General features: G+C 52.3%; 3 protein-coding genes and 1 non-coding gene across 5 annotated transcripts; 2 read left to right on the forward strand and 2 right to left on the reverse strand.

Moving 5' to 3' along the window:
* Positions 1–2,905: 2,905 nt before the first annotated feature.
* On the forward strand, positions 2,906–10,704 carry sdhc (succinate dehydrogenase complex, subunit C, integral membrane protein). 2 transcript variants are annotated; one of them, XM_088917627.1, is made up of 6 exons: positions 2,906–3,020; positions 4,272–4,328; positions 7,160–7,261; positions 7,851–7,912; positions 8,506–8,669; positions 10,443–10,704. In XM_088917627.1, the coding sequence occupies exons 1-6, from the start codon at positions 3,004–3,006 to the stop codon at positions 10,545–10,547; spliced, it is 507 nt and encodes a 168-aa protein (XP_088773753.1). In that variant the 5' UTR covers positions 2,906–3,003; the 3' UTR covers positions 10,548–10,704. The 2 variants fall into 2 exon arrangements, with proteins under 2 accessions (XP_088773753.1, XP_088773754.1); XM_088917628.1 differs by lacking the exon at positions 2,906–3,020 and adding an exon at positions 3,876–4,065.
* Positions 10,705–16,534: 5,830 nt separating this feature from the next.
* On the forward strand, positions 16,535–16,608 carry trnar-ucu (transfer RNA arginine (anticodon UCU)). Its single transcript has one exon. It is a non-coding gene; the product is annotated as a tRNA-Arg (tRNA).
* Positions 16,609–22,329: 5,721 nt separating this feature from the next.
* On the reverse strand, positions 22,330–75,789 carry cadm3 (cell adhesion molecule 3). Its single transcript, XM_088915711.1, has 14 exons — positions 75,742–75,789; positions 75,608–75,655; positions 74,492–74,675; positions 73,750–74,112; positions 72,290–72,463; positions 41,746–41,895; positions 40,942–41,094; positions 38,583–38,720; positions 38,341–38,505; positions 37,759–37,849; positions 35,456–35,628; positions 32,432–32,455; positions 30,169–30,294; positions 22,330–27,947 (listed from the first exon to the last, which is right to left on the reverse strand). The coding sequence occupies exons 1-14, from the start codon at positions 75,787–75,789 to the stop codon at positions 27,829–27,831; spliced, it is 1,956 nt and encodes a 651-aa protein (XP_088771837.1). The 3' UTR covers positions 22,330–27,828.
* Positions 75,790–91,613: 15,824 nt separating this feature from the next.
* slc5a2 (solute carrier family 5 member 2) lies at positions 91,614–105,758 on the reverse strand. Its single transcript, XM_088917629.1, has 15 exons — positions 105,648–105,758; positions 104,672–104,743; positions 102,794–102,898; positions 102,139–102,198; positions 101,566–101,670; positions 101,235–101,340; positions 100,960–101,040; positions 100,053–100,282; positions 98,517–98,652; positions 97,719–97,826; positions 96,062–96,212; positions 94,352–94,520; positions 92,600–92,815; positions 92,060–92,195; positions 91,614–91,840 (listed from the first exon to the last, which is right to left on the reverse strand). Exons 1-15 carry the CDS (start codon positions 105,756–105,758, stop codon positions 91,614–91,616), a joined length of 2,013 nt encoding a protein of 670 aa, XP_088773755.1.
* Positions 105,759–125,397: the final 19,639 nt, after the last annotated feature.

A 125,397-nucleotide genomic window follows, 5' to 3' on the forward strand; every position in this document is an offset into this window, starting at 1 on the left:
GTATCAATATGTAGTATCTGTATATATACTGTACAGTATCTATTTACAGTATCTGTCTACAGTGTCTGTATATTTATCTACAGTATCTGTCTGTTTACAATAACTACAGTATCTGTATGTCTTTCTACAGTATTTATCAACAGTATCTGTTTATCTACAGCACAGTGTCTCTATATCTACAGTATCTATGTGCAGTAACTATCTACAGTGTCAATGTACTGTATCTATATGTAGTATCTGTATATAAATCTACAGTATCTATTTATAGTAACTACAGTGTCTGTATATCTATAGTTTCTGTATATCTACAGTATCTATCTACCTACAGTATCTCTATATCTACAGTATCTGTCTACAGTGTTGTATCTGTATATAAATCTACAGTATCTGTCTATTTACAGTAACTATCTACAGGGTCTGTATATCTATCTACAGTATTAACTACAGGATCTGCATATCTGTCTATGTCTATATATACAGTAAATACAGTATCAGTCTGTCTATCTACAGGATCTGTCTATATATCTGCCTATCTATATATCTACAGTATATCAATGTACTGTACAGTATCTATATGTATATCTACAGTAACTGTATAACTATCTATAGTATCTGTCTATATATCGAAGTATCTGTATATCTACAGTAACTGTATGATTATCTATAGTATCTGTCTATATATCTAGGTATCTGTATATCTACAGTAACTGTATAACTATCTATAGTATGTCTATATATCTAAGTATCTGTATATCTACAGTAACTGTATAACTATCCACAGTATCTGTCCTTATATCTACCTAAGTATCTGTATATCTACAGCAACTACAGTAACTGGATAACTATATACAGTGTCTCTATAGTAACTGTATAACTATTTACAGTGCCGGTCTATCTACAGTGTATATCTACAGTATCTGTACAGTATATCTACAGTATCTATCTGTCTTTACATTCAGAGCCAATGCCACGTGTTCAGGAGAATCTTTGGGATGTAAAGATGTATGAATATCAGACCTTTGGGTGGGACCACTAGTTTACACTGGTTTTTGGTCATCAAGTGTCACTAACAGGCAAAACTGCGGCATCGCAAATGTGCAAAAAAACCCCGAATTGAGCTCGAAAGGAAATTAAAAAGTTTGAAAGACCGTGTGCGTCCCACCCCAACAGTATCACAAATCACTTTTAAGTTTCCTCGATGGGTTTTAATTGACAGTGCTTGCTTGAAAAGCTATGGATTAAATTCCACAGCTACAATATGGAGATAGTGACCAACGGCGGTAGCGGTCTGAAAAGAGACCCGATTGTGCCCAGAGCGGTAAGGTGCTACATCGAGGAGAAAGACACGATCAGGTTATGCAGCAGAGCAGTGCCATGAAAACACGAGAAATGTCGACAAAGCCTGCAGGTCTGTAAGCGATGAAGACTGCGTACAACGGCCCCCTGTCCTGATGTTGGGGGCCCCTACCCACCCAACAGGAGCTCCTACTCGCATGCCTGAACCCTTAAATCAATCGAATAATTGGATTATTTCAAGACACAGCTGGATGAGAGCCCCCAGTCGGGACAGGCGTACATCTTTACACAGAGGGTGGTGGGAGTGTGAACAAGCTGCTGGTAGGTTTCCCAGAACTGGCTTCTGGGAAAATGGGCCCCGGTGTGTCTGCGTCCGACCCGTGATGGACTAGCGTCCCATCCAGGGTGTACCCCGCCTTGTGCTCGTTGCTTGCTGGGATAGGTTCCACCCTGACCCTGTACTGGATAATGCAGTCAGAAAATCGATGGATGGAATTTACTTAAGAACTAGGCGCACTGGTTGGACAGCACCCCCTTCATAAGAGGACAGTTACAGAGCCAAAAACAAAGAAAGAGTCCAAATTAAGTCTGAGTACCGGCTACAACCCATGACCAGGCTGCCTGTTCCATACCCCTGTTCTCCTGTTCTTGACGTTAAAACACATTTTTTATACTTTGCTTTATTATTATTATTATTAGGGATCAACCCAGGTGTACAGATCTTTACCCCTTATCGACCTTTTTTCCCAACAGGAATTGTTTTTAGCTTTTCAGCATGTCGGAGCCAAATGCCTCAGACAGAGCAGTGCGTTTCCAGATAGATTTAGAGAAAGTGCCTGCTGATCTGTGGTGGGTTACGAGTCCACTGCGCAGTCCGGTGATAACAGGCCAAAATGTAGGGTCTCTCAGTCACATCTTTCGGGGTAACCCCCTTCCCCGATACAAGACACTCAGTGCATTGGATGCGCTCAGCCCAACACAGGCGCCGTTTGTTCGTGCGCCGAATCTCTCCTCTGTCGGACCCCTCTCTCTCTCACACACACACACACATACACACACCGTGCCCTGGACTGGACCGTACTGTCCTGTCCGCCCCGGCGCGCTGGTAAATACGAGTGGCGAAATACCTCGGGGGGTGGGACACAGGCTGGGTCAGCTGGGCAGCTGGCCGTGTGGGTCGGCGGCGCTATGCGAGACACATGTGGAGCGCCATTGTTCGGCGGCGATCAGATAACACAGAGCCCCCGACACATTCCGCAAAACTGCGCGTTTCAGAGTGCGAGTGCCGCGCTCAATGGGGGATTGTCGTGAGAGCCCGGCCCCGCAGAGAACTAGTGCCTTTTGTTGCCTGGCAGAAACGGAGCGGCGAGATACGAAGTGCCGTGCCGTGCCGTGCCGTCCAGTCCAGTCCAGTCCAGTCCAGTACAGTACAGTACAGTACAGTACAGTACAGTACAGTACAGTACAGCGGAGGAGGGGAGAAAAACATCCCTGACAAAGATGGCGTCCGTTGCGCTACAGTAATATAAGGGAAAAAAATCATTCGTATTTTATTTTAAAATGTGCTTATATTTTATGAGAAACTCGCACATAAGGGTTACAAATCAATTTACATTTTTGAGAAATGTTCACGGCATTAGTTCGGGTTGACGGGACTTCAACAGGAAGAGAATGTGACGCAACGTCCTGTTTTCCAGACTCGCCAAGATGGCGCTGCTGTTAAGGTCAGTGGCATAACCCGGTTTGTTTCACAGCGGTTTTTAATCTGCGTGTGTGTGTGTTTGCTGGGCGAGCTGCGCAAAAGCCGACGAGCGTTTCGGCCTCCCTCTGCTCTGAAACCTCTCCCAGGCGCTTTGCTTTGCCGTCCGCAACACCGGTGATCGTGTCGCTTTTTAGTCAGTAAGCACAACTGTTTGATTTAGTCACTCATGAACCAGCATTCTTGTAGAAAGAATGAATGTGTTTACACTCTACGACCTTTTTTTTAAAATATATATTTTTGGTGAAGTTGTGAAACACAAAGAGCCGCTCTGATTGCTAGTTCCTTAGAAACGTGGCGAAAGCAGCCTAGATGAACAGCCCTTAGATGATGCACAGATGACAGGAGTCGTAGTGTAGCGATTACGGCCCTGGACCGGAGGGGCTCGGGTTCAAACCGCGGGCGAGACGCCCCTGATGTCCCCTTGAACTGAGGGACTTCACTCCGACTGGCCCAGTGGCTGGGCTCTCTCCTGGTCGTCAAGGCGCAAGGCGCAAAATGCAGTTCCCGGCAGAGCAATGAAAAAAACCCGCAGATCGGTTCCCTGCGCCTGTGTAAGATTCTCCTTATCCGCGGGGAACTCCGGTACCCCCAAAACTAGCGATTCCGGAGGCGTGTCCTGTTGAGGAGGGGATAGGGTGTCCTCTGCCGGTCCCAGTTAAACCCCTTCCCCATAGTTCTCCCGTGTGATCCCGACTCTGTTCCAGGAGTGCAAACAGTACAGGTTTATTCCGTGCTGAAAAGAAAAGAGACACGATGTTTCAGGTGCCTGATTTGCTTTTGTTTTCAGCGCGGAATAAACCTTCACTTGTTCCTTTGCAGCCTACGCATGCCGACGCAGCTACCTACTTGAAGGTCTCTCTCAAGGATTTAGTAGCTACATCTCCCTGCAGCTCAAACACTGGCAGCCCCACTGGAGCCCAGCAGTGTGAGCCTGGTCAGTACCTGGATGGTCCCACTAACACCTCTTCCAGCAGCAGCCTCAGCTTTCCCAGGAGTCTCCCCTCCAGGTACTGGCCAGGCTCACACTGCTGAGCTCCAGTGGGGCTGTCAGTGCTGAGCTGCAGGGGGATGTAGCTGCTGAATGCTGTTGCAGTAATTCAGTGTCCCAGTATCAGATCGTTACAGTAGGGGATGTTGAAAGGCTTCCTCTCGCTGTCCTCTTGGAGCCAAACTGCATCTCCGGCAAGTTTCTCATGTTTCCCTTCTCTTGCAGGTCGATGCTCCGTCCGGCAGTGCTCTCCAGGACACAGGCGTGTGTGGTGTACAGACAGTAAGCGCCCTGTCGATCTCCGGCACGCTCTCCAAGCGCCTGGCCACTGTCTGACCCAGGCCTGTCCGGTCCTGGTCCTGGAGGGGTCAGCGGGCGTCTGCTGGTTTCCACTCCAGCTCGGTTCTTAACAAGCTAAATCAGGACCAATTAAACAGCCAGTCCCAGCTGCTCCATCTCCTACTGCTTTAAAGATACCTTGACCTGCAGACATGCTGAACGCCCAGGACCAGGACTGGACAGCCCTGCTGCAGACAGGCTGACTGACCCCTCCAGGACCAGGACTGGACAGCCCTGCTGCAGACAGGCTGACTGACCCCTCCAGGACCAGGACTGGACAGCCCTGCTGCAGACACACTGACTGACCCCTCCAGGACCAGGACTGGACAGCCCTGCTGCAGACACACTGACCCCTCCAGGACCAGGACTGGACAGCCCTGCTGCAGACAGGCTGACTGACCCCTCCAGGACCAGGACTGGACAGCCCTGCTGCAGACACGCTGACTGACCCCTCCAGGACCAGGACTGGACAGCCCTGCTGCAGACACACTGACTGACCCCTCCAGGACCAGGACTGGACAGCCCTGCTGCAGACACACTGACCCCTCCAGGACCAGGACTGGACAGCCCTGCTGCAGACAGGCTGACCCCTCCAGGACCAGGACTGGACAGCCCTGCTGCAGACACGCTGACTGACCCCTCCAGGACCAGGACTGGACAGCCCTGCTGCAGACATACTGACCCCTCCAGGACCAGGACTGGACAGCCCTGCTGCAGACACGCTGACTGACCCCTCCAGGACCAGGACTGGACAGCCCTGCTGCAGACACGCTGACTGACCCCTCCAGGACCAGGACTGGACAGCCCTGCTGCAGACACACTGACTGACCCCTCCAGGACCAGGACTGGACAGCCCTGCTGCAGACACACTGACTGACCCCTCCAGGACCAGGACTGGACAGCCCTTGGTCTAACCGGATCAGATCAAGACTTTGAACCGTTCTGTTTACCTGTGGGTCCACTTGCTAAGTGGGTGTAAATGTCCGTTGCTAAACCAAGCCATTGGAAGGGTTTTTGCACATTGTTTTGGGGAGTGAGATCTTGGTGAAAGAAGGTGTCGAGAGCTGATGTACTCACAGTCGCACGCCCACCCGTGTTTTTACATGACACGATCTTCAAGTTCCAGCAGACGGTTCTGTCCCCAACCTGCTGGCGGGCCTCCGGGGTTCAGCTGGGGATGAGTTCATCCCCTCTCCCCAACTCCCCCCCCCCCAAACAGACGCCGGCCTGCCCATCACACAGCGGCGTTTGGCAAGTCCGGGAACCTCTATCGTAGGTTTGCAGATAGAGGCAAGGCAGCTGTCACCCCCTCCCCCCACCATCCCCGAGGCAGCCTGCTCACGAATCTGGGTCAGTCGGGCCATTTGCTCCGCAGAGTTGGCCCAGCTTCAGCGTGGCGGTCCCGCAGTCCCGTGAGGGGCACGCGTGTCGGCCCGCAGCGTGCGAGCGGCGCCAGTCTTGTCAGAGCAGAAGGTCTCGGCTCCCCTCCCGCAGGGAGACAGCAAGAGGCGAAGGGGACTGTCATCTACAGTCCTGCTTCCCTTCCCACAATCCCCGTGTGGGCTGTGCTGCACGCAGCTCTTTGACATTGTCCTGTGGCTCTCCTTGTATTAAAGAGGAACTGCAGTCCCAGCTTCTCAGACCGGTCATTAAATGTCCGTCATAAAATGAATTTATCCACGGTATGCAAAAATGTAAACAATTTGCGAATGAAGCACAAAATCGTGAACTTTGTGAAAGTACTGTGAGTCGCTATGTTGTTGTAGACCCCTGGTCTCACCACAGGCGAGAGCAAGAGTTCCCACAAATTGTGAGGTGAAGCAGCCCTTCCTGCTCACTAGTCACCATGATGACTATTGTAACGTGATGTATGAGCAAATAAGTCCAGGTTTGCAGAAGATATCACACCGCAGGAAGTTTCCAACATGGTCTGCAGGCTGAGTTAACAAGTAAGGTGTATTTGTCAGCAAAACCGCCTCGAAGTCGAGAGCGATATTTCTGTTGGATTAAAAGAGATGTGTTCACAAGCCCGTTTGATTACAGTGTCACAGGGCTACAACACGTCACCAAACTGTGACATGCAGCAGCCCTTCCTGCTCACTAGTCACCGCGATGCCTCATGTGGTGTGATGGACGAGCGATTCAGTGCTGCACAACCCGCAGGCGTTTCACTGCAGAGAGTTTCCAACGTGAGCTGCAGGCCGAGTTCACAAGTGAGCATTATCTCTCGGCAGAACCGTCTCGAAATCAGAGTAATATTTCTGCTGGATTTAAAGAGGTGTGTTCACAAGCCCGCTTGTTTACGGTGTAATAGGGCTGCTTCCCCTCACTGGAAGTTTGGTTGCCTCGTTCTGAATCCCAGAATACGGTGCTGCTCAGACCTGGGAATTTAGTCTGTTTTGTGCTGCAAAGGGGAGGTTTTACAAGTCACTGTGTACGTTTGACTTTCACTGTGGTTAGAATCAGTGCTGATTCTTCCTCACCCCGAAATATCAACACAGCACTGCGGTTCGCCTTTAATGACACGCAGACGACCGCTAGGAGAGTGCGTGTCTCAGATGCACGTGCCCCGTGGCTCCCGTGATGCAAACGACGAAAGACCCGCCCTGTTCCGAACCGGCAGTCGGAACGCCGGGCTGTGTTACACTGTCGGCAGGTGACGGGTGATGACGGGGGAGGGGGGGCAGCGAGGAGAAGATCGAATCTGTAGGAGCTGTCACAGTGGCTTAATCTGCACGTTGTTTCTTTTTCCGGCGTTTCTTCTGCCATCCCAGTGCCGTCCCCATGGGCACCAGCACCAAGGAGGACATGCGCAAGTTCTGGGACAAGAACGCCCGTCTGAACCGACCCCTGTCGCCTCACATCAGCATCTACAGGTAGGCCATCGCCACACCCACACCCCGCATCGATTCCTCGCACCCCAGGACTGGACAGCCCTGCTGCAGACACACCGACTGACCCCTCCAGGACCAGGACTGGACAGCCCTGCTGCAGACACACTGACTGACCCCTCCAGGACCAGGACTGGACAGCCCTGCTGCAGACACACCGACTGACCCCTCCAGGACCAGGACTGGACAGCCCTGCTGCAGACACACCGACTGACCCCTCCAGGACCAGGACTGGACAGCCCTGCTGCAGACACACTGACTGACCCCTCCAGGGTAGGCACGAAAGAGGCGTTAAAATCAGCATCAGCGAAGCAAAATCCCATCCTCCTCGCGCGGTATTAGCGTTCCTGCAAGCCGGCTGCTTCGTGACCAGAGATCACGTGCAGAAGAACCGCCGGCTAGACCGATACAGACGCGAGACGGTTCTTGCGGGTCAGTCCTGCGCGAGGGGCCGTGTGGCCGCAGGGATGCCTGGCCCAAATCCGTCGCTTCTCCCGTCGGGACAGGAGGAGGGGGTGGGCGGGAATGGTCGGATTGTTCTCACCAGTGGCCCTCTTTGTTCCACCCGTTGCAGCTGGTCCATTCCGATGATGATGTCGATCTCCCACCGAGGGACCGGGATTGCCCTGAGCTCAGGTACCGCCTGTCCGCTGGCTTCTCTCCATCTAACGTTGCAGCCTTGCAAAAGAAGTCTTAGTGTGATCCCGAAACCGTGGTGACGGGAGGCGCAGTGGTGAGCATTGCTGGGGCCCTGGGCTCGTTTCCTGCGATGCTGTCTGCAGTATGTTCTACCCATAGAACATAATGTGAGGAATTTTGTGAGCACAACCTGTGATCTTCTTTTGATTTCTCACGAGATGGACTTTGGATGCGGTGCGGCGACTCTGTGGCTCAGGATCTGTGCCTGTGGCTGGAAGGTTGCAGGTTCTTATCCTGCAGCCGGCAGAGGAATCCTACTCTGTTGGGCCCCTGAGCAAGGCCCTTAACCCCAACTGCTCCAGGGGCGCTGTACAATGGCTGACCCTGCGCTCTGACCTCCAGCTTCTCTCCTTGTCTGTGTGTCTCATGGAGATTAAGCTGGGGTATGCAAAAGGACAAATTCCTAATGCAAGAAAGTGTATAGGGCCAATAAAGTGATCTGATCTTATCTTGGATGGGGAACAGGGCAGGGATAAGGGAAAAGAGTAGAAAGATTGGTTCTCATCAAGAGCTTCCCCTTCCCTTCCCAGGCATCTCTCTGTTTGCCCTCTCCGCGCTGGTCTTGCCAGGAGACTTCGCCTCTAACCTGGAAGTGGTTCGCTCGCTGTCGTTGGGACCGGCGCTTATTTACTCCGCCAAGTTCACCCTGGCATTCCCTGTCGCCTATCACACGTTCAATGGCATCCGCCACCTGGTGAGTCTCCAAAGACCGGGACCTGATGCTTGACTGTGGTGGCGTCAGACGGTGTTGAGTCCCCGAGCGGGAGAGTCCGTGTGGGGGCAACAGAGACGTTATCGGCCGCAGGAGATCGGGAATGGGCTTCGACGTTGCACACAGCCATCCGTTTACAATGAGATTTCATTTGGCACTGTTCTGGTCATGTCTCGCATCGCAGTTCACTTTAATCGATTAATAATGCCTGCCCGGGAGTAAAAGTTGAAACCAGTGATGAGCAGAGCGAGACTGAGCAACTACCTCGGCCCTGATGACGAAAACTCGGCGGTGTGACAGGAGACAGGAAATAGCAGCCGAGAATCTTGGAATCTTATTCTTGATTCCGACGCCGGGCCACGTTGTAGTTCAGCAGTTTGGTCAAATTCTCACACAGATGAATAGAGCTGACGAATATAAAGTAGTAGCTCACTTCCTAGTTTGGCTTTAACTCCGATGGCTGAGGAAATGACAGTTCTGGTCGGAGATCACCGCTGTCATGATCATTTCACTCACGTGGAATGAGCGAGGGAGACAGCTGTGAGGGTGAAGTTGAGGTGGAGGGAGGGAAGCTAGAAAAAATCCTTGCAGAGTTCTGGGCTGCTGAGCAGTATTTATAAACAGGGGAGTAGAAGTTACAGTCAGCCTCCTCCCCAGCTTCTGGTTAATAACACCATTAAGGAATGCAAGTACGCTTTCGATATTGGCTCCGCAAAAGCCGAGGGTGAAGTAATGATTATTTGTTTGGCTACTTAAGTATCGATGAGAGCAAATGAAGAGTGTGTGCTCATTCCACACTACATGGGAGTGTTGAGAATGGTGCCACAAACACTGCAGGTTTAACTTCCTGCTGTTTGCACTGATGAGGTCTTAATAAGATTCATTAATGGCTTAATTGGTTTACATCAGGGGTGTCCAGCTCAGGTTCTGGAGAGCCAGTGCTGTTTTGTTTTGTTTTGTTTTTTCGTTCACAAGCACAACCAACTGGCTTAACTGGACCAGTTTAACAGCTGCTCCCCAGCTTGCTTTATAGACCTAGTTACCCTGCTGACACAGTGCCCCCTGCTGGACCGGGACTGCACAGCTCTGGTTTTAAGATTCTGAGCAGCTTCCGGCTGTGGGAGCTTTCGGGTTCAGACTTTTCCGGGTCAGTGCTGCTTGCTGGTGATTTATTCACGAATATGCAATATCCAGGGATTAAGCTGGAGCAGAGGTCTTCTCTCCCTGATATAGCTCCAGCATATATCCAGCTCCAGAACTCCAGCCCTTTAAATAACCAATCACCAATAATTCCATTTTGATCAGTTAGATGGGTGATTTGTTAAATAAAGTGATTCAGTGATCCCTTTCAGCCCTTGAGGTCCTCGGTTCTCTCCATTGAACAGATGTCTTGCTTGATTCATCAGTAGCCTACAGGTGTGGCCAGTCTCTAAAAACAAGTGACCTTTAAGGGCTGGGGCTGTGCGTTTAAAGGCAGCTGTGTGGTGAATAATGGGGATTACAGGTGTGTAATGGTTGAGGAATGAGGCTGATAAGTGAGCTGCTTTAAATCGGTGCCTTTACTTTTCTGATGGCTGTTTGTTATGTTTGGCTGGGAGGGGAGGGACTGCATGTTGAAAGGCGGGTGTGTGGTGGGTAATGAGAATAACAGGTGAGTAATGGGAATAATGAGTGAAATGGCTCCAGGGCTGGGGGATCTCCGAGTTAGAGCAGATTTCTTCAGTGTCTTCAAACCCCTTGGTCCGTTCTCTTCAGATGTGGGATATGGGAAAGGGCTTCCGGATCCCCGAAGTCTACCGTTCCGGCTACGCTGTGATCCTGCTGTCCCTCCTGTCCTCGTTCGCCCTCGCCGCCCTGTAGGTGGCGCCAGCGAGGCCGATTCGGGAACGGCGTCCATTCCCGGAAGACTCCCGCCTGGACTTCGTTTCGCTCGAGCCCGGAATCCAGTTTCGTTTCGCTTTCTTTGTAAAAGCACTTCCGCACTTCAAGTGTTAATAAATAAATATATATAAATACGGTGTGGTCCATATACACTGATCTGTATGGGGCTTTTTTAAAGTTGTTGTCTTCGTTCAGATGATCGATGAAGGTTTGATCTGTTTTAGATCAGTTCCTTCGCGTGTCTGATGGCTGTTTCTTTCGTTTGGCTGAGAGGAGAGGGGCTTAAAGGCAGGTGTGTGGTGAGTAATGGGAATAACGAGTGAGTCAGTAATGGGAATAAGGAGTGAGCAATGGGAATAAGGAGTGAGTAATGGGTATGCAATGGGAACAATAGGAATACATGTGCCAGGATCTTTCAGGACCAGACTTGTGTCAGATTTACAGATTTGATTGATTCAATGTCACAACACCACTACAAAATCGAGATCTAGACCAAGAATAATTGTGAACTTTCAGTAGATCATTGTTCCGTCCAGTTCAGTTCGTTTGTCATACACAGGGGTGCGATAACAAACTAATCTGCATGTATGATCCGATACAAAGACATTAAGGAAACGCCAAAACATAAACACAGAGCAGCAGCAGCACCAACAACAACAAAGTTAAATAACACAACTTAAATACAAGACAGCACAAGCAGTGTGCACCTAAAAATGTCAGTGAGTCAGTGCTGCAGGTAGACTTCACTAATCTGACATCTTGCAGGAAGAAATTGTCTCTGAATCTGGAAGTAGGTGCCTTTACGCTCTGAGCAAGAAACTCCTGCTCTGTTGTAGTGCAGGAGTTTCCAGTCCTGGCTTAGGGGGACCCATGTACACACCCGCTGGCCTGGGGCTCTACGGGACCTGGGCTGGAGACCCCCAGAGCGTAGGGGTGCAGAGTAAGGGGTTCCCCATACGCACTTGCTGGTTTTTCTTGTGGCTGAGATCTTGACTTAAACAAGGCCCTCGCTGAGCCACTGGGTCGCCTGAGCCAAAGTTTTGACTGGCTCTTCCAGTCATCCTGAATGACCAGGTTCGATTGCCATCTGTGTGGAGTTTGCATGTTCTCCTTGTGTCCGTGTGGGTTTCCACTGGGAGCTCTGGTTTTCTCCCACGGTCCAGAGACAGGCTGATCGGTTAATTGGCTTCTGGGAAAACTGGTGTGAGTGTGCCTGTCTTGCGAAGGTGACTGGTCCTGTCCAGGGCGGACCCTGCCCTGTCCCCGTTGTTTGCCAAGATAGCCCCCAACTCCCCCTGGATTCTGAATTGGAGGAGGCAGTTAGAAGATGGATGGATTGCCTCGTGTTCATTTGTGGAAATAGTCTGTCCTTGGACAAAACCGCAAGCACTGAAAACTGGCTTCATTAGTCTTTCAGACCTGAGGTTCCGCCACACGCCTGCTGGAGTCAGTGAGGCTGAACTCCAGACTTTAACAGATCCTTAATTAAGCCAACAAGTTAGATCAGACCTTTGGGGATATATGTATTTCTTACTTTTTTTACTCAAGATGCTGGAGATTTCAAGCTAACTGCAAAGCTATTTTTATATTTTGGGGTTAGAAAGAATCGGCATTGAAGAGCGCATTTCAAAGCACAGTGAAACTCAGACGTTCACAGTGACTTTTAAAACCTCCCACTTGCATCACAAAATAGAAGAAATTTCCAGACCTGAGTGGTGCCATGTGCTGCAATTCAGAACAGGGAAACAACAATTCAGGTAAGGTGAAGCAGCCCTGTGACTGCAAACAAGCAGGCTTGTGAAGAAGTCTCTTTTAACCCAATAGAAATAGTGCTCTTGACTTCAAGACAGCTTTACCGACAAATACTACTTGTGAACTCTGCCTGTACTTATCCACTCGTACATCACAGTACAGGGACTAGTGAGCAGGAAGGGCTGCTTCACATCACAATTCATGGAAACTCAAACGCAAGTTTGTGACAACGTGACGACTTACAGTGCTTTCACAAAGCCCACCATTTGTGCTTAATTCAAAATTTGTAAAATGTTTCTGCTGTCGCTGAATTTATTTTGTTACCGAGCTTTAGTAACCAGTCTGAGAAAAGATCAGGTAAGATCACTTTATTGACCACATACAATTCCTTGCATTAGGAATTTGTCTTTTCGCACACCCCAGCTTGGTCTCCATGAGACACACAGACAGGGAGAGAAGCTGGGGGTCAGAGCGCAGGGTCAGCCATTTATACAGCACCCCTGGAGCAGTTGGGGTGAAGGGCCTTGCTCAGGGGCCCAACAGAGTAGGATTCCTCTGCTGGCTGTGGGATACGAACCAGCAACCTCCCAGCCACAGGCATAGATCCTGAGAATACAGAGCCACCGTGCATTGGGTTCCCCTACAAGCACCTCCGGCATAAAATAGTTTCAAGTTCAGCCAGCTCTGCGGTGTATTATTACTGGGGGCTCAGATGGAATAGACCCCAGCAGGTGTGTGTCCCCAAGAGCAGAGCTGGGAACAGCTGGAGTGAAGAGCCTGTGAGTCTGGTCCGATGGAAAGTGAGAGGGATAACGATACGACTCCCAGGTGCAGCGCGATTGTGCTCCTGCCGCCGTGGGGAGCGCTGTCTGCGGATACACGTCCGTTGAGCTGCTGCTGCTGGTCATCGGTTCCCCCCCCCCCCACCCGCGGCCGGGTCGGAATTGGATCACTACTGGCGTGGGATCCTGCAGGCAGGTCCTGTCCGATCGCATCCTGGGCAGTGATCCGCAGGGTCGCACCTCCTGGAGAACCTGCTGGATCCTGTTCCCCAGAATGTGCAAAAGTATTAATATATACAATAATATTAATTATTATATTATTGTTTATGTATTGTGTTTATTATATTAGTATGTTAATATTAACAATAATATATTAATATTAATATATAGTGTATATGTATTAATATATCATAAATGTTACACAATAATCCTTCCTTTACACTTCTATAGCGCTCTTCTGGACTCTCCACTCAGAGCTCTTCACAGGTCATGGGGATCCCCTCCACCCCCACCAGTGTGTCCCCCCACCTGGATGAAGCTCCAGTCTGCTCACACACAGCAGCTCTCAGTGGGGAGGAGAGCAGAGTGATGAAGCCAGTTCAGAGAGGGGGGTTATTAGGAGGCCATGATGGGTAAAGACCAGGGGGAAATTTGGCCAGGACACCCCTACTCTTTTCGAGAGACGCCCTGGGATTTTTAATGACCACAGACAGTCAGAACCTCGGTTTTACATCTCATCCGAAGGACGGCGCCTTTTTTTTTTTACAGTTTAGGGTCCCCGTCACTATAGTGGGGCATTAGGACCCCCGACTGGGCCACAGTCTCGTTCGTTTTAAGTGCCGGCCGTGAAACGGTAAAACAACAGCCGCGAGATTAGCGTTCCAAATTGTGTGGCCCTTTCTCATTGTGCAGCAGCATGTCAAGAGGCAGTTGTTTTCTTCTCAAAAGGCTGTGTGGTGGCAGTGGAACTGGATTTCCCAACTGCGGTTACCTAAATTAAGAACGTTAATATTGTGATATAAAGTATATGTGATATATATATCAGAGACATATGATATATGATTGATATATGATATATGATATGTGATACCTATGGTATGACGGACATCAGCTGGTGTGTATGGTGGAGGGGGTTGTACAGGTCCAGGACTGGGGAACCCTTGAATTGAGATGAGCAAGGGGGATCTGATTGAGTTCTGGGAGGGTTTATAGGTCCAACCTGAGGAGTCCATTAAACAGGGAGCCTAATGGCTGGAGTTCGTGAATTAGACACCCACAGGATTTTTTCCACAAGACATTCATTCGCGTATTAAAAAAACCTTACAATCCAGCACCTAATGAAATTCTCAAATTAGACGTGAGAGCTCAGGAGGAACAGAAAATCGGAGCAGAGCTGGCCAGCTGGCCAGTGCCTTGAATCCTGCAGGCACAGCGCCCCCTCCTGGACCAGGCCTGCCACCTCAGCTGCAGCCCCACTGGGAGCAGAGTTTGACTCCCCCGGACAAAAAACGCGTCTACAGCTCCTACAAAGGCCCAATCTGGTCACCTGCATCCTCGCATTTGGGCACTCCAGCACATAACTGATCGGTACGGAAATGAATCTGCTTCCGTTGACGAAGCTCTCGTCCTTTATGGAGGAAAGGCGCTCTGAGTTTGGTACCTAATGATCTTTAAAGTTGCCTAATTTAACAAACCAGAGCCCCGCACTGTTCGGTCATAAATAGCTTGTGGGCGGCACCGCAGCACTGAGGTTAGCACTGGGAACCTGGAATCAATTCCCCAGGTGCTGTCTGTGTGGAGTTTGCATGTTCTCTCCGTGTTCTCGTGGGTTTCCTCCTGGTGCTCCGGTTTCTTCCCACAGTCCAGAGACACGCTGGCCGGTCAATTAGCTTCTGGGGAAAACAAAACTGACCCTGCTGTGAGTGTGTTTGTGTCTGTGTCTCTCTGCCTAGTGGTGGGCTGGCGTCCCATCCAGAGTGTACCCTGCCCCTTGCGCCCGTTGCTTGCCAGGATAGACTGGCCGCCCTGTGGCCCTGAATTGGATGAAGGGGCTAGAAAATGGAAGGATGGAGAAATTGCCCCAAATCTGAGGAACAGGGGTGTCCATTCCTGGTCCTGGGGGGGGGGGGTGGGGAGTGGTGGTCAGTCTTTCTCCGGGTTTTCCAGGTCTCTTCAAAGCACCAGCGCCCAAGCACCCGGGAACAGCAGTTAAATCGGTCCAATTAAAGCCACTAACGAGCTCGCCGAGGTCGCCAAGGGTGGAGGCCGGCGAGGGTTAAGAAACTGGAACAGCGAGCGACCTCTGGGGCACGCCGGAGTGCGGCTCCCCGGCTGTCCCAGTGGAAGGGTCTGCGTGCCGTGCCCGCTAGGAGGCGCTGCTGCGACACCCTGCAGCAGAATACTTCATTCAGGGTGGTTGCTGCGGCAACCGGCCCTGCTGTCCCAGTGAGCACCAGCGCGTCGTCACCACACGCGAAAACCCGGTTTAAGGACAAGTAGTTCAAGGAGATGTCTTTCAAACAAGGTGTCGAGAAAATTGCAAATTGAGCCACACAAAAAAGGAAATATGACGCAAAGGTGGAATATCTATGGTTATTATTATATATTTTCCTATTAAGGAAGCCACGAGTGTAAAACTTTGTTGTTCCTCGTCTGACCCTGTGTCTGACTAAAATTAGAAGTTTTACACGTAGTCCTTTCTACGTGTAAAGACTTTATAATACGTCTCAAAAAACATGTAAAAACACTCCTAGTTCACATTCGGCAGCGCGACGTTCGTGTTTAAATTCCTAAACGTGATTTCGTTCGTCCGCACTGAAAAACGAAAGTCCTTTGTTTTTACGGTCAAATCAATTCCTAAACAAACATAAACGGATACACAATATTTACACACCAATGCCTAAATTAGCCGGGTGCTGCCTCGGAAAACTCGGTTTATCTCTCTCTGGGGTGAGGAGACGGTACCGGTTCCGATGCTGAGACGCCGATAGGGCTCTGCTGTTGTCCGGGCAACCGCAGCTCTCGGCACGGCGGCTCTGACAACGGCGAACCGGACCGAGAAAAAAAACCTAAACCCCGACAGTCTGTACCTCTCAGAAAGCCGTCCTCACGGACTTCTCTACCATATCCGTCGTGTTTAACGTGCTCCGAACACGTCCCGGTAAATTATCGCCTTTGTCGCTGTCAGCAGTCCCCACCCCCATCTCAGCCTGCTCCACAGCGCTAGGGAACGGCGCATTCCATGTTGCAGTCGGGAAACTGCAGGCTGGCGGCCGCCATGTTGGCTCCAGGCCCTGCATAGTTCAGCCGCGCTTGGCGCTGTCACGCCTTGAGCCAAAATGGCGCCTGTTTCCCAGTAAAGTGGTCCTGATGCTGAAGGATGCTTTTACATCACAGTGTATCGAGGTGTTTCGCGGGGATCCAGTTGGCTCAGTCTCTGTGGCGCAATGGAATAGCGCGCTGGACTTCTAATCCAGAGGCTCCGGGTTCGAGTCCCGGCAGAGATGAGGAGGAAGCGCAAAGGATTGCCTTTTTTTAAAAAATACATATATATAAAATTTCCATTAATATAAATAGAAATATACTCCGGTCCAGCGCATTATTTCGAGACTGATATTATTTATTTTTCAGTGCTGTAATAACTTGCAGAACGACAGTCAGAAAAAAGATGAGATGCGAATTTTATAATTATAAAATTATAGTTGTTTATCAACATTATGTTTTTTTTAAAAAAAAAGCTCGAACAGACAGAATTCTGCCCTGTAGCACGTGCTTATGGACATCATGTTGTGTGTAAACTATTTAAATGGATGTGACTGTCAGTCTCTCTGTGGCAGAGATTAAATCGTTAAAAAACATCCACTTTATAACTGAAGCGTTAGGTTGTCTGCGGCTTCACGCTAGACAGCACGTAATCCACGCAGAACGAACAAAATCACCTTTCAGTAGCCACCTACACGGCGCCCGGACCCTGTAGAACATATGAAAAATAAAAACATTTGCTGAACACAAAAAAAATCAGAATTTTTAATTCGAATTAAGAATAGAATTATTCCCCTAATGTCCCCCGACACACATACGACACACCGCGCTGTCGTCGTGTAAGCGGGCAAAGGCCAGCAGGCAAACACAGAAACAAAAAAAAGAAATAGACATCTTAAATGCAAGTTGGGAATTTTATTTCAATAGAAAGACAGGGACCGAGACGCGCAAACTGTCCGCTGGCCCACGGGGTCACCGCGGGGTCAACCTCCCCTCGAGCCAGGAGGAGCCCATCGCGCACGCTCTCTGCCTCGCGCGTCGCCAGCCGCCTGGAACGCGACCCCCTGCCGCGCTCGGCACGTGAATGAACAATTACACACTTACACGCCCCCCCCAAGAAAAACACCAAATCGCGCAGACAGACGCCTCTCGTTCACACCAGATCCTTATTTAGAAAGCAGGCCGCTCACAGTGTTTTAATTAGACGGCTGCCTGGAGCAGAACGCCTGTCAGCTTCAATTAGGCCTTAGCAACCAGCCAAAGCCTACACACTTGCCCCCAGTAGGTTGCTGTTCTTCTAAAAATACTGTACACAAAAACGGCACATACACAAATGCTTATATATAGAAGCAAGCAAAATCCCATCAATATTGGAAGCAACGGTGCCTGTTTGAATTTTTAATGTGTCTCGTTTGCTGATTTGGATCTCTGAGGACAAGTTTGTCCAGTCCTGGTCCTGGAGGGGTCAGTCAGTGTGTCTGCAGCAGGGCTGTCCAGTCCTGGTCCTGGAGGGGTCAGTGTGTCTGCAGCAGGGCTGTCCAGTCCTGGTCCTGGAGGGGTCAGTCAGTGTGTCTGCAGCAGGGCTGTCCAGTCCTGATCCTGGAGGGGTCAGTGTCTCTGCAGCAGGGCTGTCCAGTCCTGGTCCTGGGGGGGTCAGTGTGTCTGCAGCAGGGCTGTCCAGTCCTGGTCCTGGAGGGGTCAGTCGGTGTGTCTGCAGCAGGACTGTCCAGTCCTGGTCCTGGAGGGGTCAGTGTGTGTGTCTGCAGCAGGGCTGTCCAGTCCTGGTCCTGGAGGGGTCAGTGTGTCTGCAGCAGGGCTGTCCAGTCCTGGTCCTGGAGGGGTCAGTCGGTGTGTCTGCAGCAGGGCTGTCCAGTCCTGGTCCTGGAGTGGTCAGTGTGTCTGCAGCAGGGCTGTCCAGTCCTGGTCCTGGAGGGGTCAGTCAGCATGTCTGCAGCAGTGCTGTCCAGTCCTGGTCCTGGAGGGGTCAGTGTGTCTGCAGGAGGGCTGTCCAGTCCTGGTCCTGGAGGGGTCAGTCAGTGTGTCTGCAGCAGGGCTGTCCAGTCCTGGTCCTGGAGGGGTCAGTGTGTCTGCAGCAGGGCTGTCCAGTCCTGGTCCTGGAGGGGTCAGTCAGTGTGTCTGCAGCAGGGCTGTCCAGTCCTGGTCCTGGAGGGGTCAGTCAGTGTGTCTGCAGCAGGGCTGTCCAGTCCTGGTCCTGGAGGGGTCAGTCGGCATGTCTGCAGCAGTGCTGTCCAGTCCTGGTCCTGGAAGGGTCAGTGTGTCTGCAGCAGGGCTGTCCAGTCCTGGTCCTGGAGGGGTCAGTGTGTCTGCAGCAGGGCTGTCCAGTCCTGGTCCTGAAGGGGTCAGTCAGTGTATGTAGCAGGGCTGTCCAGTCCTGGTCCTGGAGGGGTCAGTCAGTGTGTCTGCAGCAGGGCTGTCCAGTCCTGGTCCTGGAGGGGTCAGTCAGTGTGTGCAGCAGGGCTGTCCAGTCCTGGTCCTGGAGGGGTCAGTCAGTGTGTCTGCAGCAGGGCTGTCCATACTGACCCCTCCAGGAACAGGGCCGGAAACTCCTGTCAGATGCAATCAGGAGTGACGGTAAAGATGTTCTTTGATGTTTAGCAATTTGCTCAAAGCTTGTGTCAGTACAAGCTGGGTGAGAAGAGACCAGCCTTATCGCTGAGCATCATTAAGTCACATTGATCAGAGTCCTCAGACTCTTAAACTGCATCATCAAGAGACGGCACACAGTACGGGCAGCCAGTGGGCAGTGTTGCGGTAACTAATCCATCATAATTCCCAGTGAAATCCATTAGCACATAAATCTTTCACTCCTGCCAGCACATAAATACAGCTACTGGTTTTGTACTACACAAAATCTTTCAAGGTTAACCGTGAGCTTTCGGTAGAAGAGGACTGTAATAATATCCTTACACTGATATAGCGCTCTTCTGGACTCTCCACTCAGAGCTCTTCACAGGTCAGGGGGATCCCCTCCACCCCCACCAGTGTGTCCCCCCACCTGGATGAAGCTCCAGTCTGCTCACACACAGCAGCTCTCAGTGGGGAGGAGAGCAGAGTGATGGAGCCAGTTCAGAGAGGGGGGTTATTAGGAGGCCATGATGGGTAAAGACCAGGGGGAAATTTGGCCAGGACACCAGGGTGACATCCCTACTCTTTTCGAGAGACGCCCTGGGATTTTTAATGACCACAGAGAGTCAGGACCTCGGTTTTACGTCTGTTTACAGTCTAGTGTCCCCCATCACTATACTGGGGCATCAGGACCCCCACAGACCGCAGGGTGAGCGCCCCCTGCTGGCCCCACTAACACCTCTCCCAGCAGCAGCCTCAGCTTTCCCAGGAGTCTCCCCTCCAGGTACTGGCCAGGCTCACACTGCTGAGCTCCAGTGGGGCTGCCAGTGTTTGAGCTGCAGGGGGGTGTAATGGACATACCTGCTGTGTGCTACAGTATCACATATTCCCCCCTCCTGGAATGAAGTGGCCGACAAATCAAGGGCGGGACTTGAGCCGAGTCAGAGAAGGTGCAGATACCGCTGTCCACGGGGTGGCCTCTTCTCGCTTTAGAGGGTTTGACGCTTCCACGCTCGAAACGGCTTTCAACCCGCCGAACTGTTTGTGCAGCAATTCGGTGGCCGAGAGTTTTTAATTAGTCCACCAGGACGGGGGCACTGAGCCCTGTGTGCGCATCGCGGGCTGGAAGCACGATTCTCCTCCGAGTATCTAGGTCACACTGAGCTGGAAAAGGACTGCGGGGTGGGGGTGGGGGGGGCTGCAGCCCAGATCCCAGAGAGTCACACAGTCCAGCGTGCCGCAGGGATTTCTGGATATACAGTACCCTTGCAGAGATCGAGAGCCCTGCAGAGTGTTGACAGCTCCAGATTTTGCTACCGCCTGGTCCGATTAAGTCATTCGGGGCTCGGCCGGGAAAAAAAAAAAACAGAAGCGGAACTAGCGCCCTCCAGGTCCAGGACGGCCACGGGACCTGTACCTCCTTCGGCACCAGTCCAGTCCAGATCCTGGAGGTCTGGTGCTAGTGCACGTTTTCATTCCAGCTCAGGCCTCAATTGATTTTAATCAATCAGTTAGGTCCTGTCTTAATTGGACTTCGGGTCCTGCTGCTTTGAAGCGATCAAGTTGCATACGGTCATTTACAGGTACTGTAGATTCCACACCTTTGACGGTCTTTGGTAGACCTGATTTCTGAAACCCTTGGACACTTTTAGGTTTTGTAGACAGTCGAGGGAGCACAAACCAGGAGTCAAATGGAAACTGTGTGGACGCGCATTTAAGTCACGAACTTTACACAGAGACTTGTAGGGGTGTGGAGCACAGTGTTGAAGTCAGCCATTTCTTCACAGAAGCCAGGGTATGACATTTACGGCCTTTAACCTGGAATTCATTTATTAGAAAAACCAGCCAAGCAAAATGTAGCAAATGACCTCCTCTGGTCTGTAGCGTCTGTGTATGTTTAACCCTGGTCATTGGAGATTAGACTTCTGTTCTGAACGATTTATAACACCGTCAAATGAAAGAAATGGATGCTCAGTGGGTCGCAGTAAGGGCGGGGCAGTGAGGCTGCGTCAAAAAATATTGCTGCCTCGCAGAACCACCCCCCGAGTTCGATTCCCAGGCCCGTGGTTCTGTCTGTGTGGAGTTTGCGTGTTCTCCCTGGGTTCGTGTGGGTTTCCTCCTGGTGCTCCGGTTTCCTCCCACAGTCCAAACACATTTCTAATTGGCAGGTTGACTGGCTCCTGGAGAACCCGGCCCTGGTGTGAGTGTGTGAGCTGTGACAGACTGGCGTCCCCCCCCGCCTCGCGCCCGTTGCTTGCTGGGACAGACCCCGGCTCCCCTGTGAGCCGGCTGTGGAAGCAGTCAGGGAATGGATGGAACAGTGAAAGCGCTCCAAGCCTCTCAGGTATCCAATCCTGCTCCAGGAGGGGATGCTGTGTCTATAGTTGGGGGTTTTTTCTAGGTCTCATAAAAGCTCCCTCACCTGAAGAGCTGAGAGAAACTGTTTAGTTAATAATAATAATAATAATAATTGGTTACAGTTCTAGCTAGAGAGTCTTCTGGACTCTCCACTCAGAGCTCTTTACAGGTCATGGGGATCCCCTCCACCCCCACCAGTGTGTCCCCCCACCTGGATGAAGCTCCAGTCTGCTCACACACAGCAGCTCTCAGTGGGGAGGAGAGCAGAGTGATGAAGCCAGTTCAGAGAGGGGGGTTATTAGGAGGCCATGATGGGTAAAGACCAGGGGGAAATTTGGCCAGGACACCGGGGTGACACCCCGACTCTTTTCGAGAGACGCCCTGGGATTTTTAATTATCACAGAGAGTCAGGACTTCGGTTTTATGTCTCAACCAAAGTTACGGCGCCTTCTTTACAGTATAGTGTCCCCGTCACTATACTGGGGCATTAGGACCCAGGTGGATCACAGGGTGAGCACCCCCTGCTGGCCCCACTAACACCTCTTCCAGCTGCAACCTTAGTTTTTCCCAGGAGGTCTCTTTATCCAAGTACTGACCAGGCTCACACCTGCTGAGCTTCAGTGGGTTGCCTGTTGAGAGTTGCAGAGTGATATGGCTGCTGGCAGTTAAGTCCCATTAAGCCAATAAGGAGCTAATCTGGGTTGCCGCGTTGGGGGAAAAGCCTGGAGAGGCACACCACCGCCTCCAGGATCAGGATTGTCTACCCGTGCTCTAGATTTTCGGGCGACCCGTGGAGCCCGCTGTACTGGGACTCTGGTTGCTATGTGTATTAGAACGGTGTTGTTGCTAGGGTCAGCACTTACCCGTATTTCCGGCAGACGGCATCCTCTCCTTCTCCCCGGCACTTCGGACACGGACAATGGGACAACAACACTTTTGACTTTTTTTTTCTGTCGATTCTGTTTCGTTTTTTGTTCGTTTTGTTTGTTTGTTTTTTTTATTTTATTCGTAAGCAATATGGCTTTTGTTAACATCGGGTGTTTTATTTTCTTAGATACACAAAAAAAAACCCAACAACAAAAAATTGCAACAACTGTTAAAACAGCCCAAAACAATAATGAATCATCACCCCCCGTTGTTTCTGCACACATGAACCGATAAAAATAAAATCTAAAGAATTCTGAAAAAAAAATGCATGACCAGATATATTTTACAAAGAAAACAATATAGATATAAAACAGAACCACGTCGAAATGCTCACATACACGAAACCACAACCCCGTTTTAAACTCCTCTCTCGTTTTCCGAGGACGAGTCTAGTTTGGAGTCTAGTTTGATTCCGGCAGTAACAGCGGGAGTCCCTCTGTTTTTGCCGGCGGTTGACCTAAGTCGTCGCTTTCGAAGCCAGCGGGAGACTTGAATTATTCAACTTCAGCGAAAACCGCATTTTTCGTCTTTCATTGCCGGACGCCCTCGTCTGCAGTTACAGGGCCCGGGAGACGAGCTGTTGCCAGCTCGACCGCCGTCAACAGACAGCTACCGCTTGCGTTTCCTGATTCACGAAACAAAACAAAACAAAAAAGAGAAAGAAAACCGAAGCCTCTTCTCCCGAACGAATCCACACCCCAGCCCCGCACGCCTGACAACAGGACGCTACCGGTGGGGCGCCAATACTGGACACTCGCAAAAATAAAAATAAAAATAAACCGTTTATTCACATCGACACCCCCCGACTTCAAAAACACTATTGCAACCCGAATGGTAAGTAAACTATTCTACATTCCCAGCAAGTCATGTGTTATTTTGTTTTTTTAAACTGCGCCTGGTTTCGGGTGCAAATTGCTCAGCACCTCAACACCGCGCGGGTTCAGCCTCCTCTCTCATTCTCGGTGGATACCCCCAAGACTTGATACCCCAAGACTGAAGATGTCCACACCTGCTCTGCCCCCGTCTCGTTTCGCGTGACGGCAGGAAAACCCCACACTAGAACTTTTTTTTTGTTAACACATAAGGAAAATAAAAAAAAACACAAACACATACACACAACAGCAGATCAATCGATCAGTAGTCCTAGGAGCGGCGCCCCGCGCGATATGAAATGTCGGAGGAAGACGCGTCACTGAAAAAAAAAACTACTAGAGACGACGAGCAGGAATATCGTTTCTCCCCCCTTTCTCCGTGCTCCGTTTCCCTCCCCGTTTTTATTTTCAGCTTCTAAAAAAAGAAGAAAAGAAGAACAAGTCGCGGGTTTTTCAACTGACGGGCCCCGAAAACCAAAACACCCCACTGGGTTAGCCTCTCAGAGCCCCTCCAGACCTCAACAGCAGCTGGGGGTGGGGGTGGGGGGACATTAGAGGTGTTTGGGCTGTTAGTTCATCGGAAGGGTCGGTTCGGTCGAGCGGGAGACGACGGGAGCCGAACCGGATGTTAGAGTTGGGAGCCCTGCGGCCTGTCTGTCTCTCCTGCGAGACACTGCAGCTCCCGGGAGAGGTGTGTGTGTGTGTGTCAGAAGCCGTCCTGTCCTCCGGTGGGATGAGTGACTAAACACAACGTACAGGACACACACCCCACATTTGGGTTCCAGTTGAGCTCTTGCAAGCACTATAGCGCCACCTGGCGTCGTACCCGCGGTTCCTCGCTCCCTGACAGGTCGCTCCGTGAACTCGATCTCTCTCTCGTTTCACTTTCGCGTCTTTAAGTCGGGAAGTGTCCGTGGGGGGCGCCAGGTGTCGCGAACACGCGTTCTCCCGCCACCCCGGTTCCCAGAGAGAGCGCACGCAGACCCACAGACACACAGAAACACACTCCACAGAGAAAATGGGTTCGACGTCGTTATGAGCACCTCGTACAGACACACAGGTTACAGTGAAATTAAAAGAAAAAAAAAACAGATGTAAAAGAAGACGCAGCCCGCCCACTCCACTGGCCCCAACACAAATCTCTCATCCAGAGAGCAACAACAATAATAATAATATTAATTATAATTACAATCATAACACTGAGACAAAATGGATCAGAATACTGGCATGACATACAGAATTAAATAAGACCCCTAATCATAATAAAAATATTTGCATTTACATAGTTTTGACTTTTTTTTTGCCCCCAGACAGTGATATCTTAATTCAGCATTTCAGTGTACATAGTAATAAAAAAACAGGCAAGCATTTTTCATCGATACATACTGCGGTAAAGGATAGTGTGAAACACAGAGCGACAGTTAGAAGAGAGACAGAGAGAGAGAGCGACCGCTGGCGCGTCAAGACTGCAGAGCCTGATTTTTGTAGCGTGAGGTGTGTGTGTGTGTGTTTTTTTTGGGGGGGGGGGGGGGGGTGTCGTCAGGCACGAGCCCCTCGCAAGCTTTGCGTTCCGTAGGACCCGTGCGGGAAGAGTGACGTCACAGCGAGAGAGACGAAACCACCCAGCCCGGGCGACACGAGCGGTCCCCACCGCTTCCGGCGATTCGATAACACAAACAAAAAAATCGATATTTTACAGCAACAGTCCCTTTTCAACCCAGTTCTGTTCTGTACTTAGTTTCCGCTTTTGACCCAGATATGTTCGCTCGTGTTCTTAGTTTCCGTTTTTGACCCGGGTGTGTACTGTTGTGTTATTGTGTTCTTAGCTCCCCTAACTCACACGGCGGTTTGTTTCCGAAACAGAACTCGCTCGCCTTGCCGCTACCCCTCCTCTGGGAACTTCACTCCCTGTTCCGGCGTTTTAAAGGTTTTCCTCGCCGGAGGAGGCTGGAAATGATGTTTTCAGCTGGTTTCCATGACGCGGTGGCTTCGCGCCACAGGGAAGGTGCTTGGTCTGCGCTTCAAACACATCTCAAAATCATCCGCCTGTTCCTTGCCCTCCCCCCCCGTCTCCTTTCGGGCACTCCCGCGCCAGAGTTCGGCTCGCAATTATTCAAAGCCAATTAAGCAATTAAAGACCACCTGAGTTTTGAGACGCCCCCCCCCCAGTGGGTAAATCAGACACACCGCACTTCTGCAGATCCAGACACCTGAAGCCGGGCCTGGTTTTCATTGTGGCCGAGGCCTGAATGACTTCGTCAGAGCTCGTTAATGGGCCTTATCTCATCTCATTGACCTTTCCCTGCCGTCTGTCACACCTGCAGGTTGCAGACCTGCAAGATTGGAGACCCCTGATTTGTGGTGACCTGTAAGATGATCCAGACTGGGGCTCCCCGGGACCAGGTTTAAAGACTCTGTGATTTGGGGTGACCTGTGAGACTAACTGGACTGGGGACCCCAGGACCGGGGCTGGAGACCCTGTGAGGAAGGAAACGCTACAGGAGCTGGACGGAGATGTCTGGAAGCACGGCAGGTCCAGCTGCTTGACGACCCCGGAACGGGAGCCGCCAGAGGAAGGCCTGCAGTCGGGGAGCCGCTGGTTAGACGTCACGCGGTCGGTCGGGAGGAGATACAAGTGATCCTGCATCTCTGCAGATCAGAACGGCTGTTACGAAGGTCCCACCTGAGCCTTTAATTGCTTATTCAAATTCCTTAGTTGCCTGATTGGATTCATTGATGCTTAATTGACCTCCTTAATTGCTTAATTGGAGAAGGGAAAGCCTCTCCTTATTGTTCAGAAGCTGGAGAAGTAAAGAGCCCTGTACCACCTGCCAGACGGAGTAGTGCGCCCCCTTGTGGGGCCGTCAGGTAATGAGAGCAGCGCGGCCCGCTGGGCAGCAGATCGTGGACAGAGCGAGACGGAGAGACAGACAGAGAAAGAGAGAGAGAAAGGCTTATTTACAGCTGTTGACAACAACCAGACCTCAGCAGAATAAAGTCAGTGCAGACAGCGAAGCTGTGTTTGACCCCCCGCTACGCGATGCACGGTTTGGGCGTGTCACTGTTTAAATACATGTTCGTATAGGTCAAGGGAGGGGTGGGAAGACGGCACGATAACGGGAAACGGTAAAGCCACGAACGCAACCAGAGTGATGCGCTGGGGAGGGGGGAGGGCGTCCACGCCTGCTGTGACCCCGCGTCTCCACTCTCCTGCCGGTTCGGAGAAAACGGCAGAATTGAATCAATGGCCAATACCCAGCCCATCCTTTATCAGGAAACCTGCTACACCTGCAGCCTGGAGCCTCTCCTGGAAGCACAGGGCGCGAGTCAGTGCTACGTCCTGCAGGGGGCGCTAGTCCACGGGCCGGTCCGTTCGTTCGGTGCCTCTCCCTGTCCGTGAAAAGGAAGTCCGGCTGCGATTGGATACGTTCCCGGGCAGCGGTGTCGCCACGGCACGACACGGCCCAGGGACAGCCGCTCAGCAGATGGCATCTCGTCCGGAAATGGGAAGAGATGTGAGATGTCCCAGCCATTCCCTGCACGCATCCCTAACCATCTCAAAGCACTTTACGTTAACAGGCAGGGACCCACTGTCTGTACCACAGAAGTGCAGCCCCACAAGGGCAGCACAAAGTGGCTGTTCTGCATCAGTGGTCCCACCGGGGAGATGCACAGCATTCTGGGAGATGCACAATGCCCATTCAGCACCTGCAGCCCCACTGCACAGCAGATCAGGGGGAGGAGAAACTGTTGTACCAGGTGACTGAGGGGACTGTTAAGGACCAAGTAGCGGGGACCTCAGTTTGACGACACTGCGGTCTGCCACCAGTTACCACGCAGGGGGCACTGGTTCAGACATTCCTGCCTAGAGGGTGGAGCGCCCCCTACTGGTCCACCAGTCACTCTTACAGATTTCCACCCCAGTATAGCCCAGGCCCTGGCCCCAGCTCAGCCCCAGCTCAGCTTCTGAGATCCGATGTGATCGGGCTTCTGTGTTTTTCAGACAGGCAGGCTGATATTGAGAGGATCTACCCACCCAAGGGCGCCCCCCGGTGGTGAACCCTCAAGCACGAAGTGTTTGCGTCAGATCAGCACTGGGAAGCATTTTGTGGTCCCCGCTCTCCCCCCCCCCCTCGCCATGTACCCACACCCCCTCCCAGCCCCACCCCGACCGAACCTGCCCCGCCCACGTCGCTCCTTCCCATGCCTCCACTCCCTCTGCTCCGGCATGGGGCCGGTCGCCCCCCCCTCCCCAAGCAAGGAGGTCAGCAGAAGCGCACCAGAAGTGAACCATGCGCCCCCTGCAGGAGGTCAATGGAAGCGCTCTAGCAGTGGGCCATGCGCCCCCTGCAGGAGATAGACGGAAGTGCTCTGGCCTCGGCCCGATTGATTTTTCTCCATCTGCTGCGGTCAGTGTTACGCTGTGGAGCCGCCGCAAGCAAACATCAGTGGGCGACAGGCCACCCAGCGGTCAGCGGAGGTGGACAGATGGACCTCTTGCGGCGGTTTCAAGCCCTCGGAAAATTCCCACCCTACATTTCCACAGAATAAGACTGATGACAAACAAATGTCGAAAACAGTTTGGTTTTTCTTTACCAGATGGTGGGTCTTGCAGTTCCTTGTTTTGTTGTTGTTGTTGTTTTCGTCGTTAATTTTTAGGTTAAGAGTGGTTTAAAGTTCTGGATGAGCTCCTCCTCCTCCTGGTCAGCTCTCTCCCGTTCCCTAGATGAAATATTCCTTCTTGTCCTCGGCTCCAGACTGCCCTCCCTCGGCGTTGATGATGGCCGTGTCGGCGTCGGGGGCGTCGTCCGAGCCCTTGGCTTCGTGCGTCAGGTATGTGCCTGCCAGAGCCGATCGATCAATCAATCAATCAAGTGAGCAAGCAAGTCCCACAGTTCCATGTCCTGCCTCCCCTGTTAACTAGCCAATTAACCAACATACCATTCCGACAATCAATCAATCAACAAAGTCCCACAGCTCCATGTCCTCACGCCTGTCAGCTAGCCAGCTAATCAACATAGCATTCTGTCAATCAATTAATCAATCAATCAATCAAACAACAAAGTCCCACTGCTCCATGTCCTCTCCCCTGTCAACTAGCCAGGTAATCAATACAGCACTCTGACAATCAATCAATCAATCAATCAACAAAATCTCACTGCTCCATGTCCTCACACCTGTCAGCTAGCCAGTTATTCAATACAGCATTCTGACAATCAATAATTAATCAATCAATCAACAAAGTCCCACTGCTCAATGTCCTATCCCCTGTCAGCTAGCCAGTTAATCAAAACAGCACTCTGACAATCAATCAATCAATCAATCAATCAATCAATCAATCAATCTCACAGCTCCATGGCCTGTCTCCCTCCCATTAACTAGACAATTAATCAATGTGGCATGCTGACAGTGGAGGAAATAAATCTTATCAATCAGGTTTCACAGCTCTGTCAACGAGCCAGTTCATCACTCCTGTCAATCGAGGAAATGGATCAATCAGCCAACCAATCTACTGATCACTCAATCAATCAATGTAGCACTCCGACAATAGAGGACATCAAACAATCAACCAATAGGACAGCCAGCCAGTCGATCAATTAATAGTTTCATGCAGGTCTCAAACTCCATGGCCTGCCGTTCCCATCGATTAGCCAATTCGTGAACGTAGCACCCCGACAACCGAAGAAGGTTCTTGACCCAGAGGCCCACACACCTGCTGGCTTCATTGAAACCTTAATTGAGCTCTAATAAGTTGCTCGAGTCGAATATCTGCAAGTGTTTGTCTGCTCTGGGCCTTATGAAAGGCAACAGTGAAAAGCTGATCTCCACCATGTTTAAGAGCTGAAAATAGTCAAACAGTTCAAATGATTGCTGTGCTTAACCTATCAATCAAAGAGTCAATTGTGTTACTGAGAGATCAGCTGGAACAGAAACTAGCAGGTGCGTGGTAGACACAGCGCACCCCGCAGGAGGGGGACTGGAGACCCCTGCTGTAGACACAGCACCCCCCACAGGAGGGGGACTGGGGACCTCAGTAGGCCACAGCTCTGTGCAGAGGGACTGATCTCTCCCCCTGTGCAGAGGGGCTGATCTCTCTCCCTGTAGGGAGGGGCTGATCTTTCTCCCTGTGTGGAGGGACTGATCTTCCCCCTGTACACACGGGCTGATCTCTCTCTCTCTCTCTGTACGGATGGACTGATCTCTCCCCCTGTGCAGAGGGGCTGATCTCTCTCCCTGTAGGGAGGGGCTGATCTCTCCCCCTGTACACACGGGCTGATCTCTCTCTCTCTGTACGGATGGAATGATCTCTCCCCCTGTACACAGGGACTGATCCCTCTCTCTGTACACAGGGGCTGATCTCTCCCCCTGTGCGGAGGGGCTGATCTCTCTCCCTGTAGGGAAGGACTGATCTCTTCTCCTGTACACAGGGACTGATCCATCTCTCTGTACACAGGGGCTGATCTCTCCCCCTGTGCGGAGGGGCTGATCTCTCCCCCTGTGCAGAGGGGCTGATCTCTCTCACTGTAGGGAAGGGCTGATTTCTCCTCCTGTACACAGGGACTGAGGGACTGATCCCTCTCTCTGTACACAGGGACTGATCTCTCCCCCTGTGCGGAGGGGCTGATCTCTCCCCCTGTGTGGAGGGACTGATCTCTACTCCTGTAGGGAGGGGCTGATCTCTCCCCCTATACACAGGGACTGATCTCTCTCCCTGTGCGGAGGGGCTGATCTCTCCTCCTGTACACAGGGACTGATCTCTCCCCCTGTGCAGAGGGGCTGATCTCTCTCCCTGTAGGGAAGGGCTGATCTCTCCTCCTGTACACAGGGACTGATCTCTCCCCCTGTGCAGAGGGGTTGATCTCTCCTCCTGTACACAGGGACTGAGGGACTGATCCCTCTCTCTGTACACAGGGACTGATCTCTCCCCCTGTGCGGAGGGGCTGATCTCTCCCCCTGTGTGGAGGGACTGATCTCTCTCTCCCTGTGCGGAGGGGCTGATCTCTCCCTGTAGGGAGGGGCTGATCTCTCCCCCTGTATGCTGGGGTCCGGCGCCGCGCTCACCTTTGTGCCGAATGAGGTACCGGCCCAGCACGATCAGCAGGCACAGCAGGATGAAGACGATTACCGCCACCACCCCGCCGATCACCGCGTGGTCGATCCCCGAGGACGTGGACATGGCCGTGGGGTCTGACAGGAGGAGAGAAGGGCACGCCGCAGGTTAGTGGACCGGTACACAGCATGCGTGAGGAACACGTTCTGCGCCAACTCCTGCACAGCGGAGATCGATGGAGCACGCCGTTGGCTCGGGTGGACATCACGGCAGGCAAATAGCACATTCAGAACCAAGCACAGAGGGCACTACTGTACACAAAGGGTGGTGGGAGTGTGCAGCAAGCTGGCCAGTTACGAGGTTGAAGCCCTGGATGATATCCTCCAGTCTGGACAGAAGCACCTCTTTACACAGAGGCTGGTGGGAGTGTGGGACAGGCTGTCCAGCCATGTTGTTGAAGATATACGAGCGTCTTCTGAGAAACATCTGGACGAGATTCGCCGGTTAGGAAAGGAGTCTGTCTTTACACTAAGGGTGGTGGGAGTGTGAAACAAGCTACCTCGGCCACAATGTTGAAAATATACTAGCTTCTTCTGAGACACAGCTGGATGAGATCCTTCAGTCTGGACAGGAGGCGCTTCTTTACACACAAGGTGGTGGGAGTGTGAAACAAGCTGCCTCATCCCTCGTAGCTGAAGCCTACTCTCTGGGTGCTCTTAAGGCAGACAGCTGTAGGTCTTGGGGCAAACTGGCTACTGATTACCAAACGGCTGAACGGGCTCCTCTCGTTTGCTAGCGTTCTTAAGTTCTGCAGGCAGTGAACAAGCTAGTGATTATTAGCTGCCTGCTATGCGTTTTGTGCCCTTGATCATCGGAGTGGCCTCAACCACAGCTCTCCTTCGGCCGAGGGAACTTGGGCACTCAGGTGCACCACGAAAAACAGACCCAGGGCGGATCACTAGAGGTAGGTCTTTATACAAAGGGTGGTGGGGGTGGGGAACAGGCTGCCCGGCCCTGTTGTTGAAGCCAATACCCTGGCGTCTCTCAAGACACAGCTGGATGAGATGCTTCAATTTGGAAGGCCGGTGGGGGGGGGGGCACTTCTTTACACAGAGGGTGGTGGGAGTGTGGAACAAGCTGCCCAGCCCTGTTGTTGAAGCCGATACCCTGGCTTCTCTCAGGACAATCTGGGTGAGACACTCCAGTCAGCCCTGCTCGGGCCCGCGTGTGTGGGGGGACCCCCCCTCCTTTCGATTGTCAGGAGCGTGAGAAAGGGCTTCTCTCTCCCGTCCTGCGATTTAAACCCGGCGGCCAATTCAGACACCCCGTCCCTCCTTCCCCCCCAGCGAGCTGGAAGCTCACAGGACGGGCCGAGAGGAGGCCTGCCTGCCCGGTGGCGCGGTTTCCACCAGCTGGCTATCCCCCGCAGATCGGAAACCACTCCACATCCCCCGCCTCTCTCCTGCCGGGGGCGGAAGGGAGGAAAGGCGAGGCGCGCGGAGGTTGGCCGACGTCGCCTGGCCGGCCGTGGACAGGCAAAGCAGTGTGGGAATGGAGCGACTGTACTCCGGGGCGCAGTGCGGCTCGGGCAGGGGGCAGGGTGAACGAACCCGCACGTTTAAACAAAGCAGGAGTGTGTTTATGCCGAGGCCTGACAGTCATACACAGACACACATCGCAACGGATGGGAAATGACACAGAGTCAGGGGAGGGGGGGATTCTCGGCACCACGAGGGGCAGCAGGAGAGATAGACACACAGGGGCCACGCTTGGGCCGATGCAGCTTAAAGGGTTACAGGACATCCAGGGGGGAATCCAGCTGTATCAGTGAGCCCCAGCGCTGCTTAACCTGCCACAGACTGCACTGTCCCATCCAGGGTAAGCACTGGAAGAACTGGGCTGGAAATGAACACTGGGAACTAGAGGCAGGTCTTTACACAAAGGGTGGTGGGGGTGGGGAACAACGTGCTCAGGGTCTGGGTCGTACCCCAGGGGTACGGGCATGCCAGATGATCACAGCACCCGGGACTGCCCGGACCAGGGCAGCACGCACCCCTCTGTCCCAGCCACCAGGGGGAGCTCTCTCTCTCTCTCTCTCTCTCTCTCTCTCTCTCTCTCTCTCTCTCTCTCTCTCTCTCTCTCTCTCCTGGCACCCTCGGAGCGCGGGCACACACAACCAGGAGCTGGAGAGACGAGGCGCACAGACGGACAGACAGGGCTCGAACCCGCGAGGGAGGGCGACGGAGGGACAGGGCAGGCCGCCGGACGTGGTACCTGGCAGGTCTTCTGCGTCCGCGTCTTCCCGTGCAGGTGGGTGGAGAGCGGTGTGCGTGCAGGGTGACGGGGGGCCAGGAGGGCGTGAAATGGCGCCAGTGGGTGGGTGTGGGGATGGAGGTGGCGTGAAGAGATGGTAAAGAAAACACAGCGATAAAAAAGGCAACGCAACATCACGTACGATGAACCAACCCTCCCCCCCCCACACACACACACACACACACACACACACCCCATGAAAGCAGTGGCAACGTTTTGTTCTTTACACTAAGGGCGGTGGGAGTGTGGAACAAGGCGCCCAGCCATGTCATTGAGACCTGTACTCTGGCCTCAGGACAGGAATATGTTTTTACACTAAGGGCGGTGGGGGTGTGAAACACGCTTCCCAGCCATGTTATTGAAAATGCACTAGCTTTCTTCAGAGAAACAGTTGGATGAGATTCTTCAATCAGGACAGGAGGCTCTTCTTTACACAAAAGGCAGGGGGGGTGTGGAACAAGCTGCCCAGCTGTGTTGTTGAAGCCGAGACCCTGGTTTCTCTCAAGATACAGCTGGATGTCAAGACAGGAGGCACTAAGGGTGGTAGGAGTATGGAACAAGCTGCTCGGCCATGTCGTTAAAAATACACAAGCTTATTTGGAGAAACATCAAGCTGAGATTCTCCAGTCAGGACAGGAGTATGTCTTTACACTAAGGGTGGTGGGAGTGTGGAACAAACTCCCCCAGCCATGCCCAGCCAGGTGTTAAAAATACACAAGCTCATTCGGAGAAACAGCTGGATGAGATGCTCCAATCAGGACAGGAGTATGTCTTTACTTTACACTAAGGGTGGTGGGAGTGTGGAACAAGCGGCCCCAGCCATGTTGTGGAAGATGCTGCAGGAAAACATCCGGCTGTCCTCCTGGGATTAAGGAGCACCTTAGTAATCGGCCTGGTGAGCCGGAGGCTGATGGGAATGTGTTCAGGGTCATTCTGGCTCCTCTCTCCCCCCTGAGTTTCCCTCACACTCCACTCACACACTCCACACTCCTGCTCTTCCTCGGTGCTGCTCTCTAACAAGCACAGGAATTCCTGCAGCACACAGTCGCCTCGTTAAGGCCGTGCTCGTCTCCCCCTTTTAATTACAAAGTCTTTATTCTGTGCTTAACGAGGTGTCTGGGGGGTGGATCTCTTTTTAGCCTTTTGATTCAGTCTGATTAAAAATAAACCCTCACAACTGGACACTCTTCACACCTGTGTTTTCTAATGAACTTCATTCACAGGTGTCTTAGCCCAGCTGGGCTATTAGCCTGCAGCAGGTGCAAAAGAGAGTGCAAACTGCTAAGCTTTAAAAAAAAGTCACAGGTAGGTAGCAGGTTTGCATGAATAATGTTATGGAAACCCTTTTGGTGAAAAAGTGTTATTGTCTGGTTCCTGTATTGCCTCCACATCTGCACAATGGAGACTGGGGGGGCTCTGACCGAGCTTGCAGTTTGTCAGACATGTGATGGAGCTGTGCACTGGGAGTTTGAGCGAAAACACAGAAAAACCCGGAGCGGACTAGACCGCTGTGCAATGGGAGTTTGGTGGAACACAAAAAAAAAAGACCTGGAATGGATTTGAGTGCTGTGCAATGGGAGTTTTACTGAATACAAAGAAAGACCTGGGGTGGATTAGCCTGCTGTTAAGTGGGATCCTGTTTCCAGCACTGTTAAACCAGGAGTGAATCACGCAGTGGGGGTCCTGTTTCCAGCTTTGGTAAACCAGGAGTGGATCACCCTGCTGCGCAGTGGGGGTCCTGTTTCCAGCACTGATAAACCAGGAGTGGATCACCCTGCTGCGCAGTGGGAGTCCTGTTTCCAGCACTGATAAACCAGGAGTGGATCACCCTGCTGCGCAGTGGGAGTCCTGTTTCCAGCACTGATAAACCAGGAGTGGATCACCCTGCTGCGCAGTGGGAGTCCTGTTTCCAGCACTGATAAACCAGGAGTGGATCACCTTGCCTTGCCTGTCACTCAGGAGTAGGAGGCTGTTTCCTTTACCTGCGTCTCCCGGGGGGTGGCGCTGCCTGTCTGCCGGTGAGGTGGGCAGAGCTGGCGGGCGCGTGCCGCTGGCTGTGAAGGGGGAGAGCGTGGAGCGCGGGGCGGGCGGCGGGGGCTCTGAGGAGGAGGAGGAGGAGGGGCAGGGCGGACAGGGACGGGGGGGGGTCAGGGGGCGGCACAGCCAGGCACGGCCAACGCGCGGGCGAGTGGGGGGCAGGGGGTGCGTGGGTACAGTCGGCCGTGCGGGAAAGAGTGAAGGAGGGCAAAAAAAACAGAGGGCAAAAAACAGGAAGAGAAACAAACGGGAAGAAAGAAAAATTGACATCGGAAGCAAAGCCAGCGCAGAAGAGCGCGGGAACTGAAAAACACACAAAACCAGCGCGGAGAGGCGTGCGCCCGCGCCCCTTCCTCTCTCTCTCTCTCCACCCCCACGGGGGGCCAGCCTCCTCCCCCGTCCCCCCATGCATCTCGGCTCGCCCCGGACCGTGCCGGCGCATGGGGGACCCCAGCACTCGGAGCAGCCCTGCCTCAGCGGGAGCCCTTTGGAATGGTCCTGGATTTCCAGCTGCAAGCGCGGCCCTGCCCCGGTTGAGTCGTTCCGCGCGACTGTCAAGTGGACAAGGCCTGCCACGCGGACAGCCAGCGATCCCGCCTGCGGCTGCGTATGCACAAGCCGCCTATGCAGTCACCTGACGGAAATATATTGTCCCAGACGCCAGGCGGGCATGTACAGTACACACGAACACGCATGAACGTCTGTCACCCGGCATGGAAACAAAACAGTGAGACGTAGCAGTGGGCCGTAAATAATCAGCAGCCCTATGGAAACAAAAGGGAGCCTTTGGAGATGTGCGATACTTGACCCAAGCCCTCCCCCGATCGCGATCTCCTCTCTCCGTCGCCACAGAAGGGCCGCGTTCCCTCTTCCTGGCTGGTGGGAGGCGGGGACTGGGAGGAGCTCCTTGACTCCGGGAGGGAAGGGACCGGGATGCGGTGCGCTTACCCAGGACGGACAGCTGGTACTCGGCCTCCCCTTTGCCGATCCCGTTGTCGGCCTCACAGTGGTACAGGCCGTTGTCAGACTTGTTGAGCGACTCGAAGTACAGGTAGCTGCCATCTTGCTTGGAGAGGAAGGGCAGCTCCCCCTCCTTCCTCTCCCACTTGAACGCGCTCGGCCTGGGGGGGGAGAGGGAAGGAGGATGGGGGTGTGAGAGAGAAGTGAGTCCGGATCACATTCCCCAGAATGCTCTCAGGGACGAGCTGCTGCCCTCAGTCGCCTGACAGGCTGGTGCAAGAGAACGAGCTGCTGCCCTCAGTCACCTGACAGGCTGGTTTCAAGACAATGAGCTGCTGCCCTCAGTCACCTGACAGGCTGGTTTCAAGACAATGAGCCGCTGCCCTCAGTCACCTGACAGGCTGGTACAAGAGAACGAGCTGCTGCCCTCAGTCACCTGACAGGCTGGTTTCAAGACAATGAGCCGCTGCCCTCAGTCACCTGACAGGCTGGTTTCAAGACAATGAGCCGCTGCCCTCAGTCACCTGACAGGCTGGTGCAAGAGAATGAGCTGCTGCCCTCAGTCACCTGACAGGCTGGTTTCAAGACAATGAGCCGCTGCCCTCAGTCACCTGACAGGCTGGTTTCAAGACAATGAGCCGCTGCCCTCAGTCACCTGACAGGCTGGTGTAAGAGAACGAGCTGCTGCCCTCAGTCACCTGACAGGCTGGTACAAGAGAACGAGCTGCTGCCCTCAGTCACCTGACAGGCTGGTACAAGAGAACGAGCTGCTGCCCTCAGTCGCCTGACAGGCTGGTTTCAAGACAATGAGCCGCTGCCCTCAGTCGCCTGACAGGCTGGTACAAGAGAACGAGCTGCTGCCCTCAGTCACCTGGCAAGCTGGTGCAAGAGAACGAGCTGCTGCCCTCAGTCACCTGACAGGCTGGTGCAAGAGAACGAGCTGCTGCCCTCAGTCACCTGACAGGCTGGTTTCAAGACAATGAGCTGCTGCCCTCAGTCACCTGACAGGCTGGTTTCAAGACAATGAGCCGCTGCCCTCAGTCACCTGACAGGCTGGTACAAGAGAACGAGCTGCTGCCCTCAGTCACCTGACAGGCTGGTTTCAAGACAATGAGCCGCTGCCCTCAGTCACCTGACAGGCTGGTTTCAAGACAATGAGCCGCTGCCCTCAGTCACCTGACAGGCTGGTGCAAGAGAATGAGCTGCTGCCCTCAGTCACCTGACAGGCTGGTTTCAAGACAATGAGCCGCTGCCCTCAGTCACCTGACAGGCTGGTTTCAAGACAATGAGCCGCTGCCCTCAGTCACCTGACAGGCTGGTGTAAGAGAACGAGCTGCTGCCCTCAGTCACCTGACAGGCTGGTACAAGAGAACGAGCTGCTGCCCTCAGTCGCCTGACAGGCTGGTTTCAAGACAATGAGCCGCTGCCCTCAGTCGCCTGACAGGCTGGTACAAGAGAACGAGCTGCTGCCCTCAGTCACCTGGCAAGCTGGTGCAAGAGAACGAGCTGCTGCCCTCAGTCACCTGACAGGCTGGTGCAAGAGAACGAGCTGCTGCCCTCAGTCACCTGACAGGCTGGTGCAAGAGAACGAGCTGCTGCCCTCAGTCACCTGACAGGCTGGTACAAGAGAACGAGCTGCTGCCCTCAGTCACCTGACAGGCTGCTCAAGACAATGATCTGCTGCCTTCAATCACTGATTGATGCAAGACAGTTGGTTGGGTGACTGAGGCCAGCAGCTAATTCCCCACAGCATTCCGGAGAATGTGGTCTAGACATGCTGCTAAGTATTTTTAAACATAATGAATCAGGAATGATTCCTGTGAGTAACAGTAACATCTGTCTCCTCGAACCTGGACCCAGCATTCCTGCGTTCCTGTTGCACAGGTTTGTTAATTGTCACTGGGGGTCTTGCCCACAGAAGGGTTACAGGGTCTCACAAGACAGTGCATCACTCCATGCACCCCTGAGAAACACCCCTGCAGGAGCTCTGATGCAGAACATTAACAACAACAGTCATCTAACACAATCAAAGCTCAGAGTTCACCCCCCTCCCCCCGCTGGCACAAATTGAATTTATTGAATACGAAAAAGGACCTGGATTGGATTAACATGCTGTAGAGAGGGAGTTTAATCGAATTCAAAGAAACACGTGAAAGTGGATCACCCTGCCGTGCAGGGGAGTTCTGTTTCCAACACTGTAAAACCAGGAGTGGATCACCCTGCCGTGCAGGCGGGGTCCTGTTTCCAGCACTATTTCTATCACACAGCGGGGCGCAGCCGGGGTAACTTACTCGGGGTTCCCCAGGCCGACGCACTGCAGGAAGAACTTCTCCCCCTCCCTGGGCAGGTCGCTCTCCGGCTGGATCCGGACGGAGGGCTTGTCTGCGGGACGGAAGGAGGGAGAGCACGTCAGCCGGCTGCCCCCCGGAGCAGCAAGAAGAGTGGGGGAGGGAGGGCGCAAGCCACGGGCCAGGCTGAAGCCAGAGCCGGAATTCAGAACCGGCAAATCTGCGTTTCCCCGGTCGGACTCGGCCTCCATCCCGCGTCGCGCGCGGTGTTCCCCCCACGATCTCCCAGATGTTCCCCACGTCCGCTCTGGGGAGCCCTCCTACCCTTGGCCTCCAAACCCCCACCCGGGCATGGGGCCGAGAGACTCCAGAACGGCAGCGACAGGGGTCGACCCCAGGTGGGGCCAGTTTCTGGGGTCACCCTGTGGGTTTCTGGGAGGTGGGCAACCCAGGAGGAACATGCAGACTCCGTACGGAAGGGCTCCCATGCATGGAACTGAGCCCAGGGCCCCAGAACAGGGAGGTAGTGTCCCTAACAGTGCTATGGACACATGCAGCCTATATAGCGCCTTTGGAGGGGCTTACACAGCACTTGGATCCTCTGCTCCATGCTCTTGTCGCTGGTCTGCAGCGACTCGTGCCCCACGGAGCAGGAGATGACAGCGTCGTTGTCCTCGCGGCTCACGGTGTAGTTGATGCTGCTCATCACGGTGAAGGTCTTGCCCTCGGGGTCCACCACGTCCGGGCGACCTGGGGGGAGGCAGGGGGGTGAGCAGCGACTCGGGGATGGGGTCCCCTCGCCGGCGGATCGGCGCAGCTCCTCTCACCTGGGATCTGCTCGGCCCCCTTGAACCAGCGCAGGCGGGCGGGGGGCTTGCTGCCGGAGCTCTGGCAGGACAGCTCCACGGTCCCCCCTTCCACGACGGGCCCGCGGTACCCCGTGATGATGGGCCTCTGCGGCACGCCTGGCGACATGCACACAGACATCTTCATCATCGTCATGGACACAGTGATCATCCTCACACACACCAGTGTCAGTGTCATCATCCCACATAGACACCATCACATCGTCATCTTCATCACACACAGATACCATTATCATCATCATCGCACACAGACACAATCATCATCATCACACACAGACAATCATCATCATCATCGCACACAGACACAATCATCATTGTCATCATCTTCATCCCACACAGACACCATCACATCGTCATCTTCATCACACTCAGACACCATTATCATCATAACACACAGACACCCTCATCATCGTCATCTTCATCACACAGACACAATCATCATCTCCATCATCATCACCCAGACACCATCATCATCATCACTCACAGACACCATCATCTTCACACACGGACACCATCATCATCACACACAGACACCATCATCATCGTCATCTTCATCATCACTCACAGACACCATCATCATCTCCATCATCATCACACACAGACACCATCATCACACACAGACACCATCATCATCTCCATCATCATCACACACAGACACCATCATCATCATCACACACAGACACCATCATCACACACAGACACCATCATCATCTCCATCATCATCACACACAGACACCATCATCATCATCACTCACAGACACCATCATCTTCATCATCATCATCATCCAGACCGTCGCCACACACACTGACATCATCATTACACACAGACACCATCATCATCATCAGACACAAGACAGACACATCACACTCACAGATATAATATATTCACAGACACCATTATCATCATCACACACACAGATATAATATATTCACAAACACCATCATCATCAGACACAAGACAGACGCATCATCACACACACAGATATCATACATTCACAGACACCACGAGGGCTAGAGTCTGAAAATATTCACACAGTGAGAAACTGTCTGTGAAAACTAGATTCTGATTATCATAAACACCTCTGGCACAAATATACAAACAAACAGGGAAGAGTAGTTCAGGTGGGGAGCTGCGTCAGCATGCGGAGGCTGCAGAGGAACACTTAATAGGTTTATTCCTTGCTGAAAAGAGAAGAAAGAAAACAATGTTTCGGCCGTGAAGCCTTCTTCAGGTGTTCCTCACTTCTTCAGGTCTTCTTCACACCTGAAGAATGCTCCACTTCCGAAACGTTGTGTTTTCTTTCTTCTTTTTTCCAGCACGGAATAAACCTATCACTTGTTCCCAAATGGAGAAGAGTCTAAAAATAGTGACCAGCACCGACACACAGAGAAGACACCCAGCGCAGATCCATGAGATAATTATCACGCACACAGGGAGGACTAGTTAGATCATAATCATCACACACAGTGAGAAGCAGTTAGATGATAAAAATCACACACCCAGAGTGAGAACTAGTCTAATAATAGTCCCCATCTCTGTCACACACACACACGCAGTGCAGATCCCTGAGATTATAATCACACATTCAGTGAGGAAAGTCAAACAACAAAGTCAAACAGCAATAATAATAATACTATTAGCAGTCTTACAATGACAATCTGTCAGTCATGAACAGTGAAGACGTTCAGGAGTCCCAAATCGAGCAATTAAAATCCTTTAAGGCTTGAACAGAGTCAATCTAATGGACTTCTTCAGGCCCCACAGTTAAGGAACCAGAAACTACAGGGAAGGGCATTTTAAAACAGAACAAGGTGGCAGCTCTGTGCTCAAAGGGTGGCGGGGGTCTGGCACAGTCTACACCCGATTTGTTTTTTGCAAATATCGATTTCAATACAACTCTAAAACACTGCACATAGAAAGCAATCGTGACAGCTCTCATCTCTGGCCTCCTAAATCCTTCATCATTTACATTCACTATTTACGTAATGTTCAAATAATAGTAATACCATAGTATTAATTACTACTACATAATAGTATTCAAGCTAAACCACTTTGGACAGGTGGCACGTCTGTACACAAGGGGTGGTAGGGGTCTGGCACAAAGCTACGCCAGATACACCAAGCCGAAGCCGACACTACCGGCTTCTTCTAAGGAGACCCTAAAATCAGGACGGGAGGCACCCCTGTACACAAAGGGTGGCGGGGGTCTGGCACAAGCTGCGTTGCGGCTCTCAGTCGACACGCCTGGCCTAAGTGAACGTTGCAGCCCCGATCGAGCTGGGGGGGGTGGGACCGCGAACGGGCCGGCGCGGAGCTCACCCAGCACGGTGACGGTGGCCTTGGCGGTCCGCACTGGCATGGTGAAGATGGAGCAGGTGTACTCGCCCTCGTCCGACAGGTTGACATTGGCGATGCTGATGGACAGCTCGGTGGGCGTGGACTGCACCAGCTGGATGCGGTGATCCCGCAGGGCTGCGGAGAGAGACGAGTTGGCCCCTATTCTTTGTCTCAAGAAGCCCCAACCTCCAGGCAGGAACACAGCAGGAGGAGCTGAGACCTCCACCGGCGAAGAAGCACCCTCCAGCTGACCCCCACGGGGGGAACAGCCCCATAGAGGGAACAGCCCCAGAGAGAGACCAGCCCTGCAGGGGAGAACAGCCCCGCAGGAGGTACAACCCCGTAGAGGGAACAGCCCCAGAGAGGGACCAGCCCTGAAGGGGAGAACAGCCCCGCAGGGGGAACAACCCCGTAGAGGGAACAGCCCCAGCGAGGGACCGGCCCTGAAGGGGAGAACAGCCCCGCAGGGGGAACAACCCCGTAGAGGGAACAGCCCCAGCGAGGGACCAGCCCTGAAGGGGAGAACAGCCCCGCAGGGGGAACAACCCCGTAGAGGGAACAGCCCCAGCGAGGGACCGGCCCTGAAGGGGAGAACAGCCCCACAGGAGGAACAGCCCTGCAGGGGAGAAAAGCCCCACAGGGGGAACAGCCCCGCAGGGGAGAACAGCCCCACAGGAGGAACAGCCCCGCAGAGGAGAACAGCACAGCAGGGGGAATAGCCCCACAGGGGGAATAGCCCCACAAGAGGAACAGCCCATCAGGAGTAACAGCCCCGCCCACACTCACCTCGCTTCTCTCCGAAGTACAGGGTCTGTTGCGCGGTGTTGGACCACTGCAGGGAGGAGTTGTCATTGTCCTGCACCCTGCAGGTCAGCGTCACCGTGCCACCCACCGCCACCGTCTCGTCCGAGGTCACGGGCTGGAACTGGTCCTCCACTGCGAAACCAGAGCGGGGGAACTGAGCACTGAGCACAGAAGAGTACCCAGGACCTGATCCTACACACTGTATAGAAGCACATACGGCGAAAGGCACTGAATATAATTCAAGAAATCAAATAAAATTTCACGATGCACCAATATAGCCTTGTTTAGGTACAGTACACAAGTTAAATCTCATGTAGAATATTGTGGATAATTCGGTTAACCATCTTAAAGAAAAGATGTCGCTGCTCTGGAATCAGTTTATAGGAACTGAGTCTCTTTAGTCTGAAAGGAGTGTCCCACACTGACAGGCTGAAGGAACTGAGTCTCTTTAGTCTGAAGGGAGTGTCCCACACTGGCAGGCTGAAGGAACTGAGTCTCTTTAGTCTGAAGGGAGTGTCCCACACACACAGACTGAAGGAACTGAGTCTCTTTAGTCTGAAGGGAGTGTCCCACACTGACAGGCTGAAGGAACTGAGTCTCTTTAGTCTGAAGGGAGTGTCTCACACTGACAGGCTGGAGGAACTGAGGCTCTTTAGTCTGAAGGGAAAGTCCACTGATAAGCAGAAGAAACTGAGTCTCTCAATCTTTCAAAATCGCCAAAGACAACTACGCAGTCAAGTCAGCAATCTTCTTCAGAATGAAAAGTGAAACACGAACTGGAGCACGCCGATGGAAACCACAGCTGGCACTCCTTTACACGAAGGGGGGTGGGGGTGTGGAACAAGCTGCCCAGCCACGTGATTGAGGCCGACACCCTCAGGCTTCTCACAGCTGGATGAGCCCCTTGGATCGATTATCTGCTAGCACTAGATGGGCCTCCTCTCATTTGTGACCTGCCTTGTGTTCCCCGTGAAATAATTTCCCTCTGCGTGCTCCTCACAGCGGTGATTCATACTCAGATTGTTAGGGCTCTGTGCCACAATGAAGCCGTCTGCATTATCGCCGCGGATAAGAATCTCAATTTAAATGCAGAAAATAGCTGGGAACTAATAACTGCATCTATGAATAAATGAATATTTAAACACAAGTGATCTGCTCTCCGCCAACCAGGTTAATTCCTTACATGCAGACACAAATCCCAGGGAGGAGAAGTAACTTTTTTTCAGATTTAGAGGAATTCTGCAATTCAGAGTCGAATTTGAGCACAACATAACTTAATTTGAAACACCAATTCCTAAATGTAGCTGCCGCACACACTGGTACATCGGAAATGTCACTGCTCTTATTCTGAAAGCTGCATTTCCAATTATTTTAGTTATCTGAATTTTCCCCTAGTGTGTTTCTGCGCAAACGTGTGATTTGTTTTCTTAACGCAACAACGGAAATTTCGATCCTGGGCCGACACAGGGGGTTGGCCGTGGTACAAGTTAGCTTTTTGGGGGGGTCCTGAGCATCTTCTGTGTGGAGTCTGCATGTTCTCCCTCCCCATGGCCTTGTGGGATTTCTCTGGGCAAAGTGACGTCCTCCTAGCTCCCATAGAGACATGCACTGGCAAGGTTACCTAGCATCCTTTGTGTGTCCGATGGACTGTTGGAACACCCATGACCGGCTTTGGGCTTCTATAACCTTTCCCAGGAATAAACTACCTTATGATAAATCGTGACATCAGCCACTTGGATGATACAGATCCGACTTCATCCTCGACTTGAACCGCTCACAAAGTGTCTAAGTATACCACTGCGAATTTTATCAGACCGTGAGTATTGACTTCTCATTTTTATACAGCTTTCATTATTGTGCAGTACAGTTTTTTTTAAGGGCAGAAGGGATTCTAGTGAATATCTTATTCAGACGTCCATGCCCCACAAGCACTGGGGCGCTGGGTTCAATCCCAGACCAGGAGTGCTGTCTGTGTGGAATTTGCAGGTCCCCCCCCCCCCCAGTACACAAACTGGCTGGTGGGTTAATTGCCTTCTGGCCCTGGTGTGAGTGTGTGTCTAAATCTGTCCTGCCTTACACCCATTGCTTGCTGGGATAGACTTTGTCTCCCCCGCAACCCTGAATTGGAAGCAAATGATTGGATGAATGTTCCACTGACCCATTTTGTCCCGCCTCCCGACTCTGACCTCTTCAGAGCTCAGGGCTGGCTGCAGCGCCCATCATGCAGACTGCGTTCTCCCATCAGGAGGCAGTATTACCAGGGTAATGAAGCGACATTCCTCTCTCGGGAAGAAGCGGTTCCCTGTCTGCACAGCCCTTCAGCACACACACTTTACAGAGCGCAGAAGACCTGAGATCACGCTCAAGATAAAATCACTAAAGCGCGCCTCGAGACAAACTGTATTGTCCACCAGCTCGATGACTTTAGTGTCTCAAAGTGTGGTGCCATATCGTCTGCCTTCATTTTTTAAAAAAAGGTAATATCCCTGTCCGACATTATCTCAGAATCACCCCATCAGTGGGTCAGGGCCAACTCCAGCGGCTCTTCCAGCTGGCTACCATCTGTCTCTTTGGTTCAGAACCACTAATTTTTAGCCCTTCAAGTGGTCAGAACGGACACATGAGCCAGGTCTGCTGCTACTTTCAGCATCACAACCGAGCCTAGTGCGCCAACAGCCATGCCACCTTCTTTCAGCACAGCAGCCAGTGGGACAGGCCTGGTCTGCTACTGCTTTACAGCAGCACAAACTGTATGGAAGTGTATTTGACATTGGGCACAGGAGGCTTGTCTTTGCACGAAGGGTGGTAGGAGAAGGCCATTCGACCCATCTAGCCCTTTTAACAATTAGTAGTTAATTGATCCAAGGAGCTCATCCTGCTGTTTCTTCAGAGAAGCCAGCGTATCAGCATGACTGGGGAGGTTGTTCCACACCCTTACCACCCTCTGTGTAAAGAAGAGCCTCCTGCCCTCTCATCCAGCTGTGTCTCGAAAGAAACCAGGGTATCGGCTTCAACAACACGGCTGGGGCAGCTTGTTCCACACTCCCACCACTCTTTGTGCAAAGTGTCTCCTGTGCTCTGTTTTCAATGCACTTCCCTCGTTTAAACGGTTCAACACCGAGACTGTGCGACTTCGGACGCGTCCGCTGCGCTGCTCGGACCCCGCCTGCTCTACGGCTGTGGCGTGTGGCGTGTGGTCTTTGGCCAGACGCCGGCGCTGCGGCTTCTGAACTCGTTTGAAATAGGAAATGAAAAGTCTTCTGGCGTGTTCTCTCGGCAGACATGAGACCAGGTGCCAGGAAACTGCGGGTTAACGAGATATCAAGGGGAGAGCCGGCACGGCGCTGTAGACGGCAGTCCGGGCTCAGATGTTTTTTTTTCTTTATTATTATTATTGTTATTATTATTATTATTATTATTATTATTACAGGGGCCTGCAGGTTTGTCCTGGATGTTCCCGCCACCCGGGACTTCTTCCCGATCCTTAACACTGGGAAAAAAAAAAAAAAAATGAAACAACAGAAGCACAGCCCCGAAAACAGAACGGCATGTTCTCGCCGCTGGCGGACCGTAACCAGGTCCCTCCGCGAAAACCGGCACTCGGCAGAAAGGGAAGACGAATCCGTCTCTCTCCCTCACCCCCCCCGCCTGACAGCGAGGGGAGGAATAAAGAAACATCAAGATGCGTCGGGCTGGGCTGTGTGAAAGCGCACAACGCGCCAGTGAGGCCTCCTTTAGCGGACTGGGGAGAAGGGAGGTCACTACCTTACGGGCATGAAGTCGTTGCTGTGGAAACCGGGACAGGTCCGAAAAAAAAAAAACAACGCGGTTAGCTTTCCTTAAAGACCCCAGCTGTGGGGGTGGTCTTGGGCGGGGGGGGGTCACCGGCTTCTCAAGAACCCCACTCCGTGAGGACACCCCCGAAAAGCGACGTCTTACGCTAAGGGGGGGGGGGGGGCTGCATCTTGTTAGTCTTGAGCCGAGACAGATGCCGCTACGCGGGGGCCCGAGCCAAGCGCTCAGAATCCAGCAGGCCCGGGGCAAAAGCAGGACCAACGGCGTGGTGTAAACACAGACAAGGACCCCCTGACCCCACCAGGCGCCCCCCAGCCCCCAGTGGCCTCCGTTTATCCGGGGACACGTCTGTTCTCCTTTGTTCCTCGATCCCAGGCGCGCTGCTGCCGGCTCCCCCTTGTCAAACAGCATTAACACGACGGCTCAACCCCCCGGCCTGACAGCGGCCCCTCCCTGTGTGTTTTCCTTTTGTTCTCCTGCTGTCTGCCTCCTCTCCTCCTGTCCCCCACCCCCCTGGTTCCCCGGCTCCCTCTCCCTCCGTGTCAACAACATCTTCATCTGCGCGGTTTGCTCGGCTCGCCCGTATCCCGACAACTCGTCCTGAATCAGCCGGCGCTCGTCTGCGCATTCCTCACCGTAACGACAGCGATGGCTTTGTTTGACCGCTGACATCTCTCTGTGCCAGGATTGACTGCGTTGTAACCGGTTTTACCGTACTGCACTCATCACACAGGGCTTTACTGCTCGGTGCTGTGGTTTTACCCTGATCTCCCTGGTCTTTACTGCACTGTACTGTGTTTTTACCCTGATCTCCCTGGTCTTTACTGCACTGTACTGTGTTTTTACCCCAATCTCACTGGGCTTTACTGCGCTGAACTGTTTTTACCCTGACCTCACTGGGCTTTACTGCACTGTACTGTGTTTTTACCTTGATCTCCCTGGTCTTTACTGCACTGTACTGTGTTTTTACCCTGATCTCATTGGTCTTTACTGCACTGTACTGTGGTTTTACCCTGATCTCACTGGGCTTTACTGCACTGTACTGTGTTTTTATCCTGATCTCCTCGGTCTTTACTGCACTGTACTGACTGCACTGTACTGTGGTTTTACGCTGATCTCCCTGGTCTTTACTGCACTGTACTGTGTTTTTACCCTGATCTCACTGGGCTTTACTGCACTGTACTGTGTTTTTACCCTGATCTCCTTGGTCTTTACTGCACTGTACTGTGTTTTTACCCTGATCTCCCTGGTCTTTACTGCACTGTACTGTGTTTTTACCCTGATCTCACTGGGCTTTACTGCACTGTACTGTGGTTTTACCCTGATCTCCCTGGGCTTTACTGCACTGTACTGTGTTTTTATCCTGATCTCCTTGGTCTTTACTGCACTGTACTGTGTTTTTACCCTGATCTCCTTGGTCTTTACTGCACTGTACCGTGTTTTTACCCTGATAAGAGAGTTAAACCCCACTGCAGCTCTAACCCTGCCTCAGCCAGGCGCCCCTACAGAACACACTCTGCCAGACACTGTGCCCGAGCCGGACCAGGGCAGCACCAGACCCCCCGAACACTTTGATCACTTAAAAATAACCCCACAGCGTATTGACCAGTTAGAATCCAGACTGCCTCTAAAGTTGCTCAGAGTGGTAAGCTGGGGGACAACCTTGACTGGAACCGAGTCCCAGAAGGTTTCTCATTTCCAATTCTGTATCAGGTATTTCTGGAAGCAGCAGGACTTTAATATTGTCTTACGGTCGTTCCGTCACACTAGAGAAGCTTCAACGCCCTGTCTCTGCTCCAAGGTCAATCCGCTAGTGTTGTTTTTTGAGCTGCACGTACGTCTGGCCTCTGCGTTTACTGAACACTCATCTGAGTGGCCGTTGGGTTCAGGGGGTCAGATGTCGGAGGTCAGGGGTCAGGGTGGTAGTGTCGCTATAAATGGCCTTCCTGCCTCGTTTAATGAATGTTTTGCTCCAAAAATTTCCAGCCGATACGGAAGTATTTGTAACATAACTCGCATCACAGCTGAGGCTGTAGCATGATGTCAACAAATTCCATTGGAGCTCAGCAGTGTGAGCCTGATCAGTACCTGGAGGGGAGACTCCTGGGAAAGCTGAGGCTGCTGCTGGGAGAGGTGTTAGTGGGGCCAGCAGGGGGCGCTCACCCTGCGGTCTGTGTGGGTCTTGATGCCCCAGTATAGTGACGGGGACACTCTACTGTAAACCCACCATGGTCTCCTAATAACCCAATCCCTGAACTGGCTTCATCACTCTGCTCCTCCCCACTGAGAGCTGCTGTGTGTGAGCAGACTGGAGCTTCATCCAGGTGGGGGACACACACTGGTGGCGTTTGTCTGGGCAGCTTGTTCCACACTCCTACCACCCTTTGTACAAAGAAGACCCTCCTCTCCTGACTGGAGGATCTCATCCAGCTGTGCCATGAAAGACACCAGGGTATCGGCTTCGACAACACAGCTGGGCGGCTTGCTCCACGCTCCCCCCACCCTTGGCGGAAAGACAAGCCTCCCGGTGGCAGTTTTCCCCGCGCGAGGTGAAAGTGAAAAGTTCCCTGCAAGGGTGGAGGCACACAGCTCTCAAGAACCGCTCGCGCGGGTCAGATTAACCCTTCGGAGACGCAGGGCGATGAATGAAGACAGATGGGCTCCTTTTAAATGATGCCTCCCCTCCCTCTCAGCTGTACAGCCTGAGAAGCTTCTTCTGAGGAGCATTAGCCACTCTGTAATTCCATCCTGTGAATTATTTACTCTCCAGCAGCCAGCGGGGGGGTGGAAGAGAGAGAGCAGAATTGACTTTTTGCTGCAAGAGAAGCGGTAGGGAAGGAGAAAAAAAAACAATTATGGAATGATGGCAAACAGCAGCTCCGCTGTGCCTCTCTCTGCAGGAGACACGGGGAGGAGGAGGAGGAGGAGGAGGAGGAGGAGGAAGAGGCTCTGCTCGGACCCACGCAGCCCTGCCTGCCCCGAGAACTGACCGAGAGCCGGGCACGGTTGGAATTCCCGGGATCGCTCCGGCAGGAAATCCCCATTTCCCGAGCAGCACGGAGAGGCCCGTGTTCGCTCCAGACCCGAGCATCTGCGCCTGTCTCCCGGGATCCAGCCTCCCGGCCCTGACTGGGGGGGGGGGGGGCGGCTGGAGAGGGGGAAGGCTATGAATCCAATTTACTTGGCTGAATCATTGCCCATCCCCACCTATTCAAGTCTTATAAAGACATCATCCTGACAGACATGTAGCGCTCTTCTGGACTCTCCACTCCGAGCTCTTCACAGGTCAGGGGGGTCCCCTCCACCCCCACCAGTGTGTCCCCCCCACCTGGATGAAGCTCCAGTCTGCTCACACACAGCAGCTCTCAGTGGGGAGGAGCAGAGTGATGAAGCCAGTTCAGAGAGGGGGGTTATTAAGAGGCCATGATGAGTAAAGACCAGGGGGAAATTTGGCCAGGACACCGGGGTGACACCCCTACTCTTTTTGAGAGACGCCCTGGGATTTTTAATGACCACAGAGAGTCAGGACCTCGGTTTTACGTCTCATCTGAAGGACGGAGCCTTTTTTACAGTAGAGTGTCCCCGTCACTATACCAGGGCGTTAGGACTCACACAGACTGCAGGGTGAGCGCCCCCTGCTGGCCCCACTAACACCTCTTCCAGCAGCAGCCTCAGCTTTCCCAGGAGTCTCCCCTCCAGGTACTGGCCAGGCTCACTCTGTGGATCTCCAGTGGGGCTGCCAGTGCTGATGGAGCTGCTGGCTATACAAGATGCCGAACTCGGAGAAGCGCAGGACTCCCGGCCCAGGTTTAGAAAATCCTCTACATTTCTCTCACCGGTTCCTCGGATACCCCTTATCAGCACGTAGGGGTTCGGGACGGGATGAAAGTTGGGGTGACCCTGCTGGGCCCCCAAGAATTGAGATGGACACTCCCTGCCTTCAGGGGCGCTCGTGTGTCCCCATTCCTGGAATTAACCGGTGCCCTGCCTTCTGTGTACAGATCTCGCCAGGCAGACGCGGGCTTTCTGCCAGCTCTTTCCCGGGATTCCCAGCAGTGTGGGGGGAGGGGAGGGGGTGGTGCCCAGGGGTTTCCAGTGTTGGATTTCTCTGCAGCCTGCCCCCCTGGAGTTGAGTCATTAACACAGCGCCTGGGCCTGTCTGACCGGACCTGACAAAGTCAGCATGAACATGGATTCTGTATTTAAATCTGAGGACAGGAGGCACAGCACCTTGTGTTCAACTTTAAATCTGAGAACAGGAGACACAGCACCTTGTGTTTAGATCTAAATCCCAAAACAGGAGACACACCTTGAGATTTAAATCCCAGAACAGGTGAGCAGCACCTTGTGTTTAGATCTAAATCTGAGAACAGGAGACACAGCACCTTGTGTTTAGATCTAAATCTGAGAACAGGAGACACAGCACCTTGTGTTTAGATCTAAATCCGAGAACAGGAGACTCACTTTGAGATTTAAATCCCAGAACAGGTGAGCAGCACCTTGGTAACAGGAAGTGATGCACCAAATGGTCACATGACCACTCTTCGGAGAATGGTGACAGCTGATGTTTTTGTTTTGTTGTTGTTCTTGGTTTGTGTGTGACAGTTCAAAAGGGAGGCACAGTTTTTTTCTCTGTGTACAACGTAATGCAAAGTGTGGTGGGAGTGTGGAACAAGCTGCCCAGTCATGTTGTCAAAGCAAATACCCTGATTTCCCTCAAGACACAGCTGCATGAGATCCACCGATGAGGAATCGAGATAACTACTTTACACAAAGGGTGGTGGGAGCGTGGAACAAGCCATCAAGCCATGTTGTCAAAGCCAATACCCTGATTTCCCTCAAGACACAGCTGCATGAGATCCACCGATGAGGAATCGAGATAACTACTTTACACAAAGGGTGGTGGGAGTGTGGAACAAGCCGTCAAGCCATGTTGTCAAAGCCAATACCCTGATTTCCCTCAAGACACAGCTGCATGAGATCCACCGATGAGGAATCGAGATAACTACTTTACACAAAGGGTGGTGGGAGTGTGGAACAAGCCGTCAAGCCATGTTGTCAAAGCCAATACCCTGATTTCCCTCAAGACACAGCTGCATGAGATCCACCGATGAGGAATCGAGATAACTACTTTACACAAAGGGTGGTGGGAGTGTGGAACAAGCCGCCCAGCCATTTTCCCTAAAACTCGATCTCCTTTCCAACAATGGCCGGATGAGATGCTCAGATCCATTAGCTACGCACTGCCCCAGCGAGCTCCACGGGCCCAATAGCTCCTGTTCTGTCCTTCAAAATGTCTTTGAAGAAACTGTTCTCATACCCGTTTTCGTCTCCCGAACAAAAGCGACCCACAGCCTGCCTCCGGGGCTCTGGCTGTCTTCGAGTGCAGCTTCTGAGCTGCAGACACAAAGGGCCACAGACAGCCGCACGCGATCCCGATCCCAGCTCGGCGCGCCGGAGGCCAGGGAGGAGAGCCAAGCCAGAATCGGGAACGAAGGAATTTAAGCATGAAGGCATGGGTCTTAGCGCCTCTGTTTGATCGGGGCGGGGGGGGGGGGGCGGAGAGCTGAGCCCCAGGGCAGATTGAGGGGCGGCTGTGCCGGATCAGGGCGGACAGGGGTGAGAACACAGGGACTCTGTCTTGGAGTCGCCTGCTGGCCGGGATCCGTCACGGCCCCCTCCGGCCCCAGCTCAGAGCAGCTGACCTGCAGTCTGGGTCGCGCGTGGCTTGTCCTCAGCCAGGGTTCGGGTGGCGTCTTGCTCGCCTGCACCTCGGAAGCTCACACGGTCCACAGCAGGTCGCCGGTCGGAAGACAGCAAATCCGACATCGCCCACAGCCAGTCCAGAGATACCCATCCTTCCGGTTGCTAATCCACTTATCCAACTCAGGGTCACAGGGGCGCCGGAGTCTATCCCAGCAAGCAACGGGCACAAGGCACACACACACACACAAACCAGAGCCAGTTTTCCCAGAAGCACTCAGAATTCACCTCCCACCACCTGTTTCTGTGCGTTTTCACTGCTTCAGGCTTCGTTTCTAACATTCTGCACGCGGTAGACACCCAGTGCTCAAAAACACAACGTTTCAGAAGGACGGGCGAAAAATAGTTACTCTAAAAACAGTCATCGAAACTGGTGACTTCTTTCTAACCAGCTTCACGATCGGCAATCTAAACCCACATCCTTCACGAAACCAGCCAAACGATCGCAGCAGTAAAGCACACGTGTTATACACACACACACATACAGTATATACAGATATTCGGGCAGCAGTGTGGAAATTGGCGATTCGGGCTCTGGTCTTGAAACTGAAGGGTTGCGGGTTCGTATCCCAGGTAGGGGGGGCATAGCTGTCGTACCCTTGAATGAGGCAGTTCTCCCCTACACCACCCCCCCCCCCCCCCCTGTGTGTGTAAATCAGTGTCTGGATGACAGGCGCTGCTCCATAAACAAACATTATTATCCAGTGATCCCTGACTCTGCATCCAGACATGGCTGATTAATGTTCACAGCCAGGAGCAGAGAGGGGAGGAGGAGGAGAAGAGGCTGAGCAGGGCTGTGAATTATTAGTGAGAGAGAGGAGATGGGAGATGGGTGAGGGGGCGGATCTCCTCGGCAAAGCGCCGTTTAAAACACTCAGGAGACGCAAGAAACGCCCCCCGAACTCGGAGAACCTCTACCGCCGAGCTGAACTCCGAATGAAAGGTAAAACGCTCAGAACGAACCCCAGGGGGTCACAAGTGCAAACTGGTGGGAAAGGGAAGGTGTTACAGCTGACAGCCTGGCTTCTCTCAGGACACAGCTGGGTGAGGCACTCCAGTCGGGACAGGAGGCTCTTCTTTACACAGAAGGGGGTGGGAGTGTGGAACAAGCTGCCCAGCCCTGTTGTTGAAGCTGATACCTTGACTTCTCTCAGGACACAGCTGGGTGAGACACTCCAGTCAGGACAGGAGGCTCTTCTTTACACAGAGGGTGGTGGGAGTGTGGAACAAGCTGCCCAGCCTTGTTCCTGAAGCCGATACCCTGGCTTCTCTCAGGACACAGCTGGGTGAGACACTCCCGTCAGGACAGGAGGCTCTTCTTTATGCAAAGAGTAGTGGGAGTGTGGAACAATAAACACACAGACACACTCCACACACACAGCCACACGCTGGCACACACCGACACACACACAGGTGACTGACTCGCTCAGGAGGATGACTGAATAATTACTGAGGGATAATTTATGTTCTTTTGACTTCTACACGGTGGCCCAGGACCGGAGCCGCTCCACAGTCCTGTGAGCCAAGTGAAAGCAGAGAAGGCCTCCTCAGAGTCAGCTCTCTTCACTTTCAGGCCATCCCCACAGCCAGCAGCGTCGAGCAGCGCCGAGCAGCGCCGAGCGCGGGCTCCTCAGGTGTGTGCGACACACTGACGCTCTGACACTGCTGGATAGCTCAGCTGGCTGTGCTGGCTGATAAACTCCCACTGCGGCGCACCGACCCAGTCACACACACACGACACATCCCACACACAGACACACCACACACACATGACACATCACGCACATCAAGCGCACACACAAACACACACACCAAGTGCACACACAAACACATCAAGCACACATACAAACACACCGCCCACGACACACAAACACCAGGCACACACGTTACACACACAAACACACCGCACATTACACACACACAAACATGACACATGCACATCAAGCACACACACAAAGACACACATCAAGCACACACACAAACACACACACCAAGTGCACACACAAACACATCAAGCACACATACAAACACACCGCACATGACACACAAACACCAGGCACACACATTACACACACAAAGACACCACATATTACACACACACAAACATGACACATGCACATCAAGCACACACACAAAGACACACACCAAGTGCACACACAAACACACCGCACACAACACACAAACACCAGGCACACACATTACACACACAAACACACACACCACACAATTACCACACATTGCACAAACACAAGAACACACACCCACATGACACACACAAACACACAAGCAGACACACACAAACAGACACACACACACACGACACACACACACACACACTCACGACACATGACACACGACACACACACAAGCAGACACACACACAAGACACACACACGCACACACACACAAGCAGACACACACACACACACGACACACAGACACACAGACACACAGACACACAAGCACTCCGCTGTCGGCCCTGGCACTCAGACTGGGGGGGCTCCTCTCGGGGGGGGCGGGGGTCTCTCCAGATGGGGAGCAGGAGCTGCTCACTCCGGAGGGGGGAGGTGCGTCTTGCGGTGTCGGCAGCCTCTTCTGTATTACCGGCCGGTCGATAATCCGTCACCTCTGACCTCTGCACCCCCCCGGGCTGCCACTCAGACTGACGGGGGGGAGGAGGGGGCAGGGGCGGGGGCTGACAGCCGTTGCCTAGCAACAGGGCGGGATGGGGGCGACCATGGCAACGGCAACGGTGCTCAGCCCTGCCTCAGCCCACAGCTGCCTGCGCTGCTCCGGACCGGACTCCCTGACCGCTCACTGGAGGTCACTGCCCCTGGGGGTACGGGGGTAACTGTCCCTCGGGACTGCTGCAGCTGCCCCCGCGGGGTACGAGGGTAACTGACCCTGAGGATTCCTGTAACTGCCCCTGGGGTACAAGGGTAACTGACCCTGAGGATTCCTGTAACTGCCCCTGGGGTACAAGGGTAACTGACCCTGAGGATTCCTGTAACTGCCCCTGGGGTACAAGGGTAACTGCCCAAGGGTTGCTGTAACTGCCCCTGGGGTACAAGGGTAACTGCCCCTGGGGGTGGCTGTAACTGTTCCTGGGGTACAAGGGTAACTGCCCCTGGGGGTGGCTGTAACTGCCCCTGGGGGTGGCTGTAACTGTTCCTGGGGTACAATGGTAACTGCCCCTGGGGGGTGGCTGTAACTGCCCCTGGGGTACAAGGGTAACTGCCCCTGGGGGTGGCTGTCCAGGGCCCCTTTGCGAGAGCCCGTCTGTGAACAGAGGCAGAGCTGGATCCGGCAGCGCGGGGTGGGGGGTCTGGGCTCTGCAGCTGACGAGGAGGAGTGTGAGAGCGACTGCGAAGATCCCGAAATAGATGTGTGTGTGTGTGTGTGTGCTGCAAGCATATGTCTACAATCATGTGTGTGAGTGCTCGTATTTGTGTGTGTGTGTAGAGGTACAGTGTGACCCAGACCGGACCGGCGATCTCTGGACTGTAGGGGTACAGCGTGACCCAGACTGGACCAGTGATCTCTGGACTGTGGGGGTACAGTGTGACCCAGACCGGACCGGCGATCTCTGGACTGTAGGGGTACAGTGTGACCCAGATTGGACCAGTGATCTCTGGACTCTGGGGGTATAGTGTGACCCAGACCAGACCGGCGATCTCTGGACTGGAGAATCACTTGATTTGACAGGCCTCTTTACAATTAGTGACTCCCCATGTGCCTTAAACGAGTGAATTTAATCTCTTTAACAACGAGATCATTACTCTCAATACATTTGCACTTGAGCATGTTTCAGACCTCGGGTCTAGTGCTGCTGTGTGCCAGTTTGTCTTAATTACTGCTCTTGGTTTCCTGCTCATGTCTGTGCACCTCACTGAATTTAGAAACGTGCTCCAGTTCCTAACTCCGCAAATATCATCCACTGGGACTGTGCAGAACTCCTGTCTCTTTCGTTTCCTGAGGAATGGAGTTTTATTTAGCTGCCTTGCTAAATTTGAAACCATCACTCGCTAAATCTACAAACCTCGTTTCATTCTTTGCAGTAAACAAACAAAATACCTCATAACCTCAAAATTCACGGCCCTTTTTAAACTGTTCCTGACTTGAACCAGCTCCCAGGAGACACCTGTTAGCAAACCAATCTCACGTCAAGGCCTGAGCAACATGCTGATCCCTCTCTGTGAGCTGCTCCTGCCCTGCAGACGAAAGACACTGCTACTGCTGCTGCTGCTGCTGCTTCTACTGCTACTGCTGCTGCAGAAGAAAGACACTACTACTGCTACTACTGCTGCTGCTGCTTCCACTACTGCTGCTACTACTGCTGCTGCTGCTTCCACTACTGCTACTGCTACTGCTGCTGCTGCTTCCACTACTGCTACTGCTGCTGCTACTGCTGCTGCAGAAGAAGAAAGACACTACTACTGCTGCTGCTGCTTCTACTGCTGCTGCTGCTTCTACTGCTACTGCTGCTGCAGAAGAAGAAAGACACTACTGCTGCTACTGCTACTACTGCTACTGCTGCTGCAGAAGAAGAAAGACACTCCTACTGCTGCTGCTACTGCTGCTGCTACTGCTGCTGCTGCTGCTACTGCTGCTACTGCTGCTGCTACTGCTGCTGCTGCTGCTGCTTCTACTGCTACAGCTGCTGCAGAAGAAGAAAGACACTACTACTGCTGCTGCTACTGCTGCTGCTGCTGCTACAGCTGCTGCTACTGCTGCTGCTGCTGCTACTGCTGCTGCTGCTGCTGCTTCTACTGCTACAGCTGCTGCAGAAGAAGAAAGACACTACTACTGCTGCTGCTACTGCTGCTGCTGCTGCTGCTGCTGCTGCTACTGCTGCTGCTGCTGCTGCTTCTACTGCTACAGCTGCTGCAGAAGAAGAAAGACACTACTACTGCTGCTGCTACTGCTGCTGCAGAAGAAGAAAGACACTACTACTGCTACTACTGCTGCTGCTGCTTCCACTACTGCTACTGCTACTGCTGCTGCTGCTTCCACTACTGCTACTGCTACTGCTGCTGCTGCTGCAGAAGAAGAAAGACACTACTACTGCTGCTGCTGCTTCTACTGCTGCTGCTGCTTCTACTGCTACTGCTGCTGCAGAAGAAGAAAGACACTACTGCTGCTACTGCTACTACTGCTACTGCTGCTGCAGAAGAAGAAAGACACTCCTACTGCTGCTGCTGCTGCTGCTGCTGCTGCTACTGCAGGAGAAAGACACTACTACTGCTGCTGCTGCTTCTACTGCTACTGCAGAAGAAAGACACTACTACTGCCACTGCTACTGCTGCTTCTACTGCTACTGCTGCTGCAGAAGAAAGACACTACTACTGCTACTCCTACTGCTACTGCAGAAGAAAGACACTACTACTGCCACTGCTACTGCTACTTCTACTGCTACTGCTGCTGCAGAAGAAAGACACTACTACTGCTGCTGCTTCTACTGCCACTGCTACTGCACACGACTGCTGCCAGTGGTTATTACTGCTGCTGCTACTGCCGCTTCTACTGCTATAGCTGCTCATTCTTCTACTGTTACTAATACTGTCTTACTCCTAGTCCTCATGAAGCTGTTACTCCCAGTCCTACTGCAGCTGTTACTCCTGCTCCTACTGCAGCTGTTACTCCTACTCCTACTGCAGCTGTTACTCCCAGTCCTGCTACAGCTGTTACTCCCAGTCCTACTGCAGCTGTTACTCCTACTCCTACTGCAGCTGTTACTCCCAGTCCTGCTACAGCTGTTACTCCCAGTCCTACTGCAGCTGTTACTCCTGCTCCTACTGCAGCTGTTACTCCTACTCCTACTGCAGCTGTTACTCCCAGTCCTGCTACAGCTGTTACTCCCAGTCCTACTGCAGCTGTTACTCCTACTCCTACTGCAGCTGTTACTCCCAGTCCTGCTACAGCTGTTACTCCCAGTCCTACTGCAGCTGTTACTCCTACTCCTACTGCAGCTGTTACTCCTACTCCTACTGCAGTTGTTACTCCCAGTCCTGCTACAGCTGTTACTCCCAGTCCTACTGCAGCTGTTACTCCTACTCCTACAGTACTGCAGTTGTTACTCCCAGTCCTGCTACAGCTGTTACACCTACTCCTACCACACTGATGTTTGTTTTCTCCGACTGCTTGTCTGCCTTTTTCTTAAGTTGTGTGTTATTTAACTTGCTGCTGCTGCTGCTGTTCTGTGTTGATGCTCTGGCTGTGTCCTTCATGTCTCTGTCTCGGAGCACAGACGCCAGCGAGCATGTCACTGCGCCGGTGCTGCCGGCAGTAAGCTGGCCCAGTCCTGCTGCTGCCGGCTGCGGCACGAGCTCTCCCTGACGCTCGGAGACGCACGCCGGCTCCTCCTCCCGCTTACGAGCACGCCGGTACTCAGCGCCCAGACTCTCGGGGCTAATCCCCGGAAAAAAGACCCGTTCAAGAGCTCCGCTCAATCCGCGCCGAGGGGGATTAGCCGAACGCGCGGCCAAGCCGCAGGCACGACACGCCGACAGCCGACGGCAGGAGGAAATGGACATGAACGCCCATCGAGTCACAGCCACATCCTCTCCTCCACCTCCCCCCACGACCGGGCGCTAATTGGCTAATTAGGGTCAAGATGCACCCCCCTGATGGGCGGCAGGCAATCCGGTTCAACGCCGGCGCTGTTAACCCTTCGATGGCTGACTGCTGACCTACATCCCGACGTGTCTGAGGGGGATTCTGTGAGACAGCTCTGCTGTGAAAACATTTTCCGCACCTGCTGAGACAGCAGCCGGCTGCCAGAGGGATCACGCTGACAGCACGGAGAGCACTGCAGTAAAACCCACAAGGAGTCAAGCACCGAAGGGCCAGAAGCACAGAACAGCGCAGTAAAGCCCAGGGAGATCAGGGTAAAAACACAGTCCAGTGCAGTAAAGCCCAGGGAGATCAGGGTAAAAACACAGTCCAGTGCAGTAAAGCCCAGGGAGATCAGGGTAAAAACACAGTCCAGTGCAGTAAAGCCCAGTGAGATCAGGGTAAAAACACAGTCCAGTGCAGTAAAGCCCAGTGAGATCAGGGTAAAAACACAGTCCAGTGCAGTAAAGCCCAGGGAGATCAGGGTAAAAACACAGTCCAATGCAGTAAAGCCCAGTGAGATCAGGGTAAAAACACAGTCCAGTGCAGTAAAGCCCAGGGAGATCAGGGTAAAAACACAGTACAGTGCAGTAAAGCCCAGGGAGATCAGGGTAAAAACACAGTACAGCGCAGTAAAGCCCAGTGAGATCAGGGTAAAAACACAGTCCAGTGCAGTAAAGCCCAGTGAGATCAGGGTAAAAACACAGTACAGTGCAGTACAGCCCAGCGAGATTAGGGTAAAAACACAGTACAGCACCGTAATGTCCAGTGAGATCGGGGTAAAAACACAGTACAGTGCAGTAAAGCCCAATGAGATCGGGGTAAAAACACAGGCCAATGCAGACAGCCCAGTGAAATAAGGTAAAAACACAGTGCAGCACAGTACAGCCCAGTGAGATCAGGGAAAAAACACAGTCGAGACCAGTAAAGCCCAGTGAGATCAGGGTAAAAACACAGTACAGCGCAGTACAGACCAGTGAGATCAGGGTAAAAACACAGTACAGTGCTGTAAAGTGTAGTACAGTGAGATCATTCCTCTATCCAGAATAACCTCTTCCCTGTTCTGAGTCTCCAGACCCTTGCAGTCTCCTGCCCTCTGTTCTGCCTCGGCTCCTGATTATTAAATTGAATTAATAATCTGATTAATTAAGGCTTTTTAATTATCTGCAGCTCGTTGCCAGTGGGAGTTTCTTTCAAGCGCCTCCGAGCAGCGAGAAACCTGAACCTTCCCAAGACACACAGAACACCGAGAAAGCAACTTCCCCCTGATCCCACGGTCACGGGTTCGAGCCCAGGTCGTGTCACCAGGAGACTGGGACTGTCCGACAGGCGGGAGCAAAACACGAATGCCGGAAATATCAGCGATTCTGACGTTTTCGGGAAATTAAACAACTCTCCCGCCGATGATGAAGACGCGCAGAATCGCCACTTGGACCTGGGAGATCTGCAGCTACTGGCTCTTCATCATCATCATCATCACCATCATCTGTCCATTTTCTATCCCAGCAAGCAACGGGCGCCAGATTCAAGCGCAAAAGAGCCGATTCTTCCGTTGACCATTAGCCTGCTTCATTGGCACGATGGTTAATTATCTGTTCATCCATTTTTTAACTGTTTCATCAGACTAAAGAGAACAGGGGAGTTAGAGTCTATCCTGGCAAGCAACAGGCACAAGGGGGGCACACCCTGGATGGGACGCCAGTCCATCGGAGGGCAGACACAAACACACACACCCTCACACCAGGGCCATTTTTCCCAGAAGCCAGTTAACCCAGCAGCATGTCTTTGGACCTGCAGGAGGAAGCCCTTGCCAACACAGGGAGAACATGCAAACTCCACCCAGACAGTGCCCTGGGTCTTGATTGATTGATTGATTCCAGGGCACCAGTGCTGCGAGGCAGCAACGCCCACCCCTGCGCCTCCGTGCCACCCCCCAGCATCCCCCTTCATCCACCTCCTCCTCCTCCTCCTCATCGTTATGGTATGACCAGTGGGCACCCAGATGAGATGAAGACCACATTACTGAACACAGTGCTGCTGCTGTGTGACGGGACATCGGTGCTGTGGGGGTGCGGGGAGTCCCAGCGCAGTCCGGCGAAGGTTTGAGGGCAGTTCGATTGTGATGAAAACGGCCACTTCCAGGGAACACTGAAGGAGCCACACGAGAGTTTCCCCCAGTGTCCTGGACCACAGGGGGTTTATAGTCCCAGTCCAGACGTGGCATTACCCATGAAGGGGGGGTAATGCTTGTGAGTGACCATTCCTGATGATGTCATCCCTGTATTCCAGGTGATGTGTGTTTTAAATTCCCTGTAGACAGCCCAGCAGCGCTGACCCCAGGCCGGAGGCCAGTGGCTGGGCTCTCCGGCGCGCTGAGGAGGGGTCCGCACTGTTGCGGACAGGGGATCTGGGGGAGCTCAAGCGGCGACACCGGCAGGAAGTCCAGGGGGATTTCAGGCTCCCAGAATCCCCACGGACTTCCTGCGCGGCGCAGCTGGGGGACTCGGTAATCCGACGGGATCTCATTTTCTTTGGCAGGAATGTATTCGGATGTTTTAGAAAGATGTGGGCGGATCTGGGATTTCGTTTTGCAGGGAGGTGGAGGAATCTGTGTGTGTATGAGCGCGTGTGCATGTGTGAGAGTGTGTGTGCGCATGAGTGAATATGCGTGTGTGTATGAGCACGCGTGTGAAGTGTGAATGAGCACGTGTGTATGCGTGAGGGTGTGCGCATGAGTGAATATGCGTGTCTGTGTGTGCGTGTGTGTATGAGCGCGTGTGTATGTGTGAGAATGTGTGCGTGTGTGTATGAGTGTGTGTGTATGGGTGAGTTTTTGTGCATGTATGTGCACATGCGTATTGATGTGTGCGCATGTGCACATTTGCCCCGTGTGTGTGTATGTGTGCACATGTATGCATGGTAGTGTGCATGCGTGTATGTGATTGTGAGTCTGTGTGTGGGCATGTCTGTTGTGTGTGTGTGTGCGTGTCTGTGTGAGTGGTGAGTCTGTGTGTCTGTGTTGTGTGTGTCTGTGAGTGGTGCGTGTCTGTGTTGCGTGCGTCTATGTGAGTGGCATGTTTGTGTCTGTGTTGCGTGTGTGTTGCATGTGTATGTGTGTTGCGTGTATGGTTGTCTGTGTGTCTGTGTAAGTGGTGAGTCTGTGTGTCTGTGTTGTGTGTGTCTGTGTGAGTGGTGAGTCCGTGTGTCTGTGTTGCGTGTGTGTCAATGGCGCAGCTGGGAGGACCCAATGTTCCGATGGGATCTTGTTTTCTGTGGCAGGAATATATCCGGATGTTTAAGAAAAATGTGGATGGATCTGGGATTTCGTTTTGCAGGGAGGTGGAGGAATCTGTGTGTATGAATGCATGTGTGTGTGTGTCTGTGTATCTGTGTTGTGTGTGTATCTGTGTTGCGTGTGTGTGCCTGTGTCGAGCGTCTGTGTCTGTGTTGTGTGTGTGTGTATTGCGTGTGTGTGAATGTGTCCAGGCAGCGGAGTGACGCTATGGACCCACAGGGAAAGCAGGAAGACGAGAGAGATGAAGACTGGGACTCCTGCTCCTCCCGCTGCCCGGTCTCCTGGTAACAGCGCGGAGATCGGTGGTGGGGGGGGGGGGGGGCGGAGAGAGAGAGGACAAAGACAGCAGGAGGAAGAGGAGAGGGAGGAAGGAGAAGAAGACGCAAGCCTTCAGTCACGTGAGCTCAGCTCCAGCTGTGGGACTGAAGAGCAGAATCTCTCTGCAGCCTGTCAGCACCCCCCCTCCTGCCCCCCCGCCTCTCTCCCCCCCCGTCGCCCCCCTCCCAGCTCCTGCAGGTCTCCGCTGGGACCTGGCCTGCTTGCAGCACAGACAGCGAGCTGGCAGCACGGAGCAGGAGGAAGAGGGAGAGACTCTCCACAGCCACAGGGATGCTTCTCTTCCCAGCGGACTAACGGGCATCGGTGCCAGGGAAGCACAATGAAAGGAATTCTTGTCACCCAGTGGGCCATTAAAAATCTCCCAGCTGGACAGCAAGATGTCCCCCCTCTCTCAGTGCAGTGTTAATGTACTGGATTGTCCAGTCAGTGTGTCTGTATTAACCCCTCTCTCTCTCAGTGCAGTGTTAATGTACTGGAGTGTCCAGTCAGTGTGTCTGTATTAACCCCTCTCTCTCTCAGTGCAGTGTTAATGTACTGGAGTGTCCAGTCAGTGTGTCTGTATTTACCCCTCTCTCTCTCAGTGCAGTGTTAATGTACTGGAGCGTCCAGTCAGTGTGTCTGTATTAACCCCCCTCTCTCAGTGCAGTGTTAATGTACTGGAGTGTCCAGTCAGTGTGTCTGTATTAACCCCTCTCTCTCAGTTCAGTGTTAATGTACTGGAGTGTCCAGTCAGTGTGTCTGTATTAACCCCTCTCTCTCTCAGTGCAGTGTTCATGTACTGGAGTGTCCAGTCAGTGTGTCTGTATTAACCCCTCTCTCTCAGTGCAGTGTTCATGTACTGGAGTGTCCAGTCAGTGTGTCTGTATTAACCCCCCTCTCTCTCAGTGCAGTGTTAATGTACTGGAGTGTCCAGTCAGTGTGTCTGTATTAACCCCTCTCTCTCAGTGCAGTGTTAATGTACTGGAGTGTCCAGTCAGTGTGTCTGTATTAACCCCTCTCTCTCTCAGTGCAGTGTTAATGTACTGGAGTGTCCAGTCAGTGTGTCTGTATTAACCCCCCTCTCTCTCAGTGCAGTGTTAATGTACTGGAGTGTCCAGTCAGTGTGTCTGTATTAACCCCTCTCTCTCAGTGCAGTGTTCATGTCCTGGAGTGTCCAGTCAGTGTGTCTGTATTAACCCCTCTCTCTCTCAGTGCAGTGTTAATGTACTGGAGTGTCCAGTCAGTGTGTCTGTATTAACCCCCCTCTCTCTCAGTGCAGTGTTAATGTACTGGAGTGTCCAGTCAGTGTGTCTGTATTAACCCCTCTCTCTCAGTGCAGTGTTCATGTCCTGGAGTGTCCAGTCAGTGTGTCTGTATTAACCTGTAGTGTACTGTAGTGGGGGCCGCGGGCAGGTGGTCTGTCCAGGAGGAGAAGGGAGGACAGCGCGTGCCGGACAGCTCCAAGTACACAGCAACACAAACAGAGACAGATGGTCACTCAACTGGAGAGACGGGCCACGGAGGAGAGACTGATGTACAGATGGTTCTGTACAGATGGCCTGGTCTGAGCTTTCTAATGCTCCTCATCTCTCATACGATTTACTGCAATATCAGATCCATACTGAACACATTCACTCACACATCAATAAACACATATCAACTCGTACATCAACATGCGATATAGACCGGATAATTCAATCACAAACATACTACATACATACTAGATTAACATAACTTCTGTGTTTGAAAGTGGTTCGTTCTAAATATGAATCTGAGGTATCCCTCTGTGTTTTGAAGCTCCTAGCTTGCAGTAAAAGTATTGATTTTCTAGCTCCATGCAGTTTTAATGAGCACCTGACTCATCAGTAATCCCCTTATCATCTTTAGAGAACTGCGACCAAAAAACAAGAAACACTGTACCCCTACAGTCCAGAGATCGCCTGTCCGGTCTGGGTCACGCTGTACCAAACAATCCAGAGATTGCCGGTCCGGTCTGAGTCACGCTGTACCCCACAGTCCAGAGATCGCCGGTCCGGTCTGGGTCACGCTGTACTCCACAGTCCAGAGATTGCCGGTCCGGTCTGGGTCACGCTGTACCCCACAGTCCAGAGATCGCCGGTCCGGTCTGGGTCACACTGTACCCCCACAGTCCAGAGATCGCCGGTCCGGTCTGGGTCACACTGTACCCCCACAGTCCAGAGATCGCCGGTCCGGTCTGGGTCACACTGTACCCCTACAGTCCAGAGATCGCTGGTCCTGTCTGGGTCCCAGTCCAGAGGTTGCTGTTACTCGCTGGGTAATGAGGTCACCAGGGCAGACAGCCACACACACACATGCACACGTACGCACACAGGCATGCACGCACACACACGCACGGGATCCTGGACCTCCAGCCTGCATTCCAGCGCGAGCGGATCCGGGAATTTCTCCCGGACGGCCAGGAGCAAGAATTCAAAAAAGCGCGTCAGCAAACACAGGTGCCAGAATCCCTCCCAGGGAAGCTCTGTCTCATCAGTCCCCAGCCCTGCGGGGCCCGTGCCTCTGGGGGTTCCCTCCAGCTGGGATCCTCATTAATTAAGTTTAATTGAGCCCTTGATTGGGCAGCACAGTGGCACAGCGGTTAGCACGGCTGGGGTCCCGGGTTCAATTCCGGGCCTGGCTGTCTGTGTGGAGTCTGCATGTTCTCCCCACATTCACATGGGTTTCCTCCAGGTGCTCAGACTTCCTCCTGCCATCTAAACATGCTGGTAGGTGAAGTGGCTTTTGGGAAAACTGGCCCAAGTCCATCTCCCAAATTCCAGGAGAACAGGAGACACTCTCATTTCCGAATTCCTCCCTTTATTGTCTTGAGGTCCTAGGAAATGGATCCACTGGATTCAGTCTAGGAGTCTCCCACTCGGCTCCAGGTGGGCCTGGGATCTTGTTTGGTGTTGTTTATTGGGGGGGGGGGGGGCGGGCGACCCAAAGCAATCAATTAAACAATTAAGCTTAATCAGTTTCTTAATTGGTCACAGGAAGGATGTTGTCTTCAGGCTGTTGCTTTATTTTGTTCTACAGCTGATTTCTGAAAAGATGCCCTGCAGTAAAACTACATTTACCAATGAAACACCTTCCAGGCTCGTTAGAGGTTTTATCAGGGCTGCTGTTAGTTAATTCCACCTGCCGCAATAGGGCATCGCACAAACCAGGAGACGGCTCAGGAAAGCAGCAGGAAACCCCTGCGATCCCAGCGTCTGACACAACACCCTTCCCAAGGGCGTATACCCATCGCCAGCTGAGAAGCAGTTACTTGAAGAGAAAACTGTGCGAGAGCTACTGTCTCAAACCAGAGATCCGAGGTGCTGGGCTTCCCAGAAATAAAACAAGCCAAAGACCGTGCTTGAAGAGACTCGATAGTTGCAGGGCTCAATCAATGAAATTATTATGAACAGGAAGAGACAGAGGCTCCCCAGCACTTAGAGAACATCTGGAGAATTAGGGCTGGTTATAGCACACTTACAGGAATATTGGTCGTGTTTTAGGGGCATAAGTTAATTAGTGCATACTGTACATTAAAAACAGATGCTATCCCCCTCAACTAGGACACAGACCTCAGTGTTAAATACAGCAGATCCTGTCCCTCAGCCAGGACACAGACCTCTGTGTTAAATACAGCAGATCCTGTCCCTCAGCTGGGACACAGACCTCAGTGTGTAATACAGCAGATCCTGTCCCTCAGCCAGGACACAGACCTCAGTGTTAAATACAGCAGATCCTGTCCCTCAGCCAGGACACAGACCTCAGTGTTAAATACAGCAGATCCTGTCCCTCAGCCAGGACACAGACCTCAGTGTTAAATACAGCAGATCCTGTCCCTCAGCCGGGACACAGACCTCAGTGTTAAATACAGCAGATCCTGTCCCTCAGCCGGGACACAGACCTCAGTGTTAAATACAGCAGATCCTGTCCCTCAGCCGGGACACAGACCTCAGTGTTAAATACAGCAGATCCTGTCCCTCAGCCAGGACACAGACCTCAGTGTTAAATACAGCAGATCCTGTCCCTCAGCTGGGACACAGACCTCAGTGTTAAATACAGCAGATCCTGTCCCTCAGCCGGGACACAGACCTCAGTGTTAAATACAGCAGATCCTGTCCCTCAGCCGGGACACAGACCTCAGTGTTAAATACAGCAGATCCTGTCCCTCAGCCGGGACACAGACCTCAGTGTTAAATACAGCAGATCCTGTCCCTCAGCTGGGACACAGACCTCAGTGTTAAATACAGCAGATCCTGTCCCTCAGCTGGGACACAGACCTCAGTGTTAAATACAGCAGATCCTGTCCCTCAGCCGGGACACAGACCTCAGTGTTAAATACAGCAGATCCTGTCCCTCAGCCGGGACACAGACCTCAGTGTTAAATACAGCAGATCCTGTCCCTCAGCTGGGACACAGACCTCAGTGTTAAATACAGCAGATCCTGTCCCTCAGCCGGGACACAGACCTCAGTGTTAAATACAGCAGATCCTGTCCCTCAGCTGGGACACAGACCTCAGTGTTAAATACAGCAGATCCTGTCCCTCAGCCGGGACACAGACCTCAGTGTTAAATACAGCAGATCCTGTCCCTCAGCTGGGACACAGACCTCAGTGTTAAATACAGCAGATCCTGTCCCTCAGCTGGGACACAGACCTCAGTGTTAAATACAGCAGATCCTGTCCCTCAGCCGGGACACAGACCTCAGTGTTAAATACAGCAGATCCTGTCCCTCAGCCGGGACACAGACCTCAGTGTTAAATACAGCAGATCCTGTCCCTCAGCCGGGACACAGACCTCAGTGTTAAATACAGCAGATCCTGTCCCTCAGCTGGGACACAGACCTCAGTGTTAAATACAGCAGATCCTGTCCCTCAGCTGGGACACAGACCTCAGTGTTAAATACAGCAGATCCTGTCCCTCAGCCGGGACACAGACCTCAGTGTTAAATACAGCAGATCCTGTCCCTCAGCCGGGACACAGACCTCAGTGTTAAATACAGCAGATCCTGTCCCTCAGCTGGGACACAGACCTCAGTGTTAAATACAGCAGATCCTGTCCCTCAGCCGGGACACAGACCTCAGTGTTAAATACAGCAGATCCTGTCCCTCAGCTGGGACACAGACCTCAGTGTTAAATACAGCAGATCCTGTCCCTCAGCCGGGACACAGACCTCAGTGTTAAATACAGCAGATCCTGTCCCTCAGCCGGGACACAGACCTCTGTGGGTAGAGTTCTGGACTGGTGTAAATACAAATACAAGAGCAGTAAGAGCAGGGGTCCAGCTGGGGCTGCAGCTGGCGCGTGACCTTCATCCCGGCGTGTACAGACCCCCCCCTCCTCGTCTTCCTCAGCCAGCTCGGCTCCCAGCTGCAGGGGACCCCACACACCCCCCCATGTCGCTCGCCCCCTCCCGAGGAGAAAAGCAGGAAGTCAGCTTCCTGAATGCCCCCGAGTCTTGGCAAGGAGGGGAACGACACATCAAAGCCTGCTCTTCCGACTCCCAGTCCTTCCAGCAGCCTCAGCCGGACGCATTTCAACGGCCCAGAACAAAAAGGCGCATTTATACTCCGCCAAGAGCCGGGCCAGTGGGAGCTCGGGCCTTTTTTGTAAAAACTTTTTTACCCGAGTGTCCACCCTGATTCCACTGGCATATTCCATCCGGAGTCCAGTGGAGCGGGGGGGGGAGGGGGTGAGGGGAGTTGTGTGGGGGGGGGGGGGTGTTTGGGCAACTTGTTCCATGCTCCCACCAACCTTTGCGTCAAGCAGCGCACCTCCTGTTCTGATCGGAGTGTCTCACCCAGCTGTTTCTCAGAAGAAGCTAGTGTGTCTTCCACAAGAGGCCTGGGCAGCTTGTTCCACACTCCCACCACCCTCTGTGTAAAGACGTACTCCTGTCCTGACTGGGGTCTCATCCAGCTGTGTGTCTTGAGAGAAGCCAGGGTATCAGCTTCAACAACAGGCCTGGGCAGCTTGTTCCACACCCCCACCACTCTCTGTGTAAAGACGTACTCCTGTCCTGACAGGGGGTCTCACCCAGCTGTGTGTCTTGAGAGAAGCTAGGGTATCTGCTTCAGCAGTGCGGCTGGGTTAGCTTGTTCCACACCCCTGCCACCCTCCGTGTAAAGAAGTGCTGTCTGTTCTCAATGGGAGAATTTTGTCCAGCTTTTTTTCCCCAAAAAAGCCAGAGTATCAAACCACTGCTGCTCCCCATCTCTCCACTGAGGCTCTTGCTCAGTCCCTCACTCAGTCCTTTCATTGTATTAACGGGACTCTCCGATTGGTTAACGAGATTCTCGGATTGCTGAACGAGACTCTCAGATTGGTTAACGAGACTCTCAGATTGGTTAACGAGACTCTCAGGTTGCTGTTACCTTGGGACAACAGTGCCTTGGGGAAGGTGTCATGCACCTTTGGGAGTATCCTTGATCCCTGTGGCATTTACAGGATTTTATATTCTTAAAAGAACAAAGCAGCTGATGTCTTATTGATTTCATTAACCAATGAGCCATTCCAATTAGTACGACTGCTTGGGCTCTCGACTCGGTGAGCATTTAACCCTCCCTGTAAACTTCGGAGTGGAACCCGCCTACGGACAATAACCTTCACATTATCCGGGTCACCCTGGGAGCGATTCCTGGGGTGCTGTCTGTGTGGAGTTTGCATGTTCTCCCTTTGCGTGCTCGGGTTTCCTCCTCCAGTCAAAGATACGTGGTGCGAGTGTGTGTGTGTGTGCGCGCCGTGCATGTGTGCCCTGCAGTGGACTGGCGTCCCCTCCAGGGCGTACCCCGCCTTGCGCCCACTGCTTGCTGGGATACCTTGAATATTGTCATTAGGTGCTGTAAGCGATTACACGACTGCAAGGCGAGTCAGGGAGACAAACGGGCCCCCGAGCTGTTAGTGACTGACTCCTGGCTATCTGTCTGTAGGGTGTAAGATGTGCCGACTCGGTCGGGCTGCCCCCTGGTGCTGCGCTGGACGAAGAGGTTAGAAAAGGGCGTCTCGGCGTCTCGAGTCAGCTCATTCGCTAGAAAATCCGAGGCTCTAATGGGCTTTCCCCTGGCCAACAGAGGCACCAGCGGAAAGGAATGGGGGGGGGGGGGGTTCAGGCTGACAGCTGTAGGGCAGGGCTTTACTCAAAGAGTGGCGGGGGTCTGGAGCATAGCACCCACAGAGGCAGGTCTCCTGGGACGCTTCCCGAACCGAGAGAGAGAGAGAGAGAGAGAGAGAGAGAGAGTGGGGGGAGCGCTTGCTACATTACGACTGCTTTACAGAAGGTGGGCAAACAATCCAGAAACTACTGTGTCCCCCTGCAGCTCAGCACTGGCAGCCCCACTGGAGCTCAGCAGTGTGAGCCTGGCCAGTACCTGGAGGGGAGACTCCTGGGAAAGCTGAGGCTGCTGCTGGGAGAGGTGTTAGTGGGGCCAGTAGGGGGCGCTCACCCTGCAGTCTGTGTGGGTCCTGATGCCCCAGTATAGTGACGGGGGACACTATACTGTAGAAAGGCTCCGTCTTTCAGATGAGACGTAAAACCGAGGTCCTGACTCTCTGTGGTCAGTAAAAATCCCAGGGCGTCTCTCGAAAAGAGTAGGGGTGTCACCCCGGTGTCCTGGCCAAATTTCCCCCTGGTCTTTACCCATCATGGCCTCCTAATAACCCCCCTCTCTGAACTGGCTTCATCACTCTGCTCTCCTCCCCACTGAGAGCTGCTGTGTGTGAGCAGACTGGAGCTTCATCCAGGTGGGGGACACACACTGGTGGGGGTGGAGGGGATCTCTGAGTGGAGAGTCCAGAAGAGCGCTATATAAGCGTTAAGGATATTATAATCAATGAAGGGGCGTAAGACAGTGAATCGGTTTAACCTGCACTGTACGGGCTGGTCAGGGACACCAGGCAGTAACGGTGATGGAGTCAGGAGGGCGACGTTCAGAACGGAGTGGGAAACGGTGGCGAAACTAAGCCTGGCTCCTCACTGGGCTTTACTGCACTGGACTGTGTTTTTACCCTGATCTCACTGGGCTTTACTGCACTGGACTGTGTTTTTACCCTGATCTCACTGGGCTGTCCTGCACTGTACTGTGTTTTTACCCTGATCTCACTGGGCTTCACTGCACTGGACTGTTTTTACCCTGATCTCACTGGGCTTTACTGCACTGTACTGTGTTTTTACCCTGATCTCCCTGGGCTTTACTACGCTGTACTGTGTTTTTACCCTGATCTCCCTGGGCTTTACTATGCTGTACTGTGTTTTTACCCTGATCTTACTGGGCTTTACTGCACTGGACTGTGTTTTTAACCTGATCTCACTGGGCTTTACTGCACTGTACTGTGTTTTTACACTGATCTCCCTGGTCTTTACCTCACTCTACTGTGTTTGTACCCTGATCTCACTGGGCTTTACTGCGCTGTACTGTGTTTTTACCCTGATCTCCCTGGTCTTTACTGTGCTGTACTGTGTTTTTACCCTGATCTCCCTGGTCTTTACTGTGCTGTACTGTGTTTTTACCCTGATCTCCCTGGTCTTTACTGCACTGTGTTTTTACCCTGACTTCACTGGGCTTTACTGCAATATGCTTTTACCATGATTGCAATTAAAACACATATTGATTTTCATAATTTACTGTGATTTCACCCTTGTATGCTACCATAAAACTACTTCAGAACTCCTTTGGCAGACCTACAAACTCATTACAGCCCAAGATTATTAACACTGACAGCATCGACTTCTCCAGCAGACCTCAAGAGCTCACAAAGAGGGCACAGCACTGACCACAAAGGGGAGGAGGCACAAACTCTGTGGTACCATCTGACTTTGTCAGCTTTGCCGCAGGTCGGAGATGGACACATGCAAGAAAGCTGATTATAAGAATATTTCATACTTAATGGCTTTTATAAAGTGGTTTTCACCCCAATGTGCTTCACACAGCGAAACGCAGCTCCTTCTGAGTGACACACAACAGCCCCACTGCACTGCAGATCAGGGGGAGGAGAGAGAAACTCCAGATTGTCCATCCCACAGTGCAGTTTAGCCACCAGGACCGACACCCCCACTCTTACTGACAGTGTCCTGGGATCTGTACTGACCAGCAGTCAGGACACCCCCACTCTTACTGACAGTGTCCCGGGGTCTGTACTGACCAGCAGTCAGGACACCCCCACTCTTACTGACAGTGTCCTGGGATCTGTACTGACCAGCAGTCAGGACACCCCCACTCTTACTGACAGTGTCCTGGGATCTGTACTGACCAGCAGTCAGGACACCTCTACTATTACTGACAGTGTCCCGGGGTCTGTACTGACCAGCAGTCAGGACACCCCCACTCTTACTGACAGTGTCCCGGGATCTGTACTGACCAGCAGTCAGGACACCCCCACTCTTACTGACAGTGTCCTGGGATCTGTACTGACCAGCAGTCAGGACACCCCTACTCTTACTGACAGTGTCCCGGGATCTGTACTGACCAGCAGTCAGGACACCCCCACTCTTACTGACAGTGTCCCGGGATCTGTACTGACCAGCAGTCAGGACACCCCCACTCTTACTGACAGTGTCCCGGGATCTGTACTGACCAGCAGTCAGGACACCCCCACTCTTACTGACAGTGTCCCGGGATCTGTACTGACCAGCAGTCAGGACACCCCCACTCTTACTGACAGTGTCCCGGGATCTGTACTGACCAGCAGTCAGGACACCCCCACTCTTACTGACAGTGTCCCGGGATCTGTACTGACCAGCAGTCAGGACACCCCCACTCTTACTGACAGTGTCCCGGGATCTGTACTGACCAGCAGTCAGGACACCCCCACTCTTACTGACAGTGTCCTGGGATCTGTACCGACCAGCAGTCAGGACACAGGGGTAAGTCACAGTGTCCTCTGTCACCACACTGGGGCATTAGTTCCTGGTCCAAAGGGAAGATCACCCCCTACTGGCCTGCCAACAGCAGCAACCTGATTTTCCCCAAAAGGTTTCCCAGCCCTGCCCTGCCCAGTCACAGCCCTGCCGAGCTCCCGAGACACACAACAGGAGACACCGTCACGGAAGTGCTGAGTCAGAACTCACAACTCCCTGCGGACAAAGCGCTGGGCCTGCAGACATCGACATCTTGGATATATACTGTATACAGTAGTTTTTGTTTTTTTTTTTTCCCGTAGGGTGGAGAACAAAGCTCAGGACGGGGGGCTACGCTTCGCATTCGATCCCCACAATACATCCCCGCGTGTGGACGCTGTAATAAGACGCGGAGCTCGCACGCACACACCAACACACACACCAACACACACACACACCAACACACACACAGATTCAACTGCGCCGCGGTCGCACGCCGCACCCTGCCGCGATTTTTAACAACTGTATTTCCCTTTTCACAAAGAAATACACAAAACCCTAGAAACCTCTACGTGAATACCCATACACCTAAAACAGCATATAAACATCCATATATATATATATGTGTGTGTGAAACCATCTCGTTAAGTCTTAAAAAAGGGGGGGCAAAAGTCGCATAAGGATAATTATTACTTTTGCGTGGGAGCGTCGGTTCACGTCGCTCCGAATCACGTCCAAAAACGAGCCCGAGTGCCGAGTTTTTTTTTTTCCTTTCACAGGATTCTCGGTATCACAGGCTCCCGGGACTCGGTCCCACGCCCCTGCTCTCCACAGACCCGAGGCGACAGCTGCCTGTCAGGACGGACGGGGCCCCGGCGCGCTCGGGCGCCTCTTACCGTCCAGCACGAAGTTGCCGCTGGCCAGCAGGACGGCCAGGGAGCCGCAGTACGCCAGCGCGGCCCAGCGCAGCACGGCCATGGCTCCGCGTCTCTCGCTCTTCCTCCGCGCGTCTTCGCTCCCACAGCGGCTTCCCCGCGCGGTGACACACCCCCTGCTCCTCCTCCACGGACCTGCGGGGGTCAAGAGGAGGACCGAAACATCAACATCATCAACAACAACACCACCATCATCATCATCATCCCGATCAAGGCGGGGGCACCTCCTCTCTCCACATTGTCGCTCTCCTTGGGTTTGCGCCAAATTGGACCCTCCGCCTCCGCCGCCCCCCACGCCAAACCCAGCCGCAACGGAGGAGCTGAAGGCAAAGGCGCCCCCCACCACCACCACACCCCACGGCCCACTCCCCTGCAGGCGGGTCCCGGTCCTCATCGAGACCTCGGTGCCATAGCTGTGACGGTCTGGAGCCCCGGCGCCCCGCACACGCACCGGACACGCACACGGGCGCAGACACGGGGACAGCGAACAGCCCCACCCCCCGGCCGCTGGGGTCACCCCGCCGGCCCCCGTGACACTGAGACACGCACACACACACACACACACACAGCACAAACAGAAACCGGCGCTCCGGGTTCTCAGACTGTCGGTAGAACAACCCCGCCCCGCGTAGCGGCGCACTGACCCCGGGTCCGAGAGCGGGGGAGCCCCGGGGGCTGAGGGGGCGCTGTGTCGCTTCAGCTGGACGGAGGCCTCCGCCTCCACCCCCCCAAAATAGATAGATATATAAACCAGCAAGGCGAAGGCTCGCTCATCTGTCTCCATCTCCAGATGACACCTCGCGCTGTATCCCCCCCTCCTCGCGCGAGGGCGCCTCCTTTTCCCCGAACGCACGCGCCAGCGGACAACCTAGCCCGTCACCCCCGCCGCGAGGGCCGAGCCGTGGCCGTGGGAGCCGCCGCCGCGCTCGGGTGGGACGGAGGAAGACAGACACACACACACAGAGAGAGAGAGAGAGAGAGAGAGAAAGAGAGAGAGACACACACCGCGCCGCCACCTGCGGGACTCTCTCCGCGACACGCCTGCGAGATGCGACGTGCCATCGGAGGTGGGGACCGTGCCCTCCTTGGCGTTTTGGGGGTACCCTTTCCTCCCCCCTCACCCCCTCCCCCCAAATTACAATAAACGTCCGTCACCTCCCCAAAAGCGATCCAAGCGGACGCTCGGGAAGAGCAGCCGACCCCGGGCTGCGCTCTCAGGTAGAAACTGCGGAGCTGGAGATCGCCAGGAAGGAGGGAGAGAGAGAGAGAAGAAAACAGCGGTGCTGCTCAGACATACCGGGGAATGAGAGCAGGCTGCGGCCGATAAACAGGTATATCACCCCCCCCCCCCAACACACACGCACGCCACGCAGACCCCCTCGGCCCCACGGGGGCGCCTGCCGCGAGCACTCCGCTCCCACCTTGCGCCGCGCTCGAGGGGTGTGGGTCGGGTTCTGAAACGGGGCTCGCCTCCTCCGGGTGCTGCCCTGACACGGCGCTGTCCAGCAGCCAGAAGAATGACGGGAAGAAGAAGAGAAAGGAGGATGGACTGATGCGAGGCGTGCGGCGACGCGCAGGGATGTCGGACACGTACGACGGAGCTGTCCCGGCGGCGGTCCTGCTGTTCCCGTTAATGTCAAGCGGGCTGTGTCTCTCTCCCGTCTCTCCTGGATCTCTCTCTCTCTCCGCTCGCTGGCTGGGTGACTGGCTGGCGTCCTCCTCCTCCTCTCTCTCTCTCTCTCCCGCACTTACACCGCCGCTGCACTGCCGCAGAAACAGACCAGCTGAAAGACGAAAGGAGAAGTCGAGCGCACGGCGGGGAGGGGGGGGGTGAGAGGAGGAGGGGGGGTTTAATACGATTTGGCCCGTACCATTCCGGTAAACAGGGACAGCAGACGCTCGGTTGTGCGCGACGCGAGTGAGAGAGAGAGAGAGAGAGAGATGGGGGGGGGGGAGAGGGCACACTCGCTCTCTTTCTCTCTCTCTCTCTCTGGAATCAGGAGTCTGGAATCTGAAAGACGGCTCGGAAACCAGCAGGGCCAGAACCGAGCCCGGACCCACCGCGGACCGGGCAGCGCCCAGCTCAATTAAAAGCCACCCAATAAAAACAGCGCCCCTGTCTGTGTGTCTGTGTGTCACCCCCCCCGAGCCCTCAGTCTGTACAAGCGGGCGAGGCGAATAAAACCGGATTCTTCTCCGAACAGACGCACATTCCCATCCCCAGCAAACCGCGAAACCCGTCGTCACCCGACAAGGCGCCGCATTTTCTTCGGGCCACAGCGAATATCCGGGATCTGTCCGCCCCGGTCCGCTGCTTCTCGAGCGGGGCGGACATCAGCTCGCCTCTCTGGAGGCAGGGGGGCACGGGAGAGGGGCGTGTGTGTACGAGTGCAAGTGTGGATGAACAGTGTGTAAGTGTGGAGTGTGTTTTTATAATGACAGCAAGTGTGTAGTGCGTGTAGGGTGTTGTGTGTAGTGTGCAGGTATGTGATATGTTGTGTGTATGGTGTGTGTAGACTGTAGGATGTGTGTGTAGACTGTAGGATGTAGTGTGCAGATGTGTTGTGTGTTGTGTGTCATGTGTAGGGTGTTGTGTACAGTGTGTCGGGTGTAGTGTGTTGTGTATAGGGTGTAGGGTATAGTGTGTGGTGAGTAGTGTGCAGGGACATTGTGTATAGTGTGTAGGATGCTGTGTGTCAGGTGTTGTGTACAGTGTGTAGGATGTTGTGTATAATTTGTAGGGTGTTGTGAATAGTATTGTGTATAGTGTGTAGGCTGTTGTGTGTCGGGTGTTGTGTATAGTTTGTAGGATGTTGTGTATAATGTGTAGGGTGTTGTGTGTCGGGTGTTGTGAATAGTATTGTGTGTAGTGTGTAGGCTGTTGTGTGTCAGGTGTTGTGTATAGTGTGTAGGGTGTTGTGTATAATGTGTAGGCTGTTGTGTGTCAGGTGTTGTGTATAGTGTGTAGGCTGTTTTGTGTCAGGTGTTGTGTATAGTGTGTAGGGTGTTGTGTATAATGTGTAGGGTGTTGTGTGTCGGGTGTTGTGTATAGTGTGTAGGATGTTGTGTATAATTTGTAGGGTGTTGTGAATAGTATTGTGTATAGTGTGTAGGCTGTTTTGTGTCAGGTGTTGTGTATAGTGTGTAGGGTGTTGTGTATAATGTGTAGGGTGTTGTGTGTCGGGTGTTGTGTATAGTGTGTAGGCTGTTGTGTGTCGGGTGTTGTGCGTGCCGGGGCTGTAGGGGGACCCCCCGCCACACTGACGGAGCTCCTCTCACGCCGAGCGGGTGTCTCCCCGTGCGGGCCGGCGCCCTGCAGCTCCCAGCCTGATGCGACAGCGCGCGTCCCCGTCAGCGGTCTCTCGCAATCACCTTGAAGAGACTCTCCGCCGTCCGGCAGCGGCTCTCCTCACAGTGACGGGCTGCGGAGGCGAAAAGGCGCACAGCTCTCGGACTGGCATTGTGACGACGCCGATGACGATGACGTGACGATGAAGAATTGTGACGACGACGACGTTGACGTGACGATGAAGAATTGTGACGACGACGCCGATGACGTGACGATGAAGAATTGTGACGACGACGACGATGACGTGACGATGAAGAATTGTGACGACGACGACGTTGACGTGACGATGAAGAATTGTGACGACGACGACGATGACGTGACGATGAAGAATTGTGACGATGCGACGACGATGACGTCATTACTTTACTTCACACTCACGGGGCTATCGGCACACAGCTCCCTGTTAAAAGAAAAAGAAAATGATGACATTTTTGCCCTCCTTTATTTCTGAAACAGCGCTCGTCTTGCCCGGACTGTCTGAAGTCCGCACTTACGAAGAGTCCCAGACAGTGGACGTCATCAGCAGGCGTCGGCATGTTTACACAATCCGGGGTTGAAACTAATTTAATCCCCTGTCACGCGCAAGATCGGAGGACTTTTCTTCAGGGTCTCGTTTGTCACGACTGGTCACCGCTGCGATCGTGCGCCTGATGAAACTGCATGGAGCTTTCCCCCACGGGGGAAACAAGTCTGCTTAAAGATACATGCACCCACTGACCAAAATATTAGGACCCCCCCCCCCCCCAAAGGAATAGAGAGACGTAGGAACCTGCACTGCGAGGCTGGGGTTGTGGAGACAGGCTGTCGCCCTCCCCTGGCAAGACCAATCCCCGGTCTCAGCTCTCCTGGAAAGTGCTGGTACTGCCCCTGACCGTCTCACCCAGCTGTGTCCTGAGAGAAGCCAGGGTATCGGCTTCAGCAACAGGGCTGGGTAGCTTGTTCCACACCCCCACCCCCCTCTGTGTAAAGAAGAGCCTTCTGTCCCGACTGGGGTGTTGTCCTGGCCTCACCGAATGTACTCTTACCCAGTTACCCCGTCAGCTCAACAGATCGTCATCCAAATAACTCTCAGGAAACAGGCTGATGTTTCGCTGAGACATTGACTTGGATACTTCTTTGTGAAACTGTACAACAGGAAGAAAAGAGGCTTGTAGAATCAAACACGAACCTCAGGGAGCTGAGCATAGCTACAGCGCTAGATAACAGGCTAACAGACTGTGCAATGTCAGGCACGAATGACAAAGACGACTCTAGTAGGACTAAACTGCGCATAAACTTTGCTAGCACAATGCTCAACTACATACTGGATGAATAAGCGAATGCGAACGGTTTACATTAGCAGACACTAGCGGCCAACATAACAGTATCTGAATTACGATACGAACAAGAACATCGCCAAGGAACTTGCTGACATGAGAAATTCACTGCTGTGTGGGGTGGTGGGTGTGGTTTAACAAACAGGACGAGCTTCGTAACTCTCAACTCAGCACTGGCAGCCCCACTGGAGCTCAGCAGAGTGAGCCTGGCCAGTACCTGGAGGGGAGACTCCTGGGAAAGCTGAGGCTGCTGCTGGAAGAGGTGTTAATGGGGCCAGTCGGGGGCGCTCACCCTGCGGTCTGTGTGGGTCCTAATGCCCCAGTATAGTGACGGGGACACTCTACTGTAAAAAGGCGCTGTCCTTCAGATGAGACGTAAAACTGAGGTCCTGACTCTCTGTGGTCATTAAAAATCCCAGGGAGTCTCTCGAAAAGAGTAGGGGTGTCACCCCGGTGTCCTGGCCAAATTTCCCCCTGGTCTTTACCCATCATGGCCTCAAAATAACCCCCCTCTCTGAACTGGCTTCATCACTCTGCTCCTCCCCACTGAGAGCTGCTGTGTGTGAGCAGACTGGAGCTTCATCCAGGTGGGGGGACACACTGGTGGGGGTGGAGGGGATCCCCATGACCTGTGAAGAGCTCTGAGTGAAGAGTCCAGAAAAGAGCTATATAAGTGTAAGCCATTAATTAATTAAAGGGCTGTGTAAGCGAAGACTCTGCTTTGTAGTGATGCATTTCAATTCATCAGAGAACACATCATGTTGCTCATTCCCGAGGACGATGGCCTCAGCCTTCTGTACAGCATCATTTGAGAAGCTCTTCCTGCAGACATCCAGGCAGCCGGCACCGCCACCAGCGTCGGACGGATGAGTGGAACCGCGGGCTATCCGAGACAGACGGGCAACGGCTCCGGCCAGGGACTTCCAGCCGGAGAAACATTGAAATCTCTCCGATCCTGATGTGCTCCCAGATGTCGGAGCAGACGGGGTTGTTACAGCACCTCCGGACGGGTCTGGCAGCTGCTCAGGTGGGCCGTACAGACTGGGGGAGGGGGGTCCTGTAAGCCAGGCTTCCAAGCGGACATGCGGGAGCAGATGGTGATCCGTGACGGGCTGGATTCTGCGGTGTGGAGCACATGACTCCATGGTCCAGGCAGAGCGGGCTGCCCAATGCGCTCGATTCCGTTACTGACATCGCGAACCCTCGCTGTCGGTCTAGAACCTGACTGCGTTTGCCTTCAAGTCCGGGTCTCCGTCTCGACAGGCAGACCAGCAGGGCGTGGCTCCACCTGGTCGCGGAGCCAGTCTGGCCATAGCAAGGGTGGAGCCTGCCTCACAGCGTCCTTCTTGACCCGGGACTTTCAGAAGAGCCCGAGGCATCGGGAGAAGACCCATCCTTCTGCGCGTTGGGCTTCGGAGTGTCACGATCGCTACCCCTCCTCTTAAGGGCGCTCCAGCCCTTCCTCATTCTGCCACATTCCCCGCACCTGTTCCCTATTCCAGCCCCTCTTCAGTTCCCCCTTAAAAGCCAGACGCAGGCGATAATCGGGGCTCTGCATCGACTCCCGGTTCATGTGAGCCCGGGTCCTGCTGCGTCTGGCTCCGTCATGTTTTTAACTTTCTGTTCCGTTTCCCCCCGCCGGTCCCGACCCGGTTCCCGTTTTTAATCTCCTGGATGGATCGCCTGGCCATGGACCTATGCTTGTGGTTTGGATTCCCCGTTTGGACTTCTTCCTGGATTGTTCGCCCCGGACTCACTCCCCCTGGACACCTGCACACCAGGGACACGCCCCCTGTCTCCATTCCCGTCTCCTGCATGACTTTTCCCCTTGTGTTCCCTCACTATTCCGGATTGTGTCGTCCGCATAGGGTCTGGAAAGAACTGTTTCGTGACACGGAGGGAGAGAATGAAGAACAGGTACGTGGGATATGTGGCTCTCTGAATTTCTGGAGTGCACCTCTCCACCTCCTCCGCCCCTTCTCGGGAAGCAGAGAGTCCCATTGGTGTCAGCGGAAGAGGTCTCCGAGGAGCAGTCGTCCGTGAACGGGAACAGGCGCTAGGAAGCCCCAGCGGCTCAAACCCGCTGTTCGTGGTCGACAGCGCGCCTCTCTTGGTGTACGGCTTCTCACCATCAGGGTTCTGAAAATGCGAGCGTGTCTTGACACGTGATGTTCCAGCTCGCCCCTGGGCTGCGCTGCCGCAGGCAAGTCGCCCGAGGAGACGTCCAGGTCTTTGACACCGCCGGCTGGGTCTTCTGTTGGGAAGGCAGTCGTAACCTGAACTCTGCCTGAGGCTATCGCGGGAAGCCCGGGACTGGACAGAGCAGACATCCGCTGTGCTCGTCCGAGAACATCGATCGCCTCCGACTCTGTCGACTTCAGAGCATCACCCACCGAACAATCTCTTCCAACGACCCCTCGCCCGTCACTTCCATACTCCCTTTCTTGGGCGTGTGATGGTGATGGGCCTGGTGTCCAGATACGGTCCCTGTCACGAACCACACTCTCTCTGTCACGAAGTGCACCTCTCGGCGTCAACACCTGCGCCCGAGTTAGCAATTCGCACTGCTCTCGCCCTTTTCCCCATTTCAAGCCGCTCCCTCCTCTCGGTCCTCCCTCACTGTTGAGATCGACTTAGCCTTTCTGCGTGTACTTTCTGAACTGATCTCTAGATACGACCCTGTTTAGTCTTCGGCAACGTCTCCGTCTCTCTCTCGTGGCTCTCGGATTTGGATTCCTTACCGACCTGACTACTGGATACCCGACCCTGCTCGGTCCCCGGCTTCGCCCTCGCTTCTCTCTCTAGCGGATTTTGGATTTGGATTCCTTACCGACCTGACTACTGGATACCCGACCCTGCTCCGTCCCCGGCTTCGCCCTCGCTTCTCTCTCTAGCGGATTTTGGATTTGGATTCCTTACCGACCTGACTACTGGATACCCGACCCTGCTCCGTCCCCGGCTTCGCCCTCATTTCTCTCTGTAGCGGATTCTGGATTTGGATACCTTACCGACCTGACTACTGGATACCCGACCTAGCCTGCCTACCCGACCTCGTATTCCATCTTTGGCCCTTTGGATTTCTGGACATTTATCCTCTCGGCACTGCTTAGGGTCCGACCACCTCTTCCACAAGTCCCTAGTGACAACTGTGACAGGCACGCTCATCCTCCAGTCAACAAGCTCCAGGCCAAGGTCAGGGTCACGGTGCCACAGGAAACGCAAGGCATCTCTGTGGCCCTCACGCACCAGGAAGCAAGGGGACTGTTGCTGAACGTCCGCAGTGAGGGCCACTGGATCTTTCCTGGATCTCATGAGGACACCAGGGAGGCTATATCATGGAGATCAGGTCCCAAGAGCCGTACAGCACTGAGGGAGACGCCCTTGAACTGCGTGCACTGGAGTCAAACACCACCCGGGTTTGCCCGGGCTTTTGTAGGGTGGTACACGCCAAAAAACGGGTCAGTACCGATCGGTACTCTTCCTGCTGTCACGCAGCGTAGATCGGGACCCGACGCAGGTGGCAGAATCCGGAAGGGAGTGAACAGACCCGGGGAGGAGCCGGCGAGGGACTGGGCTGGTAGACAAACAGGGGGGCGTGAAGACGGTGCTTGGGGGGGGGGTGGTCCAGGCAAACAAGTCCGAAGGGAGTCCGGGGGGGAAAGCCGGGGCGAAGTCAAAGAGTCCAAAAACCAGGAAATCCAGACGAGACGGAAACAAGACACGGTTCAAAACCGGAACGGGATCCGGTGCAGGGAGAGGGAATAGAACTGGGGATTGAGGGGACCAGGCGCTCCGAGCCCCGGACTCAGCTGGGTCGGGCCGGGACGCCGATAGGAGGCCTGTGCCCCCAGGCCGCGGGCGTAGGGCGACTTGGTGGTAGGCGGGCCTGCGGGCGTGCGTCTTCCAATGCAGAGCCCGGGATAGAGTGAGTGTTTTTAAGGAGGGGCTGGATTGGAGGCAGGTGCACACGATCAAGTAAAACGTGAAAGAGCCGGAGCGCCCTTAAGAGGAGGGACTACGATCGTGACACCTGCAGGGGAGACAGTTAGCGATCATCTTCTGCGTGGATTCTGTGAAGTGCGCCCTCATCTCCGCCGTCTCTCTCTCGAGACCTGAGGGTGACCCGGGGTGCACCCTCTGCTGTTGGGCAGACGTGTGTGTGGTTGGTGAAAGATTAGTGGTGCTACCCAGCTATCTGAGGCATCCTTGAAGATCATCTTCCGTCATTCTGAGATGCGCGATGTCTTCTGCCGAAGGAGCAACCTGATCGTCTCCTCTGGTTGGCTGAAAAGCTGTTCCTCCGTGGCTCTCGTCCGATGCTTTCCCAGAGCAGCTTCTCAAAACTCCTCTCTCCCCTTCATGCGATTTTCCGCGTGGGCTGAGGTGGCTGGGCCTGCCGTTCTCCGAGGCGTGCGCCTTCACACCGCTCACCTCCGCCGGCCTGTGAGCGCTTCCTGGGCCAACACCTCCGATAACGACCCGTCCCAAGTCCAGCTGTCGGGCGTACGGAGCACCGGGAGGGCCACCGAGCTGCCTGCAGGCTTGGTGCGCCCTCAAAACGCCTCTCCCTAACAGCAGACCGATCTCAGCATCCGGATACCTCAATAGGAGGGATTTCATCCAGTGGGGCTGGTTGAGAGCCGCTGCAGGTGGGGGTGTCTCACGTCTGCTGCTGGGGGCCGTGTTGCACCCAATGCGTGTAGGAAATGTTAGCTAAATAGCTGAATAGACTGCTAAACAGCCAACCTGCAGCTCCTTTAGCAAATCACCTATAATGGCTACATGGACACACAGTTTTCACTGTATTCAGCATAACCGCACTACTTGTATATATTGCACACACCATGGACACACAACAGCTCTACTCATATTGAGTTTTATTCCGTTTCTATTACATCTATTATTATGTAACCTGACTTTTGTAACCTCAATTTTGTGATTTTTGTGTTTTTGTGATTTCTGTGATTTTTGTGGGCACGCAGAACAGACATTTCATTGCCAGCAGCTACTGCTGCACGCCGTATTGTTGTGCACTTGATCAATAAACTTTGATTTGATTTGATTCGGCCTAGTCCCGCCCCTGGCAGACTCCAGGACGAAGCCTGTGGCTCTCCGTTACTCCAGCACAGGTCTTCAGCACGTACGGGGCTGCGGTACTCTTTATACCGAACGTGTGGAAGGCCTTGCTTGGGTCTGTCTAATACGGCGTACTGGACATCTCTCCTGCGTCTCTGCGCAGCCTTTACCAAGTGTATCTGGGGACTGTAACGAACAGTTCTTTCCGGACCCTATGCGGACGGCACAATCCAGAACAGTGAGGAAACACTGGGGAAAAGTCATGCAGGAATACGGGGATGAAAACAGGGGGGCGTGTCCATGCTGTGCTGGTGACCCGGGGAGGTGTGGCCGAGGCTGACAATCCAAGAAGTCCAGCAGAGAAACCAAAAGTCCATAGCCGGGGAATCCATCCAAAAACCAGGGATTAAAAACAGGTGCCGGGTCGGGACCGGCGGGGGGAACGGGAACAGGAGCAGGAAGCTAAAAACAGAACGGAGCCAGATGAATCCAGGTCCCAGGCTCGCACGAGATGGAAACCGACGCAGAGCCTCGAGTGACGTGAGCGCCTGGCTTTTAAGGGGGAACTGAAAAGGGGGCTGGAACAAGGAACAGGTGCGGGGAATGAGGCTAACCAGGAAGGGCTGGAGCGCCCTTAAGAGGAGGGGTTTGCGATCGTGACAGGGACACGATCTCCGGCTGAAGCCTCCTCCCCCCGGCGGTGTCCGTGTCTGCAGGCTCGTGCCCCGAGAGGGAGCTGGACAGCGCTCCAGGGGCCACGCAGCTGGGCCTGGACGCAGAGCAGCTACACGTCGGTCACTCTCCCACTCTGAACACTCAGCGGTCACTTCACAGTTCTTGGCCATGTGTCCGGAAGAGGCACAGCACTTATTATTATTATTATTATTATTATTATTATTAATAATAATACAGTGTGTGATCTCCTGTCACAGCCTGAGCAATAGTGAGTCTGTCTCTCAATAATAAATAAATAATAATAATAATTATTATTATTATAATTGCTTACACTTATATAGCACTTTTCTGGACACTCCACTCAAAGCGCTTTACAGGTAATGGGGATTCCCTCCACCACCACCAGTGTGCAGCCCCACCTGGATGATGCAACGGCAGCCATAGTGCGCCAGAACGCTCACCACACACCAGATCTCAGCGGGGAGGAGAGCAGAGTGATGGAGCCAGTTCACAGATGGAGAACTCTTTGAGAAGCCTCTGGCGTTCCTCAGTGGGATTTCTCTAGAGCCCCTACGCTTCTTCAGTGGATGGGGGCTGGCAACGTATCGGACGCCGTCTGTCTGGGTCTACTGCTGCACTGCTCACAGCCCGGCGGGGATGAGACATCAGTTTTGTGCAGAGATCAGGATCCGTGTTCTGCTGCGGTTCTCAGCGAACGGATCTTTCCTCCCGTGGGTTATGGTGTATGAGCTGAGACTGAAGCTTGGGTCATGGCGTGCTTTGCCTGCTCTGCGCACAAGCTCTGAAAAGACAGAGACGGAGGGGGAAGGAGACCTTGTGTTCCTCCTTGTAGCGTGTTTGTCACGCCCAGTACACCTAGAGGGTGCTCTACTTCTCTCCTGTTCCTAGTTCCCTGGGATTATTCATGTCTTTCTGGTGTGTCTTGTTGTGTAGCCTATTTACTTCCTGCTTCTGCTCTGCTCCTCGCTCAGCATTGAGGTTCGGATGTCCTGAGACCCGCCTAGCACCGGGTCGCCCCACATCCGCTACCTGAGGTTTCTATACAGCATTTCCTGAACAGCTGAGCCCGGGCTAACCCCCGTCTCGCCGCTACGCATAGGGTCTTTATCGCTCTCCTGCCATTCCACAGTTCGTCCCTTCCGACACCCGTGACAGTGTCCATCCATGGCAGACATCATCCATTCCACCTGAAACATGGCAGCTTCTCTACGAGAGGGTTGACACCCCTGGCTGTACCCACATATGCAAGCCCCAACTGATAGCCATCTCGTTTCGCAGCCTCTATTATCTGACGGCAAGTCAGTGACCTTTGGGTGCTACTCGAGGAAAGTTCTCCATCTAGGGGAGCAGAGCTCGCTCCATCCAGCTTCCCCCACCTCGGCCGTAGGCCAGCAGGCTGGTCCCCAATACTGCCTGACTCCACGCGGCGAGCGTGCTCAGCGGATTCTCTTCCAAGCCATTCGATCGACGGGTCCAATTCTTCCCCGGCTGCGAGGTCCAGGTGCTCAACAACACTGCAAAAATGGAGATTTCCACGCGGCGTAGGTGTCATGGAACTTGGTGAGCCCAGAAGCTGTCACAAGCTGGCTCTGAGCGAGGTGTGTGGCAAAGGTCGAAGGTCGGTGTGGACTCGATTGGAGGGGCTGACCGAGTGCGGAGAGTGAGTCAAGGACTGATCTGAAGAGTTGCTGACTGGAGGGGAGGAATCGTGCTGCCTTCTTCGTGCTGCCAGGGTATCGGCTTCAGGAACAGGGCTGGGCAGCTTGTTCCACACTCCCACCACCCTCTGTGCAAAGAAGAGCCTCCTGTCCTGACTGGGGTGTCTCACCCAGCTGTGTCCTGAGAGAAGCCAGGGTATCGGCTTCTACAACAGGGCTGGATAGCTTGTTCCACACTCCCACCACCCTCTGTGTAAAGAAGAGCCTCCTGTCCTGACTGGAGTGTCTCACCCAGCTGTGTCCTGAGAGAAGCCAGGGTATCGGCTTCAGCAACAGGGCTGGGGAGCTCGTTCCACACCCCCACCACCCTCTGTGTAAAGATCACGCGAACTAACGTCGACGCTCTGCGTGAAACACGGACGGTCCTACATCCTGGAGCCTCGCGCTTTTCTGGGGGGGGGGGGGGAGTTTTTTTCAGCCCTGGTCCGTCCTCGCGATCTCGCTCTTCCGGTCGGACTCGGAGCCTGAAAGAGCAAACCGACGAGCTCTGTTTCCTCTTGATTGATCTCTCCCTCCGTTTATATTCGAGTCTTGGGTTGTTGGTTTTTTTTTTTTCCCCACGTCCCGACAGCCCCGCGTTTACAATCAGCAACTTGAATTATGTCCTCTGCGAAGCTGGGTAAATACATATATTAAAAAAAAACTTACGCTTGAGTGTTTCTTTCTGCTGGCTCAGGGCCCCGAGAGTCTGCGTCTGTATTAATGTTCCATTTGCTTTTTGGCCCGCGACAGCGCATCTCGGAGAGAGAGCACTGATCAGAGATAATGGAGTTTACCCTCACCACACTCACACACACACACACACACAACGCTTTCTGTCGCCAGCCCGGCGAGGAGTCTGCGTCAGGCCCTGCACGGCTCCAGGCTGGGCCTGCGACCGCCGCCTCCTCCTCCTCTTCCTCCTCCTCCTCCTCCTCCGCTGACACGGTGATTTTGTGTCGGCGCTGCGCTGCGCTGTCCAGAACCGGCCGGTAATTTTTTTGCGTATTAAAAGGAAACATGGCTTAAAACTTCAAAAGAAAAGCCCTCGTCTTCCCTCACGACAGTCGTCCATGTGAAGGAGCGGGCCCCGGAGCTCCGGGACGGGGGGGCGTCTCGGAGCGCGGCCGCGGGCCCGAGCGCCGGTGACCGCACGCTCTCTCCCGGACAGCCCGGTCAGCAGGAACTCGCACCGCAGCGCATGAGGGACCCCAGCACCGGCCCGCGGGGGAGGGGGGTTTGAAAAGCGCTGACACCGCCTCGCCTCCACACCCCAGCGCCGGCAACACAACAGGAGCCGAGCCGAACCCAGTCTGCACAGCCTGCCTCCCTCCGCTTCTTCTTTCTTGTTTTCCCAGGAGTTAATGGGCCCCGGCTGTGGAGGGGCGGGGCGTTCTCTTATAGGCCCCCAACATTATCCTCTCCGTTCGGGACTAAAGAGACTCAGTTCCTTGAACCTGGCCTGTCCGGCGGCGATCAGGCACTGATAATGGTCTCTCTCTCTCTCGTCTCCCCGGGGCGCCTGCTTACCCCAAAGCGGTCCGGTCTCAGCGTGCCCTGGCCGAACAAAATGACCAACGATCCTCACGATCCCCTTCAAGACACGTTAAATCTTGGAGAGGTTTAATGGTAGAATTGTGTGGCTTGTAAGCACTGCATACCTTGGTGTAATAAGATTTATTTTCATGAAAAAATACCATAGCGGGAGTGGTTGTGTGTGTGTGTGTGTGTGTGTGTGTGTGTGCGGGGGCTGGAGGGGGATAGTTTATTAAATTCTGAACAGAAAGACCCCATAACGATACAGCCGGTAACTTCGTGGAGTCATCGGCGATGAACGGCGCTGGAGAGCCCGAGCTGCAGTTCCGCCTGCTCGCCGCCAGGGGGAGCCCGGCGCCCACCGCACGCCCCTTCTCCACGCGGTGGAAGTTTCTGCGATCGGGGGTCACTCGAGGGGCAGCTAGATGGAGCGTGAATCTAAGCAATTTTTTTTTGTTGTTGTTGTTGACGTGGTTGACTGCCGCGGGTTAAAGCAGGCGTCTTCTGCAGATCAGAGGGGGGCGAGCTCTGGGCTTGTGTGTGTGAGTGAGAGAGAGTATGGGCTCCTCCTGGCGGCGAGCAGGCAGAACTGCAGTTCGGGCTCTCCGGCGCCGTTCACCTCCGAGGAAGAACACGGGCCTGACTCGCACCAGGAGCCGCACATTTGCAGCAAGAAGACGCGGGTTTACAGCCGTGGCCTTGAGGCTGACAAGTACAAGACGAGCTCTGTAACTCTCAACTCAGCACTGACAGCCCACAGGAGCTCAGCAGCCTGGCCAGTACCTGGAGGGGAGACTCCTGGGAAAGCTGAGGCTGCTGCTGGGAGAGGTGTTAGTTGGGCCAGTAGGGGGCGCTCACCCTGCAGTCTGTGGGGGTCCTGATGCCCCAGTATAGTGACGGGGACACTAGACTGTAAACAGGCGCCGTCCTTCAGATGAGACGTAAAACCGAGGTCCTGACTTTCTGTGGTCATTAAAAATCCCAGGGCGTCTCTCGAAAAGAGTAGGGGTGTCACCCCGGTGTCCTGGCCAAATTTCCCCCTGGTCTTCACCCATCATGGCCTCCTAATAACCCCCCTCTCTGAACTGGCTTCATCACTCTGCTCCTCCCCACTGAGAGCTGCTGTGTGTGAGCAGACTGGAGCTTCATCCAGGTGGGGGGACACACTGGTGGGGGTGGAGGGGATCCCCCTGACCTGTGAAGAGCTCGGAGTGGAGAGTCCAGAAGAGCGCTATATCAGCGTGAGGAATTATTATAGTTATTAAAACAGTAACTAGAGGAGGGACGTGGGCGCTCCCAGGACACGTGTGCACAGCAGGCCCGCCGTCTGTACACGAAGAGTGGTGGGAGTGTGAAACTAGCGGCCCAGCCCGGAGCCTTCTCCGCCTCTCCTCAAGAGCCGCGGGCGCAGACTTCTCCTCTCGCCTCGCTCGGCCGAGTGTGCCGGATAACAGGCAAACACACACAAGCACACACAAAACATCAAACAGGCGCTTCTCGGCAAGTCGCAGAGGTAAACATTTTTTTTGTCGTTGTTGTGCGCTCCAGTAACCAAACCGTAGTCAGAAAGAAATAAGGGGAACTCTGTGTACAGTCGCCACGGTAAAAATAAGAAAAAAAACAACTGACATTCTCTCCTGCGGGCGCTGCTCTCCCGTGTTTATTTCGAAATACGGCTCGAATCGCCGTGTCACCCTCTGAAAGACGAGAGAAACGTCCTTTTTTTTTTTCCTCCTCCTCGGCGGGGAGCTGTTTCCGCCAGACGGGCCCCCGGCAGGTCACACCGTCCTCCCGTCTCCGCTACCTGCCGATTTCGGGGTGACCCGCAAAACCCGCTGGACTTCCCAGGATCAGGATTGCCAACCCCTGATCAAGGCTTACGGCTGGGGTGGCGGAGGGGGGGGGTAACTCCAGTCCGCAGGGACCATACTCCCACCGGGTTTTCCAGCTTTGACAATAACCGCTTACCAGGCCCAAGAGCTCAAACCACCTGTTTATTTAGGCGTTAATAAACGCCCTAAAACCGCTCAGCTCCTGGAGGGCCTGCCGTCCACAGGAACTGGCTCCTACAAGATGATTTCTGGCTCTTTCTCTTGCCCCCCCCCCACAACGCTGGCCAGATTAGATACTTACGACGCGAAACTACAAGTCCAAGAGTCTGTGAGGTTCTGCTAATAAATATGCGTTCCCATCGCGCACAGCGGCCAAACCTGCGCTGAAAACGCAGAAACACGTTTCCTGTCGGTCAAATCCACCTGTTTATAACACTCTCGACAGGGCCACAAGGAAAGAGAGAGAGTACTCGCCCAACGTCTGGAAACAAAAGATTTATTACTGTTACCTCGTGCCCCACACCCAGCAACAAGGCTTGAACAAGGCGGATGTGGTCCAACCGCGCTCTGTGAGATTAAAGCTTCATTTAAAAGGCAGGAGGAAAGGGAACTCTGGGAAAATGAGTTGGGGTGTGTTGACTGGTCAGTCTCTGTTGGTTCTTGTTGTACGGGCGAGTTGATCCCAGACGTGCTCAGTGGGGCTGGTGTGTGTGTGTGACTGGTCAGGCCCTGACTCTCTCAGGCTCTGTGTTGTTCAGGGATGGGCGAGTTGATCCCAGACGTGCTCAGTGGGGCTGGTGTGTGTGTGTGTGTGACTGGTCAGGCCCTGACTCTCTCAGGCTCTGTGTTGTACAGGGATGGGCGAGTTGATCCCAGACGTGCTCAGTGGGGTTGGTGTGTGTGTGTGACTGGTCAGGCCCTGACTCTCTCAGGCTCTGTGTTGTTCAGGGATGGGCGAGTTGATCCCAGACGTGCTCAGTGGGGCTGGGGTGTGTGTGTGACTGGTCAGGCCCTGACTCTCTCAGGCTCTGTGTTGTACAGGGACGGGCGAGTTGATCCCGGACGTGCTCAGTGGGGTTGGTGTGTGCATGTGCGTGTGTGTGTAACTGGTCAGGCCAGGGCACTGCTGACTCGATCTCCGCTGGTCCTGCTGAGCTCCGTGCCCCACCTGGAAATGCTGAGTCACAGGTCCTGGCAGGGTCTGCCAGGGTGCAGCGCAGGCTGAGGCTCAGAGCGGAAGGAAGGGCTGGTTTTATTTTGCAGCGTCGCAGTCTGTTCCTGACAGGGGGCAGAGCCAAGCCCAGCGAGATGAGATCACTATTTGGCGGGGTGTGTGTCCGTACCAGGCGAGCGCACTGAGGTCAGTATTTGGCAGAGCCGGGGGTCACTAATGCTGAGTGCAGTGCGATCGATACTTGGCAGAGACAGTGGCATTATTTGGCAGAGAGACAGGGTCAGTTTTTCCAAGTTTCCGGGAAACTGTGACAGCTATGGGCCGGTATTTAGCGGGGTGGCAGTGATGAGGACCGGCTCTGGGTCAGTACAAGACAGTATCGGGATCGCAGGGTCTTTAAAACCCTGTGATGTGCAACCAGCTGTGTGGAGTTTGCATGTTCTCTCCGCATGTGTGGGGGTTTCCTCACGTGTGTGTGGGCCAAAAGCACACTGGTGGGTTAACTGCCTCTTGGGAAAACTGGCCCTGGTGTGAGTGTGTGTCTGTGTGCCCTGCGGCGGACTGGCAGCGCGTCCGGGTTGTACCCCGCCTTGCGCCAGTACCTGCTGGGATAGGCCTGGTTCCCCCGAGACTCTGGACTGGGAGAAGCACACAGAGAAGGGATGGATGGAAATAGTCATTAAGGGCCCAGGCTGGAGTGAAGACCAGGAGACACCGTGTTCCTCCTGGATCAGGACTGAGATCCTCTGTGATAAAGTCAGTAAGAGCCCAGGCTGGAGTGAAGACCAGGAGACACAGTGTTCCTCCTGGATCAGGACTGAGATCGTCTGAGATAGTCAGTAAGAGCCCAGGCTGGAGTGAAGACCAGGAGAAACAGTGCTCCTCCTGGATCAGGACTGAGATCTTCTAAGATAGTCATTAAGAGCCCAGGCTGGAGTGATGACCAGGAGACACAGTGTTCCTCCTGGATCAGGACTGAGATCCTCTGTGATAAAGTCAGTAAGAGCCCAGGCTGGAGTGAAGACCAGGAGACACAGTGTTCCTCCTGGATCAGGACTGAGATCTTCTGAGATACAGTCAGTAAGAGCCCAGGCTGGAGTGAAGACCAGGAGACACAGTGTTCCTCCTGGATCAGGACTGAGATCGTCTGAGATAGTCAGTAAGAGCCCAGGCTGGAGTGAAGATCAGGAGAAACAGTGCTCCTCCTGGATCAGGACTGAGATCCTCTGTGATAAAGTCAGTAAGAGCCCAGGCTGGAGTGAAGACCAGGAGACACAGTGTTCCTCCTGGATCAGGACTGAGATCTTCTGAGATACAGTCAGTAAGAGCCCAGGCTGGAGTGAAGACCAGGAGACACAGTGTTCCTCCTGGATCAGGACTGAGATCGTCTGAGATAGTCAGTAAGAGCCCAGGCTGGAGTGAAGATCAGGAGAAACAGTGCTCCTCCTGGATCTGGACTGAGATCTTCTAAGATAGTCATTAAGAGCCCAGGCTGGAGTGATGACCAGGAGACACAGTGTTCCTCCTGGATCAGGACTGAGATCCTCTGTGATAAAGTCAGTAAGAGCCCAGGCTGGAGTGATGACCAGGAGACACAGTGTTCCTCCTGGATCAGGCCTGAGATCTTCTAAGATAGTCATTAAGAGCCCAGGCTGGAGTGAAGACCAGGAGACACAGTGTTCCTCCTGGATCAGGACTGAGATCGTCTGTGATAAAGTCATTAAGAGCCCAGGCTGGAGTGAAGACCAGGAGACACAGTGTTCCTCCTGGATCAGGACTGAGATCCTCTGAGATAAACTCATTAAGAGCCCAGGCCGGAGTGATGACCAGGAGACACAGTGTTTCTCCTGGATCAGGACTGAGATCCTCTGAGATAAAGTCATTAAGAGCCCAGGCTGGAGTTAAGACCAGGAGACACAGTGTTCCTCCTGGATCAGGACTGAGATCGTCTGTGATAAAGTCATTAAGAGCCCAGGCTGGAGTGATGACCAGGAGACACAGTGTTCCTCCTGGATCAGGACTGAGATCTTCTAAGATAGTCATTAAGAGCCCAGGCTGGAGTGAAGACCAGGAGACACAGTGTTCCTCCTGGATCAGGACTGAGATCGTCTGTGATAAAGTCATTAAGAGCCCAGGCTGGAGTGAAGACCAGGAGACACAGTGTTCCTCCTGGATCAGGACTGAGATCCTCTGAGATAAACTCATTAAGAGCCCAGGCCGGAGTGATGACCAGGAGACACAGTGTTTCTCCTGGATCAGGACTGAGATCCTCTGAGATAAAGTCATTAAGAGCCCAGGCTGGAGTAAAGACCAGGAGACACAGTGTTCCTCCTGGATCAGGACTGAGATCGTCTGTGATAAAGTCATTAAGAGCCCAGGCTGGAGTGATGACCAGGAGACACAGTGTTCCTCCTGGATCAGGACTGAGATCTTCTAAGATAGTCATTAAGAGCCCAGGCTGGAGTGAAGACCAGGAGAAACAGTGTTCCATTGCCGGTGCATGCTGGGATAGACTCTGGCGACCCCGCGACCCCGGATTGGATGAAGTGGTTAGAAGCTGGATGGATGATGGGGGGGGGACGGGTGCGTGCGGTCAGTCTTCGGTTAGTCTAGGCGTAGAAGCCCCAGAGGAAGATGGCCACCGCCATCATGATGATGGCGTTGCCGTTGACGACGTACTGCCAGGTGGGGTCCTCGTGAATGTCGGGCAGCTGCTTGGACGCCTCGGCCACTTCCTCCTCGGTTGGCTCGGGGGCCTGGGTGGAGCCGACGCCGCAGAACCAGCCAATCAGGCGGCCGAGCGGCGACCGGGACACGCCCCCTTCTGCCTCAGGGACTGAGAGGTGATGGGATTGGGTTTTGACAGAGGGAGGGGGAGGGAGGGGCAGGACGAGGGCAAACATTAGCAGTCAAACCTCTAGGATCACACCCCCAGCGAATCACTACACGGGATTACATTGTACAGAGGGCAAGAAGGAAAAAGGGAAATGGAAGATCCCAGAACAGAAAGAGAGCAGAGAGGAAGAGGAGGGACAAGCTGACGAGCTGCTCTCACCTTCGTCCTGCTGGGCCTTGTCTGCGCTCTGCTCTGCTGCCTCCCTGCGTGCCTTCCTCCCTCGCTCCTCCTCCTCGCGGTCCAGGTCATCCCTGATTTCAGTGGAGTGACGCAGACTGAACACCAGCCTGTAGAGCTTAGAAACAGAGAGAGAGGGGTTAATACAGACACCCTGACTGGACACTCCAGTACATTAACACTGCACTGAGAGAGAGAGGGGTTAATACAGACACACTGACTGGACACTCCAGTACATTAACACTGCACTGAGAGAGAGAGGGGTTAATACAGACACACTGACTGGACACTCCAGTACATTAACACTGCACTGAGAGAGAGAGGGGTTAATACAGACACACTGACTGGACACTCCAGTACATTAACACTGCACTGAGAGAGAGGGGTTAATACAGACACACTGACTGGACACTCCAGTACATTAACACTGCACTGAGAGAGAGGGGTTAATACAGACACACTGACTGGACACTCCAGTACATTAACACTGCACTGAGAGAGAGGGCGTCAGTCTGGACTCACATGTTTGTCAGGGATGGCCTGTGTGCAGTAACTGATAGTGAGCACCAGGGTAGCGGTAGCAAAGAACAGCAGCACGGCGAAGTAGAGGTAGTGCACCCCGCACACCACCGGGGGGCAGTGTGAGGGGAAGAGGCAGCTGCCCGTCCCGAACACAAACTCCGGCACCATGCGGCACAGGCCCATGCCCAGCCCCCCCAGCAGGCCCCAGAAGGCACCCTGGGGTGGGGGATAGAGAAACGAAGGCAGGGGTTAACACCGCCATAGTCTTCTCATTAACAGGTCACACTGCCGTCCCAGTTTCCCAGTTCTTTAACCTCGGGTCCAAAATACATTCATTGACGTCATAGAAAAAACTTCCAAGTGTCAAATGCAGCACACAACCGTGAACTTTGTGAAAGTGGCGTAAGCTGCCATTCTAGTCACGAATTTGGGGGAATTGCGATGTGAAGCAGCCCTTCCTGCTCACTAGTCCCTGTCCTGACTCACGTACTGCGATTTATGAGCGAGTAAGTACAGGCTGTGCGGCAGATATCTCACTGCAGTAATGTCCCAGCGTGATCTGCAGGCAGAGTTAACAAGCAAGTTCCATTTATCCTCCATTTACCCACGTTATTATTTCACCGACTCAGAATCGCGAGTGGTATTTCTGTTGGATTAAAGGAGCTGGATTCACAGGCCTGCTTGTTTTCAGTGTCGGAGGGCTGCTTCCCCTCACCGGAAGTCTTGTTGCTTTGTTTTGAATCGCAGAACATCTGTATACCATCTGCATACTAGGTCTAGTGCAAGTGATCACATTACTCCTATCCTGGAGTCCTTGCACTGGCTTCCGGTCAAATTCCGTGTAGACTTTAAAATCCTCATGCTCACCTATAAGACTCTACATGGCTTGGCACCTCAGTACCTGTCTGAACTATTATCGCCCTACTGCCCACCTCGCAACCTTCGCTCTTCAAATTCTGGTCTCCTTACTGTCCCCCAAGCCCGTCTACACTGTATGGGTGACAGGGCCTTCTCCGGTTATGCCCCAAAGCTCTGGAACTCTCTCCCCAAGGATATCAGAGAGTCACCTTCTCTAAACTCCTTCAAATCCAGACTCAAAACCCTCTTCTTTAGAAGAACCTTTACTGAACTGTTCCATTCTTCACCCCTCTGCTTTTCTTAGTACCACCCTCCACGGTCTCCTCTGTATATTGTAATTGTGTTTTATCTTGTGTATTCTTCTTATTTATTGTTGTTGTCATTCTGTAAAGCACTTTGAGAAGCCACCTTTAAAGACGCTATATAAAATAAAGTTGATTATTATTATTATACCTGGACATGTCTTCTCTTTTGTGATGGAAATTTCAGGTTTTCCCACTTCCTGTGTACATTTTCCTTTCCCTGTGGTTCGAAACGCAGGGGATCTTTCTAACCCTGAGATACAGAATGAGCGCTGCGGCTCCTCTTTGACCCCTGAGGCGTTGGCTGTGCTGCGATCTTGGCCCCCCGCTGTGTCCTAGCCTCTTCTCCCAGCATCCCTCTGTGACCGTCGCATGTTCCGCGCGGGTCTCGTGCCCTTCCCCCGCCCAACCCCGCCGGTTCGTCCCGCCACACCTGGGGCACGAACCCGCGGTCTCCCGCGTAACGCCGCAGGGAGCCAGCCGCGCGAGCTCAAGGAGACCTCCCCCAGCCCAGGCGGCTGAGGTCCCTGCTACGCGCGGTGGGGGGCGATGACGTCACCGTGCCCGAGCGCGCTCCGCTGCCCCCGCTCACCGGCTCGTTGACCCTCTTGACGAAGACGGCCAGGAAGAAGACGGCGGCGATGGGCGGCGCCAGGTAGCTGGTGATGGACTGGATGTAGTCGAAGAGCTGGCCGCTCTGGGCCGCCTGGACCACAGGGATCCAGGCGATACTGACCGACACGATGACCAGCACCCAGACCCTGAGAGAGACGGCGAGAGGGGGAGAGCAGGGGTGACTTCTCCGCTGACCGGCCGCCTTGTCCAGCACAGAGCAGTGGCCGAAGCCGGACAAGTGTCGAAATCTGCCTCCGGCCTGGGATCGTTCCTCCTGACCTGGCCTGGTCAGACACCTTAACCTTAAACAGACACCTCATACTGCTGTACTGCTGTACTGCTGTACGGGACACCTCAGGAGGAACTGAAAGGTGGGATAGGTGGGATCTCAGGGACAGCCTCTGGGCCAGTGGAGGTGATAAGAATTCATGGCGCTCTTCTGGACTCTCCACTCAGAGCTCTTCACAGGTCAGGGGGATTCCCTCCACCCCCACCCCCACCCCCACCAGTGTGTCCCCCCACCTGGATGAAGCTCCAGTCTGCTCACACACAGCAGCTCTCAGTGGGGAGGAGAGCAGAGTGATGAAGCCAGTTCAGAGAGGGGGGTTATTAGGAGGCCATGATGGGTAAAGACCAGGGGGAAATTTGGCCAGGACACTGGGGTGACACTCCTACTCTTTTCGAGAGACGCCCTGGGACTTTTAATGACCACAGAGAGTCAGGACCTCGGTTTTACGTCTCATCCGAAGGATGGAGCCTTTTTACAGTAGAGTGTCCCCGTCACTATACTGGGGCATCAGGACCCACACAGACTGCAGGGTGAGCGCCCCCTGCTGGCCCCACTAACACCTCTCCCAGCAGCAGCCTCAGCTTTCCCAGGACTCTCCCCTCCAGGTACTGACCAGGCTCACTCTGCTGAGCTCCAGTGGGGCTGCCAGTGCTGAGCTGCAGGGTGACGTAGCTATATAGCTGCTGGGTGTAACTGTTTTCTATGGTTCCAATACCACGGTAATGGTCGCTCATAAACACCCCTTCATGGTAATAACACAGTGACCATAGCTGGACACGGACTATAAAACTATAAAAGTATACTCCATGGAACACTGCAGGGATTCAGGACACCGGGAGAAGTATTCCTTCTGTGACTCTTCTCCCACTGTCTCATGAAGTGCCCATTTTCATCACAATTTAACTCATACCAAACCTTGACTGGACTGCGCTGTGACTCCCTGTATCCCTACACAAGCAAGAGGGGGCGGGATATACCACCCACGGGCTGCCAGCGACTGTACTTAACCTCGTTGTTTACCTGTTAAATATCTCTTGATTTTGACTGTAGTTCTGAGAAGGGTGGGATGGCAGTGTGTGTGTGTGTTTTATATTTTGAGTCCCTTTCCCCAGGGAAATGTGTTTAAGATGGAAATATCGGTTTCACCATATTGTGTTAGCTATGCGAATATCTACTGATGGATCATCTCGTTGTGGCTGATCAGCAGACAGAGCCGCTCTTTCCCCTGTGTTTTGCGGATTGTTCTGCAGTTTTACACTGCTGTGGTTAATGACTTCTTGTAGTTGTTCTGGCAGGACGCTAATGGACTGGTCCTGCCAGTTAATCGAATTGAAATGAAACGCAATCTGACTCCGGGATGGAATCTGAGACGGCGAAGGGGAGGTGGGGGAGTCTGACCGGCCCACGATCATCAGCTCCCTGTCTCGGGCCTGTGGCCGCAGTCTCGTCCAGATGTCCATGGTGAACAGGGTGCTGCTGCTGTTGAAAATGGAGGCCAGAGAGCTCATCAGGGCTGCCAGCATCACGGCCAGCATCAGCCCCCGCAGTCCTGGGACCCAGAGGGGGGGAGAGAGGAGGAGAGAGGCAGCAGAAAGCAGAAGAACAGAGGTTAAGACCATATCATAGCCAGCTGACATATCACCCTGCAGCTCAGCACTGGCAGCCCCACTGGAGCTCAGCAGGTGTGAGCCTGGTCAGTACCTGGATGGGAGACCTCCTGGGAAAATTTAAGGTTGCTGCTGGAAGGGGTGTTAGTGGGGCCAGTAGGGGGCGCTCACCCTGCAGTCTGTGGGGGTCCTAATGCCCCAGTTCTATCATTAACTGTGGCTGAAAAGCTGATCAACACATTTGTGTTCTCTCGAATTGACTACTGTAATGCTCTACTCGCAGGGGTATCAAAATCTACTCTGAAAAAACTGCAGTACGTCCAAAATTCAGCAGCCAGAATCCTGACCAGGTCTAGTGCAAGTGTTCACATTACTCCTGTCGTGGAGTCCTTGCACTGGCTTCCCGTCGAATTCCGTGTAGATTTTAAAATCCTCATGCTCACCTATAAGGCTCTGCATGGCTAGGCACCTCAGTACCTGTCTGAACTATTATCGCCCTACTCCCCACCTCGCAACCTTCGCTCTTCTAATTCTGCTCTCCTTACTGTCCCCCAAGCCCGTCTACATTGTATGGGTGACAGGGCCTTCTCCTGTTATGCCCCCAAGCTCTGGAACTCTTTGCCCAAGGATATCAGAGAGTCACCTTCTCTAAACTCCTTCAAATCCAGACTCAAAACCCTCTTCTTCAGAAAAGCCTTTACTGAACTGGTTCCATTCTTCACCCCTCTGCTTTTCTTAGTACCGCCATCCACGGTCTCCCCTATATATTGTAATTGTGTCTTATCTTGTGTATTCTCCTTATTTATTGTTATACTCTTCTTATTTGTTGTTATTGCCATCCTGTAAAGCGCTTTGAGAAGCCACCTTTAAAGGCGCTATATAAAATAAAGTTTATTATTTTTATTATTATAGTGACGGGGACACTAGACTGTAAAAAGGCTCTGTCCTTCAGATGAGACGTAAAACCGAGGTCCTGACTCTTTGTGGTCATTAAAAATCCCAGGGAGTCTCTCGAAAAGAGTAGGGGTGTCACCCCGGTGTCCTGGCCAAATTTCCCCCTGGTCTTTACCCATCATGGCCTCCTAGTAACCCCCCTCTCTGAACTGGCTTCATCACTCTGCTCCTCCCCACTGAGAGCTGATGTGTGTGAGCAGACTGAAGCATCATCCAAGTGGGGGGACACACTGGTGGGGGTGGAGGGGATCCCCATGATCTGTAAAGCGCTTTGTGTGGAGTGTCCAGAAGAGCACTATATAATTTTATTAAGAACACTTTTATTATTATTATATAGAGGTCTAGAGGTTAAAACACCTATGCATTAACACAGAAAGAGAGATATTTCAAGAGATTCAGTGGCACAGAAGAGGAGGAACACCATCAGTTGTGCACTCAGAAGCAACGATCAGTACATAGACTGGAATAGATTCAGACCCGACAGGTAGTCTCACCGTTGGGCATGACTGACACCACGAGCTTGGGGTAGGCGATGTTGGAGCAGCCCACCTCCGTCCCACACACCTCCTTACACACCTCCGGCACCACACAGGCCACCTCATCTGTGGAGAGAGAGGGAGACAGTATTTTAACTGTAGAGTCAACCTATTTCTCTACTAAACATTGATTAGAATGGGACAACCCAGCTAGGAGAATGGTTTTGTATTTACAGTATTTGAACTGTCGAGTCGACCTATTTCTCTACTAAACACAGATTACAAAGGGCGATAATAGAAGTTTATGTAGACCATCTGACCAGCGGAGTTGACCTGTTTCTCCACTAAATATGGATAATAATGGACCACAGGTAGGAGGAGGGGTTTATGTAGACACAGTATTTTACTATCAAATGACAATGTCTCTTTAAAAGGCAGACAAGAAATCCAGCAAGAGAGAGGCTGTGGTCAATACAAACATGTCGTGCATGTCCATCCAATGAATTAACACTGCACTGGGGTCAGGAGAGTGGGGCGTCAGTTGGAATATAGTGGCTCTCTTTCTGAAGCACAGTAGAAGGCTAATCGTGGGTTTGGAGGCATCATGCATGGGGGTACTGGAGGTCCCTCACTCACTTGGATACAGTGCTGATCAGGAACTTTGGGGTGCCCTGGGCTATTGGAAGTGCTTTGGCATGAGCTCAAGGATGTTAGGTGGGGTGCCTTCAGGCATGAGGAGAGCTGGTGTGACCTGCAGATACTGGGACCGGTTTCGGGACTTCTGGGGGCGGATCCTGGGGGGGTCCAGTCACTCACCGGGGTACAGCACCCGGCTGATCATGCCAGGGAACACCATGAGGAACATGGGCAGCAGCTTGAGGTACCCGCACATGATACAGCCCGCTTTGACGTGGGTCAGGCTCCGGGCAGCCAAGCAGCGCTGGACGATCACCTGCGCACGAGAGGAGAAGGAGGGGGGGAGGTATGAGCACCTCTGCCAGTGACCTTCAGCCTCAAGTGCACTCATGTGCCCTGCAGACAGGGTGCAGATACCGGCAATGCTCCTCCTGTGACTGAACACTGGAGGCGTGGTGTGAGTGGCATATATTTCCAGTTTAACAACGCATGAGAAATATATCCCTAATGCATCTTTATTCTCGAGACCAGTAGAGCAGATACTTGAGCAGTGCATGGCACGCCCGCATTCAAGCTGTCAGGAACTGGAAAGTCGAGAGACAGGTCTGGGTGAGATAAAGATTAGTTTTACCAGCAGAATGAGGAAAATTGACTTTTGCACAGCCCTCCCTAGATGCCTGAGTCTCTCCCCCAGTCTCAAGTGTCTGCTCTTAGATTGGTGCCCCCTGCTGCTCAGCTCGTTGGTTGTGAAAGCCAGATGCTCTTTTCTCTCTCTCTCTTTCTTTCTTCCTCTGGTGCTTAATGCACATCAGATCTGAGAGTCTGCTTCAACTCTGCTTCCAGACAGCAGATCACAGACCAAGCCAGCTCTTGAAGGGTCACCTGACCAATCACCTTCTCAGAAGTGTTCAGGTGACTGAGGGCAGCAGCTCATTCCCCAAGCTGTTCTGAGGAACGTCAGACCTCCATCTTGTCTGGACCTGCTGTCCTCTTCCAAAGTGCAGGAGGGTATTCACAGTCTGCCCTCCGTAGAACCAGTGTGGTATCAATATGACTCCAGGGCAGCCAACGTGATGTTGGTAATGACAGGTGTTTCTTCAACTCCAGTGTAATCCTAGTGCCCCAGTTCTGTTACCTGGTCAGTGCACTAATATAATTCATGGTCACCAAGTAGCATTAACGGTGCACTGCAATAATCAGCCATTATATGGCCACTATCTTATCTGTTCTGTATCTGTTCTGTTCAGCATTATCAATCATTTACAATCAGAATGATCTCAGTAAACTCCAGTTCAACCAGTGAAATGTCTGATCCGTGGACAATGACAGTTTAACCAATGCATATCCAGAATAATCTCAAGTTAACCCAGTATAACCATTACCCTACCTGGTCAGTGCACCAGTATAACCCCAGTATCGCAGTGCCCTACCTGGTCAGTGCACCAGTATAACCCCACTATCACCAGTGCCCTACCTGGTCAGTGCAGCAGTATAACCCCAGTATCACCAGTGCCCTACCTGGTCAGTGCACCAGTATAACACCAGTATCCCCAGTGATCTACCTGGTCAGTGCACCAGTATCCCCAGTGCCCTGCTTGGTCAGTGCAGCAGTATAACCCCAGTATCCCCAGTGCCCTGCCTGGTCAGTGCACCAGTATCCCCAGTGCCCTATCTGGTCAGTGCAGCAGGATAACCCCAGTATCCCCAGTGCCCTACCTGGTCAGTGCACCAGTACCAGGCCCCGACGATGGCGATGCCCAGTAGTACCCCAGGCCAGGGCAGGTCTCCGGTCAGCGGGTCTCTCAGCAGGTTGAAGGCATCGGCCCGGGGAGTGTAGCAGCTGGCGCTGATGTTGTAGCGGGCCGGGTCAGCCGACTGGACCAGCGAGGGCAGGGCCGAGCTGTACCTGTCCAGCAGAGAGCTGTACCCCCCCACCTCCGCGAACGCTGGGACAGAGAGGGAGAGGAGCGGATCCGCATCCCAGTTAGAATCAGAAGAAGAAGAAGATTCAGAAGAACAAAAACACTAAGATTAAGACTAAGAATAATAAGAACATGATCATGAATGAGATTCATGAGAACAAAAACACTAAGATTAAGACTAAGAATAATAAGAACATGATTATGAATAAGAGTAAAAAGAATAAGATTAAGAACAATATGGTAACAAATAAGAATAAGAGGATTATAAACATTAAGATTGAGAATAAAAAGATTAAGAAGAAGAATAAAACAATAAAGATTAAGAATAAATAGAATATGATTGACAACAGGAAGAAGATTAAGAATTGAATAAAGAATAAAAATAAATTTAAGGAGGATAACATGAGGAGCATGATTCTTAAATAAGATTTCAGATTTAAAATGTAAGTATTAGGATTCATTTCAAGATTTATGGTTCACAATTAGATTACAGTAAAGTTTAAGAATGATTAAGGTTAAAATACATCAGTCTAAATCAAGATAGGATTCTCATCTGGATTAAACTTTCAGATTAAATTTAAATACAATTGGAAAAGACTGTCCAAATCCACACGGCAGCGATATCAGAGCTGACGGTTATGGATTTTCAGGGTGCTAAGAACTGTCATTTTGAGAGCGACGCCTCTCAGCTGCTTCCTCACCGAAGCCCATGAGGACGAAGGCCCCCGCGATGATGACGAAGGTCTGGACAGTGTCTGTGTACATCAGTGCGGCCAGCCCTCCTGGTGACCAGCGAGCGCAAAAGCAGACAGTTAATAAATCACAGAACACGCTTCAATACATCAGCCTTTAACAGCTGGCACACATCATGTTCATCACGGACAAAAACAAGTTGCTCTAGTGCACGTGGGCCACACCCCCAGCACACGGTTAATACTGCCCCCTCCGTCCGCAGAGCAGGCTGGGAACGAGTTACCTGTGACAGTGTAGAGAGCAGTGATGGACAGCAGGGCAATCACAGCCACATAAATATTCCAGCCCAGAGCCTGCTGGATGAACACTGCTCCTGAAAACATGTCTACCTAATAGAGAGAGAGGGGTTAATACAGACACACTGACTGGACACTCCAGTACATTAACACTGCACTGAGAGAGAGAGGGTTCATACAGACACACTGACTGGACACTCCAGTACATTAACACTGCACTGAGAGAGAGGGATTAATACAGACACACTGACTGGACACTCCAGTACATTAACACTGTGGAGGAACAGATTTGGAGGACAAAAATACAGAGACACTTACTGAGATCTTGGTGAAGATGTACAGGAAGAGAGATATTATGGACAAATAGAGACTGATCCTTCCTCCACCAAACCTCTTCTTTAGGTACTGAGGCATAGTGATCACCTAAGACAGAAGGGGGAAGGGTTAATACAGGTACACTGACTGGAAACTACAGTACCTTAACACTGTACTGAGAGAGAGGGGTTAATACAGGTACACTGACTGGAAACTACAGTACCTTAACACTGTACTGAGAGAGAGGGGTTAATACAGGTACACTGACTGGACACTACAGTATATTAACACTGTACTGAGAGAGAGGGGTTAATACAGACACACTGACTGGACACTGCAGTACATTAACACTGCACTGAGAGAGAGAGGGGTTAATACAGACACACTGACTGGACACTACAGTACATTAACACTGTACTGAGAGAGGGGTTAATACAGACAGACACACTGAACACTAAAGTACAACAACACTGCACTGAGAGTGAAATAGATGATGGATGAGAGATTGATAGACAATTAACTGGTCTCTTTTAACATCAATTTGTCCATGTTCATCAGTCTCTCTAAGTAACTTACCCCGGCAGTGAGGTAGACAGGAACAAACAACCACCCTAACAGCAGCACAATGAACAGAGCCTGCAAGAAAAGGAAATGTTATCGACCCATCTCCCTTCTACAGCTGGGTTGAAAATTTGTTTCTTTTCACCTCACTGTTACAAAGACACACTACATCCAGAAATACCCTCTCCACCCAGTCACACACACACATCCGACACACATCCAGTCCACACGACAAACACCCAGATCTCACCCCCCACACCCGACACACACATCGTGAATAATGTGGGCTTTTCTTTAAACAAAATGAGGATATCTTGGATTGGACTGGTGACTATGCACTCCAGCAGGTTCTGGACAGTTCAGAGCTCTGATCTCTTCCAAGCAAGGAAGGCTGGAAATTTTCTTATATCCATCTCCTGATTAGTACTTTTCAATAACCCTATCCCAGATTGAATATTCCTTTGTCTACATGATGTAGTTTTGACTGGGGTATCTAATATTTTGGCCAGCGTGTGCATGTCTTTTGAAGTAGATGGGTTTCACTCTAGCAGACTCCAGGCCCTGTGCAGTGAAGTCAAATTCACAACTGCATCTATAACGGCTGTCACTGTCAGAAACGAGACTCTGTCACGATATGGAAGAACTACGGTCTTGAAAGGAGATGACTTACGTTCCACTCAAATCCTCCAACCGCGATCCCACTGGCTGCACCAGTGCCGGCCAAGCCCACGAAGTGTCCACTTCCGATATTGCTGGCAAAGAGAGAGGCTCCCACCTCAAAGAGAGAGGGGTCAATACAAACACACTGACTGACTGGACACTCCAGTACATTAACACTGCACTGAGAGAGAGGGGTTCATACAGACACACTGACTGGACACTCCAGTACATTAACACTGCACTGAGAGAGAGAGAGGTTAATACAGACACATTGACTGGACACTACAGTACATTAACACTGCACTGAGAGAGAGAGGGGTTAATACAGACACACTGACTGGACACTCCAGTACATTAACACTGCACTGAGAGAGAGGGGTTCATACAGACACACTGACTGGACACTCCAGTACATTAACACTGCACTGAGAGAGAGGGGTTAATACAGACACACTGACTGGACACTCCAGTACATTAACACTGCACTGAGAGAGAGAGGGGTTAATACAGACACACTGACTGGACACTCCAGTACATTAACACTGCACTGAGAGAGAGAGGGGTTAATACAGACACACTGACTGGACACTCCAGTACATTAACACTGCACTGAGAGAGAGGGGTTAATACAGACACACTGACTGGACACTCCAGTACATTAACACTGCACTCAGAGAGAGGGGTTAATACAGACACACTGACTGGACACTCCAGTACATTAACACTGCACTGAGAGAGAGGGGTTCATACAGACACACTGACTGGACACTACAGTACATTAACACTGCACTGAGAGAGAGGGGTTAATACAGACACACTGACTGGACACTCCAGTACATTAACACTGCACTGAGAGAGAGGGGTTAATACAGACACACTGACTGGACACTCCAGTACATTAACACTGCACTGAGAGAGAGGGGTTAATACAGACACACTGACTGGACACTCCAGTACATTAACACTGCACTGAGAGAGAGGGGTTAATACAGACACTGACTGGACACTACAGTACATTAACACTGTACTGAGAGAGAGAGGGGTTAATACAGACACACTGACTGGACACTCCAGTACATTAACACTGCACTGAGAGAGAGAGGGGTTAATACAGACACACTGACTGGACACTCCAGTACATTAACACTGCACTGAGAGAGAGAGGGGTTAATACAGACACACTGACTGGACACTCCAGTACATTAACACTGCACTGAGAGAGAGGGGTTAATACAGACACACTGACTGGACACTACAGTACATTAACACTGCACTGAGAGAGAGGGGTTAATACAGACACACTGACTGGACACTCCAGTACATTAACACTGCACTGAGAGAGAGGGGTTAATACAGACACACTGACTGGACACTCCAGTACATTAACACTGCACTGAGAGAGAGGGGTTAATACAGACACACTGACTGGACACTCCAGTACATTAACACTGCACTGAGAGAGAGGGGTTAACACAGACACACTGACTGGAAACTCCAGTACATTAACACTGCACTGAGAGAGAGAGGGGTTAATACAGACACACTGACTGGACACTCCAGTACATTAACACTGCACTGAGAGAGAGGGGTTAATACAGGCACACTGACTGGACACTCCAGTACATTAACACTGCACTGAGAGAGAGGGGTTAATACAGGCACACTGACTGGACACTCCAGTACATTAACACTGCACTGAGAGAGAGGGGTTAATACAGACACACTGACTGGACACTCCAGTACATTATCTGCACTGAGAGAGAGGGATACAGACACACTGGACACTCCAGTACATTAACTGCACTGAGAGAGAGAGGGGTTAATACAGACACACTGGACACTATAGTACATTAACACAGCACTGAATTAAATAATTATTTTTACTCACTGGCCACCAGACCATAGTCCGTCCTGCTAGGAAATACCCCCCCACTGTTCCCCGATTGGTCCGGAACATTGACTGCAAGGAGCAACAGCCAATCAGTGAACAGACAGACAGGTGCGGTGTGAGACAGACTAAGAAACAGAGGGGACCAGGTTTGTATTAGGATATCTGAATGCATGGGTACTGACTGACTGACAGACAGACAGACAGACATTATTACAGACGGACCGCTGGACACACAGACTGATCAGTCCAACAAGAGGACAGACAGACCTACAGGACAGACGGATCTACAAGCAAGAGGACGGACAGGGAGACATTATTACAGACGGACCGCTGGACGCACAGACTGACTCAGTCCAACAAGAGGACAGACAGACCTACAGGACAGACGGATCTACAAGCAAGAGGACGGACAGGGAGACATTATTACAGACGGACCGCTGGACGCACAGACTGACTCAGTCCAACAAGAGGACAGACAGACCTACAGGACAGACGGATCTACAAGCAAGAGGACGGACAGGGAGACATTATTACAGATGGACAACTGGACACACAGACTGACTCAGTCCAACAAGAGGACAGACAGACCTACAGGACAGACGGATCTACAAGCAAGAGGACGGACAGGGAGACATTATTACAGACGGACCACTGGACACACAGACTGACTCAGTCCAACAAGAGGACAGACAGACCTACAGGACAGACGGATCTAAAAGCAAGAGGACGGACAGGGAGACATTATTACAGACGGACCGCTGGACACACAGACTGACTCAGTCCAACAAGAGGACAGACAGACCTACAGGACAGACAGATCTACAAACAAGAGGACAGACAGGGAGACATTATTACAGACGGACCGCTGGACACACAGACTGACTCAGTCCAACAAGAGGACAGGCGGATCTACAAGCAAGAGGACGGCCAGGGAGACGCTATCACAGACGGACCGCTGGACACACAGACTGACCCACAGCCCCACGCCGATGACCATCAGGAAGTAGACCACGATGACGCAGATGTCCGCGGGGTTGTTGATGGTGCCCTTCGCGAGAGCCACGTCCTCCGTGCTGTTCCCCATGCCTGTGCCGAGCGGTCGCAATCCGGGAGAGATGGAGAGACAGAGGGCGAATGAAGGAGAGGGAAGAGGAGAAATGCAGGAGGAGGGGGACCCTCTTCGACCTTTGTGCTGCCGAAAGGGCTGAGCCAGGAATCTATTAATGATTGGTAATAATTAACGATCACTCTCACCCTCCACCCCACCCTGCTACGAACACGTTTCTCTGGGCATCAGCAAGAAAAGTGAAGGGTTCATACTCAAGTGTCTCTGTCTCTCTGACTCACTGTTCCTCTCTGTGTCCCTGTCTCACCATCTCCCTCACTCGCTGTCTCACAGTCTCACCAACCCTCTGTCTCTCTGTCTGCTCCTCAGGCTGGGACAGGAGATCACACACTGTATTATTATTATTGAGAGACAGGCTCACTATCTGTTCCTCAGGCTGGGACAGGAGATCACACACTGTATTATTATTATTGAGAGACAGGCTCACTGTCTGTTCCTCAGGCTGGGACAGGAGATCACACACTATTATTATTATTATTATTATTATTATTATTATTATTATTATTATTATTATTGAGAGACAGGCTCACTGTTCCTCAGGCTGGGACAGGAGATCACACACTGTATTATTATTATTGAGAGACAGGCTCACTGTTCCTCAGGCTGGGACAGGAGATCACACACTGTATTATTATTATTGAGAGACAGGCTCACTGTCTGTTCCTCAGGCTGGGACAGGAGATCACAAACTGTATTATTATTATTGAGAGACAGGCTCACTGTCTGTTCCTCAGGCTGGGACAGGAGATCACACACTATTATTATTATTATTGTTGTTATTATTGAGAGACAGGCTCACTGTCTGATCCTCAGGCTGGGACAGGAGATCACACACTATTATTATTATTATAATTATTATTATTATTAGTATTATTATTATAATTATTATTGAGAGACAGGCTCACTGTCTGTTCCCCAGGCTGGGACAGGAGATCACACACTGTATTATTATTATTGAGAGACAGACTCACTGTTCGTTAGGCTGGGACTGGAGATCACACACTATATTATTATTATTGAGAGACAGGCTCACTGTCTGTTCCTCAGGCTGGGACAGGAGATCACACACTGTATTATTATTATTGAGAGACAGGTTCACTGTTCCTCAGGCTGGGACAGGAGATCACACACTGTATTATTATTATTGAGAGACAGACTCACTGTCTGTTCCTCAGGCTGGGACAGGAGATCACACATTGTATTATTATTGAGAGACAGGCTCACTGTCTGTTCCTCAGGCTGGGACAGGAGATCACACAGTGTATTATTATTATTGAGAGACAGGCTCACTGTCTGTTCCTCAGGCTGGGACAGGCGATCACACACTGTATTATTATTATTGAGAGACAGGCTCACTGTCTGTTCCGCAGGCTAGGACAGGAGATCACAGATTATTATTATTATTATTATTATTATTGAGAGACAGGCTCACTGTCTGTTCCTCAGGCTGGGACAGGAGATCACACAGTGTATTATTATTATTGAGAGACAGGCTCACTGTCTGTTCCTCAGGCTGGGACAGGAGATCACACACTATTATTATTATTATTATTATTATTATTATTATTATTATTATTATTGAGAGACAGGCTCACTGTTCCTCAGGCTGGGACAGGAGATCACACACTGTATTATTATTATTGAGAGACAGGCTCACTGTCTGTTCCTCAGGCTGGGACAGGAGATCACACACTGTATTATTATTATTGAGAGACAGACTCACTGTCTGTTCCTCAGGCTGGGACAGGAGATCACACATTGTATTATTATTATTGAGAGACAGGCTCACTGTCTGTTCCTCAGGCTGGGACAGGAGATCACACAGTGTATTATTATTATTGAGAGACAGGCTCACTGTCTGTTCCGCAGGCTAGGACAGGAGATCACAGATTATTATTATTATTATTATTGAGAGACAGGCTCACTGTCTGTTCCTCAGGCTGGGACAGGAGATCACACACTGTATTATTATTATTGAGAGACAGGCTCACTGTCTGTTCCGCAGGCTAGGACAGGAGATCACAGATTATTATTATTATTATTATTATTGAGAGACAGGCTCTCTGTCTGTTCCTCAGGCTGGGACAGGAGATCACACACTGTATTATTATTATTGAGAGACATGCTCACTGTCTGTTCCTCAGGCTGGGACAGGAGATCACACACTGTATTATTATTATTATTGAGAGACAGGCTCACTGTCTGTTCCTCAGGCTGGGACAGGAGATCACATCAGGAGCTGCAGCTCGATCGAGTTTCCTCCCCTTCCCCCAGGAAGATTGATAGCTGTTCTCTCTGCCCATCACCACCCTCCCCCTCACACTCTCTCCAATTAGTGATCAGTTAACAAGTTAGCAGGGACCCATTTATTGAGTTAATGAGTTAATGATTGGACTGTGTGAAATAGGAAAGTGAAACTACTGTGAGAAGCAGGACACTCCAGCAAATAAATAGAGACACACTGAGAGAGAGAGACAGGCACAGAAATCTAGTCCCAGAGTTCCCACACCTGCCAGAATCACAACAGGTCCCAATCCTACTGGGAGAAGGAGAATGGAACTCACGTGAACTGGCATCCCAGTATGTGATCTCCTGTCACAGCCTGAGGAACAGTGAGTCTGTCTCCCAGTAATGCTCAATATGTTTACAGTATATGTCAATATTTTATGATATGTCTTTGTTGTAAATGTCTGTAATATGTCCATAGATTTTATTTTATTTTTTGTTGGCAACACTGATTGTTTTGTTAATTTTATTTTTATTTGCTTTGGCAACACTGATTGTACCCATCAGTCATGCTAATAAAGCACCCGGGATTGAATTTAATTGACAGGCACAGAGGGACAGACACATTGACAGAAAAAGACAGACACAGAGAGAGACAGGCACACTGTCAGAGAGAGAGGAGACAGGCACACTGACAGAGAGACAGACACTGACACACTGACAGAGAGAGAACAACACTGACAGAGAGAAAGACAGACACACTGACAGAAAGAGAGACAGACACACAGAGACAGACACTGACAGAGAGAGAGAAAGGCACACTGACAGAGAGAGACAGGCACACAGGTACAGAGAGAGAGAGAGACAGACACACAGGGACAGAGAGAGAGACAGAAGGCTGTGTCTCAGTGCAGGGTGCCCCAGTGTTTATGGTGACCTGTGATGTCAACATGCCGATACATGATTTTTACAGTGGTCAATAGGGGCGTGTTTCCATAAACAGATCACAAGCACTCGGTCACAAGCTGACACAAACACACAGCCTGCACCAGGGCACGGGCACAGACACAGACAGGAGAGAGGGGCAGACAGGAGAGAGAGGGAGGGGGGGCAGACAGGAGAGAGAGAGAGGAGGGGAAGACAGGAAAGAGAGAGGGGGCAGGCAAGAAAGAGAGGGGGGGCAGACAGGAGAGAGAGGGGGCAGGCAAGAAAAAGAGGGGGGCAGACAGGTGGAGCGAGAGAGAGAGGGCAGACAGGAGGGGAGAGAGGAGGCAGACAGGAGGAGAAGAGAGGGGCAGACAGAAGAGAGGGGGGGAGACAGGAGAGAGAGAGAGGGGGCAGACAGGAGAGAGAGAGAGGGCAGACAGGAGGAGAGAGGGAGGGGGGACAGACAGGAGAGAGAGGGGGGGGGCAGACAGGAGAGAGAGAGGGGGGACAGACAGGAGGAGAGAGAGAGAGGGCAGACAGGAGAGAGAGAGGGGGGGCAGACAGGAGGAGAGAGAGAGAGGGCAGACAGGAGAGAGAGAAAGAGAGGGGGAAGACAGGAGGAGAGAGGGAGGTCACGAAATGAAATAGATACTGTTTGAAAAAAGAATCGCAACACCTCCCCCACACTCTGGCCCTTCCGTCTGCGAGAGGCAGGCAGCGTGGAGCCTGGACCTCGTTGGGTAAGAGTGCAGCTAACGAGCTTGATTGGCAAGTCGCAGTGCCACCGCACAAGCTGTACTGCTGGGCAGGGGGCTTCCAACAAACTGACAACTTTCTGTGGAAGTACATAAGCTATAACTAGAGTATTCTCATTCCAGAAAATGTTGCGTTTCCTTTTTCCATCTATATATATATATGTGTGTGTGTGTGCAGATAACAGCCTGGTAAAGAGATCATACCAGAGCAAACAGAAACTCTCAACTCAGCACTGGCAGCCCCACTGGAGCTCCGCAGTGTGAGCCTGGCCAGTACCTGGAGGGGAGACTCCTGGGAAAGCTGAGGCTGCTGCTGGAAGAGGTGTTAGTGGGGCCAGTAGGGGGCGCTCACCCTGCAGTCTGTGGGGGTCCTAATGCCCCAGTATAGGACAGTATAGGACACTCTACTGTAAAAAGGCGCTGTCCTTCAGATGAGACGTAAAACCGAGGTCCTGACTCTTTGTGGTCATTAAAAATCCCAGGGCGTCTCTCGAAAAGAGTAGGGGTGTCACCCCGGTGTCCTGGCCAAATTCCCCCTGGTCTTTACCCATCATGGCCTCCTAATAACGCCCCTCTCTGAACTGGCTTCATCACTCTGCTCTCGTCCCCACTGAGAGCTGCTGTGTGTGAGCAGACTGGAGTTTCATCCAGGTTGGGGGACACACTGGTGGGGGTGGAGGGGATCCCCATGACCTGTAAAGAGCTCTGAGTGGAGAGTCAAGAAAGGCACTATATCACTGTTAGGGATGATGGTGATGATGATGATGATATTATTCAAAGATGTCATGAACAGTGCAAAGACCTCGCTCACGAATTGCTACACTAACCTGTCACTGGGCATATTGTGTGTGTGAGACCCTAAACAATCACAGTCCTGCCAGTAATTGACCCCAGACACTGGACACTGGAGCACAGAGCTGGCTGTCCCACTGGGAGTGATTCAGCAGAGTTCATGGAGCAGCACCAAGTCGAACCTGCATCACATAGTGTTGCAACAACCTGCTCCTACAGACTGCCTTGAAAACCAAAACAGTCAACAGAAAGACTTGTGCCCTCTCCCAACTCTCATTCTCTCTCTCTATTAACCTGTATTAACCCCTCTCTCTCAGTGCAGTGTTAATGTACTGGAGTGTCCAGTCAGTGTGTCTGTATTAACCCCTCTCTCTCTCAGTGCAGTGTTAATGTACTGGAGTGTCCAGTCAGTGTGTCTGTATTAACCCCACTCTCACAGTGCAGTGTTAATGTATTGTAGTGTCCAGTCAGTGTACCTGTATAAACCCCTCTCTTTCAGTGCAGTGTTAATGTACTGTAGTGTCCAGTCAGTGTACCTGTATTAACCCCTCTCTCTCTCAGTGCAGTGTTAATGTACTGGAGTGTCCAGTCAGTGTGTCTGTATTAACCCCTCTCTCTCAGTGCAGTGTTAATGTACTGGAGTGTCCAGTCAGTGTGTCTGTATTAACCCCTCTCTCTCAGTGCAGTATTAATGTACTGGAGTGTCCAGTCAGTGTGTCTGTGTTAACCCTTCTCTCTCAGTGCAGTGTTAATGTACTGGAGTGTCCAGTCAGTGTGTCTGTATTAACCCCTCTCTCTCTCAGTGCAGTGTTAATGTACTGAAGTGTCCAGTCAGTGTGTCTGTATTAACCCCTCTCTCTCAGTGCAGTGTTAATGTACTGGAGTGTCCAGTCAGTGTGTCTGTATTAACCCCACTCTCACAGTGCAGTGTTAATGTATTGTAGTGTCCAGTCAGTGTACCTGTATAAACCCCTCTCTTTCAGTGCAGTGTTAATGTACTGTAGTGTCCAGTAAGTGTACCTGTATTAACCCCTCTCTCTCTCAGTGCAGTGTTAATGCACTGGAGTGTCCAGACAGTGTATCTGTATTAACCCCTCTCTCTCTGAGTGCAGTGTTAATATCCTGTAGTGTCCAGTCAGTGTGTATGTATTAACCCCTCTTTCTCATTGCAGTGTTAATGTACTGTAGTGTCCAGTCAGTGTGTCTGTATTAACCCCTCTCTCTCAGTGCAGTGTTAATGTACTGGAGTATCCAGTCAGTGTGTCTGTATTAACCCCTCTCTCTCTCAGTGCAGTGTTAATGTACTGGAGTGTCCAGTCAGTGTGTCTGTATTAACCCCTCTCTCTCAGTGCAGTGTTAATGTACTGGAGTGTCCAGTCAGTGTGTCTGTATTAACCCCTCTCTCTCTGAGTGCAGTGTTAATGTACTGGAGTGTCCAGTCAGTGTGTCTGTATTAACCCCTCTTTCTCATTGCAGTGTTAATGTACTGGAGTGTCCAGTCAGTGTGTCTGTATTAACCCCTCTCTCTCTATTAGGTAGACATGTTTTCAGGAGCAGTGTTCATCCAGCAGGCTCTGGGCTTGAATATTTATGTGGCTGTGATTGCCCTGCTGTCCATCACTGCTCGCTACACTGTCACAGTTATCTCGTTCCCAGCCTGCTATTATTGTTTTATTCTTCTTCTTAATCCTTTTATTCTCAATCTTAATGTTTATAATCCTCTTATTCTTATTTGTTACCATATTGTTCTTAATCTTATTCTTTTTACTCTTATTCATAATCATGTTCTTATTATTCTTAGTCTTAATCTTAGTGTTTTTGTTCTCATGAATCTCATTCATGATCATGTTCTTATTATTCTTAGTCTTAATCTTAGTGTTTTTGTTCTCATGAATCTCATTCATGATCATGTTCTTATTATTCTTAGTCTTAATCTTAGTGTTTTTGTTCTTCTGAATCTTCTTCTTCTTCTGATTCTAACTGGGATGCGGATCCGCTCCTCTCCTTCTCTGTCCCAGCGTTCGCGGAGGTGGGGGGGTACAGCTCTCTGCTGGACAGGTACAGCTCGGCCCTGCCCTCGCTGGTCCAGTCGGCTGACCCGGCCCGCTACAACATCAGCGCCAGCTGCTACACTCCCCGGGCCGATGCCTTCAACCTGCTGAGAGACCCGCTGACCGGAGACCTGCCCTGGCCTGGGGTACTACTGGGCATCGCCATCGTCGGGGCCTGGTACTGGTGCACTGACCAGGTAGGGCACTGGGGATACTGGGGTTATCCTGCTGCACTGACCAGATAGGGCACTGGGGATACTGGTGCACTGACCAGGCAGGGCACTGGGGATACTGGGGTTATACTGCTGCACTGACCAAGCAGGGCACTGGGGATACTGGTGCACTGACCAGGTAGGTCACTGGGGATACTGGTGCACTGACCAGGCAGGGCACTGGGGATACTGGGGTTATACTGTTGCACTGACCAGGCAGGGCAATGGGGATACTGGTGCACTGACCAGGTAGGGCACTGGTGATACTGGGGTTATACTGCTGCACTGACCAGGTAGGGCACTGGTGATAGTGGGGTTATACTGGTGCACTGACCAGGTAGGGCACTGCGATACTGGGGTTATACTGGTGCACTGACCAGGTAGGGTAATGGTTATACTGGGTTTATACTTGTGCACAAACCAGGTAAAGCACTGGTTATACTGGGTTAACTTGAGATTATTCTGGATATGCATTAGTTAAACTGTCATTGTCCACGGATCAGACATTGTACTGGTTGAACTGGAGTTTACTGAGATCATTCTGATTGTAAATGATTGATACTGCTGAACAGAACAGATACAGAACAGATAAGATAGTGGCCATATAATGGCTGATTTTTGCAGTGCACCGTTAATGCTACTTGGTGACCATGAATTATATTAGTGCACTGACCAGGTAACAGAACTGGGGCACTAGGATTACACTGGAGTTGAAGAAACACCTGTCATTACCAACATCACGTTGGCTGCCCTGGAGTCATATTGATACCACACTGGTTCTACGGAGGGCAGACTGTGAATACCCTCCTGCACTTTGGAAGAGGACAGCAGGTCCAGACAAGATGGAGGTCTGACGTTCCTCAGAACAGCTTGGGGAATGAGCTGCTGCCCTCAGTCACCTGAACACTTCTGAGAAGGTGATTGGTCAGGTGACCCTTCAAGAGCTGGCTTGGTCTGTGATCTGCTGTCTGGAAGCAGAGTTGAAGCAGACTCTCAGATCTGATGTGCATTAAGCACCAGAGGAAGAAAGAAAGAGAGAGAGAGAAAAGAGCATCTGGCTTTCACAACCAACGAGCTGAGCAGCAGGGGGCACCAATCTAAGAGCAGACACTTGAGACTGGGGAAGAGACTCAGGCATCTAGGGAGGGCTGTGCAAACGTCAATTTTCCTCATTCTGCTGGTAAAACTAATCTTTATCTCACCCAGACCTGTCTCTCGACTTTCCAGTTACCGAAAGCTTGATTGCGGGTGTGCCATGCACTGCTCAAGTATCTGCTCTACTGGTCTCGAGAATAAAGATGCATTAGGGATATATTTCTCATGCGTTGTTAAACTGGGAATATATGCCACTCACACCACGCCTCCAGTGTTCAGTCACAGGAGGAGCATTGCCGGTATCTGCACCCTGTCTGCAGGGCACATGAGTGCACTTGAGGCTGAAGGTCACTGGCAGAGGTGCTCATACCTCCCCCCCTCCTTCTCCTCTCGTGCGCAGGTGATCGTCCAGCGCTGCTTGGCTGCCCGGAGCCTGACCCACGTCAAAGCGGGCTGTATCATGTGCGGGTACCTCAAGCTGCTGCCCATGTTCCTCATGGTGTTCCCTGGCATGATCAACCGGGTGCTGTACCCCGGTGAGTGACTGGACCCCCCCAGGATCTGCCCCCAGAAGTCCCGAAACCGGTCCCAGTATCTGCAGGTCACACCAGCTCTCCTCATGCCTGAAGGCACCCCACCTAACATCCTTGAGCTCATGCCAAAGCACTTCCAATAGCCCAGGGCACCCCAAAGTTCCTGATCAGCACTGTATCCAAGTGAGTGAGGGACCTCCAGTACCCCCATGCATGATGCCTCCAAACCCACGATTAGCCTTCTACTGTGCTTCAGAAAGAGAGCCACTATATTCCAACTGACGCCCCACTCTCCTGACCCCAGTGCAGTGTTAATTCATTGGATGGACATGCACGACATGTTTGTATTGACCACAGCCTCTCTCTTGCTGGATTTCTTGTCTGCCTTTTAAAGAGACATTGTCATTTGATAGTAAAATACTGTGTCTACATAAACCCCTCCTCCTACCTGTGGTCCATTATTATCCATATTTAGTGGAGAAACAGGTCAACTCCGCTGGTCAGATGGTCTACATAAACTTCTATTATCGCCCTTTGTTATTGCCCTTTCAGTACATTAACACTGCACTGAGAGAGAGTGGTTAATACAGACACACTGACTGGACACTCCAGTACATTAACACTGCACTGAGAGAGAGGGGTTAATACAGACACCCTGACTGGATACTCCAGTACATTAACACTGCACTGAGAGAGAGGGGGTTAATACAGACACACTGACTGGACACTCCAGTACATTAACACTGCACTGAGAGAGAGGGGGTTAATACAGACACACTGACTGGACACTCCAGTACATTAACACTGTACTGAGAGAGAGGGGTTAATACAGACACACTGACTGGACACTCCAGTACATTAACACTGCAATGAGAGAGAGGGGTTAATACAGACACACTGGACACTCCAGTACATTAACACTGCACTGAGAGAGAGGGGTTAATACAGACACACTGACTGGACACTCCAGTACATTAACACTGCACTGAGAGAGAGGGGTTAATACAGACACACTGACTAGACACTCCAGTACATTAACACTGCACTGAGAGAGAGGGGTTAATACAGACACCCTGACTGGATACTCCAGTACATTAACACTGCACTGAGAGAGAGGGGTTAATAAAGATGAATAGAGAGAGAGAATGAGAGTTGGGAGAGGGCACAAGTCTTTCTGTTGACTGTTTTGGTTTTCAGGGTAGTCTGTAGGAGCAGGTTGTTGCAACACTGAGTGATGCAGGTTCGACTTGGTGCTGCTCCATGAACTCTGCTGAATCACTCCCAGTGGGACAGCCAGCTCTGTGCTCCAGTGTCCAGTGTCTGGGGTCAATTACTGGCAGGACTGAGATTGTTTAGGGTCTCACACACACAATATGCCCAGTGACAGGTTAGTGTAGAAATTCATGAGCGAGGTCTTTGCACTGTTCATGACATCTTTGAATAATATCATCATCATCATCACCATCATCCCTAACAGTGATATAGTGCCTTTCTGGACTCTCCACTCAGAGCTCTTTACAGGTCATGGGGATCCCCTCCACCCCCACCAGTGTGTCCCCCCACCTGGATGAAGCTCCAGTCTGCTCACACACAGCAGCTCTCAGTGGGGAGGAGAGCAGAGTGATGAAGCCAGTTCAGAGAGGGGGGTTATTAGGAGGCCATGATGGGTGAAGACCAGGGGGAAATTTGGCCAGGACACCGGGGTGACACTCCTACTCTTTTCGAGAGACGCCCTGGGATTTTTAATGACCACAAAGAGTCAGGACCTTGGTTTTACGTCTCATCTGAAGGACAGCGCCTTTTTACAGTAGAGTGTCCTATACTGTCCTATACTGGGGCATTAGGACCCCCACAGACTGCAGGATGAGCGCCCCCTACTGGCCCCACTAACACCTCTTCCAGCAGCAGCCTCAGTTTTCCCAGGAGTCTCCCCTCCAGGTACTGGCCAGGCTCACACTGCGGAGCTCCAGTGGGGCTGCCAGTGCTGAGTTGAGTTTCTGTTTGCTCTGGTATGATCTCTTTACCAGGCTGTTATCTGCACACACACACACATATATATATATAGATGGAAAAAGGAAACGCAACATTTTCTGGAATGAGAATACTCTAGTTATAGCTTATGTACTTCCACAGAAAGTTGTCAGTTTGTTGGAAGCCCCCTGCCCAGCAGTACAGCTTGTGCGGTGGCACTGCGACTTGCCAATCAAGCTCGTTAGCTGCACTCTTACCCAACGAGGTCCAGGCTCCACGCTGCCTGCCTCTCGCAGACGGAAGGGCCAGAGTGTGGGGGAGGTGTTGCGATTCTTTTTTCAAACAGTATCTATTTCATTTCGTGACCTCCCTCTCTCCTCCTGTCTTCCCCCTCTCTTTCTCTCTCTCCTGTCTGCCCTCTCTCTCTCTCCTCCTGTCTGCCCCCCCTCTCTCTCTCCTGTCTGCCCCCCCCCTCTCTCTCCTGTCTGTCCCCCCTCCCTCTCTCCTCCTGTCTGCCCCTCTCTCTCTCTCCTGTCTGCCCCCTCTCTCTCTCTCCTGTCTCCCCCCCTCTCTTCTGTCTGCCCCTCTCTTCTCCTCCTGTCTGCCTCCTCTCTCCCCTCCTGTCTGCCCTCTCTCTCTCGCTCCACCTGTCTGCCCCCCTCTTTTTCTTGCCTGCCCCCTCTCTCTCCTGTCTGCCCCCCCTCTCTTTCTTGCCTGCCCCCTCTCTCTTTCCTGTCTTCCCCTCCTCTCTCTCTCTCCTGTCTGCCCCCCCTCCCTCTCTCTCCTGTCTGCCCCTCTCTCCTGTCTGTGTCTGTGCCCGTGCCCTGGTGCAGGCTATGTGTTTGTGTCAGCTTGTGACTGAGTGCTTGTGATCTGTTTATGGAAACACGCCCCTATTGACCACTGTAAAAATCATGTATCGGCATGTTGACATCACAGGTCACCATAAACACTGGGGCACCCTGCACTGAGACACAGCCTTCTGTCTCTCTCTCTGTCCCTGTGTGTCTGTCTCTCTCTGTCAGTGTCTGTCTCTCTCTCTGTACCTGTGTGCCTGTCTCTCTCTGTCAGTGTGCCTTTCTCTCTCTCTGTCAGTGTCTGTCTCTGTGTGTCTGTCTCTCTTTCTGTCAGTGTGTCTGTCTTTCTCTCTGTCAGTGTTGTTCTCTCTCTGTCAGTGTGTCAGTGTCTGTCTCTCTGTCAGTGTGCCTGTCTCCTCTCTCTCTGACAGTGTGCCTGTCTCTCTCTGTGTCTGTCTTTTTCTGTCAATGTGTCTGTCCCTCTGTGCCTGTCAATTAAATTCAATCCCGGGTGCTTTATTAGCATGACTGATGGGTACAATCAGTGTTGCCAAAGCAAATAAAAATAAAATTAACAAAACAATCAGTGTTGCCAACAAAAAATAAAATAAAATCTATGGACATATTACAGACATTTACAACAAAGACATATCATAAAATATTGACATATACTGTAAACATATTGAGCATTACTGGGAGACAGAATCACTGTTCCTCAGGCTGTGACAGGAGATCACATACTGGGATGCCAGTTCACGTGAGTTCCATTCTCCTTCTCCCAGTAGGATTGGGACCTGTTGTGATTCTGGCAGGTGTGGGAACTCTGGGACTAGATTTCTGTGCCTGTCTCTCTCTCTCAGTGTGTCTCTATTTATTTGCTGGAGTGTCCTGCTTCTCACAGTAGTTTCACTTTCCTATTTCACACAGTCCAATCATTAACTCATTAACTCAATAAATGGGTCCCTGCTAACTTGTTAACTGATCACTAATTGGAGAGAGTGTGAGAGGGAGGGTGGTGATGGGCAGAGAGAACAGCTATCAATCTTCCTGGGGGAAGGGGAGGAAACTCGATCGAGCTGCAGCTCCTGATGTGATCTCCTGTCCCAGCCTGAGGAACAGACAGTGAGCCTGTCTCTCAATAATAATAATACAGTGTGTGATCTCCTGTCCCAGCCTGAGGAACAGACAGTGAGCCTGTCTCTCAATAATAATAATACAGTGTGTGATCTCCTGTCCCAGCCTGAGGAACAGTGAGCCTGTCTCTCAATAATAATAATACAGTGTGTGATCTCCTGTCACAGCCTGAGGAACAGACAGTGAGCCTGTCTCTCAATAATAATAATACAGTGTGTGATCTCCTGTCCCAGCCTGAGGAACAGACAGAGAGCCTGTCTCTCAATAATAATAATAATAATAATAATAATAATAATAATAGTGTGTGATCTCCTGTCCCAGCCTGAGGAACAGACAGTGAGCCTGTCTCTCAATAATAATAATACAGTGTGTGATCTCCTGTCCCAGCCTGAGGAAGAGTGAGCCTGTCACTCAATAATAATAATACAGTGTGTGATCTCCTGTCCCAGCCTGAGGAACAGACAGTGAGCCTGTCTCTCAATAATAATAATACAGTGTGTGATCTCCTGTCCCAGCCTGAGGAACAGTGAGCCTGTCTCTCAATAATAATAATAATAATAATAATAATAATAATAGTGTGTGATCTCCTGTCCCAGCCTGAGGAACAGACAGTGAGCCTGTCTCTCAATAATAATAATACAGTGTGTGATCTCCTGTCCCAGCCTGAGGAACAGACAGTGAGCCTGTCTCTCAATAATAATAATACAGTGTGTGATCTCCTGTCCCAGCCTGAGGAACAGTGAGCCTGTCTCTCAATAATAATAATACAGTGTGTGATCTCCTGTCCCAGCCTGAGGAACAGTGAGCCTGTCTCTCAATAATAATAATACAGTGTGTGATCTCCTGTCCCAGCCTGAGGAACAGTGAGCCTGTCTCTCAATAATAACAATAATAATAATAATAATAATAATAATAATAATAATAATAATAGTGTGTGATCTCCTGTCCCAGCCTGAGGAACAGACAGTGAGCCTGTCTCTCAATAATAATAATACAGTGTGTGATCTGCTGTAACAGCCTGAGGAACAGACAGGGAGCCTGTCTCTCAATAATAATAATACAGTGTGTGATCTCCTGTCCCAGCCTGAGGAACAGACAGTGAGCCTGTCTCTCAATAATAATAATACAGTGTGTGATCTCCTGTCCCAGCCTGAGGAACAGACAGTGAGCCTGTCTCTCAATAATAATAATAATACAGTGTGTGATCTCCTGTCCCAGCCTGAGGAACAGACAGTGAGCCTGTCTCTCAATAATAATAATACAGTGTGTGATCTCCTGTCCCAGCCTGAGGAACAGTGAGCCTGTCTCTCAATAATAATAATACAGTGTGTGATCTCCTGTCCCAGCCTGAGGAACAGTGAGCCTGTCTCTCAATAATAATAATAATAATAATAATAATAATAATAATAATAATAATAATAATGATCATAATAATACAGTGTGTGATCTCCTGTCCCAGCCTGAGGAACAGACAGTGAGCCTGTCTCTCAATAATAATAATACAGTGTGTGATCTCCTGTCCCAGCCTGAGGAGCAGACAGAGAGACAGAGGGTTGGTGAGACTGTGAGACAGCGAGTGAGGGAGATGGTGAGACAGGGACACAGAGAGGAACAGTGAGTCAGAGAGACAGAGACACTTGAGTATGAACCCTTCACTTTTCTTGCTGATGCCCAGAGAAACGTGTTCGTAGCAGGGTGGGGTGGAGGGTGAGAGTGATCGTTAATTATTACCAATCATTAATAGATTCCTGGCTCAGCCCTTTCGGCAGCACAAAGGTCGAAGAGGGTCCCCCTCCTCCTGCATTTCTCCTCTTCCCTCTCCTTCATTCGCCCTCTGTCTCTCCATCTCTCCCGGATTGCGACCGCTCGGCACAGGCATGGGGAACAGCACGGAGGACGTGGCTCTCGCGAAGGGCACCATCAACAACCCCGCGGACATCTGCGTCATCGTGGTCTACTTCCTGATGGTCATCGGCGTGGGGCTGTGGGTCAGTCTGTGTGTCCAGCGGTCCGTCTGTGATAGCGTCTCCCTGGCCGTCCTCTTGCTTGTAGATCCACCTGTCCTCTTGTTGGACTGAGTCAGTCTGTGTCTCCAGCGGTCCGTCTGTAATAATGTCTCCCTGTCCATCCTCTTGCTTGTAGATCCGTCTGTCCTGTAGGTCTGTCTGTCTTCTTGTTGGACTGAGTCAGTCTGTGTGTCCAGCGGTCAGTGTGTAATAATGTCTCCCTGTCTGTCCTCTTGCTTGTAGATCCGTCTGTCCTGTAGATCTGTCTGTCCTCTTGTTGGACTGAGTCAGTCTGTGTGTCCAGTGGTCCGTCTGTAATAATGTCTCCCTGTCCATCCTCTTGCTTGTAGATCCGTCTGTCCTGTAGGTCTGTCTGTCCTCTTGTTGGACTGAGTCAGTCTGTGTGTCCAGCGGTCCGTCTGTAATAATGTCTCCCTGTCCATCCTCTTGCTTGTAGATCCGTCTGTTCTGTAGGTCTGTCTGTCCTCTTGTTGGACTGAGTCAGTCTGTGTGTCCAGCGGTCCGTCTGTAATAATGTCTCCCTGTCTGTCCTCTTGTTTGTAGATCTGTCTGTCTTGTAGGTCTTTCTGTTTTTTTGTTGGACTGAGTCAGTCTGTGTGTCCAGCGGTCAGTGTGTAATAATGTCTCCCTGTCCGTCCTCTTGCTTGTAGATCCGCCTGTCCTCTTGTTGGACTGAGTCAGTCTGTGTGTCCAGCGGTCCGTCTGTAATAATGTCTCCCTGTCCATCCTCTTGCTTTTAGATCCGTCTGTCCTGTAGGTCTGTCTGTCCTCTTGTTGGACTGAGTCAGTCTGTGTGTCCAGCGGTCCGTCTGTAATAATGTCTCCCTGTCCGTCCTCTTGCTTTTAGATCCGTCTGTCCTGTAGGTCTGTCTGTCCTCTTGTTGGACTGAGTCAGTCTGTGCGTCCAGCGGTCCATCTGTAATAATGTCTCCCTGTCCGTCCTCTTGCTTTTAGATCCGTCTGTCCTGTAGGTCTGTCTGTCCTCTTGTTGGACTGAGTCAGTCTGTGTGTCCAGTTGTCCGTCTGTAATAATGTCTCCCTGTCCGTCCTCTTGCTTGTAGATCCGTCTGTCCTGTAGGTCTGTCTGTCCTCTTGTTGGACTGATCAGTCTGTGTGTCCAGCGGTCCGTCTGTAATAATGTCTGTCTGTCTGTCTGTCAGTCAGTCAGTACCCATGCATTCAGATATCCAAATACAAACCTGGTCCCCTCTGTTTCTTAGTCTGTCTCACACCGCACCTGTCTGTCTGTTCACTGATTGGCTGTTGCTCCTTGCAGTCAATGTTCCGGACCAATCGGGGAACAGTGGGGGGGTATTTCCTAGCAGGACGGACTATGGTCTGGTGGCCAGTGAGTAAAAATAATTATTTAATTCAGTGCTGTGTTAATGTACTATAGTGTCCAGTGTGTCTGTATTAACCCCTCTCTCTCTCAGTGCAGTGTTAATGTACTATAGTGTCCAGTGTGTCTGTATTAACCCCCCTCTCTCTCAGTGCAGTTAATGTACTGGAGTGTCCAGTCAGTGTGCCTGTATTAACCCCTCTCTCTCAGTGCAGTGTTAATGTACTGGAGTGTCCAGTCAGTGTGTCTGTATTAACCCCTCTCTCTCAGTGCAGTGTTAATGTACTGGAGTGTCCAGTCAGTGTGTCTGTATTAACCCCTCTCTCTCAGTGCAGTGTTAATGTACTGGAGTGTCCAGTCAGTGTGTCTGTATTAACCCCTCTCTCTCAGTGCAGTGTTAATGTACTGGAGTGTCCAGTCAGTGTGTCTGTATTAACCCCTCTCTCTCAGTGCAGTGTTAATGTACTGGAGTGTCCAGTCAGTGTGTCTGTATTAACCCCTCTCTTTCAGTGCAGTGTTAATGTACTGGAGTGTCCAGTCAGTGTGTCTGTATTAACCCCTCTCTCTCAGACAGCCGGGAAGAGAGAAACCATCGAAGGAACCTGCAGTCTCTGCCAGAGTTCAGAGGAAGCTGGAAGTCTTGTGTCAAGAAAGCGAAACCAGTGATCCAATACAATGACAGCAAGACTGGAGCCGCAGCATTCCAGAAACCGGAATGGGATTCAGCAGAAAGCGTCATCCCAATTCCTTTAAAATGTCTCTGGCAAGTTTTAAAACGTGGTTCAAGAATTTATTTAGAGAAGATTTTTATCTGCGGTCAGGTGCCTTCCTTACATACGCTTACAAGAAGTTACATAAGAGGCCGTCATCTCTTCAAGGTTCACAGCCGATCTGTCCATCCCATTTCTCGCTGCCTGTGTCAGTGCGGGGCTGCTGGGAAGCCAGGCCATCGCAGGGAAGACAGACAGACACACACACTCGCACCAGGGCTAAATTCCCCAGAAGCCACTGGGAGGAAACCATGGCCCCCTGGCAGAACCCCACGTGAAGCCCGGGGGACAACGTGCAAACTCCACGCACACAGCGCCCCAGCCATCGAACCTGGAGCCCCGGGGCTGCGAGGCACCCAAGCTCACCGCACCACTGCGCCACTACTCCACCCTGCTTCTGTAGCCTCTCGTGTAGTTTATGCTCTTTCTCTGACTTCACTGCCACCCCTGCTTTCTCCTGGGAGTCTCCTCGCGTTCGGCGCCATCAGCGTTCGTCAGTAGAAATCTGGCTCTGGCCTGGGGTCAGTCACCTGCTCTCCTGACCTGGCCTGGGAGAAGTTTGAACAGACACCTGCCGCTGTAGGTGACACCCCAGGGATAACGTCACCAAGAAGAGCCACTGGGCCAGAAGCAGACTGCCTCATGGGTAATGCCACGTCTGGACTGGGACTTTAAACCCCCTGTGGTCCAGGACACTGGGGGAAACTCTCGTGTGGCTCCTTCAGTGTTCTCTGGAAGTGGCCGTTTTCATCACAATCAAACTGCCCTCAAACCTTCGCCGGACTGCGCTGGGACTCCCCGCACCCCCACAGCACCGATGTCCCGTCACACAGCAGCAGCACTGTGTTCAGTAATGTGGTCTTCATCTCATCTGGGTGCCCACTGGTCATACCATAACGATGAGGAGGAGGAGGAGGAGGTGGATGAAGGGGGATGCGGTTAATAATCTGGATGAACAGATAATTAACCATCGTGCCAATGAAGCAGGCTAATGGTCAACGGAAGAATCGGCTCTTTTGCGCTTGAATCTGGCGCCCGTTGCTTGCTGGGATAGAAAATGGACAGATGATGGTGATGATGATGATGAAGAGCCGGTAGCTGCAGATCTCCCAGGTCCAAGTGGCGATTCTGCGCGTCTTCATGATCAGCGGGAGAGTTGTTTAATTTCCCGAAAACGTCAGAATCGCTGATATTTCCGGCATTCGTGTTTTGCTCCCGCCTGTCGGACAGTCCCAGTCTCCTGGTGACACGACCTGGGCTCGAACCCGTGACCGTGGGATCAGGGGGAAGTTGCTTTCTCGGTGTTCTGTGCGTCTTGGGAAGGTTCAGGTTTCTCGCTGCTCGGAGGCGCTTGAAAGAAACTCCCACTGGCAACGAGCTGCAGATAATTAAAAAGTCTTAATTAATCAGATTATTAATTCAATTTAATAATCAGGAGCCGAGGCAGAACAGAGGGCAGGAGACTGCAAGGGTCTGGAGACTCGGAACAGGGAAGAGGTTATTCTGGATAGAGGAATGATCTCACTGTACTACACTTTACTGCACTGTACTGTGTTTTTACCCTGATCTCACTGGGCTGTACTGCACTGTACTGTGTTTTTACTCTGATCTCACTGGGCTTTACTGCACTGTACTGTGTTTTTACCCTGATCTCACTGGTCTGTACTGCGCTGTACTGTGTTTTTACCCTGATCTCACTGGTCTGTACTGCACTGTACTGTGTTTTTACTCTGATCTCACTGGTCTGTACTGCACTGTACTGTGTTTTTACTCTGATCTCACTGGGCTTTACTGCACTGTACTGTGTTTTTACTCTGATCTCACTGGGCTTTACTGCACTGTACTGTGTTTTCACCTTGATCTCACTGGGCTTTACTGCACTGTACTGTGTTTTTACTCTGATCTCACTGGGCTTTACTGCACTGTACTGTGTTTTTACCCTGATCTCACTGGTCTGTACTGCACTGTACTGTGTTTTTACTCTGATCTCACTGGGCTTTACTGCACTGTACTGTGTTTTTACCCTGATCTCACTGGTCTGTACTGCACTGTACTGTGTTTTTACTCTGATCTCACTGGTCTGTACTGCGCTGTACTGTGTTTTTACCCTGATCTCACTGGGCTTTACTGCACTGTACTGTGTTTTCACTCTGATCTCACTGGGCTTTACTGCACTGTACTGTGTTTTTACTCTGATCTCACTGGGCTTTACTGCACTGTACTGTGACTCTACAGATGATCGGTGATTAACCAGTAATCAGCAGTTCCAGTAGGCAGCTGTGTCAGCATGCATAGTGCTGCAGAGGAACAAGTAAAGCTATATTCCGTGCTGAAAAAGAGAGGAAGAGAATCACAACGTTTTGACTTTGTCGGGTCAAGAAGAAGGCTCCACAGCCCAAAACGCTGGGTTTTCTTTCCGTCTCTTCTCAGCACGGAGCACACCTTGACCTGTTCCTGATCAGTCATTAGTGGCGGTTGTATGCTGCTGTGCAGGGTGGGTGTGAAAGTGCTGCCTGCTGTACTGTGCGTGTCCCGACACAGCAGCAGGAACAGGAGCCCAGACTGAGCCCTGGGCAGGGCAGAGAAACCGATCAAGCCCACCTCGATAGCACGATCAGGGATTCAATTAAGTAAACAGCTCAATCACTAAGAGAGATCAGATCACTTTATTGGCCATATACAGTTTCTTGCATTAGGGATTTGTCTTTTAGCATACCCCAGCTTGCTCTCCATGAGACACACAGACAGGGAGAGAAGCTGGGGGTCAGAGCGCAGGGTCAGCCGTTTATACGGCGCCCCTGGAGCAGCTGGGGTGAAGGGCCTTGATCAGGGACCTAACAGAGTAGGATTCCTCTGCTGGCCGCGGGATTCGAACTGGCAACCTCCCAGCCACATGCGCAGATCCTGAGCCACAGAGCCACCAGTCCGCTGTTCTTCAGAGGCCTGTGGGTGAAGTCGGTGGCGGGCG

Source organism: Atractosteus spatula, chromosome 5, assembly GCF_055471065.1.
Source record: "Atractosteus spatula isolate fAtrSpa1 chromosome 5, fAtrSpa1.hap1, whole genome shotgun sequence".
Lineage (NCBI taxonomy): Eukaryota > Metazoa > Chordata > Actinopteri > Semionotiformes > Lepisosteidae > Atractosteus > Atractosteus spatula.

Excerpts from the sequence above, each read along its gene's own strand:
- sdhc (XM_088917627.1), top strand. Across the intron at positions 4,329-7,159 it reads GCGTGTGTGGTGTACAGACA|TGCCGTCCCCATGGGCACCA; the intron begins GTAAGCGCCCTG and ends CTGCCATCCCAG. Across the intron at positions 7,913-8,505 it reads CGGGATTGCCCTGAGCTCAG|GCATCTCTCTGTTTGCCCTC; the intron begins GTACCGCCTGTC and ends TTCCCTTCCCAG.
- cadm3 (XM_088915711.1), bottom strand. The coding sequence starts at position 75,789 with ATGCCAGTCCGAGAGCTGTGCGCCTTTTCGCCTCCGCAGCCCGTCACT. Across the intron at positions 74,113-74,491 it reads TTTATTCGCCTCGCCCGCTT|CTGGTCTGTTTCTGCGGCAG; the intron begins GTACAGACTGAG and ends TTCGTCTTTCAG. Across the intron at positions 72,464-73,749 it reads CCCCTCGAGCGCGGCGCAAG|GTCCGTGGAGGAGGAGCAGG; the intron begins GTGGGAGCGGAG and ends TGACCCCCGCAG.
- slc5a2 (XM_088917629.1), bottom strand. The coding sequence starts at position 105,758 with ATGGGGAACAGCACGGAGGACGTGGCTCTCGCGAAGGGCACCATCAAC. Across the intron at positions 102,199-102,793 it reads TTGGAGGATTTGAGTGGAAC|GCTCTGTTCATTGTGCTGCT; the intron begins GTAAGTCATCTC and ends CTTTTCTTGCAG. Across the intron at positions 96,213-97,718 it reads GGTGTCAGTCATGCCCAACG|GACTGCGGGGGCTGATGCTG; the intron begins GTGAGACTACCT and ends TCTGGGTCCCAG.